At 46.3% G+C, this 142185-nt stretch overlaps 5 protein-coding genes, 1 long non-coding RNA gene, 1 other non-coding gene and 1 pseudogene across 17 annotated transcripts in view; 4 read left to right on the top strand and 4 right to left on the bottom strand.

Moving 5' to 3' along the window:
- The window catches only part of CALCRL (calcitonin receptor like receptor), a 25773-nt gene extending 14145 nt beyond the window's left edge, over positions 1–11628 (bottom strand). Inside the window, exons 1-6 of the mRNA XM_069860467.1 lie at positions 11529–11628; positions 10817–10961; positions 9255–9365; positions 8206–8318; positions 5376–5467; positions 546–672 (exon numbers count right to left, since the gene is read on the bottom strand). Of these exons, the coding sequence (XP_069716568.1) occupies positions 546–672; positions 5376–5467; positions 8206–8318; positions 9255–9365; positions 10817–10961; positions 11529–11579 (639 nt within the window). The 5' untranslated portion in view covers positions 11580–11628. The remainder of the gene's footprint in view (positions 1–545; positions 673–5375; positions 5468–8205; positions 8319–9254; positions 9366–10816; positions 10962–11528) is intronic.
- Positions 11629–28181: 16553 nt separating this feature from the next.
- Positions 28182–34335, top strand: LOC138722416 (histone-lysine N-methyltransferase SETMAR-like; annotated as a pseudogene).
- Positions 34336–48282: 13947 nt separating this feature from the next.
- Positions 48283–79164, bottom strand: TFPI (tissue factor pathway inhibitor). Of its 2 annotated transcripts, XM_069860469.1 has the most exons (10): positions 78966–79115; positions 78648–78708; positions 71131–71250; positions 63775–63975; positions 57575–57613; positions 55982–56158; positions 54329–54424; positions 53786–53878; positions 48946–49128; positions 48283–48570 (listed from the first exon to the last, which is right to left on the bottom strand). In XM_069860469.1, exons 1-10 carry the CDS (start codon positions 79092–79094, stop codon positions 48458–48460), a joined length of 1212 nt encoding a protein of 403 aa, XP_069716570.1. In that variant the 5' UTR covers positions 79095–79115; the 3' UTR covers positions 48283–48457. The 2 variants fall into 2 exon arrangements, with proteins under 2 accessions (XP_069716570.1, XP_069716571.1); XM_069860470.1 differs by lacking the exons at positions 48283–48570; positions 48946–49128 and adding an exon at positions 50651–53092 and having other exon boundaries at positions 78966–79164.
- Positions 79165–82913: 3749 nt separating this feature from the next.
- On the top strand, positions 82914–118588 carry LOC138722392 (uncharacterized). Of its 8 annotated transcripts, none has more exons than XM_069860460.1 (9): positions 110354–110431; positions 111629–111765; positions 114681–114796; positions 115838–115928; positions 116262–116383; positions 116791–116860; positions 116971–117023; positions 117227–117534; positions 118173–118588. In XM_069860460.1, exons 3-8 carry the CDS (start codon positions 114709–114711, stop codon positions 117340–117342), a joined length of 540 nt encoding a protein of 179 aa, XP_069716561.1. In that variant the 5' UTR covers positions 110354–110431; positions 111629–111765; positions 114681–114708; the 3' UTR covers positions 117343–117534; positions 118173–118588. The 8 variants fall into 8 exon arrangements, with proteins under 8 accessions (XP_069716556.1, XP_069716558.1, XP_069716561.1 ...); XM_069860458.1 differs by having other exon boundaries at positions 110356–110431; positions 111350–111765; XM_069860459.1 differs by having other exon boundaries at positions 110369–110431; positions 111561–111765.
- LOC138722927 (uncharacterized) lies at positions 84083–87368 on the bottom strand. Of its 2 annotated transcripts, XR_011337773.1 has the most exons (4): positions 86878–87368; positions 86473–86619; positions 85620–85710; positions 84083–85038 (listed from the first exon to the last, which is right to left on the bottom strand). It is a non-coding gene; the product is annotated as an uncharacterized lncRNA (long non-coding RNA). The 2 variants fall into 2 exon arrangements; XR_011337772.1 differs by having other exon boundaries at positions 84084–85038; positions 86473–87368.
- Positions 85383–85465, bottom strand: LOC138722997 (small nucleolar RNA SNORD45). Its single transcript, XR_011337803.1, has one exon. It is a non-coding gene; the product is annotated as a small nucleolar RNA SNORD45 (small nucleolar RNA).
- On the top strand, positions 90702–97137 carry LOC138722391 (guanylate-binding protein 1-like). Of its 2 annotated transcripts, none has more exons than XM_069860454.1 (10): positions 90702–90782; positions 93090–93301; positions 93392–93519; positions 93947–94056; positions 94368–94570; positions 94670–94912; positions 95207–95487; positions 95905–96117; positions 96241–96343; positions 96448–97137. In XM_069860454.1, the coding sequence occupies exons 2-10, from the start codon at positions 93109–93111 to the stop codon at positions 96588–96590; spliced, it is 1617 nt and encodes a 538-aa protein (XP_069716555.1). In that variant the 5' UTR covers positions 90702–90782; positions 93090–93108; the 3' UTR covers positions 96591–97137. The 2 variants fall into 2 exon arrangements, with proteins under 2 accessions (XP_069716555.1, XP_069716554.1); XM_069860453.1 differs by having other exon boundaries at positions 90703–90797.
- LOC138722926 (apoptosis-associated speck-like protein containing a CARD) lies at positions 105995–107627 on the top strand. Its single transcript, XM_069861758.1, has 2 exons — positions 105995–106765; positions 107065–107627. The coding sequence occupies exons 1-2, from the start codon at positions 106498–106500 to the stop codon at positions 107442–107444; spliced, it is 648 nt and encodes a 215-aa protein (XP_069717859.1). The 5' UTR covers positions 105995–106497; the 3' UTR covers positions 107445–107627.
- Positions 118589–142185: the final 23597 nt, after the last annotated feature.

Below are 142185 nucleotides of genomic sequence, written 5' to 3'. Positions count from 1 at the left end.
CAGTACTATCAGGAAATGAGAGTGAGAAAAATCAGACCTGAACGGACAGCCTTTTTATTTTGCTTTTTTACTTTTGGAATATAAGGGTTAGCTTCATCTCCCTTCACAAAAAAATAGTTCTTCTCATCTCAACTGAAGATGGTAAAATTAAAGCCACAGGGAAGTAGCTGACATCCCAAACACACTCCAAAGCTCTTTTTACTGCCCGCCCTTGGTGAAATGAACTGTCATAACCTCGCTGACATCATCGAGAATAGGCTGCTTTCTCACAGTTGTTTCAGCGCAAAAGTGATTTGTACAAATTCAGCAGAGCAGTTCAGTATGGTCTGTCTCTTAGAAGTGTTTTTACCGTTTCAAAACCTCAAATAAGAAATTCCCAAATCATTGTCAGACATCTGTTGTACTACAGAACATGGATCCATCATTACTGAACATTTTAACCTCACTGTATATATTTCATCAAGCATTCACGTCTCGCGTATCTCTGTGTTGCTGCAGTTTTTCACATATGAATCAACAAGGCTGCCAAATATACTTTTACTTACTGGATTAGTTGCAACTAACTCCTGGTTGTTGGCAACAGCAGTCAGTGAAATTATTGTTACAACAGAGTTGCAAACAAAAGAGAAAAATAGATTTTTATGCAGGGTAATCCTTTGGCAACTCAGGCTCCTAGAAGAGGGAAACAAGAACAAATGAATTCACAGGGGGACAGCTATGTGTACTTGGGGACACAGAAATTTTGAAATACTAGAGCTCTTTATTTTATTAAGAAGTCTTACATCAACCCTTCCTTAAGCTCAAGTACAAATTTAATAGAATGATGTGAAAGGTAATACCTTCCCTTAAGCACCAGCAGGAAGCAAAGCCAGTACATTCAGTTCCAATACATTTACAGTGAAGGACCTGTTTTGTAGTGGTTTTTGAATAGCAATAATATAATGTTCCAGAGGACTGACACCTCTTCTCTGTTAGTACCTGAAGAATGTCCCAATTAACTATCATATCTGAGCTTGAAGAAGCCCTCTTACCCTACATTTCCGCTTACCCAAACCTGTTAAGACTTTTTGAGGATAATCACCTTCTATTCACATTCTTGTCATTTTTCCTCCTTAATCCTGTAGCTAGAGAAATACCCAACTAAAATAACGCAAATCTTATCCTGACTTTTGTATACAACTAAGTTACAAATAGTATGTAGGATACAATCATGAAATGCAATATATAACTGCATTTAGTTGTGTTAATTCTCAAAAGCTGCAGGACTATATTGTGAACTCTTAAAAATGTGACAGACGAAAGAAGAAACAAAATAGCCCCATTGAACAAGACAGACAGTCAAAAAAGAGTGGTGATTGAGGAGACTGCACTTCTTGGTTGCATTCTTTCAAATTGTCACAAGAAGAGCACATGAAGCGCCCCAGACACATGGAGCGAGTTCCCAAGTTCAGATACGCATAGTGCAATGCCATGAACCAGGCAGAGGTTCCGTAGCTTAAGCCTTGGAGCCCTAAGACATTCTAAGTCTCACATCACTATGTATGGGGGAAGGAAATCTCTCTAGAAACCAGTTCTGCCATGCAGTACAAGGAACTACCCTACACAGACCTCCGGCTGCCAACTTTTATTGGCGTGAAGAAAACAAAAAAGAAGAAGTATCCAAAAAACAGAATGCAGGTTTGGTTATGAATTAAGTGATAAAGTATATTCCATAAGGCTTTTTCAAATTTTAATTTTGTTTTTCATTTTAATGCCCAAAATGCATAAAGCTTTGATTGTTGTAAAATGAAGGGGTTTTACGTTCTTTGAAAATGTACTTTTCTATGTTGGGGTTTTTTTTCCTCTCTGGTTTATATATGAAAATAGAGGCGACACGAGATTCCAGCTAAGGGCTTTGTGTAAACAAGTCCTGAAGAACTCTGGAATTCTGTCTGCTCATTGTTAAGATTCAGTGTGCCAGCAAGGAAAAGCACGTACAGCTACTGGGGCCATCTCTCAGGGTCATCCAGCAGCTGTTCCTGTTGAATATTCAAACACACCCATCCACACCCATGCATAAAAGGACTGAAAGGATCACCGGACAAGAAACAAGAAAGTAAGACTGATGACACTGACAAACGAAGACTGCTTTTGGTAACAAAAGGATTTTTTCCTAAGCCTCCCCACCCTCCCTCTTCTGCTACCCTTCCTATATTCTTTCTTATGACTGTTTTTCTTAATGACATAATATCCTTTAATTACTTAATTCTCATAATTACAATCTAAGGACATTTGAATGACCCACCCTTGAATTAAAACACGCAGTAAAATAAAAACAGACCTCCTGCTAAATTACCTATTTCCCTTCCTATTTTGACTTCTGTATGTCTTGGGCATTAGGGAAAAATGGCTTTCTCCAATATTTCTCCAAAAGAAAAAAACATTTTCAAAAGCCCCCAGAGGTATTCAAACACTGCAAAATTCACATATGCACCTAAGGGGAATTACCCATCCAGCTGAAAGTAACTTAAAATGCCTTATGAACCTCCTGTCTATCCATCTGTCAGCCAGTGGCCTCCCCACTCTCTGAGTGCAGCATTGTTATCCTCTGCGAATGCTGGTGTATGTTTCGACGTGATGCTTGATCAAGAAGTCCTTGGTTATTGTGGGTGTTTTGTTTGCTTGGTTTGCTTTTAGTTTGGAGTTGGGAGGGGCATCTTTCAAATCACAGCTCCCCTTTCTCTGAATTCACTGGTGTTTTGAGGTTTTTCTGGCCTTTTTTTTTTTCTTTCTTTATGAAAACGATGCCACTATATTAACTGAAGATTTACAATAAGCACACGTGTGCTCTAGATTATGTAACAGAAAGAGAAAGCAGAGCTGTTGCTAGAAGTTACTTTTACGTGTCTGTGTCATAGATGGTTTTTCAGAGAGGAAGATCAGAGTTCCAAGTTTATAGCCCATTTTACACTATTAAAACAAGAATTCTAATCCACTTGGGGAACACAAGTCACAAACAGGTCAAGTATCGCCAATGAGAAAATTTAATGAAGAAAAAACAGAATTACGGATGAAAAAATAAAATGCAGGAAAACATTTCAATCTTGAAAAACTGAAGATATTTGAAAAAAAACCCTGTCATTAGTCTTATGGAAATAAAAGTACCACATTTCTTGTCAAACCTAAAGATAGTCTAATGGTCAGCAATGCAGCAAGTGTCATCTGGAAAATATCAATCAACTAAGAGAACGAATTCTTGGGGAAAATGACAAATTCAAAAGGCACCCACACACAATAGCAAAAAAAACCACCCCATCCACCTGTTAAAGCTATGAATAATTTTATACAAGGTTCAGCCGATACATAATACATCCTGGAATTAATCTAGATCCTTAAATATCCTTCTGGTACTATAAATACTTTAGAGGAACTGCACATCCCAAGAGAACAGCTTGTAGAGGACTTTCTTTAGCTTCCTTTAAATTTTGTAATTTCCTTTTATATCCTAACATAACCACAGTCTAGAAACTGTGATTTGTGGGTCTGGATTAATTCCATGTGGTTCTCTGAAGAGAGATGATCCTTTACCAGAGGGAGAAAGAAATCCCTGGAGGGTTAGACAAACATGACATAGCTGTAATGGCAGCAAAGCAGATCACCTGCTTTTGCAGTGAGTGCCACAAGCCAAGATTAAATCAGCTTGGTTTTTATATTATAGTACTGAAAAAAACACGCTTTACCATCTCTGAACTTTTTAAAATCACAGAATCACAGAATAACCAGGTTGGAAGAGACCCACCGGATCATCGAGTCCAACCGTTCCCATCAAACACTAAACCATATCCCTCAGCACCTCATCCACCCGTGCCTTAAACACCTCCAGGGAAGGTGATTCAACCACCTCCCTGGGCAGCCTGTTCCAGTGCCCAATGACCCTTTCTGTAAAGAATTTTTTCCTAACATCTAGCCTAAACCTCCCCTGGCAGAGCTTGAGGCCATTCCCTATTCCAAATCTTTTTGTCTTCTCCTGAGAAGTCTGTCACAACATTTTTCCTGCCATATTAGGTATTTAGTCTGTAAACTTTTTATGGTACTTATAACAACAGTATAGCCCTTTTTTTATGCCAAATCAAGATTCTTATAACGGCTGTGAGCCATTTCCCATGTTGATTTTGAGGAGGGAATATGAATTTGGAATTAGTAAGCATTTTTTATAGGACATTTGCAAATAAATTGATGAAAAACGTACCAATATTTTGATTTGTCCTTATGAACAGAAGTCAGAAAATACTGAAAAGTCATCTCGATTACTGGATTTGACAAAGAGAGGCTAGACAGCTGCGACACTCTAGTCTGCTGGCGATTTGTGGAAATGTTATCCCAGAACCTGGGGAAATACTGCACATCTAAACTGGAAACACTACATTTAACAACATGACTAAAAGGAATTTTTTTTATCAGATATCTGCTACCCCTACCTAATCAGAGTCCAGAGTATGAGGAAAGTAAATCTGAGCTGGCCCCACAATTGCTGGTGTATGTACTATTCATGTTTAATTGTTAGGAATAAAATAAAAAATGGAGTGAGGCAGCAGTGTGGGGCGGTAGAAAATGGATAAGAGTAAAGCAGATCTATACTATCCAACAAAAAATGATGCAGAAGTTATTTAAACTAGAGCCAGTAAGCGAGGAAAGCCTACGCTGTACTGGGCAGCATGTGGCAGAGATGACAACTCGTGTGCCTCAGCTCTGCTCATGTGGCAACACTTCTGATTTCACCTTTCCACTGAGCCTCACTGACCGCTTTAAAAAAAGTGAAAAAAAGAATCTTTCACAAGAAAGAAAAGTAAGTTCACAAAATGTGAAGTAACAGGACTAATTTTAAAAGACCTGTGCATTATATTACCAGTTGTTGTGACTGCTCAAACTCTCTCTCAAAAAGGTAACATGACTGTCAGTCAGTGGATATGACATAACTGCCACAGACATAATACAGTGAATAAAAAAAAAAACCACAGAATCATTTTTATTATTCCCATTCCTACTGTAGCTCTTAGCCTTACTTTCTTTATACTTAATCATATTTGGTGGCTACCTCCTTTGGAATGCTACTGTACCGATCATGTGTCACCAGTATTTTGGTTTCCATTTGCTCTTTAGTTTGGTTGTTTGGGAGATCTACCCTGTAACTTGTTATTAAAGAAAAAACAAACGCAAACCAAATAAAACCCCAAAACAAACCAAACTTCTCCCATTTTCTCATTTCCTATTCTCAGTATATTCTACAGATTTTGGGTTGCAGATTTGGGATTCTAGGTTTCTGACCTAAAATTTTATTACAAAACTAGTATTGTTGCAGCCACTGATATTTGGTAAAGGATTTTAAATATACTTACTTAAAATAAAAGAATATGCCAAGAGAAATCAGGAGTGATGCAATTGAAAGCCCATGTCCGATGATGGCCAAGTAATACAAATTCAGAGCAGTCTGCAATACAAAACCAAAAGTAAGCACATGTGATGCACACAGAACCGCTGTTGATAAAGCACATATTTATACATCTCTTCTGCATAGAAAATATCTGTAATAGGATTAAGAAAATAAAAACATTACAGATAATCATAGAATCATAGAATAACCAGGTTGGAAGAGACCCACCAGATCAACGAGTCCAACCATTCCTATCAATCACTAAACCATGCCCCTCAGCGCCTCGTCCACCTGTGCCTTAAATCCCTCCAGGGAAGGGGAATCAACCCCCTCCCTGGGCAGCCTGTTCCAGTGCCCAATGACCCTTTCTGTGAAAAATCTTTTCCTAATGTCCAGCCTCAACCTCCCCTGGTGGAGCTTGAGGCCATTCCCTCTTGTCCTGTCCCCTGTCACTTGGGAGAAGAGCCCAGCTCCCTCCTCTCCACAACCTCCTTTCAGGTAGATGTAGAGAGCAATGAGGTCTCCCCTCAGCCTCCTCTTCTCCAGGCTAAACACCCCCAGCTCTCTCAGCTGTTCCTCATAAGGCCTGTTCTCCAGCCCCCTCACCAGCTTTGTTGCTCTTCTCTGGACTCGCTCCAGAGCCTCAACATCCTTCTTGTGGTGAGGGGCCCTGAATCCTACAAATTAATATGTTACTAAAAGTTCTTTCTGCAGGGCACAGAACAGAAACACTGAAATCATCACTAAAACTTACCTCTTATCTGTTAAAACATTAGGTTTCTAACATGTACTGCTATGTTTTTTCTGAGTATTTACATAAATCTGGCTATTTATGCTATTGCATTAGGTGCATTCTTGTCTGAGGCTTGATTCATCTCTTAATACAACTCTTAAGTAAAACATATGCTTCCTATATGAATTTATCTATTTTTTCCTCATTGAAGGTTTTATTCCTATAATTTAAAGATGCCTCCTTCAAAGCAAAGCTGTGATTATGATATTGGAAATTTAGTTTTCATTCAGCATTTAAGATTATAATTTATAATTTATAATGTAAGATTATAATTTTGCACGTAAAGACATGAAGAATTTCAAGTTGAATGTTATACTGTCACAATGAAGCATAATTATCTGGATTCCATAAGAAGAATTACAGCATACATCCAAATGCTCATATACTCCAAACAGTATGTGTCCACTGAACTTGTTCCAATTTGAGACATACTAACCGCAGCCTCCTACATATATTGAAGGTTATAGAACGAGACAAAGGTACCTCTGTGTACACGCTACAGTTATTAAAATTATCATTAAAGCTAGGGTATGTTTACATGATGACAGCCTTCCTGACAGGTCCACATCCCATATCCCCACCTCATTCAGTGACCAGCTTAGGCAGAAGAGCACGTTAAAGAGAGTATTTATGCACAATCTAGAACCAGCACAAAGACAGTGCAGCAAGGACTGTGGATGAGGGCAATAACAATAAGAATTGAACAATGGACAGCAGTCACATTTAGTGTGTGTTATCTAACCCGGCTTCCAAGCAAAGAGAAAAGATAAAGTTGTTTAATAAAACAACACATAGAATTGCAGTAAGGCTTTCTTTGGTGCCATTATTCAACTTAAACAATAGCTTCTGAGGCATAACAGAGTTGAAATACATGGGCAAAACAGCTTGAGGGAAATTATCTCATTATCCATAAAGAAGGACCCACATGGATCTGCTCCCATCTCAATACTGTTCTCCCTGTTTCCAGTCCCATATTAGCAAGAATCAGTGAATTATAGCATATTATCTGTGGGCAGAATTACACTGTCATTAATGTACTCAATGTCTCTCATGTTTTGAGTAAAAGAAATAGAAAAGTCCCTTATGATCATCTATTATCACCTTTCTCAGTGTGCTTATCTTCAAGATAAACTGAAATCTATAAGAATACCATCCATACAGATACTCACATAGTCATGCGTGTGCTTAGACTCTACCTTTGATGTATAGAAAAACAACTGTCAAAGCATTTTTCTGCCTGGCCTGAGATAATTTTGGATGCTTGCAAAATTTCACTTTTAATAAAGTCAAAGTACAGATTTTCCATTTGTGTGAGTAGCCTAATATCTCAGAAACTGAAGAAAAATGGCACTTGTAGCCAGGACACAAGGCATCCACAGGAAAAAGACCACAAGAAAAACAAACCCTATCTAGCACTTCTCACCATCTACTTCCCTTGGCCTCCCAGAGATCCTGTGGTGAATCCACTCAACTGCAGCTTGCCTACACTTTTGTAAAAATTAGGAGATGGGCCCTGCTTTTCATACTGGGAGACAAATAACCCAAACATCCAAACTCTGCTTAAGGCTGCCTTGAAGACAGACTAACCCCAAGTAAAATTTTGGTTATTTGGCTAAACCCATAGACTCAGCACATCTTAGAGAGATGCGCAAACCTCCTGCAGCTCTGCAGAGCTTGGACCCTGCTTCGAAATTCCAGAGCTCTTTTAAGGCATACATTCTGCTTACCAGTAAGTGACTGTGGATGACTGAGACAAGTTCTAATACCTACACTTTTAAAACACCCATGAAGGAAAACATGATCGTATTATTCAAACTGTTGAAACTAGCTGTAAAAGACAAAATAGGGGTGTTGAGGTCTTTTGCACAACTCATCCTCCTTACTTAATATGCTTTCTTCTTTTTGCACTCTGATGTCCCATCAAGCCTGCTGCCATTCCAGTTTTGAAACACTTTCAGATCAGTTTCTTGACACCAGTAACATGCAATCATTCATTTCCTACCTTCACTTTTTCACGGGTATAGATATTGCACTGAGTGTAGTTTGTCCATGTCCTGTTGCTTTCTGGGTGTCTAAACCAATTGCCACTTGGATCACAGATCTTCGTAACTTTTTCTACAACCAGTCAAAGTAGATGGAAAGAAAAACAAAAAAAGAAAAACAAAAGCACAGCAGTCAGCACTGAAGTTCTACTTCCTGGTGCCTAGTATTTAATAAAGAAAGACTGGCAAACAAATGACAGCTTTATATGACTAAAGAGACATTGCTTGTTATGATGAATTCTGAGAAACTAGAGGCCACTGCTTTCGCTTGGCAGCAGCAACCAATGATGTGTTTTTCTTAAAAAAAACAAATAGGTTTCCCTCCTCCAATCCAGTAAGTATCAAAATATATCAAACTAACTGTTAGAGAACTACCAGATGAAGCGACAAGAACATTTAAATGGCTTGTCTAATATCCAAGAGCTAAACTGAAGTCTGACATCCTGCCACAGTATATTAGGACTGGACAGGCAGGAAAACCTCAATAAAGAAACTGCTTAAGAACCAAAGTGGAAAATTTCTGGGACCCCATAATGATTTAAATCATCAAACAGAACGAGGCATGAAAGGACCCTGGGAAAGACCAAATGCAGCAGAAAGAGACAAAAGCGAAAGTCCATGACAATTTCCACATGCTCACAGATGCAAAATTTAGCCTACAGAAGCAGGAAAAGATTCATTTCTGGGAGAAACTCTTGTCAACTTCAACTGCTAATTGGAGGTGAAAGAATAAATCATATTTCTGCTAAAAAAAAAAAAAAAGTTTATCACTCAGAGGAAAAAACTGCCATCTAACTTCAGTTTCTATTTCCTAATCTACAGAATCTCACAAGGATGTATTTCAGAAAAGGAAATAAGTAACTTGTCTGTTTTCTATGTGATAAATGGTTTTGGAGTCACTGAAATTCTGGAGCATTAGCGACGTAGGTGGGGCAGAAAGGTAACATCAAGCAGCCAAAACCTGATTTTAAAGAGATATATGTTGATGCAGAAGCCCGTGCACACTTACCAGATGGGTTGAAATCCTGAAAGTAGTCAGGACAACGCTGGACTGACACAGTCCCGGCAGCAACATCATTCCAGCACAACCAACCATCCCATGTCCTGTTACAGTAAGGACCTGCAAATGAGTAGAGACCAGATAATCAAATAACAACAACCCTTTCTAACAGTCTTTCTAAAGTAAGATATAAGACTGCATAAAGTAAGTTTCTCACTTGCAGCAACGAGGAAAAAAAAAATAAAATAGGAACATAAGATTTAGAAGTAGTTAAAACTCCACCTAATGGAAATAGTTCCTTATAAGTACATTTCTTTGAACACACTTTAAAATCATTGATCACCTTGAAATGGTCTATATCTACAACTTCTAAACCTCAGATCCAGAGTATGGTAGGCAAAACAAACTAAATCAATTCAGATCAGACAATGCACACTAACAAAGAGCCTTGAATTGCAGAGACTATTTTACTGAATTTATTTACATTTTGGATGTATACCAAGCCTATCTATATGTTTACTAGTTCACTGAAAACAAAGTGGTATCCTAGAAGCTACCAGAAAGCCTGGCTGGGAGGCAGCCACAGCTGAGCCAGCAGCAGTCACGGTGGACAGGGGATCCACAGCTTCCCTCGCGAGCCTATTCAAAGCTTCAGTGCACTCACGTTAATCTTAACATTTGAAATAAGCCTCCCTTGAGAACGAGCCAGGGTTTTATAAACAAATCTTTCCCAAAAAGGCATGCAGAATGACGAACCCTCTCTAATAATCTGAAGATGTTTTCAGTATTTTCCTTCAGTTTCCTTTTTAAGACTTAAGAATTCCCCCTCAAAGGCTGCATGTTTCAAACATCAGGTAATTCCTCCTCTTCTCATCTGAAGAATTTATAATTTGCTCAGATCCTTCTGAAGCTGTGATGCCCCAGGCTGGACATAAGCTTTCACCATCATACTCATATCCATTTCTGACCTCCAGACATTCAGTTCCTCCAAAGAACCATCTCAGAAGACGAAAACTCATTGTAAAAGAATGCAATTACCTCTCCTTGCCCCAAAAGCCGTTCCATGTTTCTAAGTTACAAAGCCAGAAACAGTGAACACAGACAGGTAGTGTCACTGAGGTTAGCTATTAGCAAGCTACCAGGAAAGGCATTAATGACACTAATACAGCTTCAAGGCAGGGAAAATATCTGCATCAAGATGTTTTCAATTTTCAAAGGCAGATGTGACCAGGGAGACAGAGGTACTATAAGGGCGTAAAACAAAATAAAGTGCTAAGATTTGTAAGTCATCAATTTTTACTCTGGATATCTACTTAAATTAACATTTTCTTATCAAAAATAAAATCATTGTGTTATAGAAGAAGTGCTGCTTTGGACAGGTAATATATATAACGTATCACTTTGTCTTCATGATTCCCACAGTGACATTTCTACAAAAACGATAAAAACACAGCTGGAGTCTGAAAAAGTGAGTGCTACCAAGACAAGAAATGACTATAACTAAAGGATCCTAAAAGACTATAATTATATGTGTTGACCTTTGTAAAACCTTGTAAGAAAACAAATTTTACCTTCCTTCCTGTGAATAGGATCTTGCATGATTTTCTGGTAGCACTCGTACTGCGCTGTCATAATTTTATTCCGTGTAACACTAAGTTGAGCGAAGTCCTCTGTCATATTCTGATGCCCTTCAGATGGTACAGCAGCAGCAAAAAACTAAGAGGAAAAAGACTTTGTTTTAGCAAGTCATGTACAAACTCCAGTATAAACTTCTTAAACTTCAATCTTTTAAAATATTATATTTCAAATATTATCTTACTGAAGGAAAATGATCTTCAAATCTTATTACTGACAATATGATTTTGTGGTTTTCTGGTTAATTTAGCAAGTCCTCTTACTACTGAATCTTGACAAATATCTCCTGAATGAGCATGGGAGACTAACAGTCTGCAAGATTTGTAAATAATAATGGGAAAATGCATAGAAAACAGAGACAGTCAGAAGCATGCAAACAGCTTTTGCAAAACCCAGTAAAATACATTGAAGTAACATTAGTCTAAAAGGCATTTGAATGAAGCCCAAATGATCCTTTATGAAAAGGTACTTTCCATATACTGTATGCACTTAAGCTCTTGGCCTCTTGAGGGATGTTTTGTTTCTCTATAGTCTTGTGAACCATAAAGTTAACCCTCAGAATACAAAAAGGTAATAGAAAGACACAACATTTACTCTTATAGAAATTAAAATACATTTGGAAGAGATTTAAAAATATGTAAGACTCACCACAGTAACTGGTAAGAAAAGCAGCAAAAAAGTCATTCCCTTTTTTGTCATTTTTATTTCCAGTGCAGTGAATTTTGTTCAATAGTTGAATAATCTCAAACTGCAACAGAAAAGAAGCAGGAATTCACAAAAGACAGAACTTATAGACGACTTAAAACAAACTAAGAGTTAAAACAAAACAGTGGAGGCCCTCTCAATTTTTTATTCACTCACGGTGAGGCCATGAGTTATAAATGGAGATGTACAATATGACATGAAAAAAATGCACTCAATTCACCTGCAGTGAATTCCAGCAGCAGGGATTCTCCTGCACTGCTGCCTCCATTGCCTGAACTATCACCAGTTCTCAGAGGGTTTGTCTCAGTCAGGTACCTGGTATCAGCTGTAACATACGCGTGCAGCTATTAGCCCCGAGATACGAGTTTACTCGTTGACACCACTGCCTTTGGGCAACCATAGCAAACTGCAGTTCAGTTTCCTCTCAAGTAGACTTAAACACACACACACACAATTATTTCCTGTTTTCATAGAAGCCGATTTTTTTGTTTTGCCGTTTCTCGAAGAACTGATCTAGTAAGCAGCCAATTTATCTTAAACTCAGCAAGGATGGCAATGGCAGTGCAAGAATTGTGAGTTGTAAACTGGTTTCTGTATCTGCAGTAACTATACACTGGTTTCTAAAACAGCTATAATCATCTTACCGTGCAGACTATCGTGGGAATTGATTCTTGAAGTGTAAAATGCACCTAAACCATACGATGTACAATATACAAAATTATTTATTATGCACCTAGACCACTTATAATAACCCTGCTGTAACCTCTCCTTCAAAATGAAGGGAAATGTATAAGAGATTTCTCATGAAATATTTTACTGTGTCCTGAAGTATCCTGAGAAGACCACAAAGCTGAGCCTGGAACTCAGTTAAGAGGTTCTCTTCTGCTTGCATGGTAGCAAAAGACCTCCACATTTAGATTAAGTTATTACAACCAAACCACCATATAAAATATAAGTATTTTGCTATACTAGATTAATGAAGCTATTATCAGCCAAAATAAAGAGGAACATTTAAGTGAATTTAGCTCCCTTTTACAGATTAACTCACTAGGAACAACACACTGCTACTTAAAGTATAAAACTCGGGTATCCCAAAGGTCCCTCATATACCCAGCTCAAAAGATCCCACTGCTGCCAAACTGCTGGAAGCCAAGTACCTAAACGCAAACCGGCCTCCTGACCCAAGCCATATTCCCTTGGCTTGGAAGTTTTTCTTGCCCAGCACTCATATGACAAACAATTGATTCTACACTGGTCCGCTTTACAAAAAGCCCATCTTCTAGGAAAAAAAGTCTTATTCACAAAACCAACCATTCTCTATCTATTACTTTTCTGCTTTTGCACTGAGACTGAATCCTCTTAACACAACTGTGACACAATAAACTGCATTTACTGACCACAAAATATGAGATCGCTGCTTTTTATTGTACAGGTTGATGCAAATACAAGAAATGTGTTGTAAAATCAGTTACTGTTGTGTCTGTTTAACCCAGATTAAAACTGCATCAATAATCTTCCCTCTATTTTTACCACTGGCATCCAACCCTTTAACACTGATTGCTAGAAATTGCACAGGCAATTTAGCGAGACACTGAAATTGAAGTATGCTGTTCTAAAAGCTTCTAGAACACCAACAATACATTAATTATATTCTCAGTTTGACCTAATGCTGGAAAATGATGAGAACTACAACGAATGTAACTAGAAAGATCACTGTCTCAACTACAGAAAAAACTAAATACCTATATATAGTCACTAAAGAGTGAAACACAAGCAAAAACGGAGATGAATAAACTAGCAAAAAGACATTTATTATTTCCATTCTGCATGATAACTGATGGCAAGGAAGATTAATTCAAATCTATCACAAGTTTCATTCATTTATAGTTGTGTCTGCCTACCTAGGGAAGAAAAAAAAAACACACTGGCCTTCTAAGGAAATTGGAATTACCTGCTTGGTTGTAAAGTAATGGAGTAAAATATACACGCATACAATTGTTTGAAATTATTTCCTTTGTAATAGTCCCAAGAATCCTTTTGCTAAAACAACTGTTGGATGGCAAATTTAAAATGCATATTCAACTATCACCCTCACTTAGCCTCGGTTATTATTACTTATATAAAAGATACAATATCATACAAATTAAGGCAGAATTTATCTGGTTTGATTAACAGTCCAGGATTCTTTCTGGTTCACAATATTAAAAGTCACCTCTTAGCTCAGTTCCTTTAATGGTCAAAATCTTTTCATACCTAGTGGGTTTGTAGGGTATTCCAATATCCAGTGCCAAATTATTAATTCTTCCCAGGAGATAAAAGACAAAGCGAAGTCTATAATCCATAATCCATTCTATTTCTCACAGTTGCTAACTGCAAGAAATGTATACATAGAGGAAAAAAAAAAAAAATCTGTTTTCTAAATGTCACTACTTTTGGAATTAATTACAAAATGTAGGATGGTAGATGCCTATTTGGATTTCAGGAAAGCATTTCTTGCATTATTACATGAATTCATTCACTCAACTTTTATTCCAGTTAGGTTGGAAAAGAACTTTCACAGGAAGATTAAAAACTTTCTTAAGAAGGGACAGCAACGTAGCGCACTGACTGAAGCAGTAAGCCAGCACTGCTGAGCAAGTCAGCCTGCTTTGACTAATCATCTGTTCTGATGAGATGCATAAGAAATATAATTACCAGAAAGTTCTCTCCCTCTCAGAGCTGGGAGTTATTAGATGAAGAAAGAAAATAAATTAACAATAAACAAAGAGACCCAGGTTTCTGTAAATAATAATGCTTCCCAAATTGTTCTTCTGCTATTAAACATCTTTGACAAACCTGCTGTGGGGAAGAGAGGATAAACGTATTGGACTAAGATTAATTTGTGTGTATTGAACATTAGCTTGAGGGAAAAAGGTGGTGGAAGCTTAGCATCCCTTGGCACCGCTCTGCGACAGCAGGGATCTGAACAGAAGCCAGCAGGACTGTGATTTATGCGATATGCATTGAATGAAACTGTGAGTCAGTAGACACAGTCCTACAGCTACTAGCTGGCTTTAGGGTTTTCCCAGTAAAGGGGAACATCAGTGGGAAGAGAACAGGGAATTACTACAGCAAATCAGATCTTCAAAACTTCGTTTTCACTTTTAATGCACGTTGTACTGAAGACTGGGATACTCAAAAAACAAACAAACAAACAAACACAAAAAAAAAGGGGAACTGCCTGCTTCTCCTCTTTATTACATTCTCTGTTAACCAAATTAATTACACTCCAGAGGCCTGTATCGTGTTTGTCACTGATAGCAGTGACATCTACTGAAGGAGAAGGAATTGAAAAGGAACTGCAAGCTGAACTCAGCCAAAATAGTCTCTGGTATAGCTTTAACAGATGTTCAGGTTTCTCTTCCTCCTGCTTTCTCTACAGAGCCATCCTGCCTCATCAGCTGTTTCTACTTTTAACCTTTTCCCATCCTCCCAAGAATAAATGTCATCCCTGCTGAGCTCTAGACACTTCCCATTTCAACAACACAGCCAAAGGGTTAAAAAAAAAAGTCAGCAAGAAAAATTGCTTTATGAGCTTCCATCACCTGACTACATTTAGTACAAAGGAAAAGCACTGGCAGCTTCTACCTTAAGCAGTTGCCCTTAAGTCTCCTTTTAAGTCAGAATGCAAGCCTGTAGCAGTGGGATGGGAGGGAGAGTCTGCTTGCATCATTGCACCTGCATTCAGACACATGAACAAACATTTTGCAATAACTGGTAATCTTTGATTTGCCCAGGAAAAGAAGAAAAAAAAACCCCAAACCCCAAAATCCCAAAACTTTTCCAGTAAAAAATTACATACCTTGCAGTGTGTTATAATCTTGCAACACCGAAGCTGAACATGTGCAATTACAGCCTTCCTCTCTGACTGAGAGGAATTCTCCTGACCCAAAGTCCCCTCCTCTTGCTGTTGTCCTAGCACTCCCTGATTCTGTTTTGTTGCAATATCTCTCATAAATACCCATACAAACTGTTCTGTTATTTCTGGTTCTTTGTAGAGCGAGACATACAACTCAAAAGTATTTAGAACCCCAGGCAATGTTTAGTTGTTTCAGCCCAATATACAGGCAAAACCAATAAGTTGGAAATTGCCCACCCCTTTTCAAGCATCCCTAATTTGAATCACTGTAATACACTGTCAGAAAAAAGCAGCCAGTGGAATTACACATGGGGTCTTTCACTGACATCTTCACTCACATAAATCTTCTGGAAAATTGCCTGCAGGGAGGTAGATTTTCTTCTACCTTCTGCCAAGATTTGTACCAAACTGCTCTGACGGTATCACACAAGAGCCCACAGCTGTATGTTTGGTAAACAGTCCATCCTCCTAACAACTGTGGGGTTAAGAAGGCTCAAAAATAAGAGTTATGGAACAAAACTTATGAACTCAGGGTAGCACTGTTTCACAACAACAGAATCCTCCACTCATCACTGAAGCATCAGCAGTTTCAGACTCCTAGAACAGGTGAGACAGGAGATCAAGAGAGTTTGATGCTCCTCGAGACAGTTTTTACAGTACAGAAGCACCATCTCTTCACAATTTCTAACAGATTGCACTGCACTGTGTTCTTCGTCCAATTACTGACAGGGCTTGGTTGTTTGATTTTCAAATGTATTTTCCTTCTTTTATATACACTTGAATGAATTGCTACAGTCCCCAAATATATAGATCCCCACGCTACTGAATTTTACAATAAACAAAATTTAACTTATTATACTGTTTTAAAGCCCTGGTACATAGCATTAGCTGCAATGCTAATGGCATTGCTACAAGAAGGCATTCTTATTATAACTGCAGCTATGCTTTCAGACTCCCAGTACGATCTCCTCTCTTCAAATCACGTGGAGCACGTATCAGGAAAAACAGAACAACAAAAATAAAAAAATGCTCCTAATAATATTTTGAACTCATTAGGAGTACTATGATAGATCACTATGTGTACCACAAGCTGGTAGCAAGCAGCATCATAAAGACAGACCACTGCAAAGAGCTTGTCTGGGAAATGCAGCTGCTTACAAAGAGACAAAGCGAGAGCCCTTCCCGCACTGCAGAACAAAGAGGTTTATAGGGTGCACGGACCTTCACAAGTGAATCGGTAATTAGGCAAAGATTTGCGATATTCATATAACCACCATTAAAAGTTCTATAGGAAATAAAGCCAAACTTTCTAAACAAGCTGAGTGTTTGTGGACATCACACTCTCTGCACCCACAGCATTGCTCACATGCATGGAGACTCTATCAAAAAAAGTCACACTGAAACGGTCCCTCCTCCTTCTACTGTTCTGAGAGTTTTTCCTAGGGAGCAGTTGTGGCACAATGGCCTTTGGTCACTTCAATCAAAATAAATGAAGAAACAGAGTGTCATATGTCAATTTCACGCTTCTATTATTTTATAAGAACTTCACAGTGCATGAGGCAGTTCAGCTCAGTATGAGAAAGCCCTCGCTTGGGCCACACGCTATGTGTGTCTCAAGCTCTCAGGCTTCTTGCAAGCAGAAAATTAGGTCTGGTTCACAAAGATGCTTCGCATGTTTTATTCTCTCTATTAGCATGCAGATATTTTTGGTTTTGTTTTTGAATCACTCTAGCTGCTGGCCAGAGGCCTCACAGAGATTGCAGAACCATCTGTAGATAAGATTACACAGATTAAATTACTCCTGTGTCATTCTTCCCATTAATAGCGCTTGGCTACTACTCAGCTAAGTTTTGTCTCCACTCTTGGCCAGTTCTAACAATCCCTAAAATCACAAGAACCTATCACAGAGTGGTGCTAGTTTTTCCTAGGGAGGAGGGAACCCTCATTGTTTTGCAAAGCTTTTCTTCTGCTGTTCCGTTCACAGGCCTGGATGACATTGTAAATTATCCCAAGAAGAAATGTGGGCTACAGAGGTTCAGTCAAAAACCAAACCAACCAAAAACCACAACAAAACACTGCAAATTGGGGTTTGGGGAAGGAAACCTCCATAAGGTTCTTTCCCTGCAATATTCTTCAATTTCAGCGCTTGGGCAACATTACTTCTCTCTACAGAGCAGACTACAGAGCCAAGATGGTTTTGTGTCTTTGTCCACCACACCAATTTTGGCTCTTTAAAATAAGATTTCCACTGATAAAATAGATGGAGTATTTCCTCCATGCTTTTACACAGGTCTTCTCTTGGCCTCTGTGCTTTCAATGCTTTTCCTATACATTACAAAGACACTACCCCTTCTTCTCACATAGGATGAACTTCCTATTGAATTGCAAATGCTGCAATTGCATGTGGAAGACAGGCAAGGACTCAATTGGGGTTATAGTTATTTGGCAGGATATCTTACTGTGCTAAATAAATGCATCATATGAATGTTAAAAAAAAAAAATCAAAGCAAGGTTAAATTATTTAGGATAAGTAAGAGACAGAAGACTCCACACTTCCAGAATAAATTCACAGTGATTTCCTAGTCATAGCATTTTCTGCCATTTTCCTGGTCATAGCATTGAGATGGGCTCAATGTTCCTTATCAGTCCCTTCCAACTGGAGATTTTCTATGATTTAATGATAGACGTGAAAAATATAGTCCACCCCTTCAAAGAAGACTTCTCTACCTCCAAGCAAAATTATCACTGTTCTGCGTTAATACAATGGCAGTATGAAATCATGAATTCATAAAATAAACCTTAACATTTGTTCAAAAACTCTTGCTGAGATGTCTGTAGGTTTTTTTTCCCCAGACACTGCTTCCAGGCTGCACGGAGTGAACTGCTGCTCTGTGCACCCCTTTCAGTCAGTGTTTCTATTCAAACGATTCTGTTTGATGGTGTTTATCATGTAATGACCGAAAAGAGATCCAAAGGTTTCTTAGTGAAAATGTCTACAATGTGAAGTCATTTTCTCAGCTGGCTGAGTTTTAAAAGTTTTCTATTATTCCTTCATTGACACATGCTAATTTTACAAGAACAGTACTTCCACAGTTCAGAAACTTTTCTCAGGGTCAGAACAAGGCAATGGGAATGGGAAAATGGTTTAATCAAAACGCACCAGGACTTCTGTTTTTTTCAGAGCTTACCACTCAAGCCTGGAGAAGAGGAGGCTGAGGGGAGACCTCATTGCTCTCTACAACTACCTGAAAGGAGGTTGTGGAGAGGAGGGAGCTGGGCTCTTCTCCCAAGTGACAGGGGACAGGACGAGAGGGAATGGCCTCAAGCTCCATCAGGGGAGGTTCAGGCTGAACATTAGGAAAAAATTTTTCACAGAAAGGGTCATTGGGCACTGGCAGAGGCTGCCCAGGGAGGGGGTTGAGTCACCTTCCCTGGAGGGGCTTAAGGGACGGGTGGACGAGGTGCTGAGGGACATGGGTTAGTGTTTGATAGGAATGGTTGGACTAGATGATCCAATGGGTCTTCTCCAACCTGGTGATTCTATGATTCTATGATTTTTTTCTCACTGGCCCCTACCCAGTTCAGCAGTTAAGCGATGGAAGTCACAGGCTTCACATCAGTTTCTTCTAAGATTGTCATTCAGAAATGTAAGTAAATATACACAAACTTGCTATCATTCAGTACTCGATAAATTTTTCTGAAGTTGTAAAGTATTATTTTTAATTAATGTATTAATTTTTAGGTGGACCATGCCACGCCAGCAACTCAGAGCAGGATGGAGAAGGAGCAGGTGGCCAGGAAACGGCACTGCTTATGCCAGCATTAACACACTGCTGCTGCAGCCGCTGCATCAGAACCCACGTCCTAACTTTGAGTTCACCACTGGTCAATGACTTTAACAGAATTGATGAACCAAACATAGATAAACTCTCCATGGAAATGTCAGAGGCACTATGGTCTTCCAACTTTTGCTGGGTTTCTTTCCTTTCCTTTTTTTTTTTTTTAAAAAATACAAAGAACTAAAATATCACCAAAGCAAATTTCTTTTCACCAGTAATAATTTTAGTCTGGATGAGATGGAAGTTCATGCCAAATATCAACATCTTCTCTCATGGCTTATTTCTGATGCATTTACTATTCAAAAAAAGTTCCTGTAAATCTAAGGCAGTTTTAGAAAAATTCGGCTTAGTATACTTCTTCAAAAGAAAATAAACCACCATCTACTTCAAAGCCTTTATCAGGTCAACCTAAGTCACCAGAGTTCAGAACATTTCCTCTTGAATTTAAAATTTCAAACACCAGAAGTCAAAAGTCCAAGATCTGGAATATTTCACCCTTTAGATATTAGATATTTCAAGTTATACTGTGCTCGATTATCAAAACTACTAATCCATCCTGTAGCAAAAGCCAAGAACAAGCAGCAGCCAAAACCAGCCTTTTGAATTCTAGTGGTCTGAAGATTGTCTCCTTTGCTTTTTAATTAGCTACAGATATTTCTCATCTTTCCCATGTTTTTTCATCTGTTATATTCCTAAAACAGCAATTTAGCAGCAAATGTTTTAAATTAGGCTCACACAGAGTGTGCTAGCCATAAAGGAGTTTATGAGACTCAAGAAAGTTAAAAGCCAGAGTAGTTAAAGTTCATCTCAATGGTATGGAAAGAAATTTCTTTCTATATTTTTAGAAGTCTATAGTGTTGAATAATGATCCTTCGCTGCATATCGGTGTGTGCACACCTTGTGGAGGTGCCCACAGACACAGCCCTTGACTTCCAAGATTTATACTCAGCTCAGCGAAGGAGAACAAATGCTTATGAATGACTTCTAATGACAGAAAGGAATGGTTGCGCTTACACCAAAAGCAGATTAAGAATATAACAATGTCAAATCATTCATTTATAGCCACAGCTTTTCCTTTTATACACAACTCCCTCTCTCCTCACACATTAGCTGCAGAAATCATCTTAAGGTCACCATAAAGCACGTAGAGTGATAAAAGGTTTTTCTCTCCTCTACCTAAGTCTCCTTCAGGTGAAGACATGCCCCAGGATATTGCTACAGCCAATGATACTGTACATTAACATCATTTTCCATCAATCTGAGTTAACATCAGTGTTGACAGATTGAGGAAAAAAACATTAATCAATATTTCAAAGTCTTCTAAATAAGAATTCCCTGCAGCTTCATCCACATCCTACCACACCCACAGGAATATTCAGGTAGGAACTTGTTTTGCTAGAGTTTAAAAATTAATTACAGGATTGTAGCAATTAACTAACCAGCTTAACAAAATGAGAAGTGAGATCCTTTGAACAGGAAGCAGACTGCTACCGAGTGACTACACTAACCTCGCGGGGTATCTGCACTGCACATTCTTCTGATTTGAAGGTGCACACGAAGAACACAACACAACCGGCACCAGTACAAACGCAAGAGTCTCAGACTTTTCTCGTGTTACATACACTCCCCCAACAGGCACTGGTGACTGTTTGTCCATCAACTGTCTCCTGCAAAGTCTTAATTCTTTCTTTGAAATACCACATATTAGCAACTGCTATAAACTGGGTGGCGAGCTGGACCGGCTGGCTCCAACCAACCTCATATTTCAGTTGACATCCTATTACATTTTTATGCTGTTAATAGAAAAGTGATTCCGTGCCATTGAAAAATTCTGCTTGCAGAGATTGTGCTTCCGGGAAAGATGTTACAAGTTTGAAATAGCAAAAGCAGTTGTGGGTCATCTAACAACTTTGCTGGCACGCAATCTGTAAGCCACACACATATTTGATGGTCAAGCACTGCCCTGCTTCACCTCCTGTGAATGAAGACTGCAAGGATGACCGCGACTAGGATTTCTCTATTATTGCATAACTGCACTGCATATTACAGCCTTTGGACAATGCATTCCATCTGTTTCGCATCACTGTATAGTAACACCGCAGCAGAATGAAATATATCATTGCACATCATCACATAAAATCCTCTGCTCTTTGTGAAGCAGGGATTTTATAGGCAGTGCCAGCTGCATTCTGTAGGAAGCAGTGTGAATGTTTCCATGAATTCAGTGAAAGATCATATGCTCAGGGTGTGGCCGTGGGAAAGACTGGTGTATCTTACACACAGTCCCCAAAGTCCAATTAGTGTTCCTTTAATTACAAACAGACTTTTCCATATCCTTTTGCAGTATTCCGCTCTGACTTACCTGAATGCAAACCAAAATAAAATAATAACTATCAAAATTAAAAATTCAATAAAAACTGGACACAAAAATTGATAAACCGGAGTCTCACTTGGACAAGGTGCTTCATGGAGATGAAATATTACACACCAAATGTAATAAAACATTACAAGCACTTGAACTACAGCAGAGGAATGGGAATGAAGCACAGCTATTCTGGTCATAAATTATGTATAAATGTTATTTATATGTCATTTACAGATTTAAGCACATTAACTCCCCTCCAAATGTAATAATAATAATAATATAAAGGCAGATACACGTAATGGAAAATCTCAGTTATAGCTTGTCAAAATTGCAAGCAACTGAAAATTTCCGCTGCAAGCATGGAAAATATTAGGTGGGTTTAATATAGGTGTCCACATTTTCTGCACATTCACATCCTGCATAAAAAAAAACACCTCGAAAGTTCTCATACTGATTTCACACTCCTCCATTAAAAAAATCCCTGGTGGAAACAAAACACATGGAATTTAATGGGAAGCTTTGATAAGGATAACATCTACCAAAATTAAGTTAAAACATACTCAATTGAGCTTGGTCTGCCAATGTCTCGGATGCAACTGCCGTACCCACAGTCAATAGCTCTGCTAACAGACTTTAATAACAAAGCTTGGACATCAAACCTTCAGGTATTATTAACCTCAGACTGAGCTGCCAAAGTCACTGTGAAGAATAACATTTGCGTGCATTTTTCAATTCTCTCCTGCAGCTTTTAACTTCATAAGACACCTTAAAAGGCTCATCCACTTCTTGCACACTTATTTTATTCAGAGTGTCGGGACTTGCATCCCTCAGCCGTTACCCCCTCAAAGCTGTATTTGCATATCTTGCTCCACAGAGCACACAAACCTCCAAATTCATCTTGCTGAGAAATTTTGTTCACAGCTGCTTGCTTGGCAGGGATTTAGTTGTGGAGGGGGGGAGAGGAGGAGAAGAGGAGAGGCAATTTTCCAAGCAATGGGGAAAAACAGTACAAAACTTTCATCATCAATGGCCTTCAAGCTGCTGGAGCCAACGGAAACAACATCGCCCAACTGATTCCATGCGAGGGAATCATTCAGAAACAAACAAAAAATCTCCTGAATTTATTTCCATCAAGGTGGTTTATGCCAAGCTTCCTTTGGGGAAATCCAGATTTCTCTTGCATTGGCTTCCTCCTGCTGTTGACAGAGCCGAATATTTGCTGAAACACAGCAGGTAATAAATGCAGTATTTTGAATTAATCAGCATATATGGTGGGGAGAGAACTCTGTTTGCCAGAACAGCCATCTTTTTTATTTTCCAAAAGCACTATCAAGTGCTTCATTGGTGAGATACATAACTGAGCCAAGAACAGATACAAAATATCTGTACTAATTCTTAACAGCAAGACTTGCTGGCAAATGAATTCCATATCAAGTACTTGTTTTACTGACCCTGTAAGTAGTTTTATAGAAATAAAAATGCTTGGCTATTGATGCAGGTCTACACCACATAAAGAGCAGGTGACATCTCATGAGCTAACTTCTCAAACCCTCCGGGTTTCTCAAAAAAAAACGCACAAACAAACCAAAAAAAACCCCAAAACCAAAAAACCCCAAATTGCAGGAATAAAATATGGTTGGTTCCTCCCTCCAGAGAGTAAATCCATTTTCCTTTCTCAGGAGAGTACTAGAAAACAACTACTGCATTAGCATGTTTTATAACTGCTCAATAATGAGGATACTGCACAAAAATCACAAAGTATCTTTATTCTTCACTTCCTTTTAAAACATCCCAAATCTTTCCTGACCCTGCACTGCTAAACAGTTGTTGCACATCATTACAAAACCAGTGGCATTTTAGTGATGGCATTAATTATTCTAGATATCATATAAACATTTTATAAACTAGGAAGCAAAGTACTTTATCCATTGTCTAGGCAAAGCATACAATGGATCAAATGCCCTATTCTAAAAGACATCACATCCCAGATATTAATTCAGTAAGATGCTGGGTTATCAGTCGGCATCAGTTGCAACCACCAGGCTATGTAAATTAATTCCCATATTGTTGCTATCAGACAACTTCTAACCTGGAGGTCATTATTGATCCTCAGGCTGCAGCCTTTACACCACTTTCCAGGGCTACAGAGAAGAAAATCAAAGCATTGAGGAGTGTTATTAAGGAAAAGAAAACTTAATCTGAGGCGGCCATCACCCAGAGATCTGAACTCTGAACCCCACTTGGCTGGTCATCTCTGAGGGTCAGACATTACACAGAGGATGACCCTAAACATCTGTTGAAAATCAGACTACCAAACTGATGGGAAATTAGGACTAATCCAAAAGCCAGAGCCAAATCAGCTACTGAAAAAATAAAGTGCTACCCAGTGCAGAATGATCACGCTATGAAGAAAATGGATTCAAACAAAAAAAAAAAACAAATGAAAAAACCCTTCCATGTAGCTTTTTCTTTAAGGTCATGGAGAAGCGCCAAGAAAGAACATAAAGGGGAGATGAGAGAAAGAGAATTAATAATACTGATCCTCAATCGAAGAGCTGAGAGTCAGCTGCCATTATCAGTACAGGGTTTGTGACGGAATTCTTAAGCAATAGCTGGCTCTTAAGGACACAGCAAAGGAAACAGGTATTGTAACCAGCTTAACATCTGACAGACACTCCTGAGAATCTCAGTGTCTTTCTACTGCTAATAGAGATGTAATTTTCATTCAGTGTAGAAGAGAACAGCAGTGAGAAAGGTAGTGTTTAGAATCAGTCGACTACTTTGATTTATGGTTTTGAGAGGCCTGCAAAACCCTACAGATCAATTTTGAAGGATATAAGGAATAATTCCCTGACGCGTCTGAGAAAAAAAAAAAAATCAGACAATTTAAGTGACTTCCCCATCACCACACTCCATGTTGTGTCACGTCGGAGGCTTAAATACCTGCTCAGAAATTAGCAATAGATTTACCATCCAGTTCTGCAGAGACTGTCAAAGGGACTCAAAAAAGAGAGTAAAAGTTCCTGGGCTGAGTAAGAGAAAACCCAGACAATCAATAAGTCAGGAATACATAACCCAGTATTACTGCTAATAATTTATAAGTAATTTATTATCTACACCTGTCTTTCATCTGTAACTTTACCTACCTGTTTGTAAGACAGTCTGAGACCAGAAACTGTTTGCAGCTACAGAATTGCCTGCGGTATTGCTAGGGGCACTTCAGATCCCGAGTTTAAAGAAATATCTACTACAAGAAATTCCCAGTGTTACCTGAGTAACTCTTACATTAATATCCTCTTTGCACCTAAGAAACATGAAGCAGCCTCCTCTCATACAGTTTAGGTAAAATCATTACCTAAACTGACCTCCTGTGCCCGGCTCCATCCCTTTCCAATCTCATGTTACCTGTTCCAAGCACTCACTCTATAGACTAAATTGCATAGAAGAGCTTTCTGAATGACAGCTTTTTCAGCCAGCTTAATCATGACTTACACCAGCGTAATGAAACAGTAGTGCTACGTTCCACAACATAACAGTCACCAGCAATACAGAGGTATTAATAAAGGTCATTTAAATACCTGATTTTAACAATCTGGCAATCAGTCACCTTGATTTCTACGATTCCTTCACTTCTCCCATAAAGCCCTAGGAGGAATTAGAAACCTATTCCTAGACCCATGATCACAAAGGAATCACAGCTGTCATACAAGCCATCCTGACCAATGAGAATCCTGAATTAATTATCCTCTATAGCATCGCATATAAAATAAACCCATCTGAAACACATCAAGTTTTAAATACTTCTTGATTTTTTAAAGTGATTGCCCAGTGACAGCAGCCAAACTCATGCTCTTTACTATTATTGTTATAAATTATACAATTACAGTGCCAGAATAAACTACCGTAAGTAGTCTGACCTGTTAAACATGTGCCAGAGGACAAGAATGCTAGCAAAGGACAGAAACCATATGAAAATTATTAATACTTGAAAAAGAACTTACTACCATGTTAAATAGAATACAACTTGCATTGCAGTATTATGCATAACATAAATAAGAGACAGCTATCCATTTCACTCCACGGGAGATTAAAAAAAATGGTATCTCATGATAATAACTACTGCATACCTATTTTTAAAAGCTACGGACATAAGACTCATGTCTTCATTTAGATTCTGAAGCTCTCTCTCAGACTATCAGTGATTTTGAACAACTCTACAGTCATTTTAGTTGGGGAAATTTATTCATAATAGTCCAAATACACCAAGGATTTCTCAATTCTCTGCACTGGAAACAAAACAAGAGAACAGAAAGGGTGTTAACTTGAGAAGCTAATTATATCTCTTCAAGTACCAGGACCATTAACCTTTTGCATTCCAGAGAATACCCTAGAGACATTCCCAACAGGTGCTGGTGCAGTGGAAATGGACCTGTCTAGCTAATCATGACAATCCTTCCATTTTCAACTGATCTTCTGCAATAGCAAAAGGTGAATGACACATATGAATATTAGAGGAAGTTCTAAAGCATCAGAAATAAAACCACTGTCCTTCATTTTGATTCTCCCCCAAACTGCTGGTGGCATAACCAGTCCCCAGCAGCAACTCCCCTTATCTCGCAGCTGCAATCTGCAAACAGACAGACCTCACCACACACATCCTGCACCTTGCCAGTGCTACTCCTCACACGTACGGGAAATGAGAGACATCAAGACCAAAGGCCAGGTTTGCCTGCTCACGCAACAGCCCCTGGTGCCCTTTGAGATGCCTTGAAGGTATAATAAGACATTTGCCAACCTTGGCCCCAGTGCCACTGTGCATCCTGCATGGAACCCGCCAGGGACCTGGTGGGCTTCCCAGGCTGTAGGAGATGCCCATGTACTGGGTAATCACATGTAACACAACAAATCCCTCCCTTTTTAGTGACTAACATTAAAACGGCTCAGTTGAAAGAACAGGAAGAAAAAAAAAAAGAGAAAACTGCCAAAATGTGAATTTGACGAAGAATAAAAAACCCACAGCATGTTTATGTTTGGGATTTTCTAGGAGTTCCACTAAAGTCACAAACTCATGTCATACCCAGGGAGAATCAACGATTCAAAAACAGATGTCATGTGAAAAGAGGGTGACACTTGAAAGACAGACCACCTCCAAAGACTGCAAAGAAAGGGGAACTTGTTAAGTAAATTTTCAGATAAACCCCAAAAAGGGCCAGAAGAGCGCTGTGGGGATTTTGGGTGAGATCCCAACAATGGACTGAAACATCGGCTTCACTGTCAGAATCCAGAAGACTGGTGGAACATTGCAAACACAACTTGTACAATTTTCCAGCAACTGTAATCTATTACAGTCACCAGGACAGATGAGTACTGTAGGCTGTATTTAATTTTTCCTGTTTACACAGGCTTTTTTTTAAACAATGTATACTAGAAACATGAACAAATGTAGAAATACAGAGTCACTTTTGCAGGAAACAGCTCCTCCCAGAGTTTAAGTGACCAAAAGAGTCTAACGATATTGCACTACAGAGAGGAGGTGGAGGAAAGGGTGGTATCCTTTCACAAAAAAAGATTGGTTTTACTGAAGTATCATTATCTGTTGGGCTCAGATGCTTGCTTCTGTGATCTCATAAAAGGAATACACCAGCACCCTCCTCTACTTCCCAAAGCAGCTCTAACGAAATATAACTTTGTAGGGAACATATTTAATGAAGAAATATAAATTCAAGGAGAAGTGCTGTGCTTTGCCAGGCAGTAAATCTAGATAGTCCCCTGAACAACTTAAGGTCTCTCAAATAAAAGTATTTTCACTGCAAAAGTAAGAGCTGAAAGGACCGAACAGAAAAAAAACGACAAAAAAAACAACAAAAAAACCCCCACATCCGCATTGCTGTACTAGGTCTAAGTTTTGCTCAAGGTCTCTTCCCTGGACCTTTGGTGACTGTTCAGCTGGAAATTGAGGGCCCAAGAGATTTTTTGAAAGCAGTAAGGGATATCCTGAGTCCCAGCCAGCAGCCTAACAATACAGCTTCCAACAGCCAAAACTGTGAATTGTGTATGAACATCTCTCATCACTGCACTGTGTGCTGCTTGTAGAGCCTTCATGCAACTGTATTTTAACTATTAAAAGTGTTCTATTTATAAAAGATGTTAGACTCCAACTGACGGGCTCCTACTCTATAAAATTATTTTTTATTTCCTCATACATTAAGGTAGTCAGTTTTGAAAGCTACACTGTGTAATTTTTTTATGATAACCTGCTCTAGATTAAAATAAAATAACATAAAATAACATAACAAAATAAAATAACATAACAAAGCCAAACCTAAATTTAAAAATCTACTGAGTTTATATTAAATTCTCATTGAAAACCTATGTATCACCAGTCTTTCTACCATAAAACAGCCCAGTGTATTTCCCTTAGCAATACCCTTTCCCTCCTACATAGGTGGAGCTGATCACTGTGGGATTGGATTAGCTTCTTGGCAAAAGTTGTCATGACGTACTTGCTGCTGCATCCTAAGGTTTGTTAGCATTCCTCAGCTTAGCTGTATCTACCACATCCCGAGGGATAACTAAGGCATTATTGTAGAAAGCTGTTATCTGAGCTATGGATTTCAGAATGTTGTCCTTCAGAGCCATGCTTCAGCAGCATTAGCTGCATTTGTGTCCAAGGGATAATACGCTTCAATAACTTTCAGTGTTATTTGCACGTTATTTCTCATTTACTAAAAAATTTGGAAGTAAGAAAGCAGAACTGCTTAAGTCCTAAAAATCCAGAATTTCTAAAGTGAAGTCTTAACATGATTTATCTCCCATGCAACAGTTTAAGAGCTGTTTAGAAGTGTGACCATCTCTAACTCTTGCCATGTTTTGGTACATCTGACAGTTAATTTTGATCGGGGCTCTTCCCAAAAAGCTTCTTCGCTGCAGAAACTGTGATGATATTTCCCTTACTCTTCTCCATGCTCCACCGGCCCTCATGCCATCATGAGTGGTAACAGCCATGGAAATGCAACTGCCACATGGAGGGCGTCGGGTGTTATTAAAATGCAGAATGCTTCATGCTCACATTATTAATTCAATTCTCTTCTCACGTCAATGTAGGAAGGAGCAAGACTAGAGAAGCTGGTGAGTACTGGTTCTGTCCTTAATAATGCCAGCTGCTGAAAAGGTCTTTGCGCACACATTTCATCACCGTTCCTGGAGAACCAAAGTAGTAGTCTTAACAAGCGTACTTCCCAGCTGGCAAACATGAATCTTGTCACTATGACAAACACCATTTATGACCATGTAAACTTTAGAACAGTAAAAACGACAGCTAGGGAGCTGTTGTTGATGAAGACGTTACACAAAACATGAGCGTGCCTTCCTTTCTGCACTAATTCCAGGAGGAAGTCAACATAATTAATGGCTGATAATTATAAAAATAGTGTGTTACTTTATTTAGCCCAGCATATAGCTTGCATAAACACTGAAGGTTTTTCATTCAGCTGCTTTCAGTCACTGGCTTTTTTTTAAAGTTTGGATAATATTATACTAAATTTGCTAGCCAAATTTGTAGTTGGATAAAAATACGAGCTTCAGAGCAGTAAATTCATTTCAAAGACCATCAAGAAGAAATTATTTTTTTCTTTTTGCAAAGCACTGCAAAAATAAATTCAACTCCTTAAGGTGATGCATCCATTTTTTTTTCTTTTCAGGAAGCACCTCACACAGGGTACAGTCAGAAGTCAAAAGAAGGCCACTAAAGCCTAGATCAGATTCAAGATGGAAAATCCTCCATTTCGACTGCAAAGTTTCCATTTCAATTATACTTGTGAAATAGCATTAAGTATTCTAAAATAATGAAAAGCATGAGTGGCATTACAAAAATATAATATCACTGTGATATTCTAACCCCTGAAAACAAGAAGCCACTACTAACAACTCAAACCCATCTAATTCCACAACATTAATTGGGCTTGTGAGCAATCTGTCATGGAGCCAAAATTTTAAAAGCTTAAGAAAAAACAAAAATAATCCGTATTGGAGAAAAGGTGGCAGGGGCAAAAAAAAAAAAAAAAAAGAGCCCAGTCTCAGTACATGTAAACAAACTTGCACATTTTCTTTAGTTTACTGGAGACTTGGCAGGTTTGTCAGTTTTACAACATTTCTCAAGCTACAGCTACAGTTGCAAGGTACAAATATGTATAGAATATGGTATGAATATGTGGTACGATTCCATATAGACCATCAGCACCTTGAAACTGCTTAAGCCAGCAAATTTCTGTCCCTTGTATTATAAAAGTTATCTGACAGCCTAAAAGGCAAATTAATTCAAGCTTATGTGATCATCAAACTGTATTTTAGGAGACTGTCAATACTGACGTCATAAATAAAATTTAAACCACGTATCTTGGTAGTTTACCTATTATAGAATCAGGGAACCACAAGCAGGTGTCACCTCTGCATAAGTTGTCCATAGTTGCTTCAGTCTTTAATACTAAGGAAACTTGTTCCCTCTGCGCACAATCCCAGGAACTGGAGGAGCAGAACAAGGTTCCCATGATCCAAGACTAGGTGGTTAGAGACTTGCTTGCCCAGCTAGACGTCTACAAGTCTATGGGGCCGGATGGAGTCCACCCAAGAGTTTTGAGGAAACTGGCAGATGTGCTTGCCAAACCCCTTTCCATCATCTTCCAGCGGTCCAGGATTACTGTGGAGGTACCACTGGACTGGAGGTTGGCTGATGTTGTGCCCATCTACAAGAAGGGGCACAAGGCAGATCTGGGGAACTACAGGCCTGTCAGTCTGACCTCGGTGCCAGCGAAAGTCATGGAACAGGTGATCTTGAGTGCTATCATGAAGCACATGCAAGAGAACCGGGTGATCAGGCCCAGTCCAGACAGGTTCACAAAAGGCAGGTCTCGCCAAACTAACCTGATCACCTTCTATGACAAAGTGACTAGACTCTTGGATGAAGGAAAAGCTGTGGATGTGGTCTGCTTGGACTTTAGTAAAGCCTTTGACACAGTTTCTCCCAGCATTCTGCTTCAGAAACTGTCACCTCTGGCCTGGACAGGCGCACACTCTCCTGGGTGGAAAACTGGTTGGCTGAGGGCCCAGAGAGTGGTGGGAAACGGAGTTAACTCCAGCTGGAGGCCAGTGACAAGTGGTGTCCCCAGGGCTCAGTGCTGGGTCCAGCCCTGTTCAATGTCTTTATCAACGACCTGGATGAAGGCATCGAGTGCACCCTGAGCAAGTTTTGCAGATGACACTAAGCTGGGTGGAAGTGTTGATCTGCTGGAGGGCAGGGAGGCTCCAAAGGGATCTGAAGAGGCTGGACCGCTGAGCTGAGACCAACGGCATGAGGTTTAACAAGGCCAAATGCCAGGTCCTGCACTTGGGGCACAACAACCCTATGCAGCTCCAGACTAGGAGAAGTCTGGCTGGAAAGCTGCCTGGAGGAGAGGGACCTGGGGGTGTTGGTTGACAGCGACTGAACATGAGCCAGCAGGGGCCCAGGTGGCCAAGAAGGCCAATGGCATCTTGGCTTGGATCAGAAACGGCGTGGCCAGCAGGGCCAGGGAGGTTCTTCTCCCTCTGGACTCGGCACTGGTGAGACCGCTCCTCGAATCCTGTGTTCAGTTCTGGGCCCCTCACCACAAGAAGGATGTTGAGGCTCTGGAACGAGTCCAGAGAAGAGCAACAAAGCTGGTGAAGGGGCTGGAGAACAAAAGGAGTGGCTGAGAGAGCTGGGGGTGTTTAGCCTGGAGAAGAGGAGGCTGAGGGGAGACCTCATTGCTCTCTACAACTCCCTGAAAGGAGGTTGTGGAGAGGAGGGAGCTGGGCTCTTCTCCCAAGTGACAGGGGACAGGACAAGAGGGAATGGCCTCAAGCTCTGCCAGGGGAGGTTCAGGCTCAACATATGAAAAAAATTCTTCACTGAAAGGGTCATTAGGCAATGGAACGGTCTGCCCACAGAGGTGGTTGACTTGCCTTCCCTGGAGGTGTTTAAGGTGTGGGTGGATGAGGTACTGAGGGGCATGGGTTAGAGATTGGTGGGAATGGTTGGACTCGATGACCCGGTGGGTCTCTTCCAACCTGGTGATTCTATGATTATGTGTACTAATTTGTATCAGTGAAAGATGAGAAACATTTCCATTGTGTTCAATACTAATTCCCTAACTAAAAAAAAAACCCAAAACAAAACAAAAACAAGAAACAGCACCAGCTGCTTGGCAGGACTCTGCTAGAATGATAACATGGTCTCTGAGCGCTGTTGTTCAAGCAATGGAATTAATTACTGATTAACACAGCACTAGCATTGACAACTGTATTACCTACACAGCCTAGCAAACAAGCCATTTGCTCATGGTAGCCACTACTTTGATAAAGAGCTTTTCCAGAACTATTTTGGCACGTATTGTACTTCTGCAGTAGAACTTGAACAAAGTAGTCGACTGTGTCTAAAACCATAAAACATGCACATCTAGCAAAGATTGATTAGTAAGGAGAATCTGATACAGCATTATTAAATCCACCTGAAACTAAGCAGAGAAAAACATTTTCTTAAATAATACCTACACACTAACTTGGGTTAATCTTCAGTAGCAACACAGTCACCACTAGAAAGTGAGTGTTAACAGACCCTATGGAGAATGATCACTCTGAATAAAAAGAAGTTAACAAGGGAAGTTCTCACACAGCTAAGAGGAGTGAAAGAATAGAGAAAATTATGCAAAAATCTTTATCTAAAATGCGACAAGGGAAGAACTGCAACCAAATAAAACAAAACCAAAAAACAAACCCAAACAACCAAAACATCAAAAACAGTCATCCACACATTCTTCTGTAATTGTGTGATAGTCTAAGTATCTACACTTTTTGATTTGTTCGTCTGGAAATTTGGACAGAATTCGCATGAGAACAGGCTTTCTGATGACATCTTGGATACTCCCAGGTTATAATTCTGCCAGAAATAATGCAAGAGCAACCTTTTTCCACAGTATTTTGGTACTTTGATTCCAACTCCAGGAAAAGAGTAGGAACTGCAGAGGCGTGTGAAATTTAAAGACAGTAAACGGTAGTAGAACTCTTTCCCCATTCCTCACCAATGCAATACGGTACACCCTGAATTTTGGGGAAGACAGAAGAGGACTCTATTTCCATTTTAATCACTTCAATCTTTTCTAATTTTAAGAAATACTGGTGCTATTTAAAACAAGCACCTGACAGGAGCCACAGCTTCATTCAGCTTGTTATCAAATGGTTTTCTAACAGAGATCAAGGATTTTCTGTCTTCCTTAAGAACCGTGTTATGATTTCACACAGGATTCCTGCAGCTTACAGATATGGCTGGTAAATAAAACAGGATGTTACAAAGGTTACCGTCCATATGCAAAAGAAGAAAAATAGTTAATTCATTGAAAGATTGTGAAAAAGAATCTTCTATCAGTAACAATGACAACATGCTTGCTATTAGGCTGGAGCAAAAACAATTGCTCTTTTTGTCATTGTAAATTGCGATGCTTATTTTGACTTAAACGTTCATTTAACTGTTTGTGTAGTATGCCATTTTAAAATGTGAAGTTCACTCTACTAATTATGCTAATGGTTTTGTTTTCACTGTTTCATTTCATATCACACTGTCAAATTAAAGATGGAAAAAAACAAATCTGAGCAATTTTGTGGTACAAGTAAAGGGACGTAAAGCAGCAAAAAGTGCTGCAGTATCAACCAAGCATTTGGCCAGGGGACCTTCAATGAACATAGAGCTCAACATAGGTTCCAAAAATTTCTTAAGAGAAACAAGAGTCTTGAAGATGATCAGGGTCGCAGATGTCTCTCTTAGACAGATGACAACCAGCTGAGGGCCATTAATGAAGCAGACCCATGCAAAACAACTCAAGAGGCTGCAGAAGAACTATACATTGACCATTCAACAGTTGTTCAACATTTGCACCAAACTGGAAAATCAAAAAAGGTTGACAAATGGGTGTCGCACAAGCTGAACAAAAATTAAACAAATCGCCATTATGAAGTCTGCGCTTCTTTTGCGCCACAAAAATAGTCGTATTGTGACACGTGATGAAAATGGATTCCACAGGACAACTGATGACATCCCATGCAGTGGCCGGACTGAGGTGAAGCACCAAAACACTTGCAAACTGAAGCTGCATCAAAAGAAGGTCATGGTCACCGTTTGGTGGTTGGCAAGTGGAATCATCCACTACAACTTCTTGAAACCTGGCAAAACCATTACTGCAGAGAAGTGTTGCCAGGAAATCGACAAAATGCACCAAGAACAGCAACATTCATGTCCAACTTTGGTCAATCAAAAAGACCAATTATTCTCCAAGACAATGCCTGACCGCATGTCCCGTAAGGTACTCTACAGAAGCTGCACGAACTGGGCTACAAAACTCTGCCTTGTGCAGCTTATTCACCAGACCTGTATCCCATTGATATCACATTTTCAAGCATCTTGACAACTTCCTGCAAGAGAAGGTTTTCCACAGCCAAGCAGCAGCTCAAAACGCCTTCAAAGAATTCCTTAGTCCCAGGATTCCAGAAGCCTATGCTACCAAAATAAATGGACTTGATTCTTGTTGGCAAAAGTGCATAGAGTCTAATGGTTCTTATTTTGATTATGAGATTTCATTCTAAGCTGAGATACGCTGACTTAAAGTTGATGGTTAAAAACAGCAATTATTTTTGCATCAACCCAATACCTTTTGGAAGAAAAAAAACCACACTAACAACTCCGATTTTCTGTTAGTTATCTCTTAACACTGACTACAAAAATACAGGTAGTTACATTCCTGTGAATGATCGCATAACTAAAATTTCCACATGGACATCTTGCATTCCTTTGAAAGAGATGCAACTTACAAAGAGGTCTTCTGATAACCATGCTCTCATACAATCAGGATAAAGTCAGTCAAACGGTCTACTGGGGAAAGAAGATTCTTGGCTCAACCACCATATGCTTTATTACAACATATTTTCTTAGGATATACCTGGACAACACAGTTAAGTTCTTCCAGAGGGTTGCAGAGAAGTGAGAATCCTTCTAAAGACTTGTGGATACAGACAGCTTTGGAAAGGCAGCAGTCCAAGACTCTCAAAACACAGAAAAAAGAAATAGAGCTAAGATTCATTTGGTTGTTCCACAGAGATTGTGGTAGCTGAAAAGAGAGTCAATAGGATCAGATGAAACGCAAAGGAAATGAGAATGAAAAGAATTACACTTAAATCTTTTTGTTGCTGTTTTTAGCTTAAAAACAAGGTCTAGATTCTGGCAAATTCACAGGAGCAGCAGTGTTTTCTCTTTGAAAGCTGAGGTTCTCTAACAGCAGGGCAGGAAAGGCAGTTGAATCTCTTCAAACAGACAGCAGTTTCTCGATAACTCAGTGACCTTCCTGTTAAGCCCAAAGGGCCACAAACACACAGAATCCATATGACCCGTGACATCTTCAAACACTGGAAGTTGTTAGCCAAGTGCCTAATGTCAGGAAACAACTGTCTGTCTGTGACAAGCTGAGTTCTTTCCCCTCTATGGGACTGGAACTAATTTATTTTCTACCAGAGTGTGCTTACAATCTCTCTCTCTTCAGAGAGTCAAGAGAAAGATTTTCTGCAATCGTTTGCAGGTTACCCCATTGTAATCCCAACAGAAATAATTTTAACCACATTTGTGGTCCCTCTCCTGCCATAACATACACCCAAGAGGCACACTGCTCTTTCAAAGGGTCACCCCCTGAGAAAATCCAGCTGACGTACAAAAAAATCACATGTAATCCTTTGGCCATGTTTGATGCTCTAAGCCTTTAAGCGTTCACTTTAAAAAGTTACAAATGGGTTCTGGAAATGCACATGTATTTTTTTGAGCTCCTTCAGTTCAAAAAACTGCTTACATACGTGCACATCATGTGGTATTTTAGGAGGAACACATTGTGCTGTAGTTAGTGCGACAGAAATATTTTTGATTGGCATTAATTATTTGCTTTAGTTTTACATTAAGCAGTTCTTTTATATACACAGCTATACCAAGCGATATGTTAATATTCTTTGTTAAACAGATACAGATAACATCAGGTGTGGTACATAATTACTGAGCACTCGCTGTGTTTCACCTTTCAGAAGGAGTAGCAGTGTGGACCCAGTGGACAAAAGCCATCACCTCTGTCACATGGTTTCTCTTCAATATTTTCCTGCAGGTCACCAGCTTTTTTATCCCCCCTACCTCTAACTCCCTTTAAATTGTTGCAGGTTTGCAAACCCCTGGGCCTTGTTTTGTGCTCTGCATATCATCCGTATAGCTTAAGTAACTATATGGAACTGTGCAAGCGCTCTAATACTGGTGATTTCAAGGATTCTGTAGGATTGCAGACTCAAAAGCCAAATCTGAGGAAAAACAGTTGAACTCCAAACACTTTCAATGAGCAATTTGTCAAACTGGACAAAATCTGTACAGTTTGAAAAAGCTTTTGGTGAGCAGCATTAATTCAAACCTCATCCACTGACACTTCACGTCAGTTAACGTGTTCCTTATTCTGCGAGAACCAGACTCACATGTATATTCCTGCGGTGGCCGATTCCCCCACCCTCCTTCTCCTTGCATGCAAAAGGCAGCACCCAGACATGCTGCAGGACATTCTGCTGCCAGACTTCCCCCTCCCAGTTCTGCTAACCTCCCCACTGACCTACAGTACCCTTCCTTTGCAACTGGTTACTCTACTACACAAATACAGCCCAGTATTCCAAATCAGGCTGGTTTTATTCCAAGAACAAACACAAGTCTGTTTTCACATTTCAGAAAATGATGTGCCTTAATAAAAAATTGAGACATTTTTCATACAACACTGAAAACATATGCAGTTTGCATCAGCACCCTAAATCCTGCGGATTAATTTCTAATCTACCCATCCCTGGATCTTAATCCCAAATTCATGTCTCCCCAAATCTGACTGAATCTTCTTGCTTGAACTCCTTATTATCTGGAAACCTTTTTACATGTTTGCAATTGTGCCCATTACTGGGTGTCCTTAAGCTTAAGCTAGAGAACTGAAATCACACATCACAGGAACAGTTGCTTCAAAGGCCCACTACGGGCTATTTCACATCTTCACAGGCAGTTTGTAGCATTACAACACTAAAAACAGGGTGCCAACAAATGAAACAAGCTGGTATATCTGAAGCTTGTTCATAACAAGATTGCACAAGAAAATATACTGTAATGACCTCGTCTCGAACATCCTGTAATAGCCCATTGTTCCTCTCTATTAGTCTCATTCAGCATTTTTTTTTTAATAGCAGACGCATGGCAGCAAAGGAACCAACGTAGTGTGGGATTGCACGGGCGCAAATCATGGCACATAACAGAGGTGAGAAAAAGACGCCAGCACACTGACAGAAGTTTTGAGCTGGATGTTAAATGGATGCGGAGCCTTGCAAAACAACCTCACACCTTTGCATAACTTGAATAAGACAAAAAATATTAACCTATAAACCTCTGAAGAATTTGTAAACACTGAGAAGACATGAGAACCATCTTACCTATGAAGAGCAACAAACGATAACAAGAATGGGAATTGAAAAGGAATATCATAGGCTTAAATTCTGAGAGATTATGGAGCCTTATAGTCAGAACACAGTAGCAGAAATAGCACAGTAGCAGAAATAGGAGGAATCCTTCCCTTGCATAGGTAAAGATGTGCTAATAAGCATCTTCTATGTGTGACAACTGGATGTTTCACCCTTACTCCCTATGAGAAACAATGAGCTAACTTATCGCTGCAGTTACTTACATCTTAACTAGATCACGTACTGAAACCCAGCATCTGCTTTTGTTGCCAAATTAAAATAATGAATAGGCAATTAATTTTGCAACCCTACTGCGAATTCAAGTAAAGGAATCTTTTGGTGTATCCCAGTAGCTAAGTATGTATAAACATGGCTTTTGACTGAGCTCAGGATACCCGATTCAGCCTTGTCTCTGCAATTAGACATCATTCCGTTTACTGATTTGTTCACAGGTTACTTTCCTATGAGAACTGCATTCGGAGGTTCATATTTTGTGCATTTGTCATTCCTTCTACCATTTTGTCTTCCTTGCTACCAGATTTCACTGTTTCACTGTTACTTAGTGCCCAGCAAAGGAGGGGTTGGACAATTGTACTGTATAAAACCTGTAATTTTTTAAAAAACATAAAAGCTTGGAAATTTAGGAAACAGAAAGGCTAAAGACATTGTAATAAAATAAAACAAAACAAACCTCTGGCTTAAGGGGTCCCATGTTCTCACATGGTAAAATGCTATTTTTGAACACTGTGGTTCAGCAAATGTACATTCCCTGAGGAAGCTGGGTTGTCACAGACAACTGTTTATCATACCAGTCCCTCCTCACTGGACCAAACATAGACGATATCTTTTCTGCCTCTTGTCTGATCTGACTGAGAAAGCTTATTGCAATTGGTCCCTAAAACCTGCTTTGAATCTAGGCTTTTTTGGTGGTGACTGCACCCTAACCACATACAACTAATCCTACGAACAGCAGCACACACTGACACACTCTGGTGCCCCGCTGCCCCGCAGAGACAGCACACGTATTTTGCCATCTTTCCAGCAAACCCTGATTTGCTGCCATGTCCTTCACTGGGCTGTAATGTGACTCTAGGAAAAGCTTAGCATGTCAGCAGGCTATTTTATCTCCACAGCTCTAAATAAAAAGTGTCCAGTTCAACTACACTGGCTCAATTCTACCTTTGGATTGCATGCATATTTTCTAGAAAAGGAATCTTCTCTGGAGAAGAAACTACACTTGCACAATCTCTTCTAAAATAATTGAGGGAGAAAAAAAAAAAACCAAAAAACTAGACCTAGGAGCTACTCCAGTGGTTCATGCTAGAAGGTTAAAAAAACCTCTGAATGGTGTTTTTCTACCTAGTTTTCTAGAGACTCTGAAAATGCTGAGAGGGTGGGGGGACATAAGTCTCTTGTGAAAGTGTGCTGTGACTTCCATAATCGATCTGAGAATGATATTGTTAAGATTTGAAGACTGCTCAAACCACTTCCTTTAGTCAGAAATTAAGCATTTCCAGCATGAGAAAGTGAACATAAACTCAAACCAACATGAATGAATACTCAATGGCTGCACACCAGACAGAATTGCCTGAGCTTCCAATTACAACCTTTACTCTCGTTTTATATAAAATCTACCTTGTGACAGCTGCTCTGCCCACTGATGTATAATTTGTGTCAATGTTAATTACACTGATGATATAACAAGCAGAAAATGACAGAAGGGCTATAATCTTTCAAATTAGCCACAGTGAAAACCATGTATGAGACTGCCCGCTGCTGCGGGGCAAGGGGAACACTGTGATGGCAGAGTTTGATTCGATGAGAGTTCTCACTCTTATTTGTGGATTGGTTTCCAAAGTTGCTCTTCTCTAGGACTATAATTTCCTAATTTATCAGCAAGACTGTTATTTCTTGATGCATATACACGAGAAAGGGAATAGAAACTTTTTTTTAATCCTTCTTTACCCACTCCTTCCAAAACACATTAACACGTATCCAAAGGAAAAAAACCCAACCCACTACACTGTCATGCACACAACCACAAGAAAGGCTGCAATTTAGATCAGTGTTTAAGTGCCCACTTAGTGTCGAGCATCTGTTTTTTCTGATTGCTGCTTTCTACAGAAACACAGCAAAATCCTGGTGGCCTTCAATGCGCTATGATGTAACAAACAGCACGTTTAATAAAAAATGAAGGATGCAGAACGCTGGCCATGCAAAGAGTACTTGAATAGCATTCAGGAAAGACACTTTAATTTTGGCTTTCCTCAACTGTTTAAACTAACCTTTTCCCAACTAAACCGTGTCGTGGTACTCCTACGGCATACACATCTACTGTTCCTCTTCAAGGAAGATGACTATGAATATCAAGATATAGTCATTTATGGAAAGGGTCCTCACCTCCTCCCTTCCAAGAAACAAGAGGCATGAAGACAGACATTTCTCCAAGAGGAAGAATAGGGCAGAGGTTAATTTAATCTGCATGAGCCAGGGTAGTATAAGCTTTTGGAAATACTGTCAAGCCACATTCTTAATGCCTGGCAAAGTGACTCATTCGGAGTCATCACAGGAAAGGAAGTTGAACAGAATAAAAAGCGGAACAGGATGGGGGCTTCAACAGGAGAAAGAAGTGAGAGAAAGGAAACTGGATTGTTTCATGTGGCCTGAGGTTACGAGTTCCATAACGAGATTATTTTTTTAAAATACCTATGTAAAATATATCTATGCACATGTAATACATATATATGTATATGCACACACATTTATGCATATATAAAAATACAGGTATGGATGCATGTATTTATAAAACTCAACCTCTTTCCATTTGAAGAGAGACTTGTATTCATGAACTGTCTTCCAAAGCTGCCTGGTGAGGTAGTCATTTCAGTATGTGGTGGCATTAACACAGTACAAGAAATAAACAAGTATCCTCTCTCTAGAACGTCGCAAGTGTGTAACAATTACACTCCTATTCCACACAATATGGAATGCAGCATTATACACTTGTGTAAAAATCAACTGGAATGTAACAAACACTTTGTTATACCATTCCCTAAAGAAACACTGTGAATTAAACAAGACTTTTTTTAATTCCCTCCCCCTCAAAAAAAGCAATATTGACTTCCCTGTATTAGGAAGCTGGTGCAACGTGAAAGTTTCCTTTCTGCAATTATTTTTACTGTGACACTTTGGATAGATAGCCAAGTATCATGTCAGTTTTAGCCTATTCAAACAGAAAACAGCACACAGTCTCTTTCAGTAAGTACGGTCACCTGCAGCAGCCTAGCACAAAGCACCTCCTCAAGTTCACTACAACTGAAAACACATCCCTTGTGCAACTAGATTTTCCATTGACAAAAAGGTTAATTTTTGTTCCAACAAAAGGTGACTAAAACATTTTTAGTATCATAAAGGCAATACTCAACCGACACCTGTGAGTAAAACATCTCATTGTATAGTCCAATACCAATTACAGTGTTATTTTTCATGTTCAGAGGGATACAGAGAAAGATGAATAGACCCATTAAATCACATAATTTAAAAAGGAAACAAAAATTAAAAAAGCATGCATAGTCAAAAAATTATCCTGGAAAAATGTATTAGAACAAATACTTGTAAATTCTACATCTCATCTTCAAAAAAGAATTTTCTCTGTTTGTGACATACTTAGTCCCCAGAGTGACACCTGCTGGCTTTCCCCAGCAGAAACAAAAGGACAGATATCCCCATTATACAGAACATTTCAGGATAATAATTGCAAAAATGTGCCCTTTCAGTAACGGCACATTTGCACAGCATCATATTTTTTGCTCCAGTTAAGGCAGTAAACAAATTCGTAGATGCAACCACAGAGGAAAGAAGAATGAGGGCCAAAGCTCTTATTCATTTCTGAAAAACATATTTTTAAATTTCTACCTAGGAAGGATAGTAGAGCTCAACGCTGGGAGACAAACTATGTTCATTTTCATATTAATATGAAAAAGTCTAAAACAAATTAGTTACGGTGTCACAAATATGTTTCAGTACATCTTTTGCTTACTTTAATGAAATTAAGTAATTATTAAGGAATTATCGAAGAATACGTGGAAAAGACAATGTAGTTTTTAGGAACTAAAAAGAGATTCAGCCGAAATGCAGCTGACAGTATATCTCAGTATACGAGGTAGATGCTTTGAATATTAAAATAGCAATAAAAAGTCACTGATCACTGTGTTTCACTCCTTGTCGTTAGCATTACATAGGAAGTCAGACTGGTACGGGCTTCCCTAAACAAAATTCTGCCACTACTTTTGATTGGGGTATTTTTTAAATAAGGCCTGCATGATCCAGGCATAAATCCACAAATACAACATCAGTTTATTTTCTGAAATTCAATTAGTATCTTGATAGCTAGCTACAGCTTAACAGTGGCCAAAACTGTCAGAAAGTCTTGGGTGACATCTGTGCTATGTAAAAAGGCAACAGCTTCAGAGATACATGCAAATTTACACCAGCTGAGGAGCAGATTTCTTTTACTAAGGTAAGTACATTGCTTCCCTCGCAGAAAGCCTATTTTTTAATGCATTACATTCAGTTAAGTGCATTTCAAATGCATCTACCCAAGGAAAAACAACTCTAAATAAATCACTCCTGTTCTTTTGGACAGCATACGCTGCAGCCATGATTGAAAGTGTTTGCACAGAACTGGGGCAGAAAAAGAACGACTTTGCTGGGAAAATGTAAACAATATAAATAAGCTTAGGAGACTAAGGCATATAGGCATGAGAAAGAACTACAACAACAAAACTTTGAAAATGCAAAAATTTAGCCTTCCAGTTGTGCCCAGATCCTAAAATAGGACAAAAAGTATTGCTAAAAAATGCTCTAATAGAAACAAATTTAATAAGAATATCTTATATTTTACTATAATGTCTGTGGAATTCTCCATGAAAATAAAAGGTAAGTATAATAGCAGGCTAATTTCTGCTGCTCTCTGTGTAAGGGCTAGTACACTGGGAACATCGTGGAAAGCTTTCCCTTTTTTCTTTTAAATATTAAAAGGAAACAATATTCAAATGTATTCAATTTAAAACATTAAGAGTCATGATTCACAGTCTCCTAAACAAAGGATGAGGTTTAGGACTAATTTATTAACTCAAAAGACTTTAAAAATGCACGTGTTCTGTCCTCGGTTGGTTCATTAGGAATAATAAAAGTCATCATGATATAGACCCACACATATTGCACATGCAAATAGAAATAATATGTTACATGTATTATTATATGCCTCATATATGTAAACACATATACAAGCATAATTCCAGATTTATTTTAAGGCTTATAAGTTATTTGTTTTGTTTGCCAACTCAAGTTTTTTTGGATAATAGAAGTATCCATCCCTTCCCTGACACAATGATATTAAGAGTGCAGTTAATTCCAGAGCTCTGATAATTTGCTGCACCAAAGACTTAGAACACTTCCCAGTAACAGAACAGTTACACAAGCAACTAAAAGATTGTTTCCAACAAGTGCAAAGCTTAAGCGAGGAAACTACTACATCTGAAACCGAGTGACCTAGCTACACACGCTTTGAACAACCGTGACTGTGACACAGAAGTAATGCCAATATCACATGTAAACTCTATAGAAATGACAGCTAATCAGAATCACAGAAGGAATTTTGCTAGCAGATCAAGAACACTGTAAACACACTGGGAAGAGATGGGAACAACATCTTAAAGAGACTTGGACCTCTCATTGGAGAAATTCCGCCAACTGCTTTATTAAATATCTTACATTATGCTCAGTATTTACCAGAGAACTGGATAAAAGTATATCGATATATACTTTTTTAATATCACTGTGTACATATTATTAAAAAAATATTGATTGCAATAGTTTCTTCCAAATGACCGCAGACTGATTCAAATCATTCATCTGTACCATCCTGGCCCAACCCTGCCCAGCTCTTGCATATGCTGGAACACTGTTAGAAGCGTCTGAATAACTTGAATACACAGAATACAGAGCTAAGTCAGTAATTATATTGGTGGAAAACGAAACGTTTGAGTGTGCTTTCTTCCCCCAGTCTTGTTCTTAACTACACCCCAGCCTAAGTCTGGATGGCAACACTCAGCCAGCACACACTTTAGAGCAGACCCCTCTTTTAGCCAGGTAAGGCATCGGTCATCAAGAACCAGACACACACATTTTTCAACTTGAGCACTCAAAAATTATAGAAGCTATCAAAGACCAGCTGCCAACAGACTGCAGAACATGAGTGGCCGGGTGGGTGATGTATGTGTAACTCCTTCAACAGAAAAAAAGCCTCACTTTTAGGAATATCTTGCCCTTTGACAGTCAGTGGACGAATTCCCACTGGCTCTCAGTGGGACAGGATTTCAACAGTTGTGTTGTACCAGGAAAAGCCTATTCAAAGGGACAAACAGAGAAAGACTCCAGCTGAATTCAGAGTATGGTAACATTTGAAGTTGACAGGACACACACAGTGCAACTGTTGAACTTGCAATGCATGTTATATACTCAAGTACTCAGTTTTGCCCACTTAAAAGTGCAGTTGTACCATTCCGTATCACTATCCTGCCAATGTCTTTGCTTAATCTGCACATAACGTAGATTCTGGCATCCAACCTGCAAACACACGTATGCCTGACACGTCCTTTGTGAGCAGCCTCACCACAACCTAAACCAGTCACTTGAGAAGAGCATAAAATAAGAACCCATACCATTTAGCTGAAATACTTCTGAGGACAATTGGTCCTACTGCACTGGTCATTAAAACAGCATGAATACTTTTTATCTGAAATGTCATCTTGTTAGATTTAGTATCACCTAGCGCCTCTTGTGCTGAAGGTTTTCAAAGATGGATAAAGATTTTCGTATTGCTCCTGTACGCAGCGAAGTCAATGAGGGCTTAGGCAGACTATAAAAGCAAATGCTGTTAAAGTGCTGATCGCTATTTTTAATTGAGAATTTCAGACAGCACAGCCGCTTGCGTACCTTGAAAGAAAGCATACGGATTCAGACCTGGGCTCATTCATATTTATCTGGATCCGGCGCGTCCCCTTTCAATCCAGCTCAGACACTGAGCACAGCCGCCAGGGTCACGGCACGTCACGGATCCACGCGGCTGTCACCGCAGAGGAGCAGCGGGATCCCCAGGACGAACAACGTGACTGGAAAGACTCTGCGCTGGCTCAATCGTTAAGAGCAGCAAAACCTGGCCCCGAGGGATCTGGTACAGGTTTACTAAGGTACAGAGCAAAGACCCTCAGCTACTTTTACTGTTTTTTCAATCTCAGCCCTATAAAACGTGCGAATTGCCCAAATCACAGAATTACACAGAAGAAAGAGAAATGAATCACTGTAGATCAACTCCAGGCGTGGTTTATAGCCTACACTGCTCGACCATCCTCCAGACACGCTCTATCTTTTCCCGGTCCCGCAGACCCATCGCTCTCCCACACGAGCCAGCGGCTGCCGGCGGCGACCCCCGCCACCGGACCGCGTCTGCGAGAACAGAGCGGCTCGCGTGCTCAGGAGAGCCGGGGGGCGGCAGGGAGACACCGGGAACCCCCCGACCCCCCGGCGGGGACGGCGCGGGAGCCCCACGGGAGCCAACGGCGCCCCAGGCAAGCCGCGACCAGGAGCTTCATCCCCTTCAGCTGCGCAAAACCAACACAAAACCTCGTTATGAAATGAGCCGCGCGTGACCTCTTTCGGCACGGCAGCTCCGACGGGAGCGAAGGGCCGCCCGGTGAGGACCCCCGGCCCGCCTCGCCGCAGCCCCAGGAGCTCCAGGTGCGTCCGACGGCTCCCGAGGACCCAGCTCCTCCCGGCGCGCCCCCGAGCCTCTCCGCGCGCGAAGGCAGAACGGCGAACCGCCGCTCCCGACGGAGCCCCGTCCGCACCTACCGGCCGCCGCTCGGCTCCCCGCGCCTCCCGCGGCAGCTCGGGGCCGGCGCTCCGCTCCCCGCGGCGCGGGCGGGGCGGCGGCAGCGCGGGCGGCGGAGCCTCGCGGCTTCCTGTGACATCAGCGCCCCGCCCGCCGCCCCGGCCCCGCGCCGGGCCCGGGGGGCTCCTCGGGACACCCCCTACCCCACGCCGGGTGCTCACCTGCCGGGGTCCCGCCAGCGGCCGGAGCCGAGAGGCGGGGGCAGAACCGAGCTCGAGCACGGTTAGGGTGCCGCTTGGCTTCAAATCCGAGAGAAAAACTGTGTTAAACGAACACGTGTTTGAAGTATCCAGGGCGGAACGAAGCGGGGAGGGCGCCGGGGAGTGCCCTGGCTCGGAAGCTGCCGAAAAATTAGGAGGAGTCCTTCTGCTAGCTTCGAAGAACCTGGTGCCGGGACCCGAAAACGCTTCTTTCGAGAGCATTCGCCGCTTGTTGTTTGCAGCACTTCACCCGCGTGCTCCTGTGGGAGGGGGCAGCTGGCGTGGCCACTCAGCTCAAACACTAACACCTGTAGCACCTGCTGCACGAGGCGCCAGGGGCCTCCCAAAGGCTGCAGGACTGCAGGAGCTCATCAAAATCACGGTCGTTACGTTTGCTCATGAAACAAGATATTCTGCTTGCTCCTCACAACCCGGCCTTCAGCCGGCCCTTTCACCCAGCAGAAGCATCTGTACCGCGCGTTGTGAGCCGGATGAGGTAATTCATAGAATCATAGAATCACAGAATAACCAGGTTGGAAGAGACCCACCAGATCATCAAGTCCAACCATTCCTATCAAACACTGAACCATGCCCCTTAGCACCTCGTCCACCTGTGCCTTAAACACCTCCAGGGAAGGTGACTCAACCCCCTCCCTGGGCAGCCTCTGCCAGTGCCCAATGACCCTTTCTGTGAAGAATTTTTTCCTGATGTCCAGCCTAAACCTCCCCTGGTGCAGCTTGAGGCCATTCCCTCTTGTCCTGTCCCCTGTCACTTGGGAGAAGAGCCCAGTACCCTCCTCTCCACAACCTCCTTTCAGGTAGTTGTAGAGAGCAATGAGGTCTCCCCTCAGCCTCCTCTTCTCCAGGCTAAACACCCCCAGCTCTCTCAGCCGTTCCTCATAAGGCCTGTTCCCCAGCCCCTTCACCAGCTTTGTTGCTCTTCTCTGCACTCGTTCCAGAGCCTCAACATCCTTCTTGTGGTGAGGGGCCCAGAACTGAACACAGGATTCGAGGAGCGGTCTCACCAGTGCCGAGTACAGGGGGAGAATAACCTCCCTGGCCCTGCTGGCCACGCCGTTTCTGATCCAAGCCAAGATGCCATTGGCCTTCTTGGCCACCTGGGCCCCTGCTGGCTCATGTTCAGTCGCTGTCAACCAACACCCCCAGGTCCCTCTCCTCCAGGCAAGGGAGGCCAATTCATCTGACCGCTGAAAAATCTCTTCATCAAAAATGACAACAGAGAAAAACTAAGCAAAAAATCCCTCCTACCCCCAAGCTAGGGTCAGGAAAAATGAGAAGAGAGGAAAGAGAGGCAGGAATACTTTGAAGCTATATAGCCACAGGATAATACAAACTGTGAAATCACACTCTAAGGTTACACAAAGAGCAGGTGTAGGACCTCAGTACCCGTTTGACAAGCGAGTGTTGGTGCTTCTAGGATCTTACATCAGCAGGAGAAAGGCTGAGCACTGTCATCAGTGAAGAAACGAGAGCTGGTGCTCTGAACTTGTAGCAACGCAGCGAGCTACAAGCCGGGGATCAGCTCCGACTCCAAGCAGTGATGGAAACCGACCTCTCTGCTGTAACCGGTCACCTCGGGTAGTGGAATTCCATCAGAAGTCAGCATGGCCGCATTGTTCTAGGCCCGTTAGGTCTGGGCTGTGGACTGCAGCGTGGGGCATCGCTCGCTGTGGCCTGGAGAGCGGCCCCTGTACCCCAGCCGGGAGCACCTGCTCGAGACGCGCCGGCACCAGCCGGAGAGGCCTGTTACGCAGCCCGTCTTTGATGAGGCCCGTCAGACCCAGCGGGGTCGGGGTTTTTATGATTCAAAAGCTTTACATCCTACTTAGCCGTCACTGGCACTTCCTCACTCCTCCGCAAGCGTGCGAGCCCCCTGCCCGCTGTGCTTCGCCCTCGAAAGACACGGGAGGCCCCGCGCCCCTCCGGCCGCCCCGAGGGCGCCCACCCGGACCGACCCCGGAGACCGGCGGGCGCCGCGGCGAGCGGAGCCCGCTCAGTGCTGCCCCCTGGCGCGCCGAGGCCGCGGTGCAGCGCCCGGGCGGCCCGGCCCTCGGGTCAGCTTTGCAGCCCCCCCCGGACCCGCTCCAGCCGCTCCGGAGCCGCTTTTCCCTGGGGATTGCAGGCCTGGGCGCGGGGCTCCAGGGGGGTCTCACCTATCCTTCCCCTTGCCCATTATAAGAGGTTTCCCCGAGATCAGAGAAGTGCCTTGGAGAACGGCAGGAATGGTCGCTGCTGTTTCACCTCAGTCTTAACAAACCCCAAGAAAACGCAACAAAACCCTCAAAGTCAATGGGAGCGTGAGCATCGTTCTATCTCCAACACAACGGTGAAACTCTATGTAAAAATTCCATATGTATTTCTGGAAATTATTATCTTGCTAGCCATAACTCTGGTTCAGTAACAAGGATAAAAATCAGTGACCCCAGCAAATACATTTTTAAATTTTAGCCGGTATCTGTCACAGTGCTTCACACGCCTTTAACTCTCCCTCTGTGGGTTTGGGTGGGTTCATTCTCATCACACATTCATTTTAAAATACTGTAATTACACGCACTTCAATGGAGTTAGATGTAGCTTGCGTGACCTGATTGAAACAAATTCAGTGTCTATATCCCGTTTCTAGCAACAGACCTATCTTTTAACATATGCTTGAAACAATTATGCTTGACAAGTGATTACTCCTTGACAAGCACTATGCTTTCTTTAGCACAAAAACAGGTTTCAAAAAAGAATAATAATGAAGCAAATTTGACTCTCTCGTATACTTTGTAATCATCATGAGTTCTATGCGCACAGAATCTGTCCTGTTTCAACTCTGACAATTACATAAAATCAAATTTAACAGCCTTTACTGGAGTAAAAGGTGACGTTTATTAACACGGATAAGGAATACATAATAAAAATATAAGCAGCATAATCGTATGTAATCAAAACAAAACCAGTCAGTACAGTGGATATGTTTATATGGTGTACGCTAAAGGCTCTCATTCACGGGTGAATAGTACTTAACTTCACATTTCCATAAAAATCAAAGTCGTATTCTTTCAGGGATGATTTTCTCACTCAGTGTCTTTACTGACTGTTTCTTTCTTTTCTTCTTGATTTTTATTAATCTTCTTTTGCCTTTTGTTTTATTAAATCCTAAAGTTAAATTGAAGAGAGTAGGATTAGATGCTGTATGACTAACACATCTAAGATTATCAGAAATAACACTGAAGTTCTTTCCTAAGAAATATCCCTAATACAAGAAAAAAGAACACATCAGAGATATTTACCCAAAGCCTTCATATGCCTTACACATGGTAAGTTGTCTTGTTTCTGTTCTCGTGCGCTGTATTTCACCATCCATCTTTCTCTCTCTAGCTCTGCCTTTTTTCTGATTTCCATTTTCACTTTTCTAAGACCTTCAACTATCAATATTTTACCAGGCCAATTCTTAATACCAAAAGTTGCAATAATATTTCAGCCTGCATATTCACCTCTTACCAGAGTCTGTGGCAGTATCACTTCCCATACCTTTCTTGCAGATCCTCAAACATGACTGCCTGGAGATGAAATTATTCTCATTCCCACCACAACCAGTGTAGCTAAATGGGTGACATCTTCCAGTTAAGTAGTTGTAGAAGAATCGTAACTCTCTGGCTCTACAAAGTCCTCTGTCCATAGGGGTCATGCACAGCGAAGGGATAGGGGGTGGTTCTAGAAAAAAAAACAACACACAAAAACCCAAGAAAAACAAAGTTAGAGACAACACTGCAGTTTACCAGCTGTTATGTTGATATTATATATGAGATTTGAAGCTCACAGAACCTTGAAATTCACATGAAATTTACTGGCAAATTTAATTCTACTCTCCTGAAGATCCAGGATGCTTTACGTAAGCATTTGACTTTTTATGATTACAAGAAATACCACAGCAAATGAAAGCAAAGCAAGGTTTGTTTCCTATATATTTAGTGATAAACTTGCCATTTCTGTGATTGGAGATAGTATCAAATTCAATTAGAGAAGTTTCAAGTGAAGTATTTGTAGAAAGTGAAGTGAAATAAATTAAACTCAGACGACTTAAAAAATTGGGTAAATATTCTTGATAATTAATGAAGTGAATTGTCCTAATTAGTACTAGAAATTCTGAAATAATAAAGGGCTGAATGTGAAGAACAAGTGCTCAAAGTGACCGAGATGGTAGTGCATTAGTGCTGCTGTTAGATTTTTACCATTCCAAGAAGCAGGCTGATGGCTTTTTTCTTCAGTGTCGATGCAAGTAAGAGTATGAGAACTGAAACACTGGAAGATGAACCGAAGGTATTCAAACTACCTGGGCACTGGAACAAGTTCAGGAAGCAAATCCGTACCAGGATTCCCAAACCTGGAGAAACTCTGTCATCTATAACCCTGGAGCGACTCACATATAAAGTTAGAACTGACAAAACTGCTGCACAGGATGCATGAAACTGAATGAGTTATGAGAGACCTAAAGGAGCACCTTTTTCCTTCTAGAAGCAGCAGAATTGAGATAGCTGAGATTAGAAGGCAAAAATGGAAATGTGAAGCCCATTAGATGGCCTTCTTGACCAGCCAGGTAGAAGTGGTTCAGAGGAAAAAAACAAAGGAAAAACTTCAGGGAATAACGTGGGTTACAACAGAGCTGAAGACATCCTATTGTCACATAAGTGGGAAGCACATGAGTTGCTGAAAGCAACAAGTTATAAATTAACTTGGGCAACTCAAGAGGCTGACAAGAAAATATCCAAGAAGATTTTACATCTTACTTGTCTTACACGTATTACACCTGCTGGAAAAGGTTCATTCTGCCAAGGATAAGAGCTGAGCTGGCGTGGCAAAAAAGTATGAAAATTTGCCGGGAAAGAAATAGCGTGGTAATTTATGGAAAGCTAAGACAGCAAAATGAAATTAATAAAGTATTGGAAGCTGTGTTAGCAACATCATGCTACTCAAAAAGAATCCTAAAATGCAAAAAATGAGTCATGAGTTTGTTTTTCAGGATAGATTAAGTTAATTCCAGGTTATAAAATAAGCAATACTTAATTACTTTTCATAACTGTGATGTTATTGTAAGAGAAATAATACAATTTAGATATCTGTTATCTTATTTTTCTGTTATTCCTTTTTCTCGGTAATGGAGATGTTTGGACTGATTTTTTTGTTGGTGAGAGAACAAGACACAAAACTGCAATAATTTATAGTTGTTTCTGAAAAAAAAATAGGTAAACTAATTATATGAAATAAACAGTAGATTAAAAAAGGCTAGCAGCTACGCATGAGAAGTCTATCGTATCTTACAGTTCACTGCTACCTAAACCATATGCATCTCATGATTGTTTAAGTTTTAATCCTCATAATACAGTTTTTTTCTTGACTCTCAGGCACCCTCCTCTGGTGTGAACAGATGACACAATCATGCTTCAGAATCTCTTAAATACGCATATTCAGATACAGACTCATTTTTATAAAAAATAACCCCAACCCTGCATTGCAGCAATAATCATTATCCCTCCGGCTTAGCTGGGGTTGTGTGACAATGAACTGATAACTGGTCACAGTACAAAACAAGTCTAAATTTATCTTGGTGAGCTGGATGAGAAACAACACCACTGCAGCCTCTTTTGCTAGATGCAGGTGTGCAACATTGACAGAGCTTCAGAACCATTGCCAGATTTTTGGTATATGCAGACTTCGGTATCGCATTTCTGGCTGCAGCAAAGAGAAAATAAAAGAATCTTCAAGTAGACAAGCTGTTACAAAAATAATGAGTCATCTGCACTTGATGCTACCCTATAGCTGTAACCTGATGGAGATCGATTCCAGCGAATAGAACTGTGTCAGTTTATATCAGCAAAAGATACGGCCCTGACTTTGAGAAGTAATAAAAGGAACTGCCTCTGTGTTCCATTCCACATTAGCCAAGTTGGAAATTGACTTTTGATTCTGCATCCCACTCACATCTCGCAAATCAAATGTAGAGTATAGCACTCATCATTTCCTAACATAGATGGGTTCATATAATCTAAAAATGAAAGGTTTGATTCTTGGCTTCACTTTCTCCTAACTTCCCCAGCATAGAAGTTTTCTAAGGTCTTGCAGCAGAGTAAGATGAGAACAATCTTCACGCTCTGCAGAAAGTTCACTGCTGAAAGAGTCCATTAGATGTATCCCCCATTTTTATGCAAAGAAAAAAAAGTTTTTGTTTGGCCAGGAGTTTTATTTTCTGAAGATCAAGAACCTTGTTGAAAAATCTATTAATCTGATACCATTACAGAGTTATACGTATCACCAGTAACATGTTTTTTTTTTTTCTTGAAATTGAGATGAAATAGCATTTCTGTTGTGAGGTAAGGTGTTCTATAAGAGACAACTCCTTGCAACATTTGTTGGTTTTTTTTAATGATGGTCATGTATTTTTAAAGCAGTTAAATAGCAACACGAATATACATGCAAAATAGATGTTACAGTGGCAGACCAGCTACATTACCTCTGCTAGAAAAGATGGGGATTGGCCACTCCCTCCCCAACAGCCTCTCCTGACCTCACATGCACAGCTGGATTCTCATCCCTCACTGAGGGCCAAGGGCAGTCACAACACGTCTCTGTGTGAGATGGCTCTACCGTGCAACTTCAGTTTACACCTCTACCTCTAGTAATAGCACGAACGGAAGCTATAGTCTCCAAATCTCTGTGGAGACAACTGCTGTCAGTTTTGGCCCTACCCTTTCCTCCCGCTGTACCAGGATTTCACGAGGCTCAAGATCTTAATGCATTCCAGCAATCTGAAAGGTACAGGATGATAAGCAGAATGGCAGCAGGTCGCTACACGCAGCAGACAGTGTCAGACAGAGAAAGGCTATATTTAGGAAGAACCTGTGGGGTCTTCAGCCTTTCCACTGAAATACAATGGTACTTCCAAGGTCATATTTCTTACCCAATGCATCCACCTACACTGACTCCACCCAACCTTGTTTCCTACCGTTTCTTCCACCAACTTTCCAGTCTTTTCTTCCTCTTATCTTCACTTCTTCCTCCCAAAATCTGCTCTATCAGAAAATTCACAATTGCTGATACAACTGAGAACCCTTTAATTTCCTCTGAGAAAACTTAGTGAATCGTGCCCCTTTCCTTGCATAGATTAGTTGCTTGGTGGATTTGGGGATTCTTATTGTGAGTAAAAACCTTCAGGGAATGTGTAAGCTCTTATGTCCCTAGACTTTTTATCGGGCCTTAAATCATACAATTATTTTTCAGTGAAATAAGTAACCTGCCATAAGCTTTACCGTTTTAAATTCAGCTATTTTAATAACACAGTGAATTGATGCTTTGTATGTGGCAAACAAACAATCCAGATATCACAAAAACTTACTTCAACCCAACAGTGCATATGGATGAGAGTGCAGGCAGAAGAAAGTATAGAATACAACACACAGTCAAGCTTTATTGGACACATCGTTCTAAGCAAAGAGCACAGGAATGTTATCCTATGTGCCCCTTATTTTATAGATGATATTAAACACAAAAACCTTAATGAAATTATAAGCCATCACTCAATTCCCAAAAGTACAAGTAACTGTAAATGCAAAAAAACCCAAAAGAAATACTTGGTAAGAATGCTCAGCCTTTTCCCAGCTGTTTCTTGTTTCCTCTTGCATAACTGTGGATCATAAAAAATGAAATGCCTCAAATTCAGTCGCCCTTCACAGTGTGAGCAAGTACCAGCAATCTATAGTGGACAGCCTCCAGCTGCAGAAACTTAAAACCTAGCCCTTTACAGTGAAAGCCCAAGTTCTCACCTACATTGTAATACACAGTGCAAAAATACCTTAACACAGACAAAAAATTAATGCACACTCACTTTGATTATAACCAAACCAAGAACTGAGTTTAATATGACCTTAGTGAAAATAAAAATTTATCATTTTATATATATATATATATAGTGCCATATGCCAAAATCCAAATATGGAAGTTTTTTAACAGGTAAAGGGAGCTTTAAATCAGCAGCCAATTAGATCCCCACAAAAATCTTAATTTTTACTAAGAGAACCTTGCATCACTGCTTTTGCTTTTGGTCTTTTAACATTTGCATTTATTAGACCTTCAGGAAGGGTACAGCTTCAGAAGAGCACAAGAAGTGGTCAACCTTCCCACTTTCTGATATTTATGGAAGATCTTTGAGTAGCAATATATTTCTTTGCTTTGACTTCCTCTGCTTATCAGAACATTTGACATAGATAGAAGCCCATTCTTTAGTCTCAGACGTGTTGGAAAATGGGTGGAAATGGAAAAGCAATCCAGGGCTTATATAGAAGACAGAGAGCTAAGAACTGCAGAAGTGAATTCTTACCAAAAAAGATGGAAAACTGGTTGCGCTCCTCCTTTGGGGAACTACTGTTCGCAGTGTGGGACTTCTCATTTGGAGCAGTTGGCAACAAATTGACTAAAAAGAAGAGGAAACATGAAATGAAAATTCTGAAAATAAGCTATGATTGTTACCTGTTTGCCTTGCTCCATGCAGGTATTAATACCACTAAAAGGCAGCATTTCTCTAAGTGCCAAAGGCAGCGGAAACTGATGTGCTGAGGCAACTTTGGGACGGGTTCCTTCCTCTTCTTTAATTTTACTGATGTAAGATTTGGTTTGGTAAGGTTATTTCTATATTACTAGCAGACATTCTAACCTTTGCAATTGTAAGCCTTTTTCAAAATATTTATTACTGACTGACAACAAAGCATCTGTGAAGCCAGTTGTAATGCTACTGAATTCACTGTGCTTGTGTATTTCATCCAACAGGCACACCTTCAAGTAAACAGGAAAGCGAGTGGATAAGCCAAGGAGCGTCTGCATAAAAAACCAAAAAACATTATGAACAGTAAAAGTAAATTCTTACCAAAAATCCCAGGCAACTTCTTGGGTTCTTCCTCTGGGTAACTCCTGTTCCTTGTGTTAGGATGCTCTCCAGCTGGAACAGTTGGCAATAAATTTACTGAAAGAAAAATGAGAGGAAAACAATGAGGAAAAACACACAAACAATTGCTATCTGTTATTCAATATCACTAAAGTAAAAACTTTGATCTATCCAAACCATGGCAATGACTCCTAATCCTCTCTTCTTGTGTATTCATACAAATTTACACAGAGGGGTTATTACAGGTTAAAGTCAGGGGGGAAAAAAGCATTCTGCAACTTATAGTCCAGAAGGTGAAAGTGGCCTCGGGACCCAAGGAAGAAGTGCTCCAGCAGAGGCAGGGAGAAAGCACGTGCCTCCGTACGTATCTTTTAAAAAGTGTTTAAAAAGCAGCACAGTGGGTCCTTCCTTTTCTAAATGTGGTTAAGTTCAAGCTCCCCTTGCCAAAATGACAGATTATGAAACCGTCCTGGAAAAAGGCCTACTAGAGACAAGCAGTACAAAAGGGTCTGGAGGCTCCACGTGGGACATTGTACTCATCCTATAAATAAAATCAAGTACTTTGTGAAGAGGAGAGCAGTTATGAAGGTTAGTACATTCTGACACAGAATGGTTCATAGGAACTAGCAGAATGAAGAAGTGGATGAACGATTCATAGTCAATATGAACAGCTGTTTTGCAGCCCATGTTGCACAGCCGGGTGGTTCAGACGCGAGGGATGGGTTCCTCACGCTTCCTTGGCGGAAGGCTAGCAATGCACAATGAGGAAACAGTAAACCAGAAACTCCGGTATCGGCACCTCTTTTCATTACAAGTCTTAGTTTCAAAAGAGTATACTCAGAAGTACTGGTCAAAAATATATATTAAAATGTTATAATATTATAGAAGTGAAGCAGGTGGCAGATTTTAGTCTCATGTGGCTGTGAGCAAAATGGGCCCAGTTTTTCATTCCCTGTCATTATAATCTCTGTTACTGTGAGCTCTGCCTTCTTCAAGGTAGGTACCGATATTTTTACAGTGTACGTCAAATCAAATTTCCCCAAATTTCTGTCCTGGAACACGGGATTGTAGAATTTCCCCCCCAACAGCAACTTTAATGGATAGATGTGATGCTCTAGTGTCAAGGTAGGGCCAGGGAACAGCACTCCTTGTGGACCAAATCCTCTCTTCAGTTGAAATTTGTTACTTAATTACTTCATCTGACTGTACTGCTTCTAAGATTCTGTTTCAAATTATAGATCACGCTCTACTTGTTTAACTTAGATATATTAAATAGCATGCAGATTTCTGAAAATTAACATAGTGCTCTTTCTTACACAGACAGGTTTAAATTCTATTTTGCAAGGGGTTGCAGAATCAACATCTATGCAGGCAACTAACTGTCACAAGAAAAGTAAAAAATTAGGAGTCCTGAAATACTCATTAAAATTAATAGTACCTACCAGGTTTGGGTTTTTTTAGTTTATATTTTTCATTTTTGTATTTTTATTTAAATATATGTAATTAAATTTCAGATATAAATTATTGCCACCTCAGGGTACCCTAAGTTGCCTTTTTTCCCCACATAAGATACCTTCAAACCGTAACATTGTTTATACAAGAATAAAACTGAGAATAATGAGGACAACAACTTACTGTTGCCTTGGCAGGTAGTCTGGCATTCTTCCAAATTCTTGAAGTTGTTCTGGTTTCCTAGGCACCCACCATACTTAAATACTTCACATATCTTTGTCTCTTTGTTATAGAAATACCTGGAAAAATAGCCTCGGCAGATTCCAGGGTCTTTCTCGTGAAAGCAGAAGTTGGGCTTTTCTACAAACAATGGTAAACGATGAACAGGGTGGGGGAAGAAACAAACTCAATGCACGTTCCAAGACAACAACAGAACTGGAGGAAGATTATCAAATAAATGTGTAACTTTGGACTAAAGATCAGGTGTGAAATAACTGCTGCTTTACTGTACTGCTTTTGTCCTATATATAACACTGTGATATTATGCAGGAGTGCTATAGGAACATTTTTATTGGGGTTTTTTTTTCCTCTCTTCAAGCAGCCAGTAAATTGTATCTTGGAAAATAAGGACTAATGATTCCTTTAAGTGTCATTGAGGATCTTGGAAGAAAATCAGTTTTTACTCTGAATTAAGACCTGAATCACAGCGGGATCATTTGAATGTAAGTACACGTTCTTGTAATTTATGTAGTCATTTTAGTCAGTGTTAGAGTGAAACATACAGAAAGAAATGTTAAAATAGAAGGGAAAAGGAAACAGTTTAAAAAAAAAGAACAGAAAAAAATCTAGCAGCAAAACCATCACCTCAGTATGAAAATATTCCAGAATACCATTCTGCAAAGACAAATCATCTAATTAGTCTATTTCAAAATGTATGTAAATATCAGTATTTGTGTGAGGAGTTAAATGCACACCAGTTCAAGAGGAAGCAAGTGTAAGGAGGGATAAGGGAAAGAGGATAAACAGAGAAAGAGGAGCTGAGTTGTAAAGAAATTTACTCAAGTTAGTATTGGGGTAACTTTGGGTACCAGCACTGGGCCCAAGCCAGGTAAGTCTCTAATGTGGAAAAAGAAAGTGAGGTGGAGTAAGTCTTCACAAGCTATATTGTGTGAGACTTAAGTATCCTTGTTAGGAACACAGGTTACCTCGACAGACCAACAGTGATTTTCAGTGCTTAAACACTGGCTACTTAGGAAGCCTGAGTATCAGGTATTTAAATTTCTGTAAACAGTCTGCCCCTTCAGGAGCGGTAAACTTAATGAATAACACGGGGATCTGCCCTAACCTCTGTTAGCTCCTGCACAGGCAATGCTTGGAAGTTCTGCTTTAGTGTGATTTTTTCCTACTTTGCTAACAGTGGAGGAAGTATTTAGATTATTCTCAGAACACATAAAAATCATGACTATTTATATATATTGCTTGAATATATGCAGAATCCTTCTTTTCTCTTTATTGAAGAGAAAATAATGTCATGATGTGTCTAGTCTAGGGAGAAGAGATAGCAGCTGCTACCTTCAGTGACCACAGCTGTCCTCAAAGCCTTTCATGACTTTTTCAATATGGAAGACGAAGACTGGGGATAAGAACTCACTTTAGTCTGACATCCTTGTTTTTATTAGGAGGTAAGCTTGGAACCATGCATAAAGAAGTCATCAAAAGAAAGTAAATCCCTTACTGTTGTATAAGAGTCATAGATTACCATGTAAACATAATTACCTTCCTGAATTTTTGCTAATGTCATCTTCAGAGGCAATTCTGAAAAATAAATCAAAAAGAAAAACATTCAGTAAAAGCAGACGGTATGTGACACCTGGGGCCTTAGCAGTGACTATAAGCAGTGAGGAGGAAACAGCATCTCTTCCCTTCTTTCTTCTCTCTGATAGAGAATCACAGAATCATAGAATAGCTTGGGTTGGAAGGGACCTTAAAGATCATCTAGTTCCAACCCCCCTGCCATGGAGGGGAAGCATCATTTCATTTGTATAAGACGACCTGCTGTATTGGAAATTTGAGGATAAAGAAAATACTGGAATCAAATTATGCGAATATCAAACACAGAAATTTGCCTTTGTGTTACTGGAGCCAGAATCCCGTATTATATAATCTTAGTCCTTGAAAGAGGAGTAATTAGCTGACTAACTTAACCCAGCTGCTGTAGCTACTGATACTGCTAATTGATTCGGAGCTTATCCAGTTCACAACAAAGATTTCTCTCACGCTATTCCCTTTGCTATGCCATGTGTAGCATCTGAGTGAAGCGTTCATTATGCTGTTTATGATACTAAAGCCCATTCAGGCATGTATTTCCAACTATCTTTAGGGTAGCATAGAGGACATGCGTGTTTACACTGTTGTTTCAGTGCCTGCTCAGCAGTGATGAAGTTGCTCTTGTCATTTTTAATGAAGGAGACTGGGGTTTACTGTACTTGCTCAAGAAGCTGGATATAACCCCACATTCCTTTTCAGTGACTGAAAACAAATCTTCTCCCCCTTCTACATGATCACCTAATCACAAAACTACAAAGGAGTTCAAGGGGAGACCGGCTCAGCCTATGAGTAGTAAAAGCTGAATTTTTTTCAGCAGCTGAGAAGAAGAAGAAATGTGTCCAAGGATGACATCTACATTTCCTATTACAGAGATATTTTGCAAGACATACAAATAGTAGCTTCTGGACTTAATATCTAAGTCATCTTCATTGTATTGCATCACAATTCTTATTTTGTACTTGTGCTTCTCTTATTGGCACTATAAAATGCTAGTTTCTCTAAAGCCCTCCTTTGCCCACTGACTCTTGCATCTGAGAGAAGGCACCGAGTGGCACAGCTAATGCTCTGCTTGAAGTTCTCTGCTGGAAAGCAAATTCTTTTGTATTTTGCATTTTGCTTTTTCAGGCAATCAAACATACTGTAATGAGGCAATACGTTTACCTGACCCTGTCCACCTTACTACCACAGGTTCCCTTAAGATACCAATTCCTTTTAGTACATGCCAAGAGTGGCAGTTCAGTAGCAAATGCATATTAAAACTGCTTTCTACTGCTGATGGCTCTTCCTTCTTCAGTGTACACATGGCTTACAGAGATCTGCTCATAAAGCCTCAGTGTAACCCATAGTCTAGCCTTCTTTGAAACATTAAATGAATGGGAATTCAAAGGGAAATATAGATTTTAATCTGAATTTAAATCAGATGCATTAGTCTGTGACTCATACACCTAAAGGACATCCCTACAGCCTCTATGGGACTTTGTGCAAGAGAGAGACAGCTGCTCTGCCCGGCCGTCAAGGGCAGGAATACAGGAGTGCTGTGCCTTATCTCAGCTTGGAGGTATCTGTTAGCAAGGCCTCAGACTGAAAACAACTCCTGCTAGAAAGCAGAGATGCTGCTCTTCCCCTCCTTGATGTGGAAGCAGTAACAGACTTGAGCCATCTGTAACCTCAACTTTTCTCTAATTTGTAATTTTAATAAGGTCTGCCTGACCCTTCCCCCCTTTATAACAATCTCTTCACGGTCCAAAATGGAAAGGAACATTAGCAGTTTATGCTCCACCTGTGTTCCAGAGCAAGTGTTTCTGGCCATCCCTTATCCGGTGCTACACCTTTCCTGGCTCCTATTTCAAAAGGTGCTGCTGACAACGGACAGGCTTTCAGCACTACCTGTATTGCCCCCGTGTGCCATAATCCTACCACAGTTTGTTTCTTTGGGAATCATGGCCTGTGTTACATTGTCAAAGTAAATCTATTGGGTAGAAATTCTGTTCACAATACATTGTCCTTCCACCTCCGTGACAATGCAGCTGGCATCCTTAAAAGCAACATTATTTAAAGACATGACATGTACTTTAGAGTGACGTATCATTTATATGTGAACATCTTCCTGTTACTAGGAGGTTGTGCCTTCAGCATATAAACCCATGACCTAAACCATGGACACGCATCAGGCCATTTCACTAATTTCATTCAGTCGTCCCCATCAGGCCAAAATCAGCACTCATACTTTGGCGTATGATCTCTACTCCTCTAGCACAGAACAGGAAGAATTTATTGTGTGTTTGTACAGGCCCAGAACATTTTAATTTTACTACCACGTCAACAGTGCCTTCTTGCTTCTGGTTTCAGTTAAAACGCCAGATCCACAGCAGAGTTAATTTCTTCTTTGTAAACAAACTGTATTTCTGAGTAGATCTGCTGTGTAAACAACAGACATTAGAACTGCTGTCATGTCCAGAACTTTTCATCACTAGGTATTTTCCCATGTTAGAAGCTTAAGCAGCCCAAGTTACATATTCACTGCCTCAAAAAATAGGATGACATTTGTGATTCTACTCATATCCAGTACGCAATGGAGTACATGGGCAAATTCCTTTTAAAAGTAATTTCCTCTTCTCTGAAGCTGTGGGTATTGGGCACAAGAAACAACAAATGCAGCTTATTTCTAGGAGATGTGACTCAGAATTACCTTGTCAAAATCTGAAATCTTGTCTTGGCTATCCTGTAGCTGAGCTCTCTGAATTCTCTTGTACTGACTTCACTCGTTTCTGGAACCTACTAATTTCTTTCTTTGATGGCTTATTAATTCAAAAACTGTAAAAAGTTGTTCTGATCTAAGAAGCCTGCAATACACCCATGTTAGCTCAGTTATTCTTGCATTTGTGCTTAATATTGGAATATCAGACACTTTGCCTATTCACATTATTTCTTTGGAATTTGAATATCTATCACAAACTTCCCTTTAGTTTATTCTAGCCAACTTAACCTTTACATTTTTGACAGTAATAACTGTTTGAATGTCTCTTCATTTTTTCTTTATTTGAAGTATTTTCCTGTCACTCATACTGCCTTTTCAGTCTGATTTGTAAACTTATTAAATAGTGGTCTTCCTGCAGTAATAAATACTGGAAGCATTAAGTAAGATGAATATAACCATATACAGAAAGACTGCACAGACAGAGCCAGATTTAACAAATAGATCCTACTGAATCAGATTTTTCTTATCGAATTATGTAGGCAAAAGGGGGTTAACTTGTCAGTTTACTTTGGTTTATGGCTGACAGTTGACAGCACACTGTGTGCCACCAAACCATTTCATCTGCTGTTATTCATCCAGAGATTACAGAAATAATGAGCCTTTATTGCTCCAGTTCCCCACAGCAAATTCAACACCAGCAGATTCTTGGATCACTATTACACACACCAAATACTGTACTCAGGCTAAGTACCAAGATGTGGACACTAAGCCAGTTTTCATTTTAATGAGATTTCAGATTTGTTCTATGGAGTTATGCCAATTATATGCCAATGCAGGATTTGGTCCAGAAGATCAGTTCAGACATTGATGCAACATATATATGAGAATCAAAATAGAAGTATCAGTGAAATTAATAACATCAGCTTGAAGAAACAATTTTACAGAACTTCATTCATGGCACCTGATCATGACTTCTGGACAATTTTAATTCCAAATTCCGCATCTATCAACCCTGCCTTTTTCAGTTTATCCCACTGTCTTAGCCTTTAAACTGGGATTTAGGACGAACACGCCAAATTACCAGAAGTTGCATGTTTTGGATGAGATACTTGCAGCTGCAGTCCTGCAAACAGCCCTGCTCCAATAATAACCAAAATGCTGGGGGCCCTGCTGAAACCCAAAACCAGATACCAGATGTAAAGTAGCAAAAGCCAGTCTGGTAACAAAGAAAAGAAAAGCTGTCTTCGTGTCTGAGATTTCAGGTCTTTCTGACACCAAAGGGTAATCAAGAAAAATAACTTTCCATTTTTCATCTTGAAAGATTGTATTCATTAAACTTTGTGGAAACATAACTGGAAACAGATTAATCACAATTTTCTAAACTGGCATCTTGGCTTGTATCAGAAACTGTGTGACCAACAGGTCCAGGGAGGCTATTCTCCCTCTGTACTCGGAACGTAGAGGCGCCGCGTCAGCGGGTCCCCGGCAGCGAGCCGGAGAGGAACTCCTGGCGGAGAGACCCCCGCAACGCAGTCCACACGTAACATTCCTGGCAGCTTCCACCGCGCCGGGACAGGGCCCGCAACGCGCAACATCTGGAACAGCTCCCACACCGTCTGGGCAGGGCCCACAACACGCAACATCTGGAACAGCTCCAGCACCATCTGGGCAGAGCCCGCAACGCGCAACATCTGGAACGGCTCCCACACCGTCTGGGCAGGGCTCGCAACGCGCAACATCTGGAACAGCTTCCACCACACCTGGACAGGGCTCACAATGCGCAACATCTGGAAGAGCATCCACGCTGCACCTGGACAGCGCCCGCAATGTGCGACTTCTGTAACAGCTTCCACCCGCCTGGACAGGGCTCGCAATGCACAAAATCTGGAAGAGCTTCCACCGTGCCTGGACTGGGCTCGCAATGCACAACATCTGGAACAGCTTCTACTGCAACTGGACAAGTGCTCGCAACACGTAAGATCTGGAGCAGCTTCATGATCCTGGAGGTCTTTTCCAACCTAGTGATTTTGTGATTCTGTGATTTTTCTGTTACCTTACCACCCTGCGTTTCCTGGCAGTAAAAGGGAACATAATAAATTGCTTATTTACAGTACAGCTATCAAGATCTGGATAGCAGTAGTTGCTACTAGGGCACATCTCTAATAGGCAGGAAAGATTAACAGTTTTCCTCTGACTCAACCTCAGAATAACATGTAATCTGTGCTCTGCTGCACAATTGCTCAGCATCACTGCCTTGAGCTTAGTAAGATTTAACGTTATCCTTTGCTGCTCAGCAAGGCACATGTGGCTGAAGATGTTCTTCTAATGAAAATTAATTATTTTGTCTTATCTCAAAGTCTAAACACATGAACATTCAATATATGAAATCACCTGGGAAAAAAACCACACAGCTGGTATACTACCTATGGGTTATCACACACCTTTGAGAAGCCCTTCATTCTCATATTTTCTTTCTATTCCTATTGCCTCCCCGCCCCCCCGCAACTCTGCCCCATACCTGCTTCATTATCACCTCATGTTTACGTAACCAGATACGCTCCATATAAATTCCCATGACAGCAAAATCCATATTAGGCACAGAGGAAACTGTCATTAAGGCTTCAATTCCTTCAGTCTCTAAAAATATGAACATGTCAAATTTCCAGCTCCACTGGCATTACTTCCCAAATTCAATAATCTTCTAACTTTCATACACTCCTTGGAGGATCAGGAGTAAATTACTTTCACGGGGCTGAAAGCCTTATTTAATTATAGAGATAATTTTTAATAGCAAAACCAGCATTCACAAGGCACTTTGTGTATTCTGCTGTGTATCATATTTTGAATCGCATTTTCCTCTTTCTAATGATTACTGAGGTTTCAACAAAACAGAATTTTTAAGACAAACAGCTCTAATTGACATTTTTTAATGAGAATTATTCACTACTGTAGTTCTAATTATGTGGAGTCACAGCAGATGTCCAAGATTTTGGACAGCCTGTGTCAGTTTCTCAAGTGGAAGAGAAACCTGGGATCAAAAATTGGGTTAGAAACTCTGAAAGCAATGAAAAAAAAAAGCTGTGCTGCTTAGCACAGCTGTGCTTAGCTTAGCCCAGCCCCAAATTCAATTTCTCTTTAAAGACTCATTCAAAACAGGACTCCAGCTAGAAAACAAGCTTTTTTCTTGTATTGGCATTGCTATTCTAGAGATACACTGGGGAAAAAAAATCACACTTATCTTTCCAAATCCTAAATGTGTGCTTGCACTACAGAAAATAATTCAGATACCCACGACATATTATAATACTTAGGAACATAATTAGGGCCATGACACTACTGTATTGACAAGAACTGAAGAGGGCCTCTGCTTCCAAAATTCATACGGTTTGTGGATGAGAAACAGCAGATACAAATGAAGAACTGACATGAGAATAAAAGAATGGGTACTGGCCTGTTACCACACACTTCTTCTGACATTCTTCCAGCGTTGGAAAGTTGTTTTCATTGCCATGGCATCCACCATATTCAAACATTTCACACTCACGGCTTTGAATATTGAAGTAATAGCGGATATGGATTGCTTTGCATGGACCTTCATCTGCTTTCATGGCACAGACTGAATGCCCTAGTTTCAGCGGTGGCAAAGCAGCACCTGTAGTAAAGAGGAGAGGTAGATTAACTGTTATGAAGTTAGTATCCTTCACTGCACAGCGTAACTTCAAAATGAGATGGCTTGCATCATCTGCCGGAGAGGCACCGCGTAACATCTGGCTGTGAAGCCCTGGACACTCTAAACACAGATGCAGAAAGAAAATCATCTGCATTGGATCAATTTCCATTTAATCAAACCGAATATGTGGTTTCAATTTGCAAACAAAACAACTCATGTAATAAACTGTAACTCATCATAAATCTTTAAACCGCTGTGGGTAGCGGCTTAGACACAGGAGCTAGTGAACAGTTCTGAACAACAAATACACCGAGAAATTCTAGCAGCTCCCAGAGTCTGCATTAAAAAAAAAAAATTAAAACCAACCAACCAAACAACAGAAAGAGGGTTCCTTGTGCTCTCTTCCACGGATTGTACTAGGGAACATAGCTCCTAAAGGCCAACGGTGTGGGATGAACCAGGCAAGAGAGCCCTGCAGAGGGCACCCCTGCCCTGCCGGAGCACCCTGCTCCAGCACACAAACCCAGCCGGTACAGCTGAAAAGCCATCAGCATCCCTGTTTCCTTTGATCTCATCGTCCTTGCATCAGAGCCCGCAAGAGCTCAGAAGGACACAGCTAGAAAGTGAAGGTGAAAAGAAACTGTATCATCTCTACGCCCCTCCACACGGTCTGTTAGGTCAGGGAAAGTTTTGTAAAAATTGCCATGTATGTAACAGTGTCCGAAAGAAAATTCTGACTGATGATCCAGTTTGTGACACTGTCCTGCTATCACTGTACAGTTTAATATTTTTTCCCATTCTGCTCTTCCAAGGAGCTATTTTGCCCTAGGGGATTTTGAAGGCTTTACAGAGTTTAGGCGCTCGCAATGGCAGCCAGAAGAAAAGACCTGAATTTTTCATTGACTCTCCCAGCCCTAATCAGAACACTGGTGTCTCCTAACACTTAGATGCAAAAGTATGTATCGGGGCTTTTTGCAGTAGGCCTAGAAACAGGAGAAGAAAAGGATGAGGACAAGAGTTTAAATGATCATTGCACAGCTTCCTACTACCAACTAGATGAAGCTTCCAGTTTTAATTAAAAGAAGCAACAAAAACCAGGCTTTGTGACATTGTGAAAAGGAAATTTGTATAACTACTACCTACCTGCTCTGTGGATATCTCATTTTAACATATATTATTAGCTTTATTGCATAATCTTGACATGAAATGCACACCTGAGACAAATCCTTATGAATATTGAGGTTCAGGGAAGTTTAGTAATTTTATTCCATTTGAGCCATTTGTAACTATGAAACATACAGGAAAGAAACAATTTTCAACACTAAAATCTTCTAATTCAGCATTTAAATCCTTAAAAAAAATAATAAACCTGTATTACACAGTTAACATCAACACAAAAATTGTAGCACACAACTAGATCTTCAAAAAAACAGTCAATTTGGTTTTAAAATACAGATTAAGATGACTAAATTCAAAATTCTCATTAAATATCCAGTCCCTAAAATAGCCTGTGACTGTTTCCTCATTAGGAAGTTAGATTTGCAGATTTTGAAGTTAGGAAACAGATTTGAACATATTATTGAAAACCGTCTAATAGGAAATGCAGATGAATTAAAACAAACATTTTGAAGAGAGGTTAGATTCAGTAACTCCCCGTGGAGCTCAGCTTGACAAATGGATTCCTGAATTTTGTTTCTTGCCAGTTTCCTTATCCGGGTCTTCCTGAATCTATGAACAACTAGGATTTAGCAATGACAAGAGATTCCAAGTTGGACCTCAAATGTCAAGTTCTCCTACAGGTTCAGGAATCCCTTGGAAGTGACTTAAAAAGGCTCAACTTCAAAAGCTGAGAGGATATTGCATTGCGAAATGAAAATCTGTAATAGGGAAAAAATGCCTTCAAAACATCACAGTTCTCAGTAACCTTTGGAATAACTCCTGAAATGGTAAAATCAAACATTCAGAGCTCCATAGAAACCAATTTGACTCAAATGCAGCTGGGATGAGGGCTGGCAGCTGGTTTATAAGCGTGTTGTTTTCTTGGCACACAATAAAGGAGGTCGCCTACGTGACCTCTGTCAGTGACCCATCTCAATCTAGAAGAGGTTGTGAAAACTTACTAGGTTTCCTAACTGCTGGAATTTCCAACATGGGGTTGGTTACATCTGCTCATTTTGCTTGCTGGACTGTGCCACACCAGTGTCATGGGCTATCAAACAGAAGCAGTGTGCAGGCATAGTTGCAAAACTACAGAAATGAGATGAACAAATGGCTTAGTAGAGTTTATCTTAGGACATTTCTCATCTCAGGTCCTAGCCTTTTTCCCATCAAACCCACAGAACTAAATCATCGTTTGGCTTAATTCCGAAGGCCTTTCCTCTGCGGTCTCTGTGACCTTGTTACCACTGTCAGATGTACAAACATCTGCTGCAAACATGACTATCGGTGTCACATTTCTTGGCAATCGGGTGTTCACTTTCTTAGGAGAGTTAGAAAGCTACCATGCTTTGACTAAAATCTGAACCCTGTGAAACACCCAGGGGCCAAACCCTCTGACTTCGAACAGCAAGTGACTGCAGAAGGACGTCTCGAAGGGATTCACAGGAGCTGAGTCATTCTTGTGTTTGGGAACAGTGACAGAATTCTTCCTCATTATTTTCCACCTAGGAACACTTAACTCACATAGTTTACTTAAATTCAACTTTCTCAGATCAGAGCAGCAGATGAGAAGGCAAGTGTGAGCGTTTGCCTGGTAGATCTGCACAGATACAAATCTGCGTGTACTTATTTCACATGTGGAATATACCTTCTTAATATAAAGTCTCTTCCTCTGCTTTTAAACACTGGAACAAATCATTCCTACGTCATTTTGTGTCTTGTGTTAAAAGCACGGTATATTGCATTTAGGGAAGGTGCCCATCAGGAAGGTCGGTGAATATTCTTTGATACAAACACGGGAAGTTAAAACTGGAAGGAATTTCAATGGAGTTTCTTGTTCCAGTTTTGCCATATATCTATGGGACAAATACCTTGAGACCTTTTTTTTGGCAGATGTCCAAACTGTTCAAAAAAACATTCCAGTGAAGTAAAACTCCCAGCAATCTGAAGCAGTCAGTTCCAGGATTTCCTACTCTTCTTGCAAGACAGGCTTTTTTCATAATATACAGCTTACATACTCTTTATTGCATAATAAATAATTTTGTACTTCCTTGAGTGCATAGACAGAATAGTTTAAAACCATCCAATCTTTCTTTCTTTTAGAAGACTTTTGTCTCCTCTTAATTATCTGTATACCAAACCCACTTTTTATTGGTTTTGCTTTCTATCCCCCTTACAACTCTCCTTTGAATCTTTTCCTATTGGTCTGAATTACTGTTGAAGCATGCTGCCCAGAGCTGAACATAGCCCTCTACCTGAGGCTTTACCAGTGCCAAATAGAGTGGAATAATTATCCTTTAGGTTTTTTCTTAATACATCATAGAATTGCTTGCCTTTTTTTAACAACAACATGCATTATTTTTGTAACACTCTGGCACCTCCACTTTCCAGCAAATACACCATGTTAAACAGGTGATTCAACAGTTATTTTCCACCTTATATTTATGAATTCATTTACTCTGCTTCTTAAGTATAGTGTATTATGCTTGTCATTTTAAGAAGAAAATCAGTTTAATCCTCCACATTGGATCTGTTCCAGTTGGATATTAATTATTCATCAAATTTAGGCATCCAGTCCAAATAAACTAGAAAATCTATAGCACAATAGGAGTGTCCTACCCTAAACCAAGAAAATTGAATAGATTTGCTAGAAATCTGCTAGAAATACTTTAAGTAATGGTTACAGCTGATGCTCACCATCACACATAAGTGATTACTTGACTTACTAAAACAAAACAAAGCAGAACCCCTCTCCTTCTGTCCCACTGCCTTGAATTTTTAATTTGATGATTTAATTACATCAGCTACATAGATTTGCATAACAGAAGGCACCAAGTGTCCACTGCTCTGCCTTAACAGTCTTTCCACTCTGTAGCTGGCATGGGCACAGTAACGCTGATGAAATGGCTCACAAGGAGCACAAGTTTAGCACAGATATTTTCTGCCACTTACTTTCTTGCTCACTTCCTTCAGTCTTCCTACTTTTGACAACTGCGAGAAACAGGATGCTAGCCAAGACTGTTCCTTACATACCAGAGCCATTCTCTCATTTATTGCCATTCAGGTGGCAACTTTGGCAGTTCAAGACAAGGCTGTTTAACACACCAACAGCTACAATCAACTAACATTCAGTACTTTCATTGTGAGAGCTCTAATAATCTGCAGTTAGTCAAGCCCTGAGCACGAAGACCTCATACGATCAAGGCAAAACACTGTTACTAGTAAGCAATGTAATATTAAAAAAACAGAACTGGTCAATAATATATCTAATCCTCTTACATTAACACAAGTCAAAACAATACCTTTTCCCCTGACTGCAGGCATAATAAAAGACTCAAAGTTCACTTTCAGACTCCTAAGGATAATGTGCAGAACTGCTTATTAAAAGCACATCCTTTTAATTAGCAAGTTAATTGATTTCTGTATTATACCTATGGCTCAATAAACATGAAAGACAAAAGTACTATTGCACAGTTGTTTTCATGCCACAACTACATAAATAAAATTGGGAAAATAAAACTTTTTCAGATATATTTCTGATTTATAATGTAAAATATTTTCTGGTTTCATTTGCTTAGGTTATGGGTTCCCAGCCTTATGAGGTTCCGTGGTTAACTTAATTATAAAAATACACCATGATCTTTCCAGGCTTTCTCGTAAATGTCTCTCTTTGATAAGTGATATAAACACTAAGCACCTTGTCACTAATGAATAGCTTTATCTCTCCATCTTTGTCACTTTGACAGCTCCCCACCCACACACTGCTCTTCCCATCCTTTCTATACACAATCACATTTATTCCTGATAAACTTGCATATCCAAATACAAAGTGCATTCAATTTGTGAGTCATTTTCTTCAGGCTTTAGAACATCAACTAAAGTGCTCCAACTACATAAGGTATTACTGAACAATATAAAAAAACTTAGTTATTTTCATATATTTCATTTTAGTTATTACCCTTATTTACTGGTGGAAAAGTGACACAAGAAAACAAATTGAGAATTCCTTTTTATCCCATTGGACTTGATTTGCAACCATAATTATTACTGCAATTTGTATTCTAATAGGCAAAAAAATGTCTTAGCTTCACAAAGCACTTGTACCCACTGTGGTCCAGAATGATTCTGTGATTCTGTGAAACGTATTAAAGTAAAACATGTCAATGTTTTATAACCATCTAACTCAGAAAATAATTATTATCAGTGATATTTTAGTCTACAAAGTTTCTACAATTAAATTCATTGAGACCAGAATTTTACTCTTAAGAAACCACAAATATAATTTTAACTAGCAACAATCTAATAATTTTACAGAAAACAAGAGTACTGCAAAAATATTTTCCTTGCAAACACTGCAACTCAGTCTTCAGTAGTCACAAAACCAGAGTACTTGTTAAATTTCCAAGCATCACATCTGATTACTTTTTTGCTTTGGAATACAAGCTCAAAAGTTCAGAACTGTTCCTCACACTGAATCAGTTACTGGTTGTATAATCTTAAATGACTGGTTATAAAATAATCAGTGATAAAATAATGCCCAATAAAGACTATTTAATTTCCTTGAGATTATTTTATCATTGTCTTTTATAAACAAAATAAGAAAACAGAGGGAAAAAATAATCCAACAGATTCCTAGTTCTGGTGGCAAAATGTGTTATTTTAACAAGGAAGATAATTTGGTCTTCATGAACTGAAAGCTTAGGCTAAGGATTTTTATGAAACTAGGAGCTGCAGGATAGACCAAAGATAAAACTGACTTTTCCCTCAAACAAGAAGGGCATTTATTTACTTCAGGGTTAAAGAGAAACAAATTTATTTTGTAGCCTTGACTATACATTCATGCTAAGCATATGCTTAATGGCACATATCTTAAATTGTCATGACTAATTGTGCCACAGCTCTAAAGCAGAAGCTTTATTTGTAGTATAGCCATGATTGTGCACAATTAATACTTTTGTCTCAAGGAACACTGCTGCACAAGGCTGACAGAAATAATTTTGATGGAAATCAGACAAGAAGTGGGCAGATGAAGTAGTGTCAACATAAAAACAGAAGTTTCCCCTTACCTGCATTCCCAGCTAGTCTTCAAAATCAGACCTGTCCAATGGGAGAAGTCTCAGCTGCATAGCTGTCTGCAGCTTAACAACGAGACCACAATTTTAAATCACTTTCTCGAAGGAAAGAAGAATATTTTAGTGTGGCCCAAAAAGTGTAGTTTTCCCTCATCTGTTTTCTCAAAATTGCTTGGGAGAAAATTAAAACATGTCTCTACCCAGCAGAGAAGTTTGATCCACCTTACTTAATTTCAATGAAGTGTATGTAAACAATGATCTTACAATGGTAAGAATCCAAGAGCAACCCCAGCTCTAACTGTCGTGCTTTTGAAATCAGTTTTCTTAACAAAAAATCTCTTTCTGGCTGGTGAGTTTTCATTTATCCAGCAATATGAAATCACTTGATGCTATACAAAGAGCTTCTTCAAATCCCACAAAAACATCTGGGGCAGTAACTGCATCATCTTTAGACCAAACTTTGCAAATTGACTGTGACTCAAGGGTGTTGTGCACAGGACAAACATAAGTCGACAATGTTATTCTTCAGGTTTCTTCTCCCTTTGCATGGGGAGGTAAAACCTGAGTCTGCCAGCCGTATGTTCTTTTCCCTAAACATTTAGCTTTACCATGGTTCCTAAAGCAGATCTTTAAGTAATCTTGACATCTAACTTGATGTTTGATGGGGATTAGAAGTTCCAAAAAGCATGGGAAACACAAGCCTTTACAGACAGAAATTTTCCTAGAGCTTAATGAAAAATTCTGACCACCTTCCTGTTAGTTAGAAACCAGTGCGTTTTTAGTTTAGTTCAACTTTCAAGTTTCCTAGAAAAATTCTCAAGTACAGAGTTTACATGTACAGTGCATTTTAATACAGTGCTTTCTGTTGTTTGAAATGGTTTTATGTGTCATTTTAGTAACCTCTTACCCAGAACATCCTCTTCTTCGTTGTCATCTATGTCAGTAGTTGCATGCCCAGCGATACAGACAAACAGCAAGATAAAGTTTAAAGTTAAGGAGCATCCCTTCTTTCTTCCTTTCATCTTTCCTGTGTAACATATAAATGACAATAAACACTTCAATCAAATTCCCTGAGTGCTCTGCAGGCATCACTAGTAGGGTACTGCACAGCCATATGGGCAGATGTACAGACTGGGAGCTTTGGAAATAATGTGAGTTGTATTAGTATGATTATGCTGTAAGCACAATGAAAAAGAAGACAGATTTATAGTTTTGCTCAGCTGACAGCAAGTGCCCTATCCCACCTCCAGTGCAGATTAGAGGCATTGATATTATTTTAATTTCAAGCTGCAATTGAAATCACCTCCCAGAATACATAACGATATAAAATGTAACACTTCATACTTTTAACGTCCTGATTAGTTCTACACTGCCTTTAGTTGGCCGGCATGTCCAGTTCTTCCAAGTAAGTTTTAACCTTTCTGCAGCCCCTAAATACCTTGCCATAAATGTAGCATTCTATTTTTAATAAACTTTTCATCAATTCATAGTTAACAAGTTCCTAGACTTCTGTGTAAGTTGCATTTCACAGGGGGCAGTATTCTGTACCTCGTAGATCCCTTATTGAACACCTCACTTAAGAGCAGAGCGATTATCTTTCACATGGCATCAATGCAACCACAGTCATTCACACAAAGAAATACTTTTATTCCACGGCAGCTGACATGTTCAAGTTGCCACAGAGAAGGTTATGCACACACATAAGACAGTGCCTCTGGAAAACCTTTTTTTTAACTTTTTTAGAAATAAGTATTTCCCAAGTAACTAGAAGTTCCTTAAAGGTGTCTGGATTCTAACTAGACAATTGGTTCAATATCTCCTTTAGCTGCCAACAGATAGATTCCCTGTAGATATTATTTTTCCTTAGAGTAAGAAAAGAGAAATTAAAGATCTAAGGCCTGGGAAGTTCCTAGCATTCAGATATTGTTCTTTGTCTTCAGTGGTTTTGTTTACATGCCTGTAAAGAGAGCACATCTGCATCACCTAAAACAGGACAGGAAGAGCTAAGGGAGCCAAGGGGTGACCTATCACTGTGCTTGGAATTATAATTTAAATACAGGTGGTGCTGGTTTGACATAAACTAGGCCAAATAAAAGCAGAAATATCACCAAATATTCAGAATTGATACTGAGATAGTAATATCTGTCACACTTTGCCTGACTCCTGTGAGTTCATGGGGATAAAAAAAAATTCAAGCCACGCTTTCAACTTTCAGTTTTGAAATTATATGGAAAATAGAAATTTTTTAAGCACACTGTTTTCCTTAGAAGGTTTTATCTGTAACCACTGGCACAGTAGAGACCATTAATAGAGGAACTTGAAAATTAACCACAACATCAGTTGCCCACGGATTAATTCCAAGCTTGCCCCTGAGCTCTCATTTCCTATATTTGAGTTTTTCCAAACATGATGGCAAAACTTTTGCTAGTTCTATTTTAATTTGCTTCTGGATCACTTAAGTTGAGGCCTTGGGGTCCTTCTTCCAGGAACCTGCAGGGTATAGATTTAGATAGCAAAATTTAGTAATCCATGTTTACTCAGTCATCCAATGTTCCCAAAGACTGTTCCCGAGGTTAAGAAAAATATAGGAAACAATCAACCAGAAATTGAAATCCTCAATAAGCTTCTCTTTTTCCATTTGAAAACAGAATTTTATATAACATGGGCTACATTATATAATCATCAGTGTGTGTTTATGAAGAGAAATTAGTGCATTTGTAGAGAGAACAAATTTTGCAAGGGTATGATATTTCGTTCCTCCACTCAATTCCCGTGTGTCCCTTAAAAGAGTACGTTGTCAAAAGCAGGGCTTCCTAGGGCTTGGGCAATTTCCCAAGACCAAAAATTTAGGGTGTATAACTAACTGCCTGCCTTCCCACAAAGTCTGCAAACACAATCTCCTTTATCTTCTTGTTAACCTTCCCCCAGGGCCACACATTCCCAGAATATTATGTCAGGTATGGGTGGGGGTGGGGTGAAGGTTTTAGTACTGAAATGTTTAAATCCTTCTGTATCTTAATTATTTCTTTTAATTCTTAAGAGTGAAATTCAAGAGGAAAGTGAACTTGGCACTGCTTTTTCAATTAAAAATCCCAAATCCTCTAGAAAAGTCCAGGTTTAATGGACTGATTTAATGTCCAGCTGCCCAGTAACAGAACTTTAAAGCTGCAAGCCACTTACAATACTGATTTTATTTCCTTTTTTAATGCATTTTTAAATTTTTTATTGTATTTATGTGGAAATCACAATTCAAAATACAGATGAACTGTGACACATGGCTCAGTAAAATATCAAATGCACACATTCGTGAACGACTGCCTGTTAAAATCTGATTGTCTAGGTCAAATCCTTAAAATCTCCAGGAGTAAATAGAGCCCCTTACCCAAGAATTGTTCTAATTTAGGACAGGCAAGAATCTGTGCAGCATTAATATCGGCTTTTCACTACATCGAAGTGCCGTTAATGCAAATTTCAGAAATTCCTAAGACATTTCCTTAGGAACTGGCACTCTTACCGCTCCCATGCTGCCTTCCTTTTGAATGAGACACTTTTACATCTATAAACGACAACATCGACATTACTTGTCAAAGGAGATCAAAGGTCTATGGGTAATTATTGGCACAGATTTATTCACTGGTATAATTAAATGCTTTTATTTGTGAATAATGCCACTAGTTTCCCTGAAGCTGGAATATATGTAGACAGAGCAGATCACAAGCAGTCAAGGATGTTCCCAGCAACAGATCCTTATCAACTGGTCTTATAACTACAACTTCTTATACTGCCACCTAAACACAGAAACAGCAGGAAACTCTCAAAGTTTTTTCGCTGAAGACATACCAACATAAAATTCTCTGTTCTCTGTGCAGTTTGTAGCCTCTGGAATCGGATTCTTTGATGTGTACATATATACATACACGCATATATGTATTTATTTTCACTTAGTAGTCTGTTCAACACTAATTTCTATAGTTACCAGAATCCTTAGAAACAAATATTTCTTCAGCATGGTATTTATCTCTAACAAACTAACTGGAAAAGGCAAAATAAAAGCTACCATTTCCAGTAGTAGCTAAAACCAAACATTTCAGAAAATGGCATAAAGTAACATTGTAATGACTGTAAAAGTGACTCAGGCACATTGACAGCCCAGGAAATGGAAGTGCACATAGAAAAAGGGGGATACAAGTAAACAGAGGAATAAATAACAGGAGACAGGACATGCTTAGTTAGAGGCTGAATTTAGCACAGCCTAAAATTAAAAAGGTCTCCTTAGACAGGAGTATGCCACCTCCAATATAAAACCAGACCTTTTCCAGTTCTATATACTTCACAGGCATTATACTTACCCCATGATAGCTTGTACTAAGCACGAGGACTTCATAGAATCATAGAATAACCAGGTTGGAAGAGACCCACCGGATCATCAAGTCCAACCATTCCTATCAAAGACTAAACCATGTCCCTCAGCACCTCATCCACCCGTGCCTTAAACCCCTCCAGGGAAGGGGAATCAACCCCCTCCCTGGGCAGCCTCGGACAGGGACCAATGACCCTTTCTGTGAAGAATTTTTTCCTAATGTCCAGCCTAAACCTCCCCTGGAAGAGCTTGAGGCCATTCCCTCTCTCCTGTCCCCTGTCACTTGGGAGAAGAGCCCAGCACCCTCCTCTCCACAACCTCCTTTCAGGTAGTTGTAGAGAGCAATGAGGTCTCCCCTCAGCCTCCTCTTCTCCAGGCTAAACACCCCCAGCTCTCTCAGCCGTTCCTCATAAGGCCTGTTCCCCAGCCCCTTCACCAGCTTTGTTGCTCTTCTCTGCACTCGCTCCAGAGCCTCAACATCCTTCTTGTGGTGAGGGGCCCAGAACTGAACACAGGATTCGAGGAGCGGTCTCACCAGTGCCGAGTACAGAGGGAGAAGAACCTCCCTGGCCCTGCTGGTCACGCCGTTTCTGATCCAAGCCAAGATGCCATTGGCCTTCTTGGCCACCTGAGCCCCTGCTGGCTCATGTTCAGTCGCTGTCAACCAACACCCCCAGGTCCCTCTCCTCCAGGCAGCTTTCTAGACAGACTTCTCCTAGTCTGTAGCTGCTCAGGGTTGTTGTGCCCCAAGTGCAGGACCCGGCATTTGGCCTTGTTAAACCTCCTGCCATTGGTCTCAGCCCAGCGGTCCAGCCTATTCAGATCCCTGGCAGTTTGGACTGGAAGTATGGTGCATGTTTTCAAATCTCCTATGTTCTTATTGATAAATAGTTATGCATTTAGAGGTCAGTTAACACACCAGAACCTTCTCTACCAGAGCCATTTCAGTCCTGTACATTTGTTACCAACCCAGCTGTGTGTAATTTTACATTGCACACATTACACACACAACTACTCGATTTCACTGAAGGGAAGGTGCTGGTTACTCAAAGCACAACAGGCAGGCACAGGAGGGAACTACCCGCCACACCGACGCCTCTTGTGACTGATTTTGACAACATCTGACTGTAAACCATTTGTACTTTAATCACATGCATCACATTTTGCACGCATACCGGAGATCAAAAAACAAGTTCCCTTGCTTCATCAAGAAAATTTAGCTCACCCCATCTTCCCAGTCAGAGACACCACAAAACATTTTACTGTGATGGAGGTACAAGCTTTAGATCATCATACAGGTTGGAAATGCTGTAATTGTCACCGGTGGGAATACCCCCAGATTCAGACTGCCTCATACTATCCCCCTAAATACTTAAAACCAGGACAAAGTAACACTGCCATAGAACAGATGGTGTGGTTTATTCTGGTGGCAGGGGCAGGGGCAGACCTGCAGCTTTCATCAGATGAGTCTCAGAGCAGAGAATACTTCACCCTCACCTTTCTACGTTATCTTTTCTCTAACTGATGAAACCAGAAATCATTTTTCAGACTCTCATTATGTTAGGGATTGTACAAATATAGAAAAAAAATGATTGCTTCTTAGCCAAAGTAGAAAAAGTTTCGAGAAAATGAAAGTGGACGACCTTTAAGGTCCTTTCCAACCCAATCCATTCTATGATAAAATGCTAATAAGCTCCTATAGAATTTTCTGTGAAGTTCATAAAAGCTGTACCTGAAAAAAAAAAAAAAAGCTATTTTAGTATAATTGCTTTAAAACTAGTTCTTTTGGAATGCTCTGTTTTCTGGAAGTCAAACTTTCTTGTGTCCAGATAATAAGCTGGGTCAACAAGTTAAAAAGCCCACTTTTCTTTTTTTTACTAAACAGTAAATCAAATTAACCAGTTAACTTCAGAGGTATACTCAGTTATGAACAGCACACGTAAGGGAATATGGCAACAGTACTAAAGATGGAAAATGAACAGCTGTATTAACAGCAACAGGAAATAATTAAGGAAATCCAGCAAAGGATTTATGAGAGAAAATTAAAAGGACTAAAAATATTTCTATTTTGCTGTGAAAAAAAAAAAAACTGTGAGAGAAAAGGAATTATACAATTCCCCATATGGTTTTGCTTTGTTCTCCCCAGAGGCCTCTGTTCCTTTTGTAAAGTGAAAAACAGCTTCAGAAAAAAACTCCACAGAAGTAGGTAGTTTGTCCCTATTTTTTAAGGTAGTTCTCCCTGGTTTCAGTGTGAAGAGCAGCTTTAGATGTGAAGATCCCACCTTCACAACTAAAGTTTTATGATCTTCTTGTCTGCTGGAGGGAGTCAGCGTGTGTGTGAGAGCAAGAAATATCTATCCTGTATTGGTATCTTTGGGAACTGTCAGCTTCTCCCAGCTCTTTGAGAGAAAGTATGACCGTTGGAAATGTATCCCAAACAAAATGCAATGGTCAGTACTGGAATTAGACAGGTTTTAAACAGTTTACTCCAAACCTGTGAGAGACAAAAGCCAAATAATTCTTGAGGCTTCTAAGCTCTACTGATGTTCTGTTTTTTTAGTACACACTTTATTTTCTTGCTCTCACACACACGCTGACTCCCTCCAGCAGACATTCTAAGAACAGACCAAACGCACACCAACAGAATCATGACAGTTACAAAGCACTTCCAGGCAGCTACTATCCGATGAGACTAAGGATCAACAAATTCCATTAACTGTTCTATCTATTCTGAGTCAAGAAGATCATAAAACTTTAGTTTACAGCTATTCTGCATTTAGAATGTTAGCTGCACGGGTTACAATTGAGTCTTCAATAGCAATATTAGTGTATGTGGGCTCTGCACTTCGAAGTTCATATGACTACATTGGACGGCTTAAATGCATTAAATCTCCAGATTTAATTGCAAACACTGCAACGGACAACAGAAGGACAAACACAAGGATTATTGCAAGCCACTTTAAAGCACGCTTGGAGATTCTCCAGCATAAAGGCTATAAAAATTTCAAAGAAATGGATTTATCAAGCAATTGGCCGTATAACTACTTCTCAGTGAACACTTCCACACATTTGAAAGGAGAAAAGGGCAGAGTGTGGTTTAATCATCTTTACCTCCACAATACTGCTCAGTGTGTATTAGACTCAAAGTAAACAATTATTAAATTTAGCTTAAACAATATTCTAGATTAATTTATTGTGGCTAAAGATACCTGCTGCCTTCACAGACCATCGCAGGCCTGGTAGAATTAAGGACTGAGCAGAAGATTACAAATGGGAAAGGCTGACAATTTTACCCAAGTAAGCGCGTAGCAATTCCTGCAGCGTGCCTTTGCCGTCCATATCTATACGGACAGCTGGGCTTCCTGTCTTTGCGTCTGTCCGTAAGACACTCAGGAAGGAAGCTTTATATCTTTACATGTTTTCCATTAAGAACTTTGATGACTAATTTCTGGAGTGCTAAGCCACATTGACCTTTCACATACATTCCGCATCCAAATTATTATTGTTGTTCCTACCCACTTTTCCCATTGTTTTTTTTCCTCATTCAAATTGCATTTAGATTTTCTAAAGCATAGTTATTTACACTTTAACTAACTTTTTGTTGTTTTAAATATAGGTTAGTATAAAACTGTCTTGCATCACAGTTACCAAAGATGAAGTTTACATCAGTGCTTCCAAGTAAAATACTTCAAAAATCACCAATAGTATTCTGGGTTGGCAGGGCTGGGGGAGGAGAGATCATGATTGTTGCAGTGGCTTTACTGTGAGCCCCATTTACTACCTCCTTCATTGCTCAAGGATTTTCAGGTTTTTGAGAATTTCAGTATACATCGTGAATGAAACTGGCTTACAGTAGCATCAGCTACGTTTGATTCCCCTAAAATGTTTCCACCACTCAAACATTAAGCGCTTCAAACGTTACAAGCCTTGAAAGGATCTGAAATAGTCTGGCACACCACTGTCTGAATTAAACCTCCCCTGAATCTACTGTAGGGGAGAAATTATTTTTAAAAATGAGAGCTTTTTTCCAGACTCCGGGAATTGATCAAAATTAAAACACTCACCTTTAGGATGGTTTTCTGTCAAAGAAACGTCCTGGGGCTCAAAATACCTCAGTCTGAGACTCTGACAACCAAAGGTTAGATGTATTAATAACCACTAAATTATATTCACTGTCCTAAATTTACCATGAAAAAAAAGATCTCCCTTTCTTGCAGCACTCATTGCTGGACTTTGAATCTAAATCTCTGACTACAGCATTTCCCACAGCCCAAACAAAGCACACTAGGAGATTCGCCTTTCTGTCATCTAAAGTTAAAAAAAAAAAAATTAAAAGAAAAGATCCTTAATCTAAAACTGAAAGTCTGTTCCGAAGTACTCACCCAACTCTGAGCCGCAGCTCCCGAAGGCAGGAGGAGTCGCTGGGTCCGGCTGCGATGCTGCCCCCGGCTCAGCCGGCGGGGTGTGTGGGGGGGGTGGGGCATATACACTAGTTTTGGATGAAGAACCATGCAAGTCCTCAAAGAATGTTTATTTTTTAGGTTATTCAACTATGACTTCTTTCAGGTTATCTCTTGACCCAAGACAGCTACATCTTACAAGACAATTAAGCATATCAATAAATTCTTGCAGCTCTAAGAAAGTGTTTATCCTTTCAGGTTATCCATCCACGTCTAGAGATTGCATATTCTCTCTTGATACAAGACAGATTGATATTACAAGATAATTAAGCATAAAAACCAGCTGCAGCAAAAGTTATCAATTAATTCTCACGATTGCCTATTTAAGAAAGGCACCGCGGTTTAGCATTGAGTTTCATCTGTGTGTTCTTACACAAAGCCGTGCTATGCACCAGAGATGTGAACTGCACTCACTGCTGGATCTGAACTGCGCTGTTACACAGAGGCTATTCTGCCTCCAGCTGGAACACTGCAGCTACTGACAAATCACATTGGTCGTCGATACCGCCGTGTTGAAGGATCACTGAGAGGACCACGGCTGAAGACAGGTGAGAGGATTCCTGTTGTGAGACTGAGACCTTGCATCTTGCAGATATACACGCAGATGACAAGCACCTTGGTCCTGGACACATGGGATGAGAATTACTCCCATGATGAATTAAACAGCAACAGAGACAAAAGTAACAGCAGAAGAATATTAGCTTCCACAGTAAGTAGCTGGAATCAATTGAAATTATTTCTGGGCAAAGACTAACAGGTGAGTTAAATCCACGTTGTAACAGATGGGCAGTTTCTGACAGTCAGTTAACAGGTTAACTCTCTGTTACACAGAGAGAAGTGCTCCCAAAGCCTCTTATATCTCATGCCTGTTGTTCTGACTGTAACAACACCTGTCATACTTTCCATGGCCAAGTCAGTAGTCAGCTGAGTGTACTATTAACTGGGTCATTAGTCAAACGGATTAACTGCCCTGAAATGGACTGGAAGCGCTTGCAAGGTAAAAGGGCAGTTTAAATGCTGGGGGTGGAGGTCTGCTGTGCAGTTACTAATTACCAGCTCCTAGCTCAGATAGCCTGAGGAGCAGCCCAGCTTAGGAGTCAGTCAAACAGAAATGGTCAGTCTGTCATTTGTGAGACACCAGGCCTCTGAAAAACATATTTGGGAGCACATGCGTTAAGAACATCAATGCTATCCATCAATCTCATTGAGTGTCACAAGTCAGACAGACCAGATGTACTAAAATGACACCACAAGTTAAAGAAATCCCAGTCAGTAAATTTACAATAGAAACAAACCCAACTTTTTTATTTTTTTTAAATGACACACTTCTTCATTTTGATTTTCTAAGAAAGCATCTTTGTGGATGCACAGAGATGGTTTCAAACTTACTCCACTCTACAAGTCATTTACAGATAAGCTGCTTTATTTTCAGCCATACCAGATGTGGAATGGTCTGGATTCACCAGTCTGTGCAAATATATCCCTAATGTAGGGAATAAGTGGTCAATAATCTGGTCAAAATTTACAAATTTTGTGCTTTTTTTGTTGTTTTAATGAGAAATAGATATTTTTTAAATGAACACGCAAAGAGGCTCCTGTCGCACCGTGGTTCCAGGCAGGGCAGCGGCCACGGCCACACTCACCCTGTCCCAGCTGCTGGATTCAGCCCTCGGCTCTCCCCGTCTCGTCAACTCTGGGGACCTGCACAGCCTCCTGCAGGCCATGCTCCTGCACCTGGGGCTGCAGGACCTGCCTGTCCAGGCAGTGGGCACAGCCTGACGCCCCTCCAGGGGAACACCCAGAGCCTGGTGTTCTCCAGCAAAGAAGGGGAGCAAGGTGGAGAAGCCGGCACAGGGTGTGAGCCACTTGCCTCCTTGAAAGATGCACAACCAGGGAGCACGAGCAACCCCCAGGTCGCCTCTGTGGGGCAGCTGGAGAAGAACGTGAGTGAGAGCGGCGTCTCCAAGGTGAGGCTCTGCCCGGTGCCCTGGGTGATTAAGGATTAAAGAGCTGGAGAAGGAATTGCTGGTCACAAAGATAGAGCGCGCGGAACAAATGCACAAAATGAGGAGTGAGTTTCTGAGGCCAAGGCTGACTGCGAGAGGGACTTGCACCCAACGATCCGCGTGGTCACCGAGGGAGCGGGAGCAGCAGCACAACGGGTGATGGAGCCAGTCAAAGAAATAAGGGCGAGAACTGGCACCTGCGCCGGGAGCTGCTCAGACTCACTGAACACTCCAAAGTCCTTAAAGACACCAAAGTCCAACCGGGAGAGCAGCAGCAGCAGCTTCTTTGGGAGAACAAACACCTTCTGAACGCAGCACATGCGCCACCAGCTCCTCCCGCGGGGGGCACACGGCGCAGGGAGCAAACCCTCCAGCTCCCACAGGCTGGGACACATGCACAGACCCGAGGAGCCCGGCAGCGGGGGAGGGTGTGCGGGCAGCGCCGCGGGAGCTGCTGCTCCGGGCGGTTCGGCGCCCGCCGGGATCGAACCCGCGACGGGAGAAAACGGTGAAAACGGGAACGACGGCAAAAAGAGCTTCGCCCGGCTCGGTGCTGCCGTGCCGTGGCCGCGGGGCGGTACTGCAGCCCGGGGCGGGGGGGGACGACTCAGTGCTGCCGTGCCGTGGCCGCCGAGCGGTACTGCAGCCCAGGGACCGGGAGAGGGGGGCTCACGGGGTCCCTATCATTGACCATATAAGGGCAATCTGGGCAAATGGCCATGAAAGAGAAAATTGAGCGTATAAGGGAAAACTGGGCCAATTGGCATAAATGGTGAAAATAACAGTATAAGGGCAAATTGACCATATAAGGCAAACTGGGAAAATTGTTCATAAAATGGTAAATCGACCATATAAGGCAAACAGGGCAAATTGCCGCATAAGGGCAAATACACCATAAAAGGGCAAATAAACCATAAAAGGGCAAACAAACCATGTAAGGGGCTGATTGCAATAAAAGGGCAAATTGAAATATAAAAGGACAAATTGACCATTGGTGAACGGGGCCAATTGCCATCAAAGGGCAAACTCACCATGAAAGGGCGAACTGATCATATGAGGGCAAACTTGGCCAATGGCCATCAAAGGCGAGATTGACCGTTAAAAAGGAAATTGAGAATATGAGGGCAAAGGGGGAGAACTGCCACCACAGGGCAATTTGACCATGAAAGGGCCCAAGCCAATCAGAACACGGCACAGGCAGAGGATCGAGAAGCGACCAATCAGAGCACAGAACGCGCAGCCAATCAGAAGGCAGCGCTGGCTAAGAGGGATCGAGAAGCGACCAATCAGAGCGCGGAACGCAGAGCCATTCAATGCCCTGGGAAATGAATGGGGTGTGCCAAGTGCTGCCGCGCCGTGGCCGCGGAGCGGTACTGCAGCCCGGGGCGGGGGAACGGGACGGCCTCCAGGGGCGGGCGGGGCGGGGAGCGGAGAGCCGGGCGGGGAGCGGGGCGGTTCGCAGAGCGGCTCGGATCCGCTCGGCTGCTGTCGGCTGCGCGCGGCGCCGTTCGGGACGGCTCGGCTCTGCTCTTCGCTGCCCTCCCGCCCGCCGCCGGCTGCGGCCAACGGGGTGCGGGCTGGGGCTGGGAGAGGGACAGCGCCCCCAGGGCCCCCGTGCCCCACCCCGTCCTCCCCGAGCCCCGTGTGCCCCTGTCCCTGCCCGGGGTGCCCGCGTCCCCTGTGTGCCCTGACAGCCCCGCGTGCCCCGGCTCCGCGTGTGTCTGCGAGAGCGGGGGAGGGTCGCTTTTTTGGGGTGTCGTGCGCGGTGGCGAGAGCTGCAGGGGCAGGGGGCGTTCATTTCAAGCACGGTTACTTGGAGTCTTTTGCCCTAACAGCTCGTTCCTTTTGCTTCGATACAGGATTATGGGGAGGAGGGGACTGAGTGCCCGTGGGTTGAAATCAGGGGAGCCCACAAGAAGGCTGATGTTGTGATGGAGTCTGTTACAGACCAGCCAGCCGAGAAGAAGCAGCTGATGAGCTCTTCTATAAACAACTGGGGATAGTCTCAAGATTGCTCCCTCTGGTTCTCATGGGAGACTTCAACCTTCCAGGTATCTGCTGGAAGTACAATACAGGGAGAGGAAGCAGTCTAGGAGGTTCCTGGAGTGCGTGGGAGACAACTTCCTCACACGGCTGGTGAGTGAACTGACAGGGGAAGGTGCCCTCGTGGACCCGCTGTTCATGAACAGAGAAGGCCTGTGGGGGATGTGGTAGGAGGACGCCTGGGACAAAGCGATCACGAGATGATGGGGTTTTCAGTTCTAGGTGAGGTGAAGAGGGAGATTAGCACAACAGTCACATTAAACTTCCAGAGGGCAGACTTTGGACTGTTCAGAAGGCTCGTTGGCAAAGTCCCGTGGGAGACAGTCCTTAAGGGCAGGGGAGCCCACGAGGGCTGGGAGCTCTTCAAAAAGGAAATCACAGACTACACTACACTTGATCTTAGCCAAAAGGCCGAGAAGCGATCCTAGCAGTAAATCCTAGCAGTAATCTCAACCCAAACCCTAGCCCCAATCCCAGAATCCTAGGAACAGGTAATCACGAATCACTGGAAAGCTTTCTCTGCTGACAGAGGGGTGAAGCCCTGGCACAGGCTGCCGAAGGCAGGGGTGGAGTCCTCAGCCCTGGAGGGGTTCCGAACATCTGTAGCCATGGCAGCTGGGGACAGGGTTCAGTGGGCATGGTGGGGCTGGGCTGATGGTTGGACTGGAGAGAAACCCACATTGTGCTCATGGAGCACCAGATGAGCAATCCCTACCTCACCCTCAGGGCTTACCACCTCAACCTGTCTCGGCACACTAGGACATTACTTTTCTCTCACCAGGCATCAGCCACTGCATACCAGTCAGCTTCCCCTTTCATTGAAACACCTGATTTTCAGACTTGAGCACTTCCTGCACTTCTCCAACTGGTTTTGTTTAATACCTCTCTCGGGGTCTCAGTCTGCACAATCACACCTGGAACTTGGCTTCACCTCTCACAATCCTGGAAAGGTTTGCGGCACACCACCACTTCTGACAATAACACAACAGAAGAAGCAATGGCTTCTCATTTTTATTTACACCTCCCCTGTAGTGGCAAGGTAAAAAAACAAACAAGGAAACACAAAATAATTAAGGTCGGAAGTGCCAGGGACCACTTTGAGAACCCTGGTTTGACACAGATTCGAGATTCCTGTGAGGTGAAGAAAGATGCGGCTGCACCAAGGAACCAGAAGTGTGGAAAAAAGGAACTTTTTTTTACTGAGCAGGGGATAAAACTCTGGTGTGTTTACATGTTTCAGTGAATAAGGAAAAGGGGAAGAGGAAAGAGAGAGAGGGAGAGAGGAAAAGAAGAGAAAAAAGATTTCACCGCCTGAGTTCCAGCGATAAAGATTTTATTTTGCTAGCGAGGGAATCTTGTTCTGTGTCATGGGTCCAGGAGGCAGTAGAAAGGAAGCCCAGCTCCTGGGCTGCCTGAAGCCTTCAGGGCTCTCCAGGGGCTGAGCAGAACCAGAAACCAGCCCACTTTGACAGCAGGACAGACAGAGGAGCAAGGGGACTTTGGCCACCTCCCACCTGGAAGATGAACCAAATCAGGCTGCCAGCAGCTGAATGCCTGCGGGCATGGCCGCACCACCAGCCCTCCCCGACTGGACACAGGGCAGCTCAAACCCAAAGCCAGCAGAGAATCATGGAATTGTGAAAGTTGTAACAGACCTCGAGGGTCATCCAGTCAAGCTGTCAGCCCAAAACCACCATGCCCACCAAACCACGTCCTCAAGTGCCATCTCTGTAATGTCTGAATATCTCCAGGTACACTGACTCCACCACTGCCCTGGGCAGCCAAGTCCAATCTTTCACCACCCTTACGGTGAAGAGATTTCTCTCCAACTCCAGTCCGAGTCTCCTGTGATGGGACACAGCAGCCATCCCAGAACATCCACCGCTTTCCGCCCCAGGAACACGGCCCCACCTCAGCGCTCCCCATCGCAGGGCGGGGTTTCAGCTCTGGATAAGAAAAGTGCAGCATCAGAACAGAGCAATGGAAGTGCCCTAGGGAACCTGGAGTGTTTCTGGCACAGCCACATCAAACCTAAGCAACCCCACCTCCCGGTCTTCTGGGGACACCAAAAACCACCAGAGCTCTTTGTCCCTCTCCAGGCAGCAACTCTTACTGACATTTTCCACCACGTGGAAATGGAATCCAGGAGCTGGGGCTATGTCCAAGACCCCACAACTCTAAACCCAGCGCCCTGGCCAGACTCCAGACAGCGTCCACTCAAGGCAGCCAGGAGGAAACACAAAACCACCTGGCTCCTTGCAGCTCAAGGAGAGACAAGGTGCTCGCTCGCCAGGTCTCAGAGGAATTCAGGAGTAGAACTGCTCATCTTCAGCCTTCTGCTCAGATAATACATGCCAAGAGACATCACGGACCAGGGCGAGGAGCAACAGCTCCCGTCTGCATGGCAGCGCGACTGTGGGGTGGGAGAGGAGCCCTGGGAGCACACATCCAGCCCCAGCTCAGCCAGGGAGCGAGGCCTCAGACACTTCCCAAGAGCCCGGCTGGGCTTCCTCAAGCCCATACTCACCGTCTCCTCTCCTTCTCCCAAGTGGCACCTCTGGAGGAACACGGGGCCCACGCAGCAGCAGGCCTGGGGGAGAACCTTGGAGCTCTTTCTTCTGGAACACAGCAGGTTGGGCAATGGAACCAATGGGACAGAACAACAGGAATACATTTCAATCCCCATCAAAAACACAGAACTAAAAGCTGAAGCCCAGTTTTCACTTTGAGCAAAAGCAGCAATGGTCTAAAACAACCCCCCCCCCCGCCCCCTTCCCTTCTCCAGCGCCAGGAGAGTTTCCTCAGTCCCAGTCAAGGGCACATTCCAGCTCCAGGGATCTAGGCATCCACTGCACGGAAAAGCCCACAGCTCCTGCTCTGCAGGTGGGCAGGCAGAGCCACCACCAAAGTACCTCAGCTGGGTTGACCTGTGCACAGCGATGCACAATTTAAATGTCTCCAACCACCGGGAGATCTGTGGGCTCCTGGAAGCCTTGGAGCCCAGCTCTTGGGCTGCCTGAAGCCCTCAAGGATCTCCAGGGCTGGGCAGAACCAGAAACCAGCGCTGATTTGACAGCAGGACTGAGAAGAGGGGCAAGGGGACTTTGGGCCCATCCCAACCGGTACCACAACCAAACCAGGCTCCCCACAGCCAAACCCCTGCAGGCACCGCCACACCACCAGCCTTCCCCGACCAGGCACGGGGCAGATCACACCCAGAGCCAGCACTGCACGTGGAATCTGGCCACAAACTCTGCCCCAGCGCAGCTCTGATGTCTGCCTGGCGCACTCGTATTCACCCCAAGAAACCCCAGACATGGAAGCAAGACACCCCGCACTCCTCGCTCCACCAGGTGTCCCCTCCTCCCACCGAGCTTTACCTGCTGTGCCAAAATGCCCCCGATCCACCGTGTGCCTGGCAGACAGGTTCTACCTCTGACAACAAGGACACAACCCATCGGAACGCACGGCAGAACGTCCGGCTCTGCAGCAGCGCACGGAACTGCCATCATCTCCATCGCCACATCCTACCAGAACGAGAACAGGAGTGACGTGAAGTGGAATCTGTTAAAAGCTGATCCCTGAGGAGAGCTTCAGCTGCTGAGTCACAGAATGTGTTCCAGCACAAACCCAAGCTGTTGGGCATATGGAAGTGTTTAATGGGCACAAACAAAACCAGCAGGAACGCTGCCCAGCGAGCACAACATGGGTTTATTTCTCTCATTCCCACACAAGGAGACAGAGGCTTCCACAGCCAGCACGGACCCAGATCGCCACTGACTGACCTTCAGCAGCAGGCAGAAAACGTTCCTTATGGACCAGCTTATCCAGGTCAAAGGACGGGCAGGGACCAGTGCCCAGAGCTTTCCTCCTTTCCCAGCGGCCCAGCCCCACCATGCCCACCGAACGCTGTCCCCAGGTGCCACGGCCACAGGCGTTCGGACCCCCTCCAGGGCTGAGGACTCCACCCCTGCCCTCGGCAGCCTGTGCCAGGGCTTCACCCCTCTGTCAGCAGAGAAATCTTTCCAGTATCCAATGCAACCCTCCTCTGGCACAACTTGAGGCCGTTTCCTCTCGTCCCTCCCCTTGTTCCTTGGGAGCTGAGCCCAGCACCCACCTCACTCCCCTCAGCCTCCCCCTCTCCACCGAGCAGGCCCGGCGCCCTCCCCGCTCCCGCAGGGCCCCAGCCCGGGCACCCTCCTGCACGCGGTGCCGACGGGAACCGGGGCGGAGGCGACCGGGCTCCCGGTCCCGTGCCCAGCGCCGCCTGCCCAGCGCCGCCATGGCCGCCACGCGCGGGGCGCGCCGAGCCGCGGCTCCAGCAAGGACCCCGCCGGGGCTGCCCGTGCCGTTCGCCCGACCCGCGCGGGCCTTGCCGGAGCCGGCGCTGAGGAGGGCGCCCGGCGGCGGGGGAAAGGGCCCCTCCCCGCGCGGCTCGGGGGCGGCGGGGGGAGCGGGGGGAGCGGCGGGGCCCTCACGGGTCTCTGCTCTGGCCCCTCGGTCCCGTCTCTCCCGGGCCCGGAGGCGAGGGCAGGCGGAGCGGGAGCCAAAGCTCCAGTCAGCGCAGGTTTGACTCTTGTGAAGGTGATAAATAACATCAAAATTGTGAGGAACGCTCGTTCACTGGTAAAATATTGGTTTTTTTAAAGTAAAAAGTCCTCGAATGAAAGGCAATAATGTTTTTATGTTACAATTCAGCGCTGAATTGTTTACTCTTCTAAAAAGGCACAATGCACAGGCTGGTTATAGGAGTTTTATACTGGTCAAAAATGTATATTCATATAGGTTCTGAGAAACGTGGGTTACATCGTCAAGGAGTGTTGGTTAGCCATACACAGAACTCATATCACCCACTCTCAAATGTATATCACAGTCCCTTTGTGTCTTCAGAATCTTCTGATGCTCCTTCCTCATTGTCTCCTCTTGGTGAGCTCAGGTCTGCTCCTTGTTCCTGTAGGGGACTGTCCTTGTCTTAACTAGCAAACAAGCTAAACTCCTGTTACAGTCACATCCTTTGTTACTGCAACCTGGCCAGGATTTGCCTTCAGTATACATACTAGTTTTCCTCAAAGAATATTTATGTACGTTATCCAATTATGTCTGGAGATTGTCCGCACACCATCTCCCGACAGGAGGCAGATCCACATCACAAAAGTGTACAAACCAGCTGCAGCAAACCCCATCAACCAGTTCTCACAAAATGAGTCCTTGCAGAGTAACAGAATGGGCCGAGATTTCTGGGAGGAATTATCCATATGCGTGTAAGTGGAAACGTCTTCTGTCTCAGCTCTTGTCCCACTGCACACAGCTGATGGGGATCACTCCTCGTGTTGCCCAGCCCTAACAAAGGACATTTGCTTTCTAAAACTCCAACAGCACTCTTAGAGAGTTGATTTGCTGGCATTTTTGGTATCAGGGCTATGGTTCAGTCTGCATAGTGCGGCTGGGCTGATGTTGGAGTTGATCACTTCCATCCTTCAATGGCTCGATATCCAGATGGAGATCCGTGACCAGTGGTGTCCCTCAGGGGTCCGTACTGGGCCCAGTGCTGTCTAATGTCGTCATCAATGATATAGTCAGTGAGATTGAGTGCACCCTCATCAAGTTTGCCGATGACACCAAGCTGAGTGGCATGGTTGCCACTCCAGAAGGACAGGATGTCATCCAGAGGGACCTGGAGAAGTGGGCCTGTGTGGACCTCATGAGGTTCAACAAGGCCAAGTGCAAGGACCTACACTGGGGTCGGGGCATCCTGCAATACAGGATGGGGGATGATGTGATTGGGAGCAGCCCTGCAGAGAAGGACTTGGGGGTGCTGATTGATGAGAAGCTCGACATGAGCCGGCAATGTGCACTAGCAGCCCAGAAGGCCAACTGTATCCTGGGCTGCATCAAAAGCAGCGTGGCCTGCAGGTCAAGGGAGGGGATTCTGCCCCTCTATTCCTCTCTTGTGAGACCCCACCTGGAGTATTGTGTCCAGTTCTGGAATCCTCGATGTACGAAGGATATGGAGCTGTTGAACAGGTCCAGAGGAGGCTACAAAGATGACCCGAGGAGTGGAGCACCTCCCATGCGAGGACAGGCTGACAGAGTTGGGCTTGTTCAGCCTGGAGAAGAGAAGTCTCCAAGGAGACCTTATAGTGACCTTCCAGTACGTGAAGGAGGCCAGTAAGAAAGCTGGGGAGAGACTTTTTACAAAGGCTTGTAGTGATAGGACTAGGGTCAATGGCTACAAACTGGAGAGTGGCAGTTTTAGACTAGGCATAAGGAGGAACTTCCTCACGATGAGGGTGGTGAGGCACTGGAACAGGTTACCCAGGGAAGCTGTGGCTGCCCCATGCCTGGAGGTGTTCAAGGCCAGGTTGGATGGGGCCTTGGGCAGCCTGACCTAGTGTCTGCCCATCACAGGGTAGGGGTTGGAACTAGATGATCTTTAATGCCCCTTCCAACCCAAACTATTCTGTGATTCATGATTACCTGTTCCTAGGATTCTGGGGTTGGCACTACGGTTTGGGTTGAGATTACTTGTTTGGTCAGGGTAAGTGCTAACATGAGGTTTTGGGTTTGCGTTAAGTGGTCAGGGTTTGCTTTTCATTGCTTGTTAATCTTTGTCATTCCTTCACTTGTTAACCCGTCTCTGTCTCGCCTGCTCTCAGTTTTTGAGTGCAGCTGCATCTTTCTTCACCTCACAGGAATCTCGAATCTGTGTCAAACCAGGGTTCTCAAATTGGTCCCTGGCACTTCCGACCTTAATTATTTTGTGTTTCCTTGTTTGTTTTTTTACCTTGCTACTACAGGGGAGGTGTGAATAAAAATGAGAAGCCGTTGCTTCTTCTGTTGTGTTATTGTCAGAAGTGGTGGTGTGCCGCAAACCTTTCCAGGATTGTGAGAGGTGAAGCCAAGTTCCAGGTGTGATTGTGCAGACTGAGACCCCGAGAGAGGTATTAAACAAAACCGGTTGGAGAAGTGCAGGAAGTGCTCAAGTCTGAAAATCAGGTGTTTCAATGAAAGGGGAAGCTGACTGGTATGCAGTGGCTGATGCCTGGTGAGAGAAAAGTAATGTCCTAGTGTGCCGAGACAGGTTGAGGTGGTAAGCCCTGAGGGTGAGGTAGGGATTGCTCATCTGGTGCTCCATGAGCACAATGTGGGTTTCTCTCCAGTCCAACCATCAGCCCAGCCCCACCATGCCCACTGAACCCTGTCCCCAGCTGCCATGGCTACAGATGTTCGGAACCCCTCCAGGGCTGAGGACTCCACCCCTGTCCTCGGCAGCCTGTGCCAGGGCTTCACCCCTCTGTCAGCAGAGAAAGCTTTCCAGTGATTCGTGATTACCTGTTCCTAGGATTCTGGGATTGGGGCTAGGGTTTGGGTTGAGATTATGGGTTTGGTCAGGGTAAGTGCTAACATGAGGTTTTGGGTTTGCGTTGAGTGGTCAGGGTTTGCTTTTCATTGCTTGTTAATCTTTGTCATTCCTTCACTTATTAACCCGTCTCTGTCTCGCCTGCTCTCAGTTTTCGAGTGGAGCTGCACGGTGGAGAGTAAACCCTGGCCAAAGGCTAATCATCGTGTTTCCTGCTTTGCTCTTGGTTCCTGACTTTCACTTTCGTTTCCTGGAATAGGAGGAGAAAGGCACAGCATAAAAGTCCAGGCTGGAGCCAGGCTGCAGCAAAGCTGTGCCAGCTGCCCGCAGGTGAGGAAGACGAGGGTGAGTCCCTTCCCCTGATCCCTCCTCCCACCCCTTGCAAGCAGCCCTGGACATGGGGCTGTGGGGGCTCCTGCTGACCCCAGTGGGTGACAGGGAGCCCAGCGTGTGACAGGGAGCCCAGTGGGTGGGAGGAGGAAGAGCTGCAAGTGTCTGCTGGGGCCCTGGGACAGAGCAGGGGTGACGGGAGCCTGGGAGCTTGTGTTCAACACCCCCAAGGCTTGGCGTGTAAGTTAGGACTCGCCTGAGCTTGGCCCCTCTGCCCTGAGCTTTCCTCTCCTACCTGCTGTGCTGGGAGCACCTGGGACCCCAGGGCAGCCCCTTGTCCCCCTATGGCCATCCCTGTGATGTTCCTGGAGCAGGGCAGGGCTCGTGAGCTCCTCTGAGAGGATTCCAAACCCAGAAGTGGACAGTGTCCGTGGAGCCTGTGCTGGGATGTCCGGGAGGCTGCAGGGAGGCAGGTTCTGGTGCAAGCATGGGCCGGGGCACTGGGCTGCCTCTGCGTCCGTGGGGTTTGCTGGTGCCTGGCAGGGGCTGGGGGTTGGCGGGGTTTAACCGCAGCCAGCAACTCCTCCCCAGCTGCTCGCTCCCTGTCGACAGTGAGATGAGGAGAAATTGGGAGGCAATGAGAAAGCTCATGAGTGGAGGCCAGGAGAGTTTAGTAGTTAATGCCAGAGCTGCGCAAACAAACAAAACCCAACAGTTCATTTGGGGTCAGCTGTCCTGGCTGTGTCCCCTCCCAGCTTCTCCTGCCCCCTGTGCTGGTCTGGGCTGGGACAGAGTTCCTTTTCTTCAGGGGAGGTGGGATGGAGTTTGTGCTGAGTTTCAGTGGGTTTCAGTTTGTGCTGAGAACAGGGTTGGTAACATGGGGACATTTTTGTTATTGGTTGTGACAGTTCAGCCCCACCCAGCCTTATCAGAGGTCAAGTGCAAGCAGTTTGGCTCCCAGTTGCCCCCCTGCCACCCTGCTCTGGGAGTGGAGAAAGAGGAGTGAGGGAAGGGGATGCGTGGATTGGGAACAAAAACTTTGATGGAGCAATAATAATAATAATAATAGTAATAATGAAAATACTATTAATCCAAAAATAACAAACTATGTAGAAATGTACAAAATCCTCCACCCCCGACCTGACACAATGACGCCAGTACCACTGTTGTGTTGTAGGGAGGAGGAAGGAAAGGAGGAGTTAGTGGGTGGGGAAGGTCCCAGGCTGGACTCAGTGCTGCAGGAGCTGTGCTTAGGAACTGGCTAGAGGAACACATGGATATTCTTGTTGTTTGTCACAGTCCAGCCCCACCCAGATTGATTGTAAGCCAAATGGGAACACTCAGGCTCCCAATCCCCGCCTTGCTGCCCCACTCCTGGAAAGGGGATCAGGGCAAGGGACAGAGTTCTCGCTGGGTGCTGTCCTTCAAAGAAGAGAGCCTGACCCTCGTCATGCCCCCGTTATCCCAAGCGTGACGTCCTCACAGCGTCTTGCCAGTGAGCAGGTTTCTCTCCTATTGTTATTTTCCTTCTCATTCCAAATCATCGAATCATAGAATAGTTAGGGTAGGAAGGGACCTTAAAGATCGTGTAGTTCCAAACCCTCTGCCATGGGCAGTGACATCTCCCATTAGATCAGGTCACCTAGGGCCCCATCCAACCTGGCCTTAAACACCACCAGGGGTGGGGCAGCCACCACTGCTCTGGGCGATCTGTTACAGTGTCTCACCACTCTCATGGTGAAGAAATTCTTCCTAATGTCTAGTCTAAATTTGCCCTTCGCCAACTTATATCCATTCCTCCTTGTCTTACCACCACAAGCTTTTATGAATAGTTCCTCCCCAGCTTTCTCGCAGGCTCCTTTCAGGTACTGGAAGGTCACTATAAGGTCTCTTCGGAGACTTCTCTTCTCCAGGCTGAACAAGCCCAACTCTGTCAGCCTGTCCTCGTATGGGATGTGCTCCACTCCTCGGGTCATCTTTGTAGCCCTCCTCTGGACCCATTCCAACAGCTCCATATCCTTCTTATGTTGAGGATTCCAGAGCTGGACACAGTACTCCAGATGAGCTCTCACAAGAGAGGAATAGAGGGCCAGAATCACCTCCCTCGACCTGCCGGCCACGCTGCTTTTGATGCAGCCCAGGATACAGTTGGCCTGCTGGGCTGCGAGTGCATATTGCTGGCTCATGTCGAGCTTCTCAAATCATTCTTGTATTGGCTTTCAGTTATTACGGCCGCTGATGCCCATCCCTGTCTGGGCTGTGGGTGGCCCCCTCACTAAGCAGCCCCTCGGCCCGTCTCCTTCGCAGGTCCTGTGTGCCGTCAGCAATGGCTTCTGCAACCCAGATGCCGGCGCCCGTCTGCCTCATTGAGAACAGCCCAAGGAAGGGGCTGGTGGTCCAGCAGGAGGCCCTGCAGGTGCTGTCAGAGATCCCCCAGCCGGTGGTGGTGGTCGGCATCACCGGGCTGTACCGCACTGGCAAGTCCTACCTCATGAACAGGCTGGCTGGGCAGAGGAAAGGTGAGGGAGGTCCCAGCCCCGCATGGCCAAGCTTACTGGGTTTTCCTGCTCAGGGTTTAACGCTGGTGAGACTTTTGTGTCCTCCCACAGGTTTCTCCATGGGCTCTGGGGTGCAGGCCCACACCAAAGGCATCTGGATGTGGTGTGTCCCTCACCCCTGCCGGCCTGGACACACTCTGGTGCTGCTGGACAGTGAAGGACTGGGTGACGTGAAGAAGGTGTGGAAGCAGCAGCAGCTGCCTTTGTGCATTCCCAGCGCTTTGTGGAAGGTCTTGAGGGTGCAGCCTTGGTGGCCTGAGTCAAGGTGGTCGCACCAGCTGTGGTGCCTTTCATCTGGGAAGAGCCAGAGGCCATGGGGAAGGAGGCTAGGGTAGAGAAGTTGTCAAATTCCTCTACTTTTGTGGAGAAGAGCAGCAGGACGGGCCTGAGGAGCTTCAGGAACACTGGGTAGAGGATTGTGGGACCCTGGGAGTGCAGAGCTGAGGATGATCCCAGCTACAGAAAGCCACGGTGATGTCATGGGGGGACCGTCCAAAAGCCGGTCTGGCCCTGGTGTGTGGGTTAGGGGCATTCTGGGTCTGGGGACGTGGGGCTTTGCTCCTTCTTAGGGAGCCTATTGCTAAGAGCCAGGGGTTGTTGTTCCAGGGTGACACCAAGAACGACACGTGGATCTTTGTCCTGACCGTCCTGCTCTCCAGCACCTTGATCTACAATAGCAAAGGCTCCATTGACCAGCGGGCTTTGGAGGAGCTGTAGTATCCTTGGTGGGAGCGCGGCACCAGGGATGCCCTCCTCTCCCTGGGTGGTGACCAAAGCATTTACACATCCCAGTTCCTCAGAGAGCTGTAGAACCTTCTGCTGATGCCCAGGGAAGTACTTTGAGTCCTTAGGGGTCCCATGTTGAGGGCCTTAGGGCTGAGGGGTGTTCCCCTCATCGTACTGGTGGTTCCAGGCTCTTCCCTGTCTCTGCAGGCTCCTCTCTTCCCCACAAAGTGCTGGGTGGTTGCAGGATGGTGATGTGCCCATGTTCAGGGCTGAGGTCCTTGTTTCCTTAGCCAGCTCCCAGCTATGTGATGAAGCTGACTGAGCGTGTCAAGGTGAAAGCAGCACTGGAGGAGAGGGAAGATGGCCTGGAGGAGGCAGGACAATTAGTCCCCTTCTTGCCGACTTTTGTCTGGGCTGTGCGGGATTTCACCCTGCAGCTGGAGAAGGACGGGGAGGAAATCTCTGAGGATGAATACTTGGAGGATGCGCTGGAGTTAGAGGCTGGTAAGGGAATGGTGTCCAGCCCCAACACGGCAGCACGTCAGTGTCAGTCAACGACAGCCCAAAGCCAGTGAACTCCCTCCGTGTCCTCTCACTGCACAGGTGACAGCCCGGAGACCCAACGCTGCAACCAGCCCCGGGAATGCATCCGCCAGTCCTTTCCACATCGCAAGTGCTTTATTTTTGACCAGCCAGCCAGCAGGAGTGACCTGGTGCGCTTGGAGGAGCTTCAGGATGATGAGATGAGTCATGAATTCCAGCAGCAGGTGGAGAAATTCTGCAGGCACATCTGGGAAAAGTCTCCACCTAAGACCATCCCTGGTGGGCGCATCCTGACAGGGAACCGTGAGTACTGGTGTGTAGAGGCTTGGATGGGCAGCAGCTCCAGGCTGTGTCTGGGAAGGATCAGCTGCAGGGTGAGAGGATGCAGGTGGGTACAGGGAGAACTTTTCTCTGGTGCCGTCCCTGCCTGTGGACCTGGAGCTTCTGGAAGTTGCAGAGAGGGTGGGAAAGTGTCGGGAAAAGAAGTTGAGGAAGACTCTGGCAGGGAGGCAGCAGGGATGTGGCAGGAGCCAGGGCTGAATTGGAGCTGGCCTTACATTGAGCTGCAGCTCTCTATTGATTGATCTTCCTTGGCAGTGCTGGGCAAGCTGGCAGAAACCTACGTGGAGGCCATCGAGAGCGGGGCAGTGCCGTGCCTGGAGAGCGCCGTGCAGGCCCTGGCAGAGATGGAGAATGCAGCGGCAGTGAAAGAGGCTGTGACGTTGTACCGGGATCTGATGGAGCAGCGGGCAAAGCTGCCGACAGAGACTGTTGAGGAGTTCCTGGAGCTGCACAGCCAGTGCGAGCAGGAGGCTCTGGAGCTGTTCCGCAAACGGGCATTTGAGGAGGGCACGTGCCAGTTCCAGGCAGAGCTCAAGGTAGGTGGTCCCCAGGTGGTTGTCCCTGCTGCACCAGCCTCTTCTCCCTGGGCTCCAAAACCGTGCTGCGATGGGGACGAATCTCAGCCCTGTCCCGTCCCATGCTGCAGCCCAGATGTGCCTCTGCTCCGGCTGGAAGGCTGGAACCTTCCCCACCGCCCCTGTCGTGCTGACTGGGTCTTGCCTCTGGGTTTTGTGAAGCCCGGTGTCTCTGGCACGCTCTCTGCTCCTGTGCACCTTGGCCCAGAGGGGTCTGTGGGCACAGAATGGCCTCCCCATTGTCACCTCCCAGTGGATTACGCCACAGCCTGGAGATCCCTATCTCCGTGTCAGCCTGGCTTGGTTTCTGCCTGGCGTGAGAGCGGTGGCTTCAGTTCAACCTGGGCTGACACCTTCCCTCTGCATGTCTTCGGTTAGCGCCAGGTGGAGGAAGTCAAGGAGAAGTTTTGCACGGGCAACGAGGAGGCATCCCGTGCCAAATGTGAGGGTGCTCTCAGGAAGCTCTTCCAGGACATTGAGAGACGCCTTCATGATGGTGTCTACAGTGTGGTAGGAGGGTCAGGGCTCTTCAAGGCAGACCTGCGGGCACTGGTGAAGAATTACTGGGAAATGCCTGGCAAGGGAGTGAAGGTAGGAAGAAGTGCAGCTCCTCTTTGAGGGGAGATGCTGCATATCTCATCCCCTTCCCCCCGGAAACCATTTCCCCCAAGCACCTGGTTCTTCTCTTGACTTCTTTTGTCTCTGGTCCTACAGGCTGCTGCTGTCCTGGAGAAGTTCCTCAAGGACATCAAGGCTATAACCACTGCCATTCTCACCATAGACCAGTCCCTGAAAGATAAGGAAGAGGAGCTGAAACGTAACTTCTGGGCTAGAGGAATGATGGGAGGGGGAAAAGAGAACTCCTTTGGAGCTTGGGGTCTCAGCTCCTGCTTTGCAACACCTCTGTTTCTCTGTCCCCAGGTGCGCAGCAGCAGCATGAGAAAGCTGAGCAGGAATGGAAGAAGAAGATGAAGATTCACATTGCTGTATCGATAGGGGTTGGCGTGCTATCTATCGCTGTTCCCCCTCTGCGAGCACTGAGGTTTTTTAAATTACCTCTGTAATCACAGAGTCCATAAGGTCCCCACTTAATTTTGAAAGCGTTTCCTGCAAGACGCTTGCAGTGAAGTGTGGAAGGGACCTCCGTGCTCACTCGTACCGCGCTGTCTCGTGCTTTCTTGCATGCCTCCTCCAGTAGGTAATATTCTCTCTTTTGGGATTGTTGATACCCGCCCTGTTTGGCTGCTGGTGACCAGGGCCTGCCCAACATCAAGAACTCCTCTCTTCTCATGCTCCAGCAAGGCAGCTGGGGGTGGGAGAGATGCTGGGAGGGGACACAACTGGGAAAGGTGACCCCAGCTGACCAAAGGGACATCCCAGACGATAGGACACTGCGCTCAAGGAATGGAAGCTGGAGAAACAGGGAGGAAGGGAGGATGTTTGGAGTTGTAGCGTTTGTCTTCCCAAGCCGTCGTTACGCGTGATGGAGCCCTGCTTTCCTGGGGGTGGCTGAACATCTGGCAACCCAGAGGAAGCAGTGAATGAATCCCTCCTTTGGCTTTGTTTGCACACGCAGCTTTTGGTTTACCTATTAAAATGTCTTTATCTTGACCCGTGAGTTGTCTTGCTTCTGCCCCTGTCATGCTCTCCTCCATCCCCAGGCGGTGTGGGGCTCATCTGCCCACTGGGGTCAGCCCACCCCACCCATGGACAAAGGGGTTTCACTTTTCCCTGCAGGGATTCGGCTGCACCATGGGGCACCAACCATTCCTGTGATGCGTGGGTTCAGAGAGTTTTGCGTCCTTTATGGAGAGAGGGGCTGGTCCCATTTCTTCTTAGTAATGAAGAAAAAACAGATTGTAAAAACAAGGATGGAAAAATAATCTGTATGTACGTGTTTAGAGTTTCCATAGTTGTGTTCTTCTATAGAAGGTGAATTTGTGCCGCGTGTGGATGCATGTAGGGTCTGTGGCAGCGGAGAGACTAATCGCAGTGTTTGCAAAGAAACTCACATGCTTTTGCTTAAAGTTGCCAGGTGCTTCAGAACAGAAACAAGATGGGATTAATAATTTGAAATTCTTACTATATGTATATTTGGGGGAAGGGGCACAGACCCTTATTTGGCGTATAAGCTGTTCTTTGGTGTCTGGAAAAGAAAAAATGGGAACAGCTGCATGCCAGTCTGTCTGTTTAGAGCACAATAAGACTAAAAAGCAAATCATTGGGATAGGTTGGTTTTTTTTGTCATCTAAAATATGTGACTAATGCTTAGGTTCTTGAAAACAAAACCAGCATTAAATATAAAAATCAATGAACACTGTGTAACCAAAGAAACATCAGAAATTGCTCCACCCCCAGAACCCTTTAAGTTTACTCGAAGGAAAATGTTGATAACTGTCTTCATTGGATTTGTGTGGAGTGTGCTGTGAGGTAGAAAGGCTATAATAGTACCCTGCTTGTCTTCTGAAATTGTACTCAGCTGTAAACTTCTGTTCTCCACAGAAAACCTGATGTCTGTAAAGTGACCTCAGATTTTGCTCTAGATGCAACTGGTTTTTAAATTCAGCTGCATTATCTGTAAGGCATAATCGTCATGCATCACAGGTTCAAAGAGAGTGTTTGTTCCCTTGTGTTTTAGAAAGCCTCTGTTGCGGTTCATGTCAGATAATTAGGGTCGTATATGAAGTGACTTGAGAAGAAGAAGTTAGTTAGTAAATAGCTGTGACAATTGGGGCTCGTCTTCATAGATTTCATGGAGGAGCAATAAGAAGTATTGTGTGTGATTCTAAAATCGTGAAATTGCGCTTGCTGTTTGTAAACGTCTTATTAATAACAGTATCGTGAGTTTAGTTTGAACTGTCGTTGATAGCTCCAACATCAATCATCTCTGTGCAACCCCAGGAACCACAGGGAAGCATTCGGAAAGGGAAATGCAGGCATGAACGCAAACATAAGACTTTTGTTCCAGCAAAGGGAAGATTTAGATTAGATATTAGGAAGAAATTTGTGACTGTGCGAGTGGGGAGGCCCTGGTCCAGGCTGCCCAGAGCAGGGGTGGCTGCCCCATCCCTGGAGGGGTTCAAGGCCAGGCTGGATGGGGCTTGGAGCCCCTGATCCAGTGGGAGGTGTCCCTGCCCATGGCAGGGGTGGAACTGGATGATCTTTAAGGTCTCTTCCAACCCATACCGTTCTATGACTCTACAATTCCATAAATTATTTCTTTGATTTTGCTCTAATGGCATCCTCGTGGAATGTTTCTTAACTTTAAGCCAGTAGTATCTCCCAGGCCGGGATGGCTCATGCCTTTTGCTTGTTTACTATTACCCAGTAAAAGGAGAAACGTTCTTTTTCCTGAAAAATCTTTTTGTAGAACTTCTGCCTCTTTATGGGGAAACCACTAAGGAAAAGGATTGATTGAAACCAGATTCAAGTCCAAGTTTATGAATCTTTGTGTTCATTTCTATGGCTTTCAAATAACTGTAACAGCTCTTCATCTGGATGTGATCTAGTTCATGAAAATTTCAAATGAAGGGAGCTAATAAAAGTCGGATATATACATCTGGAAATACTGCTATTTCTACCTGAGACTGATCCTCATTGTGCAGTCGCAGAATAGTGCAAGTATTAGTAACTTGAGTCGTATGAGTCTTTCCTCCTCCACTTCAACTTTTGCAGGATCCAGTTTAGGAATGGTAATTGAAAATAGCTGCCTTCCCACGGAGGTGTTAATAATTGCTGACTTTCTTTTTAAATTCTTTTGTCATTTGTGCACAGTAACATTTACATAGTAAGAGACAATAAACTGGGAAGAGAATAGGAGGAACAAAAGCGGCAAAACTCTTGGCTCATGATAAAGACGGTTTAATAAGTGAAGGGAAGGGGCGGGGGGAACAAATGATGCAAAGACAATTGCTCAGCATTTCCCACAAGCAGACTGATCCCTGCCCAGCCATTCTGTGAGTAACAGCCACCTTGGAGGCCAACCCCACGCCCTTGCCTCCCTGTTTTTTATTGCTGAACAGGATGTATGGAATATTCTGTTGGCCAGTTTGTTCCAGCTGTGTCCCTACCAATCTGTTTCCCATCCCCACCCTACTCACTGCAGGAATGCAAGAGTGGGGCAGAGAGAAAGCCTTGACACTCTGCAAGCTCCCGTCAGCAAGGGCCAAAATCCTGGTGTGTTATCAATGCTGTTTTGGCTACAGATCCCAAACGCAGCACCATACGGGCTGCTATGAGGAAAGTTATCTCCATCCTGCCCAAAAGCAGTACAGGGTTCCAGGTGGTCCAGCTTCTATTGGACAGTTGAATAGAAATGGTTTAGAAAAAACATGTAGGAATTAGTGGACATGTGGAAAAATAAGATCTGCTTAGAGTGGATGGAGAAGCAAAGAATGTAGCTTTTGTGATGAGAAATCCTTCCTCACAAACTTTTCTGGAGTGGTTTGAAAGGGGTCAGCAAAGGAGTGAGGTAAAAGTGATCCAGTTCACATAGTCTGTTTGGAATTCCAAGAAGCTTTTGATAGATACCCTAATGGGAGGCTTTTAAGGAAACTAAGTGGCTGTAGGAAAAGAAAAGAATGCTTATGTTTAAATAATAAACAGATAGCAAGTGGGCAGTTACTTTTTACAATGAAAAGAGGTTCCACTACAGAACTGTGTGCCAGTGCTTAAGACTGGTGCTGTTTAGTATCTTCACAATTGACATGGGTAAAGGGATAAGTATCTGGATGACAAAAAATTGTGATATGATGTTATTCAAAGCAGATGAAGTGTTTGGTGAATTTCAAAACCCTCTCATCAGATCAGTGGAAATACCAACTCATGAGTACCTTGAGTACAAGGAATTAAGGAAAGAATGGAAAGCAAGATAGGAGGTCATCATTTTGCTGTTGCATGAACTCATGCCTTCCCTGTATCTGGCATAGGGCATATATTTCTGTTTCCCTTCTTTCAGATAAAGGACTTAATTGCTGCAAATGGTTTAGAGAAGGCAATGAAATATGGGAATAACTTCCATGTAAGAACCAACAGAAAGCTGGGACTCCTCTTGGCCTGGAAAAGAGATGCCCGAGAGACTGTAATAGAGATTCGTAAAATCACTTGTGGATGGAGATGACCAACAGGATTCTATTATTTCCAATCACTTTTGATCCATAAAGTTGGAGTAGTGAGGGAATTAAATTTCAGAATGGACAGAAAGGGGTGGCTCTTCATGCAGTAGGTGGAAGATCTATGGAACTCCTTGCAAAAGGATGCTGTGGATACAAAAATTTGTGTGTCTTTGTCTGTACTGTCTTGGCTAGACTGGACAAGTGTTTGGAAACGTGGAACCCCTTGAGGGCTACTGAAAAGTCTGCCGTATCAGACTTGGAAAGTTCCCTGAGCTAAAAGTGATCTGAGATTGGGAGGAGATAATATTCCCACAGTCTACCAAGCATCAGGCACGCTTCCTTTGCCCTAACTCTTCCCTTAGCATTTGTTTACGGCCACTGAATGGTTATTACCACCACTTAAGCTGTCTGTGTGTTTCTTCTACTCCTCTCCTCCTGCTAAAGTCAAGAGCATTAGTTCCATCAAAGCAACGTGGCCTTCTGGCTTGTGTGCAGAAGAGGAAACTTTGACTTGTTGTTACAGTGGTGAAATCAAGCACTTCTGGTCATGCTTTTCTCAATATCAGCTGCAGATCTTTGAAAGTTGAGACAAGAATAGAGGGACAAGATAGACCCTTTAACAGAACCAGTGCAGCTGTTTATAGGAATATACACTTAAAATTCCTAGGCACATCGTGATTGTTAACAGTTACGGTATTTTTCATCCTCCAGTACATCAAGGAGGACGTTTGAGTACTTAAATTGGGCCTACAGGAATGCTGGGGAAGGTCTCTTAATCAAGGAGTGCAGTGATAGGAATGCTGGGGAGGAGAGGGGGTTGGACGATTACGAGAAAGAAGGTGTCCTAAAACTCCTCCAACATATCCTCTCTAAGAGAGGGAAAAAATATGATGCCTCCGTTATTAAAGCATTTTTGAACTGGGTCTGGCGCCATAAATTAATCCCAGGAGCACAGGCTGCATTCAAAATTCCTACCTGGGAAGCAGTAGGTCACGTATTATGGGATGCAGTGGCCGAAGGAGGCAAGGGGGCAAAAGAAACAGCCAAATTCAGACCAGTGTGGAGGGAAATAGTGGAGGTGCTGCGGACAATGAAAGGAAAGAGATCAGCAGCCGTAGTGGCTACAGCGGTACTCGGAGCGTCTGGGGCTTCCGTATCGCTTGGCACAGCTCCGCAGGCTTTCCCAGCAACCTCACTCTTCTCCCACATGCTAAACATCCCACAATGGGCCCCACTGGAATTTAGCCCATCTAATGCACGTGGTGCTGTCGGCAGAGCACTCACCACCCCTGCAGCTGCACCTAACAATATTTCAGTAACAGAGACGCCTAAAGCGTTACCTCCCCAGACGGAGACAGACGAAAAACCGTCTGATAAACCCCAAGAGACTGTGTTAGTGACGGAAGATGCAGAGCAAGGAGGGGCTGCCTGTCATCCTTCTGCACCTCCCGAAGAATTAACTCCCTATAACCCAGATGTGGCAACAACAGAAGGTGATGCTGCTGGAGCGGCTGCAATGCCCTCGCTTGAAGGGGAGTTGAAAGAGTTAGTGAAAGCGTTGCAACAATTGGCTATTCAACAGAAGCCAGAGCTGCCATCGGCTCCGGAACCCCTTGCACGTAAAAATTATACCTTTATGGATGGATCTGGTCCAACTCTCACAATTGCCACAAAACGATTATCAGTGCAACCCTCATTTGTCGAGCCAGACCCTGAGATAGAAGAAGCATAATCACAAATGCAATTTTAGAAGGAGATTTCATAACTGCACCAGAAGCATTTCCAGTAATGCATGGTGCAGGAGGTCAATACTTGGAACCGATCGACTGGAAACCATTGGAGAAACTCAAAGCTGCCGTGATCCAGTATGGCCTTAAATCACAAGTCACAACATCGCTAATACAGTGCATCTTTCAATCGCATACTCTCTAGCTCACAGAGCCGTTTCTCATGGGAAAGCATAATAATGTATGTAAACAATGATTGTTTACTGCAAAAGGAGAACTGACGAATCAGCTTGTAACACCATGGCTGCCTCTGCCAAAGAGAGGTACAAATGTGTTGTGAACTCTGAATGAAATGGCTTCACTAGGTCATATTGGTCGTGTGATGTCCATATCCTCTGCAGGGATTTTTGGTATTTATTTCTATAGGTGAAATGTCTGTATTTGTGGAAAGTTTGCAATGCTCATATTTGTTCTTTCCTTGTTAAAACTTCCTTTAAAACAGGTAACTTGTTTTTCTAAATATCTTTAAATACCAACATTAAATGCTGTCAGTCTGGTTCTAAGTTGAGAAGCCAATTTAAGGAGCCTAGATACTATAATTGGAAGCTTTAGCAGAGTCAGCAGAGGTTGGCCATGCACTTACGAATTCAGGGACGCGTCCCCAGAGATCCAACCAGGCTGTTGGTTAAGAGGCACTGATGTGGTAACAGAAGCACCTTTTGTCTTCTCTTACCCCACCAGTATGAGAGTGACATGAAAGCTTCTCCTGTCCTTCTATTCAGACTCTTTCAGCGTGAACTTTTTCCCAGCTAGAATGGTGGTCTTTTTGACTGGCTGTAAAGGTCAGTGTATTAATGACTACTGCTTATGTAGGATGGTGAAAAATGTTTTGGATGGTTACAATTTAGTGTGCTTGGGGGGGAAAAAGAATATTAAATATTACGTTGAGTTATTGAATGTGCTTCCTGCTTGTGATGTTGGGTATCATTCTGTGGTTCTAATTAAAGCTTTGCAGCCAAATGTTGGTATAACATAGATGTGCTGGGGCCAGATGGTAAATGAACCTTTTAATGTTAACTTAATGTTAACTTGACAAGAGTCTGGAGAGCCCTGCTAGCGCCGTCGGCGGTCTGGCCTCTTGCAGGGCTGCGGGGAGTCCGGGGAGCCAGGGCTGCTCCTCTTCGGGGGGCGCCGGGGACCCCTGGCCGAGCGGCTCCTGTCCCGGCTGGGAGCCGAGGGCCCTGGCACTGCCGCCTCCTCGTGGGGCTGCTCGTGCTCCGCAGGGGTGGGGGTAGATGGGGGCAGGCTGGGACCCTGGTGGCGGGTGGCCTGTAACGTGCTGGGCACCTCCGGGTCGGAGCCTGCAGGGCTGCTGGAGGAGGCTGGGGAGCGGGTGACAGTGTCCCCCTGGGAGGTGGTGGGGCTGGGGCTGCCTGCAGGGCTGTTGGCCTCGTCCCGTTGGTCCTCTGCTGTTCTGGAAGGCTCCTGGGATGTGCTGGGCCGTTCCTCTGTGTCGGAGCCTGCAGGGCTGCTGGAGGAGGCTGGGGGGTGGGTGTCAGTGTCCCCCTGGGAGGTGGTGGGGCCGGGGCTGCCTGCAGGGCCGTCTGCCTCGTCCCCAGCAGTGTAGAAGCGCAGCAGCCTCTGCGCCTCCTCGCCGCACGACTCCACGATGGCACGGATGAGGCCATGGACCAGCGAGGCTGTGTGTTTCCTGAAGGTGGGCTGCAGATTCTGGAGCAGGGCTTCCTCGTCCAGCCCGACGTGGCACAGGACGTACAGGATCAGCTTCTCTGCTTCCATGGCCAGGAACCACCGCTGTTCATAGATGGCCTCGAGCTCTCGGCGCAGCCAGGGCAGCATGGGGTCGAGGAGATGCTGGTGTCGTTGGAAAAGCGCCGCCCACTCCTCCGGCAGGATGCCACCCACAGCAGCCCCAGCCTCTGTCCCGGCAGCCCCCTGCTCTTCCAGGGATGTCGTGGGATCACGGGGGCTGATGTTGCACTGGTGTCCAGGAGGTCGGCTTGCCCGGCTGCTGGTGACTGGGATCTGAGCTGGGCTCCTGACGAACACCTCTAAGGAGTCATCTCCTCCCTGCGTAGCAATCCTGAACCCCTCGATCCGTCCTCGGCAGAGCGGGCAGAGGGATGCCCTGTTGGTCCAGCACAGGATGCAGCCCAGGCAGAACTGGTGCTGGCACGGCCGGGCAAAAGCCACGGTCTTCCGAGAGCTGCGGCAGATGGGGCAGCTCCACTCTGTCTCCACAGACGTGCCGGCACATTGTGGTGGATTGGGATGAGCTGAAGATGAGGATCTGTTCCCCATCGCTGGCACCGGTGCTGCCAAAGAGCGTCACGTGCTGCAAATGGAGAGAGTCCAGGTCACTCACTGTTGTGGAGGGAGAAGGAAGAAATACCCAGGCCCCTGGAGAAGGACACCCTCCTGGCTCCCCAAGCCCCACTGCCCCACAGCCGCCCCAAAGACGTCTGCCCCCACAGCTCACCCTGCTGCTGCAAGCACCTCGCGGTGCCCGGCTGCCTGAGCCAGGCAGGGCCGGGGAAACTCCGAATGGCTTAGGGATGGGCACAAGGAGCTGCCAGCCGCAGCCCCAAAGCACCACCCAGCACCAGGAGAAGCCTGGCTCGGTGCTCCAGACCTCGCAGGCACACGCAGCGGGAGTCCAGGCACACGCCAGACTGGGCCAGGCTCTGCTGGCACCCGGAGACCAGCAGCAAGGGACGCGAGGTCACAATGCACGGCTCTGTGACATCACAGTCCACTGCACTGGCATCCACCTCCACCACTCGGTGATGCCATGACGACCCTTCCGACCCTGCAGGTGCATGGCAACAGGAGAACCACGAAAACATCGCTCATTGTTTCCATCCCCGACATTCCGGTGCTGCTCCAGCTTGGTCCCCTGCAGTGTCCATGACCGTGTGTCCTGTCCCCACTCCTGGCAGCTGGCAGAGCTCTTCTAGTAGGGGGAGCGTCGTGGGGCCAGTCTGGGTGCACTGCCCATGGCAGGATGACGCCTCCCCCAACTGGCTGCCAGTGATCATCCCTGGAATGACAGGCCTGGAATTCCCTGGGTCCTCCCTGCAACCCTTCTTGTAGATGGGCACAACATCAGCCTCCAGTCCAGCGGAACTGCCCCAGGCAGCCAGGACTGTTGGAAGATGATGGAAAGGGGTTTGGCCAGCACACCCGCCAGCTCCTTCAATACCCTTGGGTGGATCCCATCCAGCCCCATAGACTTGTGGGTGTCTAGTCAGGCTAGGAAGGCTCTGACCACCTCCTCTAGTGGGGCAGGGAAGTCACTTATGGGGCTGGGGAGTCACTTATTGGACAGGAGGAGTCATTTATGGGACCACCAGGACCCCTCTAGGGCCCCCAGGATCATTCTAGGGAGCCCTAGAACCTCTCTGTGAGACATCAGGACCCCAGTAGACCCCAGTATAACCCAATATGACCCCATTATACCCCAGTATAATCCCAGTATAACCCCAGTATAACTCAATATGATCCCAGTATACCCCATATAACCCAGTATAACCCAGTATACCCTAGTATAACCCCCCCTTGGCCCCAGTATAACCCAGTATACCCCCCCACATTCCCAGTATACCCCAGTCCAGCCCGGTCCCCGCCCTCTCACCACTTCCTTCCTTCCCCAACGGTGCCGGAAGCACCAGAGCCCCTTGCCGGGGGCACAACCAGCAACCTTACTGGTTCCAGTATCTTAACTGGTGCCGTTACTGGTTCCAGTACTTTAACTGGTGCTGTAACTGGTGCCATTACTAGTTCCAGTGCCATAACTGGTGCCATTACAGGTTCCAGTACCTTAACTGGTGCTATAACTGGTGCCATTAATGGTTCCAATATCTTAAGTGGTGCCATTACTAGTGCTGTTACTGGTTCCAGTGCCATAACTGGTGCCATTACTGGTTCCAGTACCTTAACTATTGCCATAACTGGTGCTGTTACTGGTTCCAGTGCCATTATTGGTGCCATTACTGGTGCTGTTACTGGTTCCGGTGCCATAACTGGTGCCATAACTGGTTCTGGTGCTGTTGCTGGTGCTGTTGCTGGTGCCATTCCTGGTCCCGGTGCCGTAACGGTTGCCAGGGGCGATGCCGGGGGGCCGTGACCGCATCTTGCGGGCGCTGGAGGAGCTGTCGGGGTCAGAGCTTCGGCGCCTCAAGGCAGAGCTGAACCGGGCGGCGGTGCCAGCGGCGCTGGGCACCATCCCCCGCGGCACCATGGAAGACGCTGACGCCCTGGACCTCACGCAGCTGCTGGTGGGACGCTACCGCGAGGCCTTTGCCGCCGTCGTCACCGCCCGGGCCCTCAGGAGCATCCACCGCAGGGACCTCGCAGACACCCTCGAAGCAGGGGATGGTGAGGGGAGGGTGTCCAGGGGACCTTGGCTTGTGTTGGGTGGCATCAACCAATGGGTTGGTGGCCCTTGGGTTGAGTTCATTTGCTTTAGTGGCCCTTGGGTTGGATTTGGTGGACACTGGGTTGCATTTGGTGCATGTTGGGTTGGGTTTGGTGGCATCACCCAAGGGTTTGGTGGCCCCTGGGTTGAGTTGGTTGGGTTGGATGGACATTGGGTTTAATTTGGTGGATGTTGGGTTGGGTTTGGTGGCATCTCCCAAGGGTTTGGTGGGCTCATCCCAGGCTCTGTTGTCCCGCAGGCCCCACTGAGGCCTTCGAGGAGTTCCCGGCGCTGTCCCCGGGCGAGGCCTTCGTGTCCCGTCACCGTGCAGCGCTGGTGGGGAGGACGCGGGCCGTATCAGCCATCTTGGACCATCTGCAGGCGGCTGGTGCTATCAGTAGGGAGGACGCGGCCTTCACCGCCGCCGCCCCCACCCCCCAGGAGCAGATGAGGCGCCTCCTGGATGGAGCCTCCGCCTGGGGCCCCCGCGGCCACCGCGTCTTCCTCCACGCCATGAGGGAGCTGCAGCCCTGCCTGATGGAGCAGCTGGAGGGGGAGGACCAGGGAGGGGACTGGGGGGACCATGGACCAGGAGTAAACCAGGAGGGACCAGGAGGAACCAGGAGGAACCAAGAATAAACCAGAAGAAACCAAGAATAAACTAGATGAAACCAAGAATAAACCACTAGAAACGAGTAGAAACCAGAAGAAACCATGAATAAACAATTAGAAACCAGCAGAAACCAAGAATAAACCAGTAGAAACCAGAAGAAACCAAGAATAAATCAGTAGAAACCAAGAATAAACCAGTAGAAACCATAAGTTGGGTGGATGTTGGGTTGCGTTTGGTGCATGTTGGGTTGGGTTTGGTGGCGTCACCCAAGGGTTTGGTGGCCCTTGGGTTGAGTTGGTTGGGTCTGGTGGGCGTTGGGTTGAGTTGATTGGATTGGATGGATGTTAGGTTGGGTTTGGTGGACGTTGGGTTTGGTTTGGTGGATGTTGGGTTGGGTTTCCTCTCGTCCTGTCCCCTGTCCCTTGGGAGAAAAGCCCAGCTCCCTCCTCTCCACAACCTCCTCTCAGGTACTTGTAGAGAGCAATGAGGTCTCCCCTCAGCCTCCTCTTCTCCAGGCTAAACACCCCCAGCTCTCTCAGCCGCTTCTCTTGTTCTCCAGCCCCCTCACCAGCTTCGTTGCTCTTCTCTGGACTCACTCCAGAGCCTCAACATCCTTCTTGGGGTGAGGGAAGGATTCTAGGCTGTGGGAGCCATCTTCTTCATCCTTGGGGATGGATTCCACCTGCAGCGCTTCGTACTTGTTCACCAGGGGGATCTGGGGTTTTGCTGTCTGGGTGAGGGGAGCAGGTTTCCTTTGTCTGGCAGGAACTTGCTGCCGTTCCCCATCTCTTGTTCACCAACCTTGCGGTTTGCGGGTGGATGGTGCTCGGACACACCAGCTCCAGCAGCCACTGAGTTAGCGAGAGGGCCCTGCTTCACCGGTCTGTCTCCCTCTCCTCAGCCTCTTTCCCTCCTCCCTTAGCTCCCCCACCACTGTCACAGTCCTCTCACAAGCAGATGCGTGACAGTTCATTTCCTTTATGATTTCAGACTGCAATAATTCAACAAGTCACGGGAGTTCAATTTCAATATAAACTGGTGCTTTATTAATTGTGGCTTAGAGTCCGGCACGAGACATTTTTGAGGTAAGGGGGCAGGTACAGGTAGTTAGGTACAAACCACCCGTTCTGTACCAGCTTTTTTGGCCATTTCCCTGAGGCTGCACCTGCGCTTAGCACCCGAGAGAAAATGTGGAGGCAGAAATCGATCCTTTGACAGACTCTTACACCACCCGGTGGCTCAACATTTGTCTTCAGGATCAGTTGTCTTCGTGAGAAGTTGTCTTGGGGACCACATGGCAGTAGCGCTCAGGGAGAAAAAGAGAGAGAGAGAGAGGGAGAGAGAGAGGAAAGATTTTTATATTCCTTTTTGCCTCACAACCCATTCAGCATCGATAAGTTCCGGGATGTCTATGCTGGATATGACACTCAAGTACTTTTCTGTGGCACTCAAGGACTTTTGTGTGTTGAGTATGGATGACAGAAGTCTCATTCACTTTATCATTCACCAATTAAGAATATACAATATCGCGGACAGAGCGATACTGATGAGGGAAAGAATCAGGAGAGTGACAGCAGGTGACACAGCTCGTCCAGGACGCCGGTAGCAGCAGACGACCACCTGAAAAGCGAATCCCTCCAATTATGTTCTCCACCCCTCGTCTCTCTTTTCACAATTTGCTGTAATTTGTCCACACGATGGTGAATTGTTATCAGAGTTTTTTGTCCATTTTCCTTTATCTCCTCTAATATTTGACTATAATCTCGATGCTGTAATAATTCCTTTGTTCAAGTTACATTCATTCCAATAGGTACGGGTGTTCACTCATGAATCACCGTGAGGTTAGATTTTAGAATCTGCTGGGAAGTGACTGGAGCTGAGCAGGAAAAGTCACATCCTGTGATTTCAGTAAAACTACAAACACAGAAATTCGTGTGATTACTCGTGTGAGCTATTACATTCTCTGCTGTTCTATTATTACAAGCTGCTCTCAAGCATATACAACCTTTGCCAATGGAAATTATTATAGTTTTAGGGTCAACCTCAGGACAAACTTCAACATGGCAAAGCTTTTGGTCAGCGTCTAGGCAAAAATCTTGTGTTGTGATGGCGTTCCTGTCACAAAAATCCTAGTTGTTCCCGCACAATGCAGGATTCCAGGGCTACCGTTTGCCATCAATCCTTCACCTTTCGGGCCCGTGCTCTGTGCTCAAAAGCATCGAGTCTAGTCCCGTTATGGTTCAAGCCCAATGCAAAAACAGGATAAATCAAAGCTAGTGAAGCCTTGTGAATGGTTAACACGTAAGCTGTGAGTGTTCTTAACAGGATCATAGGTAAATTCACCAACTCCCACCAAGACTGGAGGTTCTTTTCAAAATCATCAGTATTATCCCAAATTATTTTTTGGATTTCTGTAGGAAAAATACCTTCTTCATCATCTCTAACGATGCAGTCACTGACAGCCTGAGCAGCTCCAGCCTAGGAGAAGCCCGGCTGGAAAGCGCCTGGAGGAGAAGGACCTGGGGGTGTTGGGTGAACACGAGCCAGCAGGGGCCCAGCTGGCCCAGAAGGCCAAGGGCATCTTGGCTTGGACCAGAGACGGCGTGGCCAGCAGGGACAGGGAGGTTCTTCTCTCTCTGGACTTGGCCCTGGGGAGACCAAACCTCGAGTTCGCCCTCACAGGTAGCGAAGCCTCAACCCCCTCCCTCCCTCCCGGGTAGCGAAGCCCCGCCCCCTCCTCCTTCACGGGGCAGCGAAGCCCCGCCCCCTGCCGCGCTCTGTCCAATCGCTGCGCGGCGCCTCCCGCCAAGCCCCGCCCCTTCTCGGCCGCTCCTTGCTTTCCCTCTCTGGGTGTCGCGCAGCCTCTTACGTCATCGCACCGCGCCGTGCCGGACGGGCCGCGCGCGTGCTCGCCGCGGGTGTAAAGGTCGGGGTTGGGGGGAAGGGACGCGTGGAGGGCGGCGGCAGACATGGCGGCGGCAGAGCTCTCATGGCCGCCAGCGGCGGCAGCCGGGTCAGTGCGGGGCTGGGGAAGGGGTTGGGGCGGCTGGAGGGGCTCGGGGGGGGCTGGGGAAGGGGTTGGGGGGGCTGGAGGGGCTCGGGGAGGGCTGGGGAAGGGGTTGGGGTGCTGGAGGGGCTGGGGAAGGGGTTGGGGGGGCTGGAGGGGCTCGGGGAGGGCTGGGGAAGGGGTTGGGGTGCTGGAGGGGCTGGGGAAGGGGTTGGGGGGGCTGGAGGGGCTCGGGGAGGGCTGGGGAAGGGGTTGGGGTGCTGGAGGAGCTGGGGAAGGGGTTGGGGGCTGGAGGGGCTCGGGGGGGGCTGGGGAAGGGGTTGGGGGGGCTGGAGGGGCTCGGGGAGGGCTGGGGAAGGGGTTGGGGTGCTGGAGGGCCTGGGGAAGGGGTTGGGGGCTGGAGGGGCTCGCGGGGGGCTGGGGAAGGGGTTGGAGGTGCTGGAGGGGCTCGGGGGGGCTGGGGAAGGGGTTGGGGTGCTGGAGGGGCTCTGTGGGGGCTGGGGAAGGGGTTGGGGGGGCTGGGGGGGCTGGGGAAGGGGTTGGGGGTTTCTGCAGGACTCTGAGGGCGTTCTGGGGTCCTGGGGAGGTCTGCAGGGCTCTGTGGGTCTGGGGGGCTCGGATTGGGTGGTTGGGGTTCGCTGTGCGCGGTGCTGTTGGGGTGATCCAAGAAGCAGTTACTGTTATGAAAAATGGAACATTCTGATTTAAGCTAAAGTGGAGCTGAGTTTCAGCTCAGTAATTGTATTTTTTGAAAGTTGGGCAGAATGTCCCTCTGAGCTTTCCTTCGCGCAGTGTTTTTCCAGATAGTGCTCGTTCTTTGGAGATGATAACATCTTACGTACATAGGATGGTTTGAGTTGCAAGGGACCTTAAACATCATCTAATTCCAACCTCCCTGCCACGGGCAGGGCCGTGTCCCCCCAGACCAGGCCGCCCAGCACACCATCCAACCGCCCTTGGACACTTCTAGGGATGGGTCTTCCACAGCTTCCGCTGCGCAACCTGTTCCAGCCCCTCACCACTCTCGTGGTGAAGAAAATCCTCCTTCTGCCTAGTCTGAATCTGCCCCTCTCCAATTTAAAGCCGCTGCCCCTAGTCCTGTCATTACAAGCCTTTATAAAATGTCCCTCTCCAGGTTTCCTGTAGCCCCTTCAGGTGCTGGAAGGTCCCTGTAAGGTCTCATTGGAGCCTTCTCTTCTCCAGGCTGAACACCCCCAGCCTGTCCTTGTGTGGGAGCTGCTCCAGCCCTCTGATCATCCTTGTAGCCTCCTCTGGACTCATTCTAACAGCTCCGTATCTTTCTTCTGTTGAGGATTCCGGAGCTGGACACAGGACTCCAGGTGAGGCTTCACAAGAGAGGAGCAGGGGGGCAGGATCCCTCTGAGAGTTTGATTGTGGCAATGAGGAGATTGAGTGCCTGTGGGTTAAAATCAGAGGAGCCCACCAGAAGGTAGATTTTGTGATGGGAGTCTGTTACAGACCACTGAGCCAAGGAGAAGCAGCTGATGAGCTCTTCTATAAGCTCTTCTCCCAAGTGACAGGGGACAGGACAAGAGGGAATGGCCTCAAGCTCTGCCAGGGGAGGTTTAGGCTGGACATTAGGAAAAAATTTTTCACAGAAAGGGTCATTGGGCACTGGAACAGGCTGCCCAGGGAGGTGGTTGATTCACCTTCCCTGGAGACGTTTAAGGCACGGGTGGGCGAGGTGCTAAGGGGCATGGTTTAGTGTTTGATAGGAATGGTTGGACTCGATGATCCGGTGGGTCTCTTCCAACCTGGTGATTCTATGATTCTATGATAAACAGCTGGGGTTAATCTCTAGATTGATGCCTCTTGTTCTTGTGGGAGACTGCAATCTTCCTGATATCTGCTGGAAGTACAACAGAGCAGAAATGAAGCAGTCTAGGAGGTTCCTGGACTGCGTGGAAGACAACTTCCTTGCACAGCTGGTGAATGAACCAACAAGGGGGGGGTGCCCTCCTGGACCTGCTCTTTGTGAACAGAGAAGGCCTTGTGGGGGATGTGGCAGTAGGAGGACGCCTAGGACAAAGTGATCATGAGATGATAGGGTTTTCTGTTCTAGGTGAAGTGAAGAGGGTGGTTAGTAGGACAGTAGCATTAAATTTCCAGAGGGCAGACTTTGAACTCTTCAGAAGGCTGGTTGGCAAAGTCTCATGGGAGACAGTCCTTAAGGGCAAGGGAGTCCAGGAGGGCTGGGAGCTCTTCAAAAAGGAATTCCTAGCAGCTCAGGAGAAAGCCATCCCTATGTTCCGGAAAAGGAGTCGGCGGGGGAAAAAACCAGCTTGGTTGAGTAGGGAGATCTTAAGAGACATCAAAAATAAGATAAATGTCTATGAGCTTTCAAAGAAGGGACAGACGTCTTTGGTGGACTACAGGGAGGAAGCGAGATCATGCAGGGAAAAAAACAGGAGAGCTAAGGCTCAGCTAGAAATCAGATGGGCAAAGTCTGTGAAAGATAACAAAAAATCCTTCTATAAATATATAAATAATAAAATGAGGACTAGGGAGACCATACAGTCCCTATTGGACCCAGAAGGAACAACAGTGACAGGGGATGAGGAAAATGCTGAGGTACTTAATGCCTTCTTTGCCTCAGTCTTTAAAGAAAATCGTTCCGTCTGTGTACAAACCCAGGAGCTACAGGAGCAAAATGAGGCTCCCATGATCCAAGAGGAGGTGGTCAGAGCCTTGGTAGCCCGACTAGACACCCACATGTCTCTGGGGCTGGATGGGATTCATCCAAGGGTATTGAAGGAGCTGGCGGATGTGCTGGCCAAACCCCTTTCCATCATCTTCCAACAGTCCTGGAAGACTGGGGAAGTCCCACTGGACTGGAGTCTGATGTTGTGCCCATCTACAAGAAGGGTCGCAGGGAGGATCCAGGGAACTCCAGGCCTGTCAATCTGACCTCAGTGCCAGGGAAAGTCATGGAGCAGGTGATCTTGAGTGCGATCATGAAGCACATGCAAGAGAACCGGGTGGTCAGGCCCAGTCAACATGGGTTCACAAAAGGCAGGTCTTGCCAAACTAACCTGATCGCCTTCTATGACAAAGTGACTCGGCTGCTGGATGAGGGAAAGGCTGTGGATGGATCTTCCTGGACTTCAGTAAAGCCTTTGACACAGTTTCTCATAGCATTCTGCTTGAGAAACTGTCACCTCTGGGCTGGACAGGCGCACACTCTCCTGGGTGGAAAACTGGTTGGCTGGCCGGGCTCAGGGAGTGGTGGGAAATGGAGTTAACTCCAGCTGGAGGCCAGAGACAAGTGGGGTTCCCCAGGGCTCAGTGCTGGGTCCAGCCCTGTTCGGTGTCTTTATCAATGACCTGGGTGAAGGCATCGAGTGCACCCTTAGCAAGTTTGCGGATGACACTAAGCTGGGTGGAAGCTGGATCTGCTGGAGGGTCGGGAGGCTCCAAAGGGATCTGAACAGGCTGGACCGCTGGGCTGAGACCAATGGGATGAGGTTTAACAAGGCCAAATGCCGGGTCCTGCACTTGGGGCACAACAACCCTGAGCAGCTACAGACTAGGAGAAGTCTGTCTAGAAAGCTGCCTGGAGGAGAGGGACCTGGGGGTGTTGGTTGACAGCGACTGAACATGAGCCAGCAGTGTGCCCAGGTGACCAAGACCAAGGGCATCCTGGCTTGGGTCAGAAACGGCATGACCAGCAGGTCCAGGGAGGTTCTTCTCCCTCTGGACTCGGCACTGGTGAGACCGCTCCTCGAATCCTGTGTTCAGTTCTGGGCCCCTCACCACAAGAAGGATGTTGAGGCTCTGGAGCGAGTCCAGAGAAGAGCAACAAAGCTGGTGAGGGGGCTGGAGAGCAGGTCTTATGAGGAGCGGCTGAGAGAGCTGGGGGTGTTTATCCTGGAGAAGAGGAGGCTGAGGGGAGACCTCATTGCTCTCTATAACTACCCGAAAGGAGGTTGTGGAGAGGAGGGTGCTGGCCTCTTCTCCCAAGTGACAGGGGACAGGACGAGAGGGAATGGCCTCAAGCTCTTCCAGGGGAGGTTTAGGCTGGACATTAGGAAAAAATTTTTGACAGTAAGGGTCATTGGGCATGGGCAGAGGCTGCCCAGGGAGGTGGTTGAGTCACCTTCCCTGGAGGGGCTTAAGGGACAGGTGGATGAGGTGCTGAGGGACATGGTTTAGTGATTGATGGGAATGGTTGGACTCGATGGCCCAGTGGGTCCTTTCCAACTTAGTGATCCTATGATTCTTTTTGCGTTGTCAGCAGAGACAATCTGACAGAAGTGTTGGCGATGAGAGAGCCCCTGCGGGATCCCGACCCCTCCTCAGGGAGCGGGGGAAAAGTGATGTGGCGGTGCCCTCCAGGCCTGCAGCTTTCGGGTATGTGGCTTTCTTGGGACTCGTTCCTCTTTGCTAATTACGGTCGATTGTGCACATTGTGCTGCCCCCATGCACATGCCAGGCTAGTGCCACAACCACCCCATGCACATGCTTCGAACATGCAAGTGGCATGCCACACACACCACAGAGCCCTTGTACACATCGCAACATGTCACACAGGCCATGCGCATGTTATGTGCATGCTGTGTACATGCCATCCTCAGGCAATGCATATGCTAGCAACGCACCATGAAGATGACACACCAGCCAGGCACACGCCATGCACATGCCTTGCACACGTAAGCAACATAACACACACATGTATTGCACATGCAGGCAAAATGCTACACATGCCATGCATGTGTTATGTACGTGCCACACACGCCACTGTTTCCATGCACATTCCAGGCTCATGCCACAACAGTCAAGCACGTCACGCACACGCCTTCCACATGCAGGCAACATGCCAGGCATGCCACACACTCCATGCGTATGTTATGTACGGGCCATGTACATACCATACACACACCATGCACACGCTAGCACATGCCATGAAGATGACACACCAGCCAGGCACATGCCACGCACACGCCAGACACACTGCAAGCACTCCACACACACACAAAGAGGGAAAGGAGGAGAAGGGGAGCTTTGGAAAGCGCTTTTATGTTGTTAGTGTAGAGAATGCCAGGAGGGAGGTCGCTTCTTTGATTCTCTTCTATAACCAGGCTTCTTTGCATTTAAAACCCTTCCGTGTCACAGCGTTTACAACGGTGCAACATCCGTTACACTTGCTGCAGATCCTCTCGGTTCAGAATTTTCTCTGTTTCCAGTTACACAGAATGCCTGTTCAGCCTTCTCATCTATTTTGAGGCTTAACGTCTTTTTAGACTTCTTTTTAGTATTTGTGTTAAACTATGTCCCGTAACAGTGATACGGAAGGGGAGTTGTTGCATTCTTAACGGTAATTGTAGAGTTAAGGTACCTCAAGTGCCTTGGGGAAATGCAGACGCAGCTCTTAAAGGTCCCTCATCTTTGCAGAGCGCTATGGAGCCTTCCCATCTCTCTCATACACTCGCGGCGGAAGAAGAGGAGGGTGCCCACGGGTGAAATGGAAGCGGTTGCCATTCAGGTGAGAGGAGAAACGTCCGCTTTGCAGCTCTGAGCAAGGGTGACGTCCGTGATGCCGACTCCTGGTTTGGGAAGCGGCTTCCGGCTCCTCCGTTTGTTTCTCTGTGGATGAGGGCTCGGTGTATCGGCCCGGCTTCTGTGCCAGTGGCGTGGTCCTGTCGTTGACCACATCGTCGTTCATCGTGCGTGGGGGTGGGGGGCTTTTTCTGTTTTCGTACTTAAGCTCCGATTGTCACCTGTAACTGGACAAATTACTCTGTTAGCATCGTGATGGTATTCCGAGGTGGCGTTAAAAATTCCTTAACGTATTGTGCACGTCTCTCTTTCCTCACAGCCCAAAAAGCCAGTCCAGAGAATGTCCTTGCTGCAGAAAACCTGGCAAAAGTCTCGCAGCACAGCCCCGCTTTTTGAAAGCCCCATATTCTTCCACCTTCCATCCCGTCGTGAGGAGTAACGGTGAGTGAGCTGGCACGGCACGGGGGGAGAAGGAGGATGAACTTCATCTGCTCTCCGCTGGCTAAACGAAAGGGCTGTGGGACCATCTTCTGTTGCCCTTTAGCGTTCCTTTGCACGTGTGTACGTGTGCGCTTACGCACAAGTTGATGTTGCGTCACGGCTGTCGGGTGAAAGCCCCGGGGAAGGCGATGGCCGAGCAGAATGCGCGCAGGCCGTCCAACACTGCTCAGAAGGCGGTTGGATCCCCGACGAGCCTGCAGAGGCACCTCAGGGCCCCACAAGGTTGGAACGTTCATGTTCACTTGACCTGGAGACAGATGGTGGTGTAACTAAGCGGGTAGCTTCGCTGTTGGGATCTGCAGCTGGAAGCTGTTGTGGGGTCGTCCCATGGGTCTGAATTTTTCCAGTGCGGAGGCCGTGTGCTGGGACCGCCGATCTGCTTGCTAAGCCAGAGGGACCAGCTCTAGGGGTGGAAAGGTGACGCGGTGTTGGCCGTCCTCGCCACACGAGAGCCGGCAGCACCGGGAGCCTCCTTAGCGTGAGGGTGTCTGCAGCTGAAGTGGCTTCTTTTGCCTCTCTCTGCACAGATTGGGCAGATCTCATCCTTCAAGCGAACGCAGAAGGCTCCGTATGCTCCCAGGTCCCATAGAAAGGGAAGTTTGGGGATTCCCTGACTGCAGTAACCCCTGCTGCTGCCTGTGGATTGTTGTGCCAAAGACACCCTTCGCGCAGGGAGGGGGCACATGGGAGATGGGTGACGCGCTTACGTAAAGAGTGTCCTGCGGGCGGTGTGTCTCCTCGGAGCCGTGTGAAAGCCGACCTCCGCTTTCTCTTCCCCTCTAGAGCGGGCCGAGGATGGGCTGCAAGGCCGAGAAAACCAGAGCGAGGCAAGCGGCCAGCTAGATTCAAAGTGGGGAGAAACGCTGATGCCTGGTGAACAAAGGAGTTTCCACTGCTGAAACGGATGAGAACGGACGTCGCGAGCGTCCTTCTGTTGGGGGCCAGCAAGGGAACTAGAGCCGCTTCTCTGGGGAGAACTTGCACACGGCCGGGGGGTTCTGTCATGGGAGGTGACTGAAACCCGATTCCCGATCCTGGTTTGGTGAAGGAGAAGAAAAGACCTGAAGGCAGGGCTCTGCTTCGAGGCAAAGGTGAGTGCCCCATGCACACGCCATACGCATTCTAGGCTCACACTATACTCACTCCATGCACACACCACGCACATGCCTTGCACGTGCAAGCAACGTGTCACACACCATGTCCATGTTATGCCAATGCCATGTACACACCATTCATACACCACGGACAAGTCTTGCACACAGAAGCAACATGCCACACCATATTCATGTTATGTACATGCTGCGTACACACCATCTACATGCCTTGCACACGCTAGCACACACCATCAAGATGATGGATTAGCCATGCACACACCACGCACATGCCACGCATACGCCACTCCACCCATGCACACGCTGTGCACATGCCAGGCTCATGCCACAACCACCCCATCCACATGACACGCACACGCCTTGCACACACAAGCAACATGTCGCTCACACCACACATGCCATGTGCTTGTTATGTTTATGCCTCGTACATGCTCACACGCACCACAGACATGGCAGCACGCTGCCCTCCCGCTGGCTGCGGCCAATGAGATGCAGGCTGGGACCGGGAGAGGGACAGCGCCCCGTGTCCCTCCCGTCCCCCCGAAACCCTCCTGTCCTGGCCCGGGGGGAGGGCGGGGATACACAGCCTTTCCTCTTATGTCTGCTCTCTTTTTTAGTTTCTCTAAGACAGCTTTATGGGACTTGAGTTTTAGCCTCGTGATTACGCGTAAGATGTGGCTGAATGTGACGGGAAGACTGCTGGGAAAATGGCAAGAAGAGGATCGACAAGAAACAGTGGAACACGCCCTTTAGAGTTTGCTGCTCGTCCCGCTGCTGAGAAATGGGAGTGTCCCTGAATTTGCTACTGCATGAGACAGATTGAAGAAGTTTAATAGAAGTTCAGTTCTATCTAAATGGTAGATGGGACTGTGCTTATGTAAAGCATATTGTGTGTAACTGTAACCAATATGCTTCCACGCACTGTATCTCAGCAGCTACAACATGGAAGGGATCTTTTAATCTGTACAGTTTTTTAACAATGATAATTGACGTTTGGTGGCTTAATAACATATATCATTTTATATCATTTCAATCAAGCGTGGCTGTCATACACTGAACTTCCAGTAAACCACCACCATTTTATACTTAGGAGTAATTTCCTATTACCCATCCTAAGTGGGATGCTATAGTTACGCTGTTAAAAGGGTGGGTCTTGTTCAAAACCTCTGAAGGTCCTAGTTGGGTTGGTTAAGTCTGTGCCACACCTGTGGTCAGCAACTAGGTACAGGTGAGGAGTTTGCCCCTTAAAAGGCCTCTTGATTTAGAGCTGGCTCTCCCCTGCAGCTCGAGCATTCAGTGAAGGAAGGGGCTACAGAAGCCTGCCTTTCTTCCTTTCTTTGTTGGGTTTTGAACAGTCGTGTGGTTTTCTTCGTGGTGCATTTGAGCCTCCAGTCATCGTTTCTTCTGTGAGTTTCAGGTAATGCTTTTGCTTGTGGGTTTGCTTTTTAGTCTTAGAGTAAAACTGGTTTGCAATGTGGCAGCTTCAGAGAAATGTTACCACAAACGTTTGCCCAGAACTTTTTGACGAAATGCCCAAGAAAACTGTTAGCTTGCCTCTTACTAGCCAAGCTGGTTTTTTTTTCATATTTTATGTATTTTATTTCAGACTGTAATGCCGAACAAAACTGCTACAATTTTACTGTAAATAGAGCTCAGCCCTAACTCGGTCTCTGCTGTTTCTAGAAGTTGTTCCAAAACCATCACGTGGCTTGGCACAGTTAAATACAATTGGCAGTCTCTGCTCCGTAAAGGTACTTGATGGAGCCATTGTGCAGGTTGAACTGGTTTTCACATTGGGATGCAGTGAGGTTTATGCGAGTTAGTGCAGAGGGCACTGCCAGCCCTGTCCACGTCGTGTCTCTCTCAGCTGGAGTTGCTGTGTGTTGCTTGGAAAACGCCCTTGGTTTGGTTCTGGCTTCTGCAGTACATCCTCACATAGAATTTCACACAGGGAGTAACCGAAGCAATTGTATAACTGGAGGGAATGGATAATGCAAGCGCCTTCCCATGGAGCTAGGGAACTCCCTCTGTTAAACAGGCTCTGTTTTCCTCCCCCCTATAGTGGGGAGGGCTTGCTGCTGTGCCTGACTCCTTTATTGATGTGAGGCCAGAGATTATCATAAGATCAGAAAGGGACTGTCTGCAGAAGCAAGAATGATAATTAGGACCTGATATGGATCATCTGCCCGTGTCTTGCATCTTTAGTCACTGAGGAAATGCCAATCCAAAAATTCCTACTTGCAGGTCCATAGGAAGAAGAATATTTTGTCTGTAATAATGACAAATTGTGAAGTGTGGAATTCAGTGGCTGTATTAATATCAAGTGCATCTTTTCTTCTTCATTGAATTTTAAGGCAAAGCTTCTGGAATCCATACAAACAGTTGGGAGGGGAAGGGTTTCAAAGTCCTTTCACACTCAAAGTGCATAAATGCTCTGTGCATTTCATAACATTTCTCAATATCCCTTTTATGGGTGCAGCTTTTTACTGTTTGAGCATTCATCAGTTTGGCTTAAATTGCAGGCATTAAAGGGCTTAGGCCAGAAGTTCTCTTCTGGAAGCTTAGTGTCGGGCATCCCATAGTCCTGTAAGTGCAGTGCAGCTCAAAGTAATAGTTATCTGAGTGATGAATGCTGTACAAGGCAGTTACTCTGATGGTGCTTCCCTGTCCCTGGAATGCCATCCGCCTCTGGCTTAGGTAAGCAAAGCCCCCACTGTGACTTGGTTTTGTCTTTCTCACTAAGTTGTTTTGTGGAATCAGACTCTATAACTCCGTTAAGGGTTATAAAGCAGGTATGTGTTTATTCGGCGGCGGGTGTGAGGGGCTAATCCTCCTAACTCGCACACCGTATGGTCTGACAAGCAGATAGTTATAGTGTAAAGACGGGCCTATTCGTAAGCGCCTGTTACATCTTCATGACCTTTCCCTGTTTCTTATTATAATTAGATTGGAGAAGCTTCTCCCACACTTGCGCAGGCGCAGTGTCGTGGTGTGGGGCTCAGGGCTGAAGTCGCCTCCATCTTCCTCGTGAATCGTCCGTGAGCCCAGTCTGTGCACAGGCGCCTTCTCGTCCTGGTCGAGCTCCGAGTCCGCAGAGCAGGAGGCACTCGGCTTCCCCTTATCAGTGACTGAGCTCCTCCCTTATCACCATCCAGGGTCTTGGAGGCCTTTGCTGGCAGACAGTGCCTATTTCAGTGAGCGAAGCCCTCTAAGTTTTTCGAGCTTTGCCCCTGTCTCATATGCCCGCACGTCACACACACCTGCTTCATAACCCTTAACAGAGTGAGAGAGGGTGATTCCCCAAAACAACAGAAGGGCGAACTGACCCTCGAAGGGCAAATCGACCATATAAGGCAAACTGGGAAAACGCCTTAAAAGGGCGAACTGGGCGAATTACCGAAAACTCTTGAGTGAAGAGACGGTGAGAGACTCGGGGCGGGCCCGCTGCCATCTTGAGTGAGGGCACGGCGTGTCGGTGTCGGCGCCATCTTGAGTGAGGGCACGGGGGAGTGAGAATGCGCGGGTTGGCCGCCATCTTGAGTGAGGGTATGGCGTATTGCCATCGCCGCCATCTTGAGTGAGGGCACGGGGAGAGAGAAGGGTGGGCTCGCCACAATCTTCAGTGAGGGCACGGTGTGTTGTATTCTCCGCAATCTTGAGGGTACGGGGGAGGGAGACTGGCAGACCCACCTCTATCATTAGTGAGGCCACGATGTTCCGGTGTCACCGCCCTCTTGAGGGACGGGACGTTTCCGCCGCCATCTTTAGTGAGGGCAAGGGGGGGGAACTCACCGCCATCTTTAGTGAGGGCACGGGGAGTTCTCGCCGCCATCTTGCGTGAGGGCATGGGTGTCGGTGTTGCCGCCTTCTTGAATGAGGGCCCGGCGTGTCTGTATTGCTCCCATCTTTAGTGAGGGCGCGGGAGGGGGCGGGGGGGTGTCCTCGCTGCCATCGTGAGTGAGGACGTGACGTGTCGGTGTCGCTGCGATCTTGAGTGAGGGCACGAGGCAACTGCCGCCATCCGGAGTGAGGGCAAGGGCGAGTGAGAATGCGCGGGCACGCCGCCATCTTGAGTGTGGGTATGGCGTATTGGTGTCGCCGCCATCTTGCGTGAGGGCACGAGGGGAGAGACGGGTGGGCTCGCCACCATCTTCAGTGAGGGCACGGCGTGTTGTATTCTCCGCAATCTTGAGGGCACGGGGGAGGGAGACTGGCAGGCCCATCTCTATCTTTAGTGAGTCCACGACGTTCCGGTGTCGCCGCCCTCATGAGGTAGGGCACGGTTACCGCCGCCATCTTGAGTGAGGGCAAGGGGGGGGGAATGTCTCTCCGCCATCTTTAGTGAGGGCACGGGGTTTCCCCGCCATCTTGAGTGAGGGCATGGCGTCTCGGTGTCGCCGCCATCATGATTGAGGGCATGGCGTGTTGGTGTCGCCGCCATATTTAGTGAGGGCACGGGTGCGGAAGGGGGTGTTCTCGCCGCCATCCTGAGTGAGGGCATGGCGTGTCGGTGTCGCCGCCATCTTGAGTGAGGGTAATGAGAGGTCACGACGCCATCTTGAGTGAGGACACTGGGAAGAAGACGGATGGGACCGCCTCCATCTTGAGTGAGGCAACCGCCAATAGAAGGGAAAATTGACCATAAAAGGGCAAATTGACCATAAAAGGGCAAATTGACCATAAAGGAAAAATTGACCGTATAAAGGCCAATATCCATAAAAAGGTAACTTGACCATAAAAGGGCAAATTCCCCATAAAAGGGTAAATTCGCCATATAAGACGATAAGGAGCGACACGGAATGACATGGAAACACAGAACAACACAACACGGAACGACACTCGTGCCCCAACCCCCCTCGCCCACCCTGAGTTATAGAGTTTGATTCCGCAAAACACAGCGAGGGGTTCAAGATCCTCCCCACCTCCCCGCCCCGTCGGCTTTCAAAGGCCGCGCCTCCCCCCGGCTTCCTCCCCCCGTTGGCTGAGCCGCTCGGAGCGCGGCGGCCAATCAGCGGCGGCAGCGCGGCCGGGGGCGGGATCCCTGCGCTCGGGGAGAACGGGGGGGACTCAGTGCTGCCGCGCCGTGGCCGCGGAGCGGTACTGCAGCCGGGGGGATTGGGCGGGCGCACAGGGTCCCTGTCATTGACCGTGTAAGGGCAAACTACTTTAATTGCCATAAAAGAGCAAATTGACCATATAAGGGAAAACTGGGCCAATTGGCATAAAAGGTGACATTAACAGTATAAGGGCAAGTTGAGCATATAAGGCAAACTGGGAAAATTGCTCTTGAAATGGCAAATTTACCATATAAGACAAACAGGGCAAATTGCAATAAAAGGGCAAATTGAAAATAAAAGGGCGAATTGATCATACAAGGGCAAACTTGTCCAATTGCCATAAAAGGATAGATTGACCGTTAAAAAGCAAATTGAGACTATAAGGGCAAACCGGGACAATTGCCGTCACAGGGCAATATGACCATAAAAGGGCCTAAACCAATCAGAACGCGGCACAGACAGAGTAGGATCGAGAAGCGACCACTCAGAGCGCGGAATCTTCAGCCTATCAGATCACGGCAAAAGCAAAGTGGGATCAAGATACAACCAATCAGAGCGCGGTTCATGCAGCCAATCAGAAGACAGCGCTGGCGAATTGGGATTGAGAAGTGACCAGTCAGATCTTGGAACGCACAGCCAGTCAGAACATGAGACAGGCAAAGTGGAATCAAGAAAAGACCAATCAGAGTGCGGTTCTCTCAGCCAGCCAGAAGACAGCGCTGCCAAAGTGGTATCGAGAAGTGACCAATCAGAACCCGGAATCTACAGCCAATGAGAACATGGCACAGGCAAAGAAGAATCCAGAAAGAACCAATCAGAGCGCGGAACTCACAGCCCTTCGATGCCCTAAGACATGAATGGGGTGTGCCAAGTGCTGCCGCGCCGTGGCCGCGGAGCGGTACTGCAGCCCGGGGCGGGGGAACGGGACGGCCCCCAGGGGCGGGCGAGCCGGGCGGCTCGGGGCGGTTCGCAGAGCGGCTCGGATCCGCTCGGCTGCTGTCGGCTCCGCGCGGCGCCGTTCGGGACGGCTCGCCTCTGCTCTTCGCTGCCCTCCCGCCCGCCGCCGGCTGCGGCCAACGGGATGCGGGCTGGGGCTGGGAGAGGGCCAGCGCCCCCAGGGCCCCCGTGCCCCACCCCGTCCTCCCCGAGCCCCGCGTGCCCCCTGTCCCTGCCCGGGGTGCCCGCGTCCCCTGTGTGCCCTGACAGCCCCGCGTGCCCCGGCTCCGCGTGTTTCTGCAGCGCTCGGCTCGGTGCGGCTGCGCTCGGCTGCCCCTGGACAGGGCCCCGCACAGAGCGCTCCCATTGGCTGCGCCGCGCGTCACTCAGCGAGCGGCGGCCAATCAGCGCCGGGAGAGCGCCCGGGGGGCGGCCCGAGGCGGAGCGCGGGCGGGTGGTTCGAGCTCCGCACGGGGCCCGGGCGTCGCCCGCCCTCGCTGCCCGCCGGGGCCCGCGGCCGCAGCGGCACCGCTCGGGAGCGGCTCGAACGGGGCCGGGTCGGGTGAGTCAGAGGCGCTCGGAGAGGCGCGGGGGAGCGCTCTGTGGCCGGCGGCGCCGCTCCGGGCTCGCTGTCCGTGAGCCGCGGCCCTCCCGGGGCCGGCTCGGGCTCAGGGGCGGTCGGGGCCTTCGGGGCTGCGTCTGCGCTCGGCGTGCGGCCCCGCGGGGGAGATCCCCGCTCGGGAGGGGGAGGAGGGAGCGGGGGAAGGGAAGGAGGGGAGAGAGGGGGAAAGCAGGGGTGGAGTATGGGGCCAAATGGGAAGAGAAGGGGGGAGAGAAGGAGGAGGGGAGGAGGGGAAGGAGCGGAAAGGGAGGTTTGGAAAGCGCTTTTGTGTTGTCGGTCTAGAGAGAGCGGGGGGGGTCGTTGTCTTGGGGTGTCGTGCGCGGTGGCGAGAGCTGCAGGGGCAGGGGGGGGTCATTTCAACCACGGTTACTTGGAGTGTTTTGCTGTAACAGCTCCTTCCTATTGCTCTGTCAGCAGAAAGAGTCTGACAACTGATGATGAGAGAGCCCCTGCGGGATCCCGACCCCTCCCCAGGGAGAGGGGGGAAGCGACGTGACGGTGCCCTCCAGGCCAGCAGCGTTCAGGTACGTGGCTTTCTTGGGACTCACTCCTCTTTGCTAATCACTGTCGATCGAGCTGACGGTGCGAGCCAGAGTGTTCTCTGCTTTGGGTTAGTGAGCGCTGGCATCGTGTTTGGTGAATGCCGGATTGAGGTGACAATACCAGGGTGCCGTGGGCTTTGCCAGCCGACCCTGTGCACACCACGCACATGCCATTGTCCCCACGCACACGCCGTGCACGTGCCAGGCTAGCGCCACAACCACCCCATGCACACTCCACGCACGTGCTTTGAACATACAAGCAACACGTCACACAGGCCGTGCACGTGTTCTGTGTGTGAAGTGTACATGCCATCCACAGGCAGTGCATACGCTAGCACACACCATGAAGATGAAACATCAGCCACGCACACGCCCTGCCCACACAAGCAACATGCCACGCATGCCATGCACGTGTTATGTACGTGCCACACACACACCGTGCACACACCAGACACACTGCAAGCACGCCGCACGCGTGCCAAGTGGGGAAGGAGGAGAAGGGGTTAGCTTTGGAAAGTGCTTTTATGTTGTCGGTGTAGAGAGAGGCAGGAGGGAGGTTGCTTCTTTGCATTTAAAACTCTTCTGCGTCACAGAGTTTTACAACGGTGCAACATCCGTAACACTTGCTGCAGATTCTCTCGGTTCAGACATTTCTCTGTTTCCAGTTACACTGAATACCTGTTTAGCCTTCTCGTCTGTTTTGAAGCTTAACGTCTTTCTAGACTTCTTTTTAGTATTTGTGTTAAAATACGTCTGGTAACAGCGGCATGTAAGGGGAGTTGTCGCATTCTTAATGGTAACTGTAGAGTTAAGGTACCTCGAGTGCCTTGGGGAAATGCAGATGCACCTCTTAGATGTCCCTCGTCCTTGCAGAGCACTATGGAGCCTTCCCATCTCTCTTGTACGCTCGCGGCGGAGGAAGAGGAGGGCGCCCAAGGTGAAACTGAAGCAATTGCCATTCAGGTGAGAGGAGAAACATCCAGTCAGCACAGGCTCATGAAAGGCAGGTCTCGCCAAACTAACCTGACTGCCTTCTATGATGAAGTGACTTGCCTGCTGGACGAGGGAAAGGCTGTGGATGTATCTTCTTGGACTTCAGTAAAGCTTTGGCATGGTTTCTCACAGCATTCTGCTTCAGAAACTGTCACCTCTGGCCTGGACAGGTGCACACTCTCCTGGGTGCAAAACTGGTTGGATGGCTGGGCCCAGAGAGTGGTGGGAAATGGAGTAAACTCCAGCTGGAGGCCAGTGACAAGTGGGGTTTCCCAGGGCCCAGCCCTGTTCAGTGTCTTTATCAATGACATGGATGAAGGGGTTGAGTGCACCCTTAGCAACTTTTGCGGATGACGCTAAGCTGGGTGGAAGCATGGATCTGCTGGAGGGTTGGGAGGCTCCAAAGGGATCTGAACAGGCTGGACTGCTGGGCTGAGACCAATGGCATGAGGTTTATCAAGGCCAAATGCTAGGTCCTGCACTTGGGGCACAACAACCCTGAGCAGCTCCAGACTAGGAGAAGTCTGGTTAGAAAGCTGCCTGGAGGAGAAGGACCTGGGGGCGTTGGTTGACAGCGACTGAACATGAGCCAGCAGTGGCCCAGGTGGCCAAGAAGGCCAATGGCATCTTGGCTTGGATCAGAAACTGCGTGTCCAGCAGGTTCAGGGAGGTTATTCTCCGTCTGTGCTCGGCACAGGTGAGACCTCACCTTGAATCCTGTGTTTAGTTCTGGGCTCATTACCACAAGAAGGATGTTGAGGCTCTAAAGCGAGTTTTTTTTTTACGGGAAGGGTCATTGGTCCCTGGCAGAGGCTGCCCAGGGAGGTGGTTGAGTCACCTTCCCTGTAGGTGTTTAAAGGATGGGTGGGTGAGGTGCTGAGAGGTGTGGTTTAGTGAATGATAGGAATGGTTGGACTCGATGATCCTGGGGGTCTTTTACAACTTAATGATTGTGTGATTCTGTCTCTTTCCTGACAGCCCAAAAAGCCAGTCCGGAGAATGTCCTTGTTGCAGAAAACCTGGCAAAAGTCTCGCAGAACAGCCCGGCTTTTTCAAAGCCCGGTATTCTTCTGTCCCGTCGCGAGGAGTAACGGTGATTTTCTTGTGCTTATTGCTGCCCCCTCAGCATCTGTCCTCTACTTTAAGTGTGGCTGAACCGGTGCCTCAGGGGGTCGCCAGGTGGGAAAGAGCGGCTGCTAAAATATTTTTCCTGTTAGCTCAAGGGCTAAGGTATCCCGTGACGCTGAGCTCGGGGCGATGAGATGGAAGCGCGGCCTTTCAGAGGCTGCTGTACCTGGGTCAACCGCAGTACGCCTGCCTCCTTTGAGGAGAGCCTCTGTTTGGAAAACTCGGTCGCTTGTCCTCCCTCCGGCTGCATCGGAGTGGCAGGAAGAGCTAGAGCAGCGTGGTGGGCTCGGGCCCGTCTGGCACTGCTCAGAGGATACCGGGTGCCAGGGTGTCGTGTGTGGTGGCAAGAGCTGCAGGGGTAGGAGGTGGTTCGTTTCAAGTACGCTTACTTGGAGTACTTTGCTGTAACAGCTCCTTCCTTTTGCTCTGTCAGCAGAGAGAACCTGGCAGAAGTGTTGGCGATGAGAGAGCCCCTGCGGGATCCCGACCCCTCCCCAGGGAGATGGGGGGAAGCGACATGGCGGTGCCCTCCAGGCCAGCAGCGTTCAGGTACGTGGCTTTCTTGGGACTCACTCCTCTTTGCTAATCACTGTCAATCGAGTTGACGGCGCGAGCTGGAGTGTTCTCTACGTTGAGTTAGCGTGTGACGGCATCACATTTGAGTCTGTGCCAGGTCGAGACGACAGTACTAGGGTGTGATGTGCTTTGCCAGGCCAACCTGTGCGAAGGGAAGCGTTGCTTTCAACGTGAGGAACAAAATTGTTCCTTGTGCCGGCAACGAAAAGGGAGCTGTGAAGTAACCCCAAGAGGGATTATGCAAGAGCATACTAAGGTAGCCAGTGTCGCTGTTGAGCTGCCTTCAGACTGTCTTTTCCAGTTTCCCTGTTGCAAACTGACTCTTCGTTAACTTTACAGCTGCTCTGAAAAAAAGCTCCCAAAGCCAGCCCCGCAAACGACAGAGGCAGCTCTGCCGAGCTGGCTGGGTTTCCAAGCTCTACAAGCGTGGTTGTGGAAGCGGAATGATCTCTGTAAAATCCACAACCTCGAAGCGTGCCTCGCGTCTTCCTGGTGGCTCGCTCCAGTGCCCGAGGCAGCGAGCGCACTTACAGACAGGCGCCTCCTGCCTTCTTCACACCGATGATCCCCCCCCACTGCCAGTTTCACCCTCGTCAAAACTGCAAGCGTTTGCTTCCTTTTGGCTTTGATTGCTGTTTTCACAGGTTCACGAGGAAAACCCGGTGCGTGAATAAATACGCACCGGGTGAGTGAAGCCGGCGACCGGCCACTGACCGTGCCGAAGTCTCCCGACGTCTCAGGTAGTTGCTGGCGTGGATGGGCTTGCATGTGATCATAGGAGGGAGGTCTCATTGCTCTCCACTCTCTTGACAGGCAGAGAGGAGTGGGAGCGGTTGCTTTTGTGTGGCTGCTCAGCCTCAAACCTACACTCGGTTCTGTTCTTGTTATGCTTGATGTGCGGGTGGGGGTGAGCTGCGTCTGAGGCACGGCACACGGGCAGTGCCGTGTGGTCTCCGTGGCCTCGCTTCGCCTCCAGGCATCTTGTTCTTTGGAGGCCAAACCAGGCTTTGTTCCTTCCTACAAATATCGCGTGCCTGAACTAAACCAAAACGCCTCAGCCGATCGCTGCCCCTCTCTGCCGGGCTGAGTCCCTTTCCTGCAGAGGCTTTGGTGACAGGCGCTTGCTGAACGGGCGCCGACGCGTGTGTCTGGAAGAGCTGCCTCGCCGTCGCACCTCTCGCCTCCGCGCGCGTGTTTCTCAGGCCTGTAGTCTGGGCCAAGCTCGAGTTGCGTGCAGTGACGTGGTTCCTGCCAGCCGGCGCATTGCAGGTCTGACCCCGGCAAGAGAAGAGGCGTGCCGGGGGGAGCCTTCTGTGCCTCTGGAGGAGGATAAATAGCAGGGTGCCCGGGCTGCTTTTCTACGCTGGGCTGTCACGTGGGTGATTTAGAACATCTTAGCGTAACGAGTTTACACGGGGTAAGGCTCGGTTTGGTTTTGTTTCTCTTTTTGACCAAGTTCGTCTAACAGAATAACTGTTAAAATGAATCACGTTCTCTATCGACTTCCCTGAAACTTGGTCCGGTGACACTGCTTTCTGTCTGGCGAGTCCTCCCGTTCCTTGCGGTTTCCTTTTGGGGGGGATGAGTGAAACCCTTGGCCGTTCTTTTGAAGGAGATTCTCTTCTCGGCTTGCTTTGTGGGGGCTGTAGAGCAGGGGCTGCGGGAGTTGGAAGGTCAGAGAAGGAAACATGGGTGAAGGAGGAAAGCGTTTTTGTCCTGGGGCCGAGGGCCGCCTCGTCTCATCGCCCTGCTAACGATCCTTTCTGTGCGTTCCCTCTTGCAGGTCTCTCTCCTCTGTGCGGCGTAGGAAGTGGATTCCTCTCCTCCTGCGCACGCCCAGCTGGAAGGCGCGGCCTCGTCCAGACCCTCTGTCCTGGTCGTGCTGCCGCCACCTTTGCTGCGTGACTGGGAAGAGCGTGTCTGTCTCCAAGGATCCTTTGGCCTCTTCTGCCCAGGTGTGGGGAAGCCAGAGGAACCCCGTGTAAACCAGTGGTGTCCACATTAAAGCTTTTGATCGGTCGCCGACTGCCGTACGCGTTTTGCTTTTTCAGTGTTGGAAACAAAGAAAGAAGGTGGCGGCGGAGGCCGTTCGGGGCGCGTGGCGATGGCGCCATGAGCCACAGTCCGGCACGGGGAGCGCCGTGCTGCGCAGGCTCCGAGTTGGCAGCCGGCTGCATGCTGTACGGGCGGCCGATGGGCTCGGACGGGCTCGCTGGCGGCCGGGGGCACGTGCCGGATCGCGATGGCGTGCGCCGCTCGGAGGGGGAGCGGTGCAGGGCAGTGAGGTTTCCCGGCCGCAGAGGGCTCGGAGAGCGGCCCCTCGGTAGGGAGAGCGGAGCCCGCGGCCGCCGCGGTGCCCGTGAGCGCAGCCCTGCTCGCCGCGGGACCGGAGCGAAGGGGCGGCCCGGGGGAAGGCAGGCGCGGTCTGCGCTGCTGCGGAGCCCGGCAGCGGGGGAGGGTGTGCGGGCAGCGCCGCGGGAGCTGCTGCTCCGGGCGGTTCGGCGCCCGTCGGGATCGAACCCGCGACGGGAGAAAACGGTAAAAACGGGAACGACGGCAAAAAGACCTTCGCTCGGCTCGGTGCTGCCGCGTTGTGGCCGCGGAGCGGTACTGCAGCCCGGGGACGTGTAGGGCACTCAGTGCTGCCGTGCCGTGGCCGCGGACGGTACTGCAGCCCCGGGCGGGGGGGGCGCGCAGGGGCCCGATCATTGACCATATAAGGGCAAACCGGGCCAAGTGCCATAAAACCGAAAATTGCCATAAAGGGGCAAATTGAGTATATGAGGGCGAACTTGGCCAACTGCCATAAAAGAGCAAAGTGACCATATACGGGCAAATTGCCATAAAAGAGAAAAGTGACCCTGTAAGGGAAAAGTGGGCCAATTGCCATAAAAGGTCAAATTAACAATATAAGGGCAAATTGAGCACATAAGGCAAACTGAGAAAATTGCCCATAAAAGGGCAAATTGAGCAAATAAAGGCAAACTGGGCCAATTACCATAAAAGGGCAAATTGAGCACATAAGTGCAAACTGGCCAAATTGACAATAAGAGGGCAAATCGTCCATCAAACGGGCACAGGACACGGCACGGGCAAAGCTAGATCCAGAGGCGACCAATCAGAGTGCGGAGACACAGCCAATCGGAACGCAGAGCTGGCAAAGTGGGATTGAGAAGCGACCAATCAGAGCGCGGAGGAACAGCCAATCAGAAGGCAGCGCGGTCAAGGTGGGATAGAGAAACGACCAATCGGAGCGCGGAACGCACAGCCCTTCGATGCCCAAGGCAATGAATGGGGGGACTCAGTGACGCCGCGCCGTGGCCGCCGAGGAGTACTGCAGCCCGGGGCTGAGGGGGACGGGACGGCCCACAGGGGCGGGGCGGGGAGCAGGGCGGGGCGCGGGGAGGGGAGCGGTGCAGAACGGAGAGGGACAACGTCCCGCATCCCCCTCTGAAGCCCCCCCGCCCCTGTCCGCGGTGCACGAGTCCCCTCGGCTCGGCCCCGCGTGGCTCGCTCAGGCTGCGCTGGGTTCCGCTCGGTGCCGGCAGCCTGCCGTTGAAACGGGCCCCGCGGGGACAGCGGGCGCCATGCTAAACGGAACGCAGGAGCTCATGAGGTGCGCCGCCATGTTGGACTGCACGCATGCGCAGTGAGTCCAAAGGGACGTCGCCATGTTGAAATGCACGCATGCGCATTGACTTCTTATGGGCGCCGCCATGTTGGACTTCACGCATGCGTATTTTCTGCTTATGGGCGCCGCCATGTTGTACGGCACGCATGCGCATTGTCTCCTTATGGGCGCCGCCATGTTTGACTGCACGCATGCGCATTGTCTACTTATGGGCGCCGCCATGTTGCACGGCACGCATGCGCATTGACTGCTTATGGGCGCCGCCATGTTGCGTGACACGCATGCGCAGTGATTGCAAATGGGCGCCGCCATGTTAGACTGTACGCATGCGCAGTGACAGCAAATGGGCGCCGCCATGTTAGACTGCACGCATGCGCAGTGACTTCTTATGGGCGCCGCCATGTTGGACTGCACGCATGCTCAGTGAGTGCAAATGGACGCCGCCATGTTGCATGACACGCATGCGCAGTGACTGCAGATAGGCGCCGCCATGTTGTACACTACGCATGCGCATTGGCTACATTGTAGGTGCCGCCATGTTGTACGGCACGCATGCGCAGTGGCTACATTATAAGCAACACCACCTCGTACGGCACGCATGCGCAGTGGATCCTCCGCTCAGCCACCGCCAGCCAATCAACGCCCGTAGAGCGGCTGTAGGGCGGGCCCTGCAGCGAGCGCTCCCATTGGCCGGAATCCCTGCGCTCGGGATGAATGGGGCGGGGACTCAGTGCTGCCGCGCCGTGGCCGCGGAGCGGTACTGCAGCCCGGGGCGGGGGAACACAGGGGCGGGCCACAGGGGCGGGCGAGCCGGGAGGGGCGGGGCGGGGAGAGAGGCGGAGAGCGGCTTGCAACCGCGCGGCGCTGTTCGGGACGGCTCGGCTCTGCTCTCCGCTGCCCTTCCGCCCGCCGCGGCCAACGGGGTGCGGGCTGGGAGAGGGACAGCGCCCCGAGGACCCCCGTGTCCCCTCCAGGTCGGGAGCGGCTCGAACGGGGCCGGGTCGGGTGAGTCAGAGGCGCCCGGAGAGGCGCGGGGGAGCGCTCTGTGGCCGGCGGCGCCGCTCCGGGCTCGCTGTCCGTGAGCCGCGGCCCTCCCGGGGCCGGCTCGGGCTCAGGGGCGGTCGGGGCCTTCGGGGCTGCGTCTGCGCTCGGCGTGCGGCCCCGCGGGGGAGATCCCCGCTCGGGAGGGGGAGGAGGGAGCGGGGGAAGGGAAGGAGGGGAGAGAGGGGGAGAGCAGGGTGGGAGTATGGGGCAAAATGGGAGGAGAAGGGGGGAGAGAAGAAGGAGGGGAAGAGGGGAAGGAGCGGAAAGGGAGGTTTGGAAAGCGCTTTTGTGTTGTCGGTCTAGAGAGAGCGGGGGTGGGGGTGTCGTTTTTGGGGTGTCGTGTGCGGTGGCGAGAGCTGCAGGGGCAGGGGGGGGTCATTTCAACCACGGTTACTTGGAGTCTTTTGCCCTAACAGCTCGTTCCTTTTGCTTCGATACTGGATTATGGGGAGGAGGGGACTGAGTGCCCGTGGGTTGAAATCAGGGGAGCCCACAAGAAGGCTGATGTTGTGATGGAGTCTGTTACAGACCAGCCAGCCGAGAAGCAGCAGCTGATGAGCTCTTCTATAAACAACTGGGAATAGTCTCAAGATTGCTCCCTCTGGTCCTCGTGAGAGACTTCAACCTTCCAGATATCTGCTGGAAGTACAATACAGGGAGAGGAAGCAGTCTAGGAGGTTCCTGGAGTGCGTGGAAGACAACTTCCTCACACGGCTGGTGAGTGAACTGACAGGGGAAGGTGCCCTCGTGGACCCGCTGTTCATGAACAGAGGAGGCCTGTGGGGGATGTGGTAGGAGGACGCCTGGGACAAAGCGATCACGAGATGATGGGGTTTTCAGTTCTAGGTGAGGTGAAGAGGGAGATTAGCACAACAGTCACATTAAACTTCCAGAGGGCAGACTTTGGACTGTTCAGAAGGCTGGTTGGCAAAGTCCTGTGGGAGACAGTCCTTAAGGGCAGGGGAGCCCACGAGGGCTGGGAGCTCTTCAAAAAGGAAATCCTAGCAGCTCAGCAGCAAGCCATCGCCATGCTCCAGAAAAGGAGCCGGCAGGGGAGATAAACAGCTTGGTTGACTAGGGAGATAGTTGATAGGGAGACTTGAGAGACATCAAAAAGAAGAGGAGGGTCTATGAGCTTTGGAAGAAGGGACAGGCATCTTGGGTGAACTACAGGGAGGAAGTGAGATCGTGCAGAGGGAAAATGAGGGGGGCTAAGGCCCAACTAGAAATCAAATTGGCTAAGTCTGTGAAAGATAACAGAAAATCTTTCTATAAATACAATAACAGTAAAAGGAGGACTAGGGAGAGTGTTCAGTTCCTATTGGGTGCAGAAGGGACAACAGTGACAGGGGACGAGGGCAAGGCTGAGGTACTTAGTGCCTTCTTTGCCTCCATCTTTAATAGTAAGGAAGGTTGTTCCCTCTGTGTACAAACCCAGGAATTAAAGGAGCAGAATGAGGCTCCCATGATCCAAGAGGAGGTGGTCAGAGCCTTGCTTGCCCAGCTAGACACCACAGGTCTATGGGGCCAGATCGGATCCACCCAAGAGTATTAAAGGAGCCGTGGATGTGCTGGCCAAACCCCTTTCCATCATCTTCCAACAGTCCTGGCTGACTGGGGCAGTTCCACTGGACTGGAGGCTGATGTTGTGCCCAGCTACAGGAATGGTTGCAGGGAGGATCCAGGGAACTCCAGGCCTTGTCAGTCTGACCTCAGTGCTGGGAAAAGTCACGGAACAGGTGATCTTGAGTGCGATCATGAAGCACATGCAACAGAGCCAGGTGATCAGGCCCAGTCAACATGGGTTCACAAAAGGCAGGTCTTACCAAACAAACCTGATCGCCTTCTGTGACAAAGTGACTCGGCTGCTGGATGAGGGAAAGGCTGTGGATGTTGCCTTCTTGGACTTCAGTAAAGCCTTTGACACAGTTTCTCACAGCATTCAGTTTCAAAAACTGTCAGCCTCTGGACTGCACGGGCGCACGCTCTCCTAGGTGGAAAACTGGTTGGATGGCCGGGCTCAGAGAGTGGTGGGAAATGGAGTTAACTCCAGCTGGAGGCCAGAGACAAGTGGGGTTCCCCAAGGCTCAGTGCTGGGTCCAGCCCTGTTCAATGTCTTTATCAATGACCTGGATGAAGGCATCAAGTGGACCCTGAGCAAGTTTGTGGATGACACTAAGCTGAGGTTGTTTAACCTGGAGAAGAGGAGGCTGAGGGAAGACCTTATTGCTCTCTACAACTACCTGAAGGGAGATTGTGGAGAGGAGGGAGCTGGGCTCTTCTCCCAAGTGACAGGGGACAGGACGAGAGGGAATGGCCTCAAGCTCCACCAGGGGAGGGTCAGGCTGAACATCAGGATAAAATATTACACGGGAAGGGTCATTGGGCACTGGCAGAGGCTGCCCAGGGAGGGGGTTGAGTCACCTTCCCTGGAGGTGTTTAAAGGACGGGTGGATGAGGTGCTGAGGGGCATCGTTTAGTGGTTGATGGGAATGGTTGGACTCAATGATCCAGTGGGTCCTTTCCAACCTATGGATTCTATGATTCTATGATTCTTTTTGCTTTGTCAGCAGAGACAATCTGACAGAAGTGTTGGCGATGAGAGAGCTCCTGTGGGATCCCGACGCCTCCTCAGGGAGAGAGGAAGAAGCGACGTGCTGGTGCCCTCCAAGCCAGCAGGATTTGGGTATGTGGCTTTCTCGGGACTCATTACTCTTTGTTAATCACTGTTGATCGAGTTGACGGCACTAGCTGGAGCGTTCTCCGCTTTGGGTTAGTATGTGACGGCATCGCATTTGGTGAACGCTGGATTGAGACAACAATACTAGGGTGCCAGGGGCTTCGCCAGCCGACCCTGTGCACGCCACACAGCATGAACATGCCACACACACGCCAGGCCCACGCCCCACACATGCAATTCACCCCCCATGCACATTGTGCTGCCCCCATGCACATGCCAGGCTAGCGCCACAACCACCCCATGTACGTGCTTTGAACGTGTAAGCGGCATGCCACGCACACCACAGAGCCCTTGTACACATCGCAACATGTCACACAGGCCATGCGCATGTTATGTGCATGTTATGTACATGCCATCCACACACAAGGCATACGCTAGCACACACCATGAAGATGACACACAGCCATGCACATGCCACTGCCCCATGCACATGCCACTGCCCCATGCGCATGCCACGCACATGCCTTGCACACGCCAGCAACATACCACACACCACACACATGTATTGCACACGCAAGCAACATGCCATGCACACACCATGCATGTGTTATGTACACACCACACACATGCCACACACATGCCACTGCTTCCATGCACATTCCAGGCTCATGCCACAAGTCAAGCACATGTCACGCACTCGCCTTCTGCATGCAGGCAACATGCCACACATGCTACACACTCCATGCGTATGTTATGTACGGGCCGTGTACATACCATACACACGCCATGCACATGCTAGCACATGCCACGAAGATGACGCGCCAGCCAGGCACACACCATGCACACGCCAGACACACTGCAAGCACGCTGCACACACACTGAGAGGGGAAGGGGAGGTTTGGAAAGTGCTTTTATGTTGTTAGTGTAGAGAGTGCCAGGAGGGAGGTCGCTTCTTTGATTCTCTTCTACAACCAGGCTTCTTTGCATTTAAAACCCTTCCGTGTCACAGCGTTTTACAACGATGCAACATCTGTTACGCTTGCTGCAGATCCTCTTGGTTCAGACATTTCTGTTTCCTGTTACACAGAATACCTGTTCAGCCTTCTCTTCTATATTGAAGCTTAACGTCTTTCTAGACTTCTTTTTAGTATTTGTGTTAAACTATCTCCCTTAACAGTGGTACGGAAGGGGAGTTGTTGCGTTCTTAATGGTAACTGTAGAGTTAAGGTACCTCAAGTGCCTTGGGGAAATGCACCTCTTAGAGGTCCCTTATCTTTGCAGAGCGCTGTGGAGGCTTCCCATCTCTCTCATACGCTCGCGGCGGAAGAAGAGGAGGGCGCCCATGGGTGAAATGGAAGCGGTTGCCATTCAGGTGAGAGGAGAAACGTCCGCTTTGCAGCTCTGAGCGTGGGTGATGTTCGTGATGCTGACTCCTGGTTCGGTGTATCGGCCCTGCTTCTGTGCCAGTGGCGTGGTCCTGTCGTTGACCACATCGTCGTTCATCATGCAGGGCAGGGGGTCTTTGTCTGTTTTCATACTTAAGCTCTGATTGTCCCCTGTAACTGGACAAATGACTCTGTTAGCATCGTGATGGTATTCGAGGTGGCGTTAAAAACTCCTTAACGTATCAGGCACGTCTCTCTTTCCTCACAGCCCGAAAAGCCAGTCAGGAGAATGTCCTTGCTGCAGAAAACTTGGCAAAAGTCTCTCAGAACAGCCCTGCTTTTTCAAAGCCCAGTATTGTTCTGTCCCGTCGTGAGGAGTAACGGTGAGCGAGCTGGCATGGCACAGGGCAGGGAGAAGGAGGGTGAACATTACCTGCTCTCTGCTGGCTAAATGAAAAGGCCCCAGTCTGGCTTCTGTGGGACCGTCTTAACGGCACTGTGGCCGAGCGAGGCCTTGTGTTGTTGCTGTTTTAGCATTCCTTTGTGCATGTGTATGTGTGTGCTTACGCATGAGTTGATGTTGCGTCACGGCTGTTGGGTGAAAGCCATGGGGAAGGTGATGGCCGAGCAGAACGCGGGCAGGCCGGCCAACGTGATTCCTCAGAAAGTGGTCAGATCCCCGATGAGCCCACAGAGGTGCCTCAGAGCCCTGCAAGGGTGAAACGCTTGTGTTCGCTTGGCGTGGAGATGGATGACGGCGCAACTAAGCGGGTAGCTTCGCTGTTGGGATCTGCAGCTGGAAGCTGTTGTGGGGTCGTCCTGTGGGTCTGAATTTTTCCAGTGCGGAGGCCCTGTGCTGGGACCGCCGATCTGCTTGCTAAGCCAGAGGGACCAGCTCTAGGGGTGGAAAGGTGACGCGGTGTTGGGCGTCCTCGCCACACGAGAGCCGGCAGCACCAGGAGCCTCCATAGCGTTAGGGTATCTGCTGCTGAAGTGGCTTCTTTTGCCTCTCTCTGCCTGAATTGGGCAGATCTCATCCTTCAAGCAAATGCAGAAGGCTCCGTATGCTCCCAGGTCCCATAGAAAGGGAAATCTTTGGATTCCCCGACTGCAGTAACCCCTGCTGCTGCCTGTGGGTTGTTGTGCTGAAGACACCCTTCGTGCAGGGAGGCGCCATGTGGGAGACGGGTGATGCGCTTACGTAAAGAGTGTCCTGCAGGTGGTGTGTCTCCTCAGAGGTATGTGGAAACCGACCTCCGCTTTCTCTTCCCTTCTAGAGTGGGCTGCTGAATCGGATGAGAGTGGACGTCACGAGCATCCTTCTGTTGGGGGCCGACAAGGGAACTAGAACCATTTCTCTGGGGAGAACTTGCACATGGCCGGAGGGTTGTGTCATGGGAGGTGACTGAAACCCGATTCCCGATCCTGGTTTGGTGAAGGAGAAGAAAGGGCCGTGAGACCTGAAGGCAGGGCTCTGCTTCGAGGCAAAGGTAAGTGAAATAAGCTCGAGTTTCTCGTGCTTCTTGCTGCCTCCTCAGGGTCCTCTTCTTCAAGTGTGGCTGAACCCGTGCCTCAGGAGGTTGTCGGGTGGGAAAGAGCGGCCGCTAAAATATTTCTCCCCTTAGCTTAAGCGCTAAGGTATCCCATGGTGCTGAGTTTGAGGTCAGGAGACGGACACGCGGCCTTTCAGAGGCTGCTGTACCCGGGTGAACCGCAGTACTCCTGCCTCCCTCGAGGAAAGCCTCCGTTTGGAAAACTCGGTCGCTTGTCCTCCCGCTGACGGCCTCAGAGTGGCAGGGAGAGCTAGAGGAGCTCTGCCCGGTCCCGTGGCAGGCTCGGGCCAGTCTGGCACAGCTTAGAGCTTGCTGGATGTTGGGGTGTCGCTCGTAGTGGTGAGAGCTGCGGGGGAGGGGGGTGGTTCATTTAAAGCACGGTTACTTGGAGTTTTTTGTCATAACAGCTCCTTGCTTTTGCTTTGTCAGCAGAGAGAATCTGACAGGAGTATTGTCAACAAGAGCTCCTGTGGGATCTGGTCTCCTCTACAGAGAGAGAGGGAGAAGCGACGTGGCGGTGTCCTGCAGGCCAGCAGCATTCGGGTACGTGGCTTTCTCGGGACTCGTCTTTGCTAATCGCGGTCGATCAAGGTGACGGCGTGAGCCGGAGCGTTATCTGCTTAGGGTTAGCACGTGACGGCATTGTGTTTACTGAATACCGGATCGAGAGAACAATACTAGGGTGCCATGGGCTTGGCCAGCCAAACACGTGCATGCCACACGCCAGGTAGGCACATGCCACACATGCCACTGCCCTCATGCACGTGCCATGTACATGCTAGGCTCACACCACAACTCATGCACATCCCCTGCACCCACCTTGCACCTGCAAGCAACATGCCACACATTCCATGTGCATGTTATGTACGTGCCTTTCACACGCCATCCACACATCATAAACATGCTAGCACACACCATGAAGATGACACACCATACACACACCTTGCACATGCAAGCAACATGGCAAACATGCCATGCGCATGTTATGTATCTGCTGTGTACACATCATCCACATGCCACATGCACTAGAACACACCATGATTGTGACACACCATCCATGAACAGGCCACACGCACACCACGCACATGTGAGCAACATGCCACATGCTATAGACACACCATGTGCATGTTATGTACATGCTGTGTACATGCCATACACATGCCACGCACATGCTGGCACATGCCGTCAAGGTGTCACATCAAGCGTGGAGAGACCACGCACGAGCCACGCATGTGCTCACACACACCAGGAAGGTGTGAACAGAGAAGGCCTTGTGGGGGATGTGGCAGTTGGTGGACGCCTAGGACAAAGTGATCATGAGATGATAGGGTTTTCTGTTCTAGGTGAAGTGAAGAGGGTGGTTAGTAGGACAGTAGCATTAAATTTCCAGAGGGCAGACTTTGATCTCTTCAGAAGGCTGGTTGGCAAAGTCTCATGGGAGACAGTCCTTAAGGGCAAGGGAGCCCATGAGGTCTGGGAGCTCTTCAAAAAGGAAATCCTAGCAGCTCAGGAGAAAGCCATCCCCGTGTTCCGGAAAAGGAGCCGGCAGGGGAGAAAGCCAGCTTGGTTGAATAGAGAGATCTTGAGGGATAACAAGAAGAAGAGAAACATTTATGGGCTCTGGAAGAGGGGACAGGCCTCTTGGGTGGACTACAGGAGGGAAGTGAGATTGTGTAGAGAAAAAATCTCTAAGGGCTAAGGCTCAACTAGAAATCAGATTGGCAAAGTCTGCGAAAGATAACAAAAAATTCTTCTATAAATATATAAATAATAAAAGGAGGACTTGGGAGAACATTCAGTTCCTATTGGACACAGAAGGAACAACAGTGACAGGGGATGAGGAAAAGGCTGAGGTACTTAATGCCTTCTTTGCCTCAGTCTTTAATAGTAAGGAAGGTTGTTCCCTCTGTGTACAAACCCAGGAGTTAGAGGAGCAAAATGAGGCTCCCATGATCCAAGAGGAGGTGATCAGAGCCTTGGTAGCCCGACTAGACACCCACAGGTCTCTGGGGCCGGATGGGATTCATCCAAGGGTGTTGAAGGAGCTGGCAGATGTGCTGGCCAAACCCCTTTCCATCATCTTCCAACAGTCCTGGAAGACTGGGGCAGTCCCGCTGGACTGGAGGCTGATGTTGTGCCCATCTACAAGAAGGGTTGCGGGGAGGATCCAGGGAACTCCAGGCCTGTCAGTCTGACCTCAGTGCCAGGGAAAGTCATGGAGCAGGCGATCTTGAGTGCTATCGTGAAGCACATGCAAGAGAACCGGGTGATCAGGCCCAGTCCACATGGGTTCACAAAAGGCAGGTCTTGCCAAACTAACCTGATCGCCTTCTATGACAAAGTGACTTGCCTACTGGACGAGGGAAAGGCTGTGGATGTGGTCTTCTTGGACTTTAGTAAAGCATTTGACACAGCTTCTCGCAGCATTCTGCTTGAGAAACTGTCACCTCTGGGCTGGACAGGCGCACGCTCTTCTGGGTGGAAAACTGGTTAGACGTCCGGGCCCAGAGGGTGGTGGTAAATGGAGTTAACTCCATCTGGAGGCCAGTGACAAGTGGGGTTCCCCAGGACTCAGTGCTGGATCCAGCCCTGTTCAATGTCTTTATCAGTGACCTGGATGAAGGTATCGAGTGCCCCCTTAGCAAGACCTGGGGGTGTTGGTTGACAGTGACTGAACATGAGCCAGCAGGGGCCCAGGTGGCCAAGAAGGCCAATGGCATCTTGGCTTGGATCAGAAACGGCGTGACCAGCAGGGCCAGGGAGGTTTTTCTCCATCTGTACTCGGCACTGGTGAGACCGCTCCTCGAATCCTGTGTTCAGTTCTGGGCCCCTCACCACAAGAAGGATGTTGAGGCTCTGGACCGAAGCCAGAGAAGAGCAACAAAGCCAGGGAAGGGGCTGGAGAACAAGTCTTACAAGGAGCGTCTGAGAGAGCTGGGGGTGTTTAGCCTGGAGAAGAGGAGGCTGAGGGGAGACCTCATTGCTCTCTACAACTCCCTGAAAGGAGGTTGTGGAGAGGAGGGAGCTGGGCTCTTCTCCCAAGTGACAGGGGACAGGACGAGAGGGAATGGCCTCAAGCTCCGCCAGGGGAGTTTTAGTCTGGACATTAGGAAAAAATTCTTCACAGCAAGGGTCATTGGGCACTGGCAGAGGCTGCCCAGGGAGGGGGTTGATTCCCCTTCCCTGGAGGGGTTTAAGGGACGGGTGGACGAGGTGCTGAGGGACATGGTTTAGTGTTTGATAGGAATGGTTGGACTTAATGATCCGGTAGGTCTCTTCCAACCTGGTTATTCTGTGATTCTAAGGTGACCCACCATTCATGCACACCCCTTCCACATGCAAGCAACGTTCCACACACTGCACACACACCATTCACATGCTATGTATGTGCTGTTTACGTGCCATCCACATGCCACTCACACATTAGCACATTCAATGAAGGTGAAGCACATGCCACGCACATTCCTTGCACACTCAAGCAACATGCCACACATGCCATGTGCATGTTATGTACATGCCATGTACGTGCCATACACATTCATCCAACACACTAGCACATGCCATCGAGATGACACTCCAGCCATGGACACGCCATGCACACGCCATGCACACACCATGAAGGTGACACACCAGCCATGCACATTCCTTGCACACACAAGCAACATGCCACATATGCCATGTGCATGTTACATACATTCTGTGTACATGCTATATATATGCACCAAACACGCTATCACAGGTCATCAGGATGACACACCAGCCATACACGTCATGCACATGCCAGTGGCCCATGCACATGCCATACACATTCTAGGCTCACACTATGCTCACCCCATGCACACACCACGTACGTGCCTTGCACATGTAAGCAACATGTCACACACCATGCCTATGTTACGTAAATGCCACGTACACACCATGCATACGCCAGGCACAAGCCTTGCACACAGAAGCAACATGCCACACAATGTTCATGTTATGTACATGCTGTGTACACACCATCCACGTGCCTTGCACACGCTAGCACACACCATCAAGATGACGCACCAGCCATGCACACACCACACACATGCCACACATACGCCACTCCACCCATGCACACGCTGTGCACATGCCAGTCTCATGCCACAACCACCCCATCCACATGACACGCACGCGCCTTGCACACACAAGCATCATGTCACACATGCCACACATGCCACGTGCTTGTTATGTTTATGCCTCGTACATGCTTACACGCCCCACAGACACGGCAGCACGCTGCCCTCCCGCGGGCTGCGGCCAATGGGATGCAGGCTGGGACTGGGAGAGGGACAGCGCCCCGTGTCCCTCCCGTCCCCCTGAAACCCTCCTGTTCCTGCCCGGGGTGCTGCGTGGGGCCGGGGGGAGTGCGGGGATACACAGCCTTTCCTCTTATGTCTGCTCTCTTTTTTAGTTTCTTTAAGACAGCTTTATTGGACTTGAGTTTTAGCCTTGTGACTGT

The sequence above is a fragment of the Phaenicophaeus curvirostris genome, chromosome 7, assembly GCF_032191515.1.
Source record: "Phaenicophaeus curvirostris isolate KB17595 chromosome 7, BPBGC_Pcur_1.0, whole genome shotgun sequence".
Classification (NCBI taxonomy): domain Eukaryota; kingdom Metazoa; phylum Chordata; class Aves; order Cuculiformes; family Cuculidae; genus Phaenicophaeus; species Phaenicophaeus curvirostris.
Note: the sequence above shows the minus strand (reverse complement) of the source record. Positions and strands in the feature narration are given on the sequence as shown.

Excerpts from the sequence above, each read along its gene's own strand:
- TFPI (XM_069860469.1), bottom strand. The coding sequence starts at position 79,094 with ATGGTTCTTCATCCAAAACTAGTGTATATGCCCCACCCCCCCCACACA. Across the intron at positions 56,159-57,574 it reads ATTAGCAAAAATTCAGGAAG|AAAAGCCCAACTTCTGCTTT; the intron begins GTAATTATGTTT and ends CATTGTTTGTAG. Across the intron at positions 49,129-53,785 it reads CCAGTTTTCCATCTTTTTTG|AACCACCCCCTATCCCTTCG; the intron begins GTAAGAATTCAC and ends TTTTTTTTCTAG.
- LOC138722392 (XM_069860455.1), top strand. The coding sequence starts at position 83,079 with ATGGGAGACTTCAACCTTCCAGGTATCTGCTGGAAGTACAATACAGGG. Across the intron at positions 116,384-116,790 it reads TCCCGTCGTGAGGAGTAACG|TGCGGAGGCCGTGTGCTGGG; the intron begins GTGAGTGAGCTG and ends GAATTTTTCCAG. Across the intron at positions 117,024-117,226 it reads AAGGCTCCGTATGCTCCCAG|AGCGGGCCGAGGATGGGCTG; the intron begins GTCCCATAGAAA and ends CTTCCCCTCTAG.
- LOC138722391 (XM_069860454.1), top strand. The coding sequence starts at position 93,109 with ATGGCTTCTGCAACCCAGATGCCGGCGCCCGTCTGCCTCATTGAGAAC. Across the intron at positions 93,520-93,946 it reads GACTGGGTGACGTGAAGAAG|GGTGACACCAAGAACGACAC; the intron begins GTGTGGAAGCAG and ends TTGTTGTTCCAG. Across the intron at positions 95,488-95,904 it reads AGTTCCAGGCAGAGCTCAAG|CGCCAGGTGGAGGAAGTCAA; the intron begins GTAGGTGGTCCC and ends GTCTTCGGTTAG.
- LOC138722926 (XM_069861758.1), top strand. The coding sequence starts at position 106,498 with ATGCCGGGGGGCCGTGACCGCATCTTGCGGGCGCTGGAGGAGCTGTCG. Across the intron at positions 106,766-107,064 it reads CACCCTCGAAGCAGGGGATG|GCCCCACTGAGGCCTTCGAG; the intron begins GTGAGGGGAGGG and ends GTTGTCCCGCAG.